The sequence below is a fragment of the Mchenga conophoros genome, linkage group LG3 (assembly GCF_057382185.1).
Source record: "Mchenga conophoros isolate Kocher_MC1m ecotype Shallow Benthic linkage group LG3, M_conophoros_male_GT1.1, whole genome shotgun sequence".
Taxonomy (NCBI): domain Eukaryota; kingdom Metazoa; phylum Chordata; class Actinopteri; order Cichliformes; family Cichlidae; genus Mchenga; species Mchenga conophoros.
In genome coordinates, this window is record NC_140528.1 from 45,237,200 (window position 1) to 45,369,224 (window position 132,025).

Sequence of the window (132,025 nt, forward strand, 5' to 3'; positions counted from 1 at the left end):
TATTATTGGAGGGTCTTTGCCTCACACTTGTAGGTGACAGTTGCTGTGATTTGAGGCTGTATATTTTGATCAACGGGTACTGACTGACATTTAATGGCTACCTGCAGATGTGTATCCTCCTACTATGGTCCATCTTCATTCTTATGAGAAATATTGGGTTTAAATTAGGGACTTTCTAGCCTTTTTTCCCCTTTTGTAGCTGCATCTCCTGATCTTTGTGCAGCTACAAATACACAGACAACGTCTTCAAGGCCACCATGATAAAGACGACATAGACAGAGTCCAGAGGCTTGAGCCTTTGAAGCCAGAGATATTGTATCAAAGAAATTCAAAAATTATCATCGGTTCTCTCCTTGTGCTGACTGTTGTATTAATCTTTTGTCATACATGAGACACACATGTCAGCAATGCAAAATGAATATGAGCAGTCTGAGAAAGATGCAATGGCTGGTGATCAGTGGGATTAAACAATAAAAGTGTCGGGTGCACAGAATTAGAGACTTAGAGGTTTTGTTTTCACTGAGATGCTTTACTGTTTCAGTGGCTAATACAACAGCTTCAGTTGTAATAACTGTAGGTTATGATATGGTAACGTGAATGAAGAGAACATAGTTGGATGTAAAATTTGGATGATTACCTTCATGTCAGAACTGTTGGGTCTAAAGGAAAGAAGAGCTTGAAAAACTCCCAATGTCACCTTATCAAGATACATCTGAGTACACGGCGTATTTGAGATTATCATGTCAGTATTGCGTAGTTCTGCCTGACACACGTACTATCACACTGACCTTTCAGCTGTTATGTGTTTGTTCGGCTGAGGTTGCAGTTTTGTTTGGATGCAGACGGAAGATGTAGGATACTTGAGATAATCAATGTTGTGGTGTACGCTTTGTTCCCGCTGGCATTTCATTAAAACTTATAGCATTCATATTTTAAAATTTCCTTTTCAAATTCAATTCTAAATTTTAAAAAATGGCCCTCCGCATTTTCACATGTAACTTGTGTTCATTTAACTCATTCACTGCCAGCCATTGGCAGTGAATGAGTTAAAATGACGTTGACAAATATGTTAGTATGTGAATGTCCAGTCCATGCTTGGGTATACTGTCCTTTTTCTGTCTTCAGTTAATCAAAGTTTTGCTCATATGCTTAACTTTGGGAAGAGGAAACATGAACCACTAAAAACTTAGATTTACATCAGTGAGCTTCAGTTAACGTTTACAGTAAAGTATACAATCCAGCCAGCAGAGGGTGCTGTTCCATTTCCAGCCATGTTTCCAGGTGTTAAATCAAATCTTCAGCAGTCCCCACCTCCATCAGCCGCAAAACTCAACTAAAAGTTATATTGTATCCCATTCTTATTTATTTTATCTTTTTATCCTGTATATATTCTTATTGGGTCATATCTTCAGTGTTTCCTCGGAGGGGGCTCTCTGCACCGGGGCTGTGATCGACCGTGGCTGCTGGGGCTCTGCCTGTCTATTCAGCCTGGCTGGGGGGCTTCTTTGACTCCCTCCTGCTGTGTGCCCAGCCTGGTGGCTGCGGTCTGTGACCGGCTCCTGGTGCAGACGGCTCCCTGTGATAGTGTTTCCTCACCTGGCTCATGTGTCCCCAGCCCAATTTTACTCTTTAAGTGTGTGTGTGTGTGTGTGTGTGTGTGTGTGTGTGTTATATGAAAAGTGCTTTATAAATAAAGATTGATTGATTGATTGATTGATTGATTGATTGGTTGATTGATTGATTGATTGATTGATTGATTGATTGATTGATTGATTGATTTGGATGCAGACTGATTTGGATGCAGACTTAATTATTTAGAATCGCCACTATCATTTCCTACACGTGAATAATACAAATAAGGAGCAGGATTTTAAAAAAAGTTTTAAAGATCAAACATTTTATTTTAATTTTGACCTTATTTGACCTTGAAGATGAGGTCAGAGATCCAAAGTAACGTGATATTAAAAATCCCCATATATCATTCCCTATATGTCGACATGCTGTCAATACAAACAATAGTTTCAAACAGCCTCATAGTTTATAATAGATTTATAAAGTCCTTGTTCAGTTAAAGAAGAATTGTTAAAGCTCTGAGTTTTCTCAACCCTCTTAATACATTTCTCACAACTCGGAGTGATTTCTGACACAAAAAACGGTGCGAAGCAGATTTTCAGATGTGTGTCAGAGCACGTGATTCAGCGAAGAAGAAAGTTTAGCAGTAAAAGTTTCAATAAATTCACCACATTTCCTTTTTTACTCTTTTGAGAAAAGTGCGAAACCATTTGGTGTTTCTTCTTGTTGCTAGGACCGGCAAAATCCCTCAAGGTGTTCTGATTGGCTCCCAGCCCGCCACCTCGAGCCAATCAGATACCAGTGCGTCCGTACTGAGAAACCATGGTCCTCTTTTTTCTTCTATACTAAGATTTATTGTTAGGACCTGTTTATTTCCTGTGAAACCTGAACGTGCCTTTGGTCTGAGGTTTTCTGTACCTGCGCGCGAGGACATGTCGATATAATTGATTATTTCTTGATGAACATACAGACACGTCCTCGTCGGTGAGGTGTGTTTTTTTCTCTCTCCTGGTTTCACCGACACACCGATAGGGATGTGCTGCAGCAGCAGCTGTTGCTGGCTCGTGGCGGTGCAGTCAGAGAAAAGCGCACACGCACAACTTCCGTTTTAGTTTCATGGTTTTTACAAAATAAAACTCGCAATGGGCGACGCTACAAATGTATCGACTTTGCTGCATAAAAAACTGAATAAAGGTGAAACTGTCTTTCGATGATGCCATGTGAAACATTATATTTACTTTAGATATACACTCGTATTTTATATAAAAAACACATGAAACAACATGACTCTACACAGATTTATTCTTTTATATTATACTAATAACTTAAAATATACAAACACTTCTTTAAAACATATTTTATATTTTTAATATTTATATTATATATAGTATATAGTTTCATGGGGTACTTTACTTTAACCGCATATCTGTTAATACTGTATTAATACTGTATTTGCAGTTAATATTGTGCATATCTTTCTAAACATTTTGCTGTTGCTACTCTGCACATTAGTCTCCTCTTGTTCCAGGCTCTTGTTCCAGGCTCTTGTTCCAGGTTCCAGGCCCCAAGCCAACTTCATTTATACAGTTGGCTTGGCAAATGCTGACCAAAATGTTTGGAGTCTACACGATGTAGCCACCATGATTTCACTCACTGGTTTTGAATCTTGAAGCCACAGCTTTTTCACTGCCAGTATGGTGGTTTTAGGCAAGATCTGAATAAAATCCTAGAATTTCATTCACTATTACTAGAGCACAGACATCTTAGATGACCTCTTAGTAGAATTAACTGCACAGCAGCCTTGTTATTTGTCAGATACTTTCATTAAAATTAAAAGGCATCAACAGCACAAACACAGTTCAGGTGGCGCAGGCTAACTGAAGTCAGCCCGTGCTGCCATCCACTGTCAAAGCACCTGCTTTGGCTCATCATTATCAGTCCATTCAATGGACGTTATGCTCTCCATTTAAATAATTTTACCTGTAAATATTGCCTTATCAACTGGAAGCCAGCAGCAACAGATTATGGAGTCTTCCTATACCTCTGTTAGTGGTCATCTATGTGAATGGATGATTAAAAAAAAAACTTCTAATAAACTAGTAGGTGTCGAAGGCCCCTATTGCCTCCTGTCTATGGGGCTGCGTACCGCCAATAATGTTGATTGAATAAGATCAGAATTAAGTACCACGCCCCCATCATGTACATCATGTACATTTTAAGCCTTAATATAACACAATAGTGCCCTGCACAAAGCTCACAAAGTTCACAAAGCTGAGGGATCTGGGACTTAACAGCCGTCTGTGTGCATGGGTGTTGGACTTCCTCACTGGCAGAACTCAGGTGGTGAGGGTGGGCAGGTGCTTCTCCAACAGCATCACCATCAACACAGGAGCACCTCAGGGATGTGTCCTCTCGCCACTGCTCTACTCCCTCTACACTTCAGACTGTGTGGCCACCCATGGCTCCAACACCATTGTGAAGTTTGCTGACGACACAGTGGTGTTGGGTGCCATCTCCAACAACGATGAGGCGGCCTACATGGATGAAGTGAAGAATCTGGCATCGTGGTGCCAGGACAACCACCTCCAGCTGAACATCGGCAAGACCAAAGAGCTGGTGGTGGACTTCAGAAGGAGTCAGCACAGAGACTACAAGCCCATTATCATCAATGGAGCTCCAGTGGAGAGGGTGCAGTCCTTCAAGTATCTTGGTGTCCACATCTCCTCAGACCTGACATGGGCTGCCCACATTCAGGTCCAGACCAAAAAGGCTAGGCAGCGCCTGTATCACCTACGACAACTGAGGAAGTTCAGGGTCTCTCCAAAGATCCTCAGGATTTTCTATACAGGCGCTGTGGAGAGCATCCTCACACAGAACATGACATCGTGGTTTGGGAACAGCTGTGTGAAGGACCAAAAAGCTCTCCAGAGAGTGATCCGTACAGCAGAACGCTGCTGCAGGATTGCTCTCCCCCCGCTTCAGGACACCTACACCAGGAGATGCCGGACTAGAGCAGCGCAGATACTGAAGGACCCGTCCCATCCTGGCAACAAACTGTTCCAACTTCTGCAATCTGGTAGAAGGTTCCGCATCTTCCGGGCAAGGACAGAGAGACTCAAGAGGAGCTTCTATCCCCAAGCCATCCGTGCCCTAAACACACACACCCGCCCTCTCACATCATCTATAATTGACTGAGACAGGACTCTCTTCCAGACACTCTAAACCAAGCCACAATGTACATTTCAATTCCTTTAATTTTAAATATGTTTATATTGTCTATCCTGTAAAATAGTCAGATGTCTATTCATATTAATGTACAGATTTCACCTGCTTGCTGCTACTACTGCACATTCACCCAATGTATATACTATATATATATATATATATAATGTTTTTCCTCTACACCCCCCCCCCCCCCCCCCCAATTCTTTTTTGCACATGTCGAGGAGCGTGTCAGGCTACATTTCACTGTGTGTTATACTTGTATAACTATGCATGTGACAAATAAAGAACCTTGAACCTTGAACCTTGAATATAATTTGATAAGGTAGTTATTTAGAAAGAATAGAAGGAAAAATAACCCATCGATCACTTGTTGCGAGTTGTTGTCGTTGTTTTTTTTAACAAGAATATAATTTAAACATGAACAAGAAGTATAGGCTCTATATCAGAGCCCTGTGGAACTCCATGGCTTGTACAAATTCACCCCTCATTCCTGTTTTCGTTTTTCCCAATGCTCTCTGTTTAATGGTGCATGCAAGAAAACCCATATTTGAGTGTAAAATCCATCAGGTCAGACTTTCAGAGACTTGTCATAGATGTGTATGTAAAGTGGTAAAAAACAAAGTTTTCGTGATTAGTTGACTGGTTTGCATTTTGTGGCACAGTTATGAAAATACACATTAGTTCTGTTGCACTTTTTAAAAGAGGTATTTACTTTGAAAGGAACAGTGGTGACAGGGCGGAGGTGTGTGGTCTCGCGCTGTGCATGCTTGACGTTCTGCTGGCGCTGATGGCGGCGGGGCTGGCGGAGGGTCGCACTGAGAAGGGAGCGCGAGGAGGCGGGGGACCAGAGAGACTGAGAGAGGAGGCCCCGGCGTACCCAGCACCGACACCGCGGCAGACAAACAGGAATCACACCGACTGCAGAAGCAGCCAGTCCCGCAGACTGACCCAGTGGAGGACGGGCGGACGGACGGAGCGGTAGGGCTGTTTTTGTTTATGAGCTACCGGGGGGTTTTACCGTTAACGGCAGCTGAGGGGGGTCCGTCTACAGACTGCCTGGGTCTGAGTAAAACCTGCGTTCAGTCAGCGGCTCCAGGCTTCTGCGGCCATAAATAACGTGTACGTGTTTACTACTGACGTCTCTCTGTATGGACACATATGGCCTTTATGTGTGCGCGCGTGTTGCCTTCACTGACCATCAGCCATCATGTTTACCAGGCTGCAAAGAATGTGTGAGTGCGTGTGCGCGCGCGTGTTTGTAGTACTGCAGAATGCAGCTAGAACTTGGCCCAGTAAAGAAAGTCCTGTACAGACCACCAGCTTTTCCTGTGAACTCTGCAGCACTGTGTTTGTCCACTTGTCCATCTGTCAGTGTGGGGACCACTGAGTTTTAGGGAGTGAGGACATCTATACGTACTGAGGACATTTTGGTTTTTACCTTTCTACAGGGCTTTTTTGAGGGTTTAAGTTTATTCCACACACAAAAAAAGAATCACTGTTAATGTTTGCATTATGAATTCCTCCTTTGCTTGCTGAAGAAAAACAAGTATGATCGCATTTTAGGAACTCTCAGTCAGATGTCACGTCCTTCTTAAAATAAGAGAAATCAATGAGTTATAGCAATGCAGTTATAAATGGGGAAATTAGATGCATAAACCAATGCAGAGTTGGATGTCTGATTTACTTTTGAATTAAGCAGTTTTCAACACTTCTGTGCTTTGGCTTTGTTTATCTTTTCTGCCATCTTGTTTATAGATGGTAGTCAAGAATGTGGTAATGATATTCGGCTGGTGTATTTGTGTATAATAGAAACATGAAAATTAACTTCATTTTAAAGACATAACTGTTTGATACAGAGTACAATGTGATCAGGCTACAACCAGCTGCTGCTGAATAATCTGTTATTATTGCAGAGTCTTGACCTTATATATAAAGTGCCTTCAGGTGACTGTTGTTGTGATATGGTGATATGTTTGCTCTGTAATATAGTGTTACAATAAAACGCCAAAAACAAAACAAATTTCACAATCAAATCTCTTTTAAAAAGGTTATTTTTTTCAGTTTACTTCTCCACCAGCTGGAGCATTAGACACGACTGAGAACCTGAAACTAAAGATTGTTTTACGTACACAGATTAATTTTCTTCTTATTGATTAATCAATAAACGGGTCTATACTGAAATGAGTTAGAAGCAGCGCAGTGTCTCTCACTCATCGGACGGTACAGAGGGGAATGTGAATCTTGCCAGAAATTTTTAGCTAAACATTTATTTTACATGCAAAAAAGGAAAAGCGTCCTCAAAAACTGAGCTACGAGTAAGAGAGACATCGGGATGTCGCTAATTTCATTTTCCTTAACTACACCAGTGAAAACAGACTTCCTGCAGACGTGAAAAAAATCTCTTTCAGTTTTAAGGATTTACAAGCTCAGATAAACAAACCATGTGATGTGATTGTGCTGTCATTCCTTATTACATTTTATTTAACAAAAATAAAGCTAAAATGAAGACGCAGTGTGTGAGAATCTAAGCCCACCCCATGATTTCATAGTTTGCAGCCAAAGGTGGTTCTGATGTCCTGTATGACTTTATCAGCTCCTCACGTCGCCTCTTCTTGACAGCATTGTTTCAGCACTCTTTAGGACTAATGGCAGCTTTCCACTTTGCTGTCTAGACTTTGACTGGGCCACTGCAGCACACTGGTTATTATGTTTTTCAGTTGTTGTGTTGTAGATTTGCTGGTGTTATTGGGATCGTTGTCCAGTTGCGTGAATTAAGATGGCCTCACATTTGACTCCAGAATACTTTGTTATATAGGTCACTGTTTCCCAACCTTTTGGAGCCACAGCACATATTTCACATCAGAAAAATCACATGGCACACCACCTAAACAAAAATGTCACAAAAACCATATTGATAATTATCCCCGCACACTAGGGCTGCCACAAACAATTATTTTGATAGTCGACTAGTCACCGATTATTTTTGCGATTAGTCGACTAATCAGATCATCATCCATTGGACGTAAAACGTACAGCTTATTGCACCAGCATGCATCTGCTCTTATATAACTATCATTAGCTTACAGCTTTAAGTGTTTAATGTATGTGCTAACTAAAAATAAAGACAAGATGATAGTTTATTAAATTTTAATGAAATTCGCAGATTGTCTCAGTGGAGTTTAATAAACTCAGCCGTCTGCTTCTCGCTCGCTAAAATATAACAGGACATCGGAGTATATTCTCGACCATCTCACACTTCTGTTTAATCAGATTTCTGTTTGACGTTTATTCTATAACTTTAATCTCAGCCAAACCGATTTACTCAGGAACAAGTAAAACACTGAAAAAATCCAAATAATAACATTTTTAAGTTACCTAAGTGACTTATATATCATGTTTAACTTGAGTAGTGAAAGACGGCGGTGGTTTTAAAAACGATTTGCCGGGAGTCCGGTGTTCTCACGGGCTCTAGTGAGCCTTGAACCCCGGCTCGCTATCGAGCTGGTGGGTAACAGACGTTTCCGAAAACGTTGGAGCGCTTTTGAAAATATGTGGTGTCTTGATAAACTGAGCAGATATTTGAAGTTTACACAGCTACATTCTCGCCTGAAAATATGCTAAACGTTTATTTTGTGACCCAGAAAGAATAATAAGAGTAATATTAAAACTAACTAGCTGCCGCCATTGTTGTAAACTGAGCTGGGCCGTGCTATGAATTCTGGGATAGGTTGGGCCACAAAGAATACACCCGACCCATCCTTCAAATCTGGGGAAATGAAGGGCGCGTTTGTCGGCTGCATTTGTCGAAGTCTTCGAATTTGGACAGTCTTCGTCGTGTCGCTGTAACGTAATAGGCCTACAAATGCGGCTACAGGAGGATGTGGTTCCTGAATTTGGACACAGCTACGATACCAGACACTGCTTCTTCTTCTTCAGGGTTTAACGGCAGCTGGCATCCTTGTACATGCAGTGCTGCCATCTTCTGTTTCAGTCCGTTATTACACGCTTAAATCCTACTACTTATTTCTGCGTCTTTTGGGATCTTACAAAGCTTCAAATGACGCGTCGACTATTAAATTAGTCGTCGACCGTGACTAGTCGACTAATTGGGCAGCCCTACGGCACACCAGGTATAGCTGAGTTGGCTCGGCTTGTCCCCAGTATACATTTTTTGCTTTTTTTTCTGACCAGTACTCATGCTAGGGCCTTCATCTGGGTCAGAATTTTCTCCAGGACCCAGGTCAGATTGACTACTTTTTCTTTTCAAATACTTATCTATTGCTATTACGAGCTGCATCATCTCACTTGCAGCATGACTATTATGTCATTCCTTCTTCATCTTCTTCTGTTTTACTGGCAGATGGCAACTTGTTTAATTAGAGCAGGTAGTTGCACTGCCCTCTAGTGGAAGAGAATGCAATTGTTCTGCCTGTTACTCATGCCGATCACTAAGGCTACGTTCACACTGCAGGTGAAAGTGCATCAAATCCGACCTTTTTTGACACTATGCGACCCATATCCGATCATGGTATGACAGTGTGAACAGCACAAATCAGATTTTTTCAAATCCGATCTGGGTCACTTTCGTATGTGGTACTGAATCTGATACATGTCTGATGTTTTACAAAGCGACTGCTGTTTGAATGGTCATGTCGCATTAAATCCATCTTTTACGTCACTGACACAAGACAGACGCCAATTATCAGCGCCAAAGAAGACAAACCTCTGCACGGAAGTAGCAGCCACTGCATCAAACAAGGCCATTGTTAAAGCACGGGCTCTCTTTTTTCTCAGTGTCTTTCTTTCTCTAATTAATTTGTCAAAATTCTGTCGGTTACGACTGCTCACAAATTGATAGACTGCTACAACAACACCTACTAGCTCTGTAGCCGCCATATTTACTTCTGTAAACAGAGCGTGTTGTGTGTGACGTCTTCTTTTGTGCATGCGGGCCGCTTTGAGGGTTCACACTAGAGGGCATTTGTTGTCACATTTTATTTGTAGTGTGAACAACCAGACCAAAAAAATCGGATCGAAAAATCGGAATTGAGCATTAAGACCTGCAGTGTGAACGTAGCCTTAGAGTACCAATCAGGTGAAACCGGATAATCTTCCACGGCACACCTATATGCCACGGTACAGTGGTTGGAAAACACTGACATAGAAGAGTTCATGGTTTGCTCAATGACTGCACCGTGCCCAGGTCCTGGGCTGCAAAACAAGCCCTAATCATCACCTATCCTCCACTATGCTGACAGTTGGTATGAAGCAGTATTCGTGCTGATGTGCTGTGTTTGGTTTTCTACGTTATGGCCAAACGTCTCTGCTTTGGTCTGATCTGTCCAAAGGACTTTGTTCTAGAAGTCTTGAAAAATAGATTTTTTCAGAAGCAAACCTAAGCCGTGCTGTTGTGTGCTTTTTAGAGAGAGTAGGCTTTTTCCTGGCACACCTGTTCAGTCTTTTTCTGATTGTGCTGTCATGAACTTTAATGTTTAACATGCTAACTGAGGCCTGACGAGTCTGAGATGTTGCTCTGATTTTGTGGTGAATTAGCTGTGATGTCCACTCATGGAAAGATTGTCAGCTGCCTTCAGTGTTTTCCATTTCAGAAAATGATGTGGAATGATGGACTTCAGATTGTTTGGAAATATCCTCATAACCCTTCCCATTTGATATCAACAGTTGCTGCTCTAAGATTGTTGCTGATATCTTTACTCCTCGACATTGTGTTAACACACATCTGAATGCTGCAGACCAGCAAACCACCAGAACGCCTGCTTTCAGAGAGGTGCTCACGCTTCCTGATGATGACTTTAATCAAGTGCATTTGATTATCAGCAGCTGGCTGCTGCTTAGCCTCTGAATTCCTGTAAGGGTTTACTTTTTTCATGCACTGCTTCTGCATTACTGCTAGAGTTACGTTAAACAAACAATGAAACCGTGTAATAAGCTGTGAGCCGTTGTTCATCTTAGGATGTATTTAAATAGTTTTAAGACCTAAGAACTGGAAGATTTTTATATGATCAGATTCATAAAAAATTAGAATAAGAATGAAGATGTACTTTCTTTTTACCATGACTGCAAACATCAGCAGTTTATTTTAATTGCTACTCATTAACGTTACTCTCATGTCTCAGTGCCACTTTTACTTTCTCACCTGAAGTTTTTTTAAATGTTGATCCTCTGTCCCTGTGTGTGAGCCCGTCCATCAGAGTTGGGTGGGACTCTGGCGGTGAATTATGCCAGCAATGGTTCTCACAAGGACACAAGTGCAAACACGGGTGTGTGTGTGTGTGACATGGACAGAGTGGCAGCTTTGTGTCACTTGTGCTTTGACTCGCTGCGGCAATGAATATCAAACAGGCCTGTAGTAGTGTGTGTGTGTGTGTGTGTGTGAGAGAGAGAGACACCCTGTCTTGTTTCTTATCAATTAACTATTGTTTTCTTCTTGTTTTTTTCCTCTCTCTCCAGTTCAGAGCCTCCTACTGGCTGTCATCCTGTCTCCTCCCCAGCGCTCTCTTGCAGCTGCAGTACTAACAGGATTTAGTAGCTGTCACATGAGGGTGGTGTAGGTGCTGCTGTTCTGTAGCCTTTAAATCGTGCATGAGTGGTGCTAACGGATGAGGAAGCCCCTCTCTGCCCCGTCGGTCTCTCTTTGGATGCAGAAGTTCCCGCCTGGTTTCTGGTCCTTCTTGGTGATAAGCTCAGTAATTTGCTATCACAGAGGCGTCGCTGAAACTGCCTGAATCTATCATTTTAGGTGTTTCACCTGCGCTGAAAATGTAGATTAGCTTAATTTTGAAGCTATTTGGATTTACTGACTGACCAGAATTTAAGAATAACAGGCTATCTGCTCCTGAAGTAAAGTTTGGCTACAAAACAGATTACATGAAAAAATGTAGCTGGATTTGCAACCGGGATCACACGTTTTAGCAGCTAACGCCTAGTTAGCGGCTTGCGGCGAGCAGGCAGCGGTGGCTCGGGGCTAAGTGTGCATGAAGCAGGGGTGCTATGGAGTACCACTCCGGTGGCAGCCAGCCCCTGCTGGGCAGACCGCGGTACTGCCCGGGTGCCAGCGTTAACGGAGGATACCTGTGTGAGACAGGACACTGCTGCGGAGAGACCGGCTGCTGCACCTACTACTACGAACTCTGGTGTAAGTTCATTTATTAAGGCTCAGTGTAATGTAGCGGTGACTTAAGGTGCTGTCTCAGCATCATTTTGCACTCCTAATTGGGTCTGTCGCTCTTATACATGCATGTATGCAGCTGTAGGAGTGCTTGTACTGAATAATAATAAAGGAAGCCTGCTTTACTTGCTGCTGCTTTACAGTTAGCTGATTTTTATTTATTTATTTAACAGAAAAAGAATATCAAACCACTAACAACCGCTTAATGGGCTGACTTGAATTTTTTATAGAAAAGTATGAGTGAATTATCTCTTTCAAAACAAGGCTGTTATAATATTAGCATTTAGGAAAACAAGTTAATTATGTTTTTGTTCATTTTTTTTATCATAACTTCATTCTTCTGGATGCAAACTAGATAGCTTTTGTGTGATTTCCAACCTTTGATAACATTTTTCTGCTGCTCGTCCAGGTAACAGGACCTGACCAAATCCCCCAGCTCTTGTCCCAGTTGGACATAACCAACATAGCCGAACTCACCAATGAGGCATCACATGATCAGATGCCTGAACTTCTCATGGCTCCTTTAAATGTAAAGAAGTAGAAACCCCTAGTCCCTCCCAGATGGCTGATTTCCTAAAGCTTCAATTTTGCTTCCTGTCCTCGACTCAGTTTATGTACATGCGAATCTGAGTGATGTGAATTTAATCACTAGATGGCGAGAGTGAGGGTCAACCTTTTTTTTGTGACCACACAGACGCGTCTGCATGCGCTCCAGCACGTCAGCACCTACTCCTCAACTTAGATGTGCCACTTCCCATTAAAGCCATGTTACACTCCAGAGCAAACCGCCCCACAGTTTACTGGAGGTCAACGCATGATAAACCCAGCACAGCAGCAGAGAGGTCCTCCACATCTCTGCTGTTGGCTGCGCCTAAAAAAACCAGAAGATTTGGTGACAAATGGCGCCCTTGATGGTGTTCAACACCCACCAATAATGAGACTTATGTGACAGGGTGGTGGTCCGAGCTCTCACTGTACAAGAACCCACAAAACAGTTTCCTCATGTTTCACTTTTCCCAGAATATTTGAATCTCTCTGCCAAGCTCCTGTAGACTGAGCATTTACTGCACTTTGTAAATTACTCTCATACATTTTCAGATGAACAACAATGCTTTGCATCACGTCATGTCATCGTTGGTTTATTTGGTTCTGTATATAAGGACTTATTCTTGTATGTGACTAAACATTTAAAGTCAATGAAGATTTTCATATGATCACAATGAAATCTGTGTGTGTGTGATGTGTTCAGGGTTCTGGCTGCTGTGGACCGTCCTCATCCTGTTCAGCTGCTGCTGTGCGTACCGACACCGTCGAGCCAAACTCAGAGTCCAGCAGCAGCAGAGACAGAGAGAGATCAGCCTGCTGGCCTACCATGGAGCCAACTCCTACCCCTCCTCTATGCTGGACCTCAGTAAGAAACCTGAATCTATGTTTTCTGGATGCTTTCAGTGGCTATTTGAAAAATGAGGTGTTTAGATTAGGCTTGTTTTTTTTCTATCCGTACCTCATCACAGCAGGGCTAAAGCAAGAACCAGCCACAACAAGACTCGTCAAAACTGGACAGAAGGTTAAAGATAAGATGCTCCAAACTTCATCTTTTTCTGGCTGATTGGAGAAAAAAAAGGCTTCGTTCTGAAGCTCCGAGCACTGTTACAAAACAACAGAGGCTGGAAAACCATAGGTTTCTGGTTTTCTAGGACCTTTGGGATCTCTGTCTGTATGAGAGCTGCCTCTAAACTCCACTCACAGCATCAAGACAATGAAGCCTGTTCTTGTTTGTGACTGATGCTCGGCTGTCAAGTCAAGTGACGTGCCGCTTTTGTAATCTGTGGCTGTGACGACTCAGTGGAAATTTACAGTGTGGAGGCCTTAAAGAATGATTCCTGTGAAGACGTTTACCCTCTTTTCTTCTTTTTCTTCTCTTTTCTTTTAAACGTTGGAATAATTTTTTGCATGACTTAAAAATATTCACTGGGCGCTACATATCAGCTCATTTTAATGCATATTAGGCTTCAGCTGTGTACAGTCTATGTACTTTTGCTTCTTTATATGTTTAAAAAGGTTTTCCGCACATTTCTTCAAGTGTTGCAGAGAAAAATTAAAGTTGCAGTAGATCTTCATGTGATGCATCACTTCCACACATCCCATTCTTGGTCTGTGTCTGCAAAATAGCACAAATGAATGGTTAATTTACTGAAGTCTTATTATGCAGTCAGTCATTTTCCAATATGCTGAAGTAGAAGCAGGGGTCACTCAAGCTAGGAGATGTTGGATCATGCTAACGCTGTGCTAATCGAGTTAAAGTGGCATCACAATTGAACCACTTCTTGTTTGTTTGATTTTTATGAATTTTCCTTATGCAGTTGCACCCTTTTGCGGTTCGTCACAGCAGATCATCTTCCTCCATTTCATCCTGTCCCCTAGCATCCTCCTCTGCTACACCCACCCCATGCAGTGGGTTTGCATGATCAAAGAATTCTAAGTGTCTTGCTACTTCCAGATAAATCACACTGTCTTCATCACTTGTTCTGTCTACAGCTGGCAGAAAAAGCTCCATTAGCATATATCTTGCCTGCATAATGAGTTACATAGACCAAAGGTTTTCAGAAACTTTGTGCTAAAATGCACTCCAAAGAGAAGTGCATCTGTAAATGCATCAGGTTTTGTTTGTAGAGCCTCGGCATCAAGCTGCCCACTTGTCATTATTGTAATTCAGATCAAGGCTACGTCATATAAATCACAGATGCTTGCTGGACCACAACACCTCGATCGTTTTTTAAACTCGGGTATGGACTTTTTTGGGGTAGATCACCCAGGCGTAATTTATAATTACCCATGAGGGGATAAAAGCCGCTTTGGGAGTCCAGCGTAAAAAATCTAATTTGTGGAGCTACTCGCTGTAGCGCCCCCCTTGGCAGGGGGGTATTGTTTATTTATTTGGAAAACCATGATATCTTGCATGTCTAGGAATACAAATGAATTCACATTCTATAGAAAAAATATTGCTAAATAGGACAAGATTTTCGAATCTTGGTTTCCACCTTTTGACATGGCTGCAGGAGAGAGCACTTTTGTTGAGTTGGGCTTTTATTAAGTTCAGTTTAACAAAGTTACCACTATCAACCTGCTGAGGGACTGCTTAAAAAAAGCAATCCCACTGCCCTCTAGGTGCATTACATCAAAACAAATGTAGAAAAAAACAAAAGAAAAGGGCCACTGACCAGTGTCTTTGTGCTAACCTTCCTTCCCTCTTCTGCTTGTAGGTTTCTTGGCATCCCTGAAGTTGCCTTCCTATGAGGAGGTGGCAGCTCAGCCCTCGACTCCTCCTCCTCCTTACAGCTCCGTCTTCACCACCCCTCGATACCCTCAACCTCCACGCACCGCCGACCCCCATCTGCTCACACAACACGGTCCCTTGCTGCACCGGCCGCACAGCGATGGGCCGTCCTCCCTCAGCTCAGACAACAGGTAAGAGTTTTTCTAATGGTACAGGAAGTACAAGTGGTGATACTACTATAACTACTACCGCAACAGCAAAAGTAGCAGTAATTACTGATTTGGAACCAGGCGCTTTTCCTACCTCAGCTCAAGTGTAACGTCAAGTGTCACTGGTATTAGTGGTACTATCACAAATAATAGCTACTCCCAGTATTTTTGCTACCGCTATTATTTAAACTACTGATAATACCGTCTTGATGCACGTTCAATCCAGGTAAGAAAATCCCAGAAGGTTCATTTTGTTCATCAACGTAGCATTTTCAGTACTGATAATACCATTCAAACAATTTTTCTGTCACTGATTACTGTGTTTACCTTATGAGTTGGATTTTTGCAGCTTTAGTATATAATATTCAGGTGTTATTCAATATCTGTAAATCTTTCCTGTAGCTCCAGCTGTTCCTGTGATTCCTGCTGCCCCTCCTCTCCGTGTAGCTCCTCCCTGTCGGCACCCATTACATATGAGACTGACACTAGCCATGCCTCCACACCCAGCGAAGCCACGCCTCTCACCCTTGATGTCACCATGGAGACCATCTCTGCAGCTGCAACCTACTTGAATTCAAACGAGACGCAGGTTGCTTCTGAGAGGATGGTCCTTGACGTTGCTGACGTAAGCGGTGCTGGAGCTCATACAGCAGTTGCCACAAACTCATCGGTTTCCAACCAGACTGTTACTGTGGCAGTTGTTACCAGGGCAGCCTCCCCTCAGCCTCCACCCTCACCTGGTTTTCAGCTCACCCTCCCAGTCGGGACTACATCTCCCATAAAGCAGCAGCTTGACATAGCACCATGTACCCCAATAGTCAGCACCTGTAGCTCAAGTACACTCCCTAGTCCAAATGTTGTTGACACAGCACTCCCCTCCATCCAAATAATACAAAGCCCAGCAATGGACACCAATACTGTCCAAAACGATACCCCAAAGATTCCCTTAATGTCAAGGCTTCCTACCCCAACTGCTTCTGACTCTTCTATAACCATAAAATCACTGGAAACACTAAATTTAACAAGGACTTTTGATACAGTCAGTTCTCCTAATAGCCCAGCCTCAGTTCCATCACCAGATGCTGGAAGAACTTTGTCTCCAATAGCAAGCTCTGTTTCTGGTTGCCTAACTCCTGACCCAACTCTTGTACCAATTCCATCACCTACAAAGCTTACCCAGTCTCCAGTCCAAGAACCTACAAAGCTTACCCAGTCTCCAGTCCAAGAACATACAAAGTTTACACAAGGTCAGGAACCACAATCACTATTTCTAAAGCTTACACAACCTCCAGATTTGGTAACTTCAGATCATATCCTGCTTCCAAATCCACAGCCTAAAGCTGGGGTAGTTGCAGATTCACCAGTTAATAGCCTTCTGTCTCCAAGGCATGCAAATCTTGCCCTAGTCACAGATGCAGCACCAACTTTACCCATCCTAACTCAGTGCCAGAACCTAGAACTATCACCTGGATCAGGTTTAGTCGAGGGTCATCCCAGCCCTGGGTCACACTTATCCCAGCATTTAGGGTCTATTGCTGTTTCAACATCTTGCCTGGATTCAACTGCAGAAACAGATCATTCAGGTCATTCTCTGGTCCCGCCTCGATTGTCTGAGTTTGACCATATTCCTCCATTGCCTTCAAATGCCCAGGCGTGTTTTAGTTCTGGTTCTTGTTCTGGATTTGAATTGCGCCCTGGGGCTGGTTCTGAGTCTGAGCCTCTGTCCACCCCTACACCACTTCTCACTTTCTCAGAACAAGTGTCCACTGCTTCCCCCTGCCCAGCTATAACCATAGAGTCTGAATCTTCTTATGCTACTTGTCAGTCACCCCTTGCGACTCTCTCCCCATCCTCACCCCCATCCCTTTCTACTTCTCCTCCTCCTCCCCTAACTCTTCAAGCCCTTTCTTCCACCTCCCTTCCTGCTCCAGCCTTACTTCTGGACCCCCTTACTGCTTTCCACCAGTCTGACAAAGGTGGATCTTCCTCTGGCCACGCATCCTCCCTCTCACCATCACCTCGTGCTACTCAGTCTCCACCAAAACAGACTCTGTTTTCCCCCTGCGTGGATGTCTTTGAGCCAGGACCACCCAGTTGGGAGAATGAGGACGAGGACCAGGAGGAGAAGGACAATGACGAAGACGACGATGAGGACATGGGAGCTGATGAGAGCCAGTATAGACACCGGCGACTCACAGGTGACTCTGGGATCGAGGTGTGCAGGTGTCGAGTAGAGGAGGAGGATGAAGAGGAGGAGGAGGAAGGTGGCAGGAGAGGAAATGGAGGGGAGAGAGATAAAAGAAATAGTGACTCTGATCTCCATGACAGTGTGGACTGCCCTGCAAGGGGTCAGGTGACCACAGAGGAAGGACTTACACTGTGTACTCCGACCGCCACCACAACACCAACATCTGAGGACAGCGGCGAAGTCGTCATTGTCATGGAGACAGTGTGACTGACATAAGTAGGGTCATTTGCCATCCAGACAGGGGTTCCAGACAACAAGAACTGATCGATAGTGTTTACCCTTAAATCTTTCTGTAACTGGAAAGGCTTTAGTTAAATGTGATTTTGACTGAGGATAAAATAGGTCCCGTTAATAGGCATGCACAATTTTTAGATGGCTGACTTGAGAGTTTCTTAAAATGAGTTGGAATCATAAAGAGTCCTTGTGCCAACTTTTGACATATCCAGGTACAAGAGCGGTTTTCACTCAAATACCATGCAATGTTGGAGAAGTTTTAGGACTACCACACTGCAGAGCTGTTGTCAGCTAGGTGGGCCCCATCTCCCTAATTTTATCTCATTTAGATGGTGCTGCAAAAGCGGCCTCTAAAATTTCTACCCATCCATTATTACTTCATTTTGGACAGTTGCCTATTTATGAAGAAAATCTATATCTCTAACAAAGATTATGGAGCATTATCTGAAGCACCCAATCGTAAAGGATCTGCACATCCATTAAGTGGCGTTCACAGTTACAGGAAAGTCTTTGTAAAGTGGGAACTAAACCCTAAAATCTAATCTGTGGTATTGAACAATAGGTTTTTTTAGCTTTTGAAAGTTGTTCTCCTGAGCTTTGGCATCCAGGGCAAAAGAAAAACTGACACAAAACTTGAAACTAGCAAAAATATAGTTTTCTTTATTCAAAACATTAGGGTTACAGTTAGAGTTAACCATAACTCTGATTGTAGGATCGTCTTGAGGTTGACGTTTTCAGTTCCAACGTGATTTTAACTCATGTACATTGGAGGCTTTCACAACAGATGGAGTAATTTGTTAGCCAGCAACAAAAATTGTAAACACAAAGTAATTGATGACATTATTAGTTTCCATTAAACAAATAACCATCTCAGTCATGGTTTGGTTGTGACAGCAGATGGACATGCCATTAAATATCTACAAAACATATGCTGCATGCAGTCATCAAACACTTGATGATAATTGCTAATAATTTTGGTTTCTACTTCAAGTTCATTTTTCTAACCATGTTTGCACAGCAAGTTGCATGAAGGCAAACAGTCAGGGATTGGATTTGTGTAATTTTACTTGCAAAACCACAAAATCATTAGCTTTTAGGCTTTTGCTAGCCTAAGTTTTGGTGCATTTGTAGACCAATGACTCATGGGCAGAAGTAGTCTTGATACAGACTTTTGTTGGCTACACCAGAAACCTTAAAAAGTGGTTGTTTCCCCCAAATTCAGCAGACTAGCAGATTAATGCTGTTTTAGTGATGCAGAGGATTTAAATGCTCAGAGAGAAACTCAGCCGATCCGATGACTGTCACAATTCGTCATTAATACTGAATTAAGACTGCACAGATTGTCGCTGTAGATTGCATCACACCCCTCACAGAAATTATGTTGTCCACGGTTAATAAAAAAAAATAAGGAACTTTAAATAGTTGGACATGTAGCCAGAGATGCCTCGCTCGTCTTGGGGGATGACGTAGGTTTGGCAATGTGCTGGGGACAAATTGGCTGGTTTGGAATTGAAGAGAGGCTGATGTAGGCGGATGATTCACGCTGACTGACAGCAGGAAAGCTGATTCATTCATTAAGGGGACGTTTTTGATGAAAAAGTCTGTCAGAAGGGTAGAATTAGGTGGGTCGCTTTTTTTATTTTTCATTTACTTTTTTCTGTTGATGTTTTTTTTTTTCCTGCGATCCTGATTGTGTGTAGAAGATTTTCGGGGTGGACAGGATCGGCAGGCTTCCTGTGCGTCAGCCATTCAACAGAGAAAAGCTCTTACATAAATAAACGCAAACAATGGGTACGTTTAGAGAGAAACAAAGCGCCAAACACAGCAGAGACGAAACACGTCATGGTTCCCGTCTTGCCTTCTTTGCCTCTTTCACTGAGTTTGAGGTCAGATGATACAATACATCTAAACAGTAGCATCTTGCTTTACGCTTCATGCACCTCTTATTCATAGACAACTCTCCTTTGTCCTGGTAAAATGGGATCAAGTAAATGTATTCCAATCAACATTTTGCCAGTAAGTCAAGATATTTTAAGGCCTTAGAAATGATGCCCCACAATCTGGCTAGAACTGTGATTTATTTTTTTGGCAGCGGTTGGTACCAATTAATGTTTCGTACACTCTTCACATAATAAACATGTCAATATTGATATTTTGTGACAAAAAGACTTGAAGGTAGAGTATATTTTGTCAGTGACACAGAATAATGTTTGTATAGTAATGGCTAATGTGTTTAAAGTCACCTTAGAGTGTGAAATTAGTGAAAAGCAATATTTTTCAGCAAGAGTCTGTGTGTAAATAGCCAGAGAGAGAGCTGCAGAATAACCACCTCTGAAAGGCTTCATAGTAAGAATGCATCATCATTGATTGTAAAATCTGTAAGGTTTGGATTTCTACTGTGGTTCAAGCAAATTCTGCCTACCTTTGTCTGTGTTTTCTTTTCTTTTTCACCTGACAGCAGTAGAATAATTGTGCAGTTTTAAGGACACAAGTAATTTCCAACGCGCTTGATGGAAGTGCGCCATCACACATTTGTGAGACTCTGTGTGTCGGTGTATAACATCAAGTCGAATGCATACAATTCAAAAATGTATACTGTCACTTTGTTATCTTGTGTTGTAGCATTGTAGCGCATGGATTCTTAAAACTGAACTGGTTGGAGCACAAAGGGTGAGATGCCTTCATATCTGCTCCCACAAAGTGCACTTGTTTTTGCAGCCTGTTAATGTTAGCTGCGTTTGAAAGTTTTCACAGACGTGTGTTAAATTTGCAGTGTGTTGGAAAGTGTGTTGACTCCAATAAGAGAAATAGTGCACAGTGGTGTTATTGGATCGTACTGGCAGGTGAATGCTTAAACCAGAACTCTTAAAGGTTGGAATGTTTAACTGTTGCCTAAAAAAAGCAAAGACATGAGAATGGTCAGGTCCCCATGGTGCAGGGTTCACCTGGTGATATCCTTAAATCCTGTGTCCATGCTGCATTACAACATGTATTTCACGTACTTCATGTACAACTTTCTTGGCAGAGGTGTCCATACGGATACCTCTCACAATATACGACGCTGTCATGGACAGAAGCAGTGTCCCACCATACAAAGGACATGACGAAGCAGACTGTTTTGGTAGCCAACGTACAAAAGACTGGATTAATACTTGGATCAGTGTGCATATATCTGGTTTTGAACCTGGACTTATGTGAGTCTGAACGGATTCATCTTATGGATTGAGATCAAAGAGTTTGCCGTGGCTGACGGACCTCCAGAAAGTTCAAGGATGACAACAAGCCGTTGATGTTGTGGTAAATGTTGTTACTGGTGGTGTTTGTTTTTTTTGTTTTGTTTATTAATTTTGGTTTGTTTTGAAGTTTTTTGTATACCTGAACTAATAAGGTTATATATATCTCCATGGTTAATGAGTGCTATTTCTACTTGACAACTGTTACTACTTAGCATTAGCTAGAGCTGTTCTCGCTCTGTGTGTGTGTATGTGTGTGTGTGTTTGTGTGGACTTTTGACCAGAATGACTGGGGAAATGTTGCCTGAAATCTGTCTGCAAGCCCGGGTTCCCAAAGCTGTGGAGCTCTTTAATCTGCCTTACAATTCCTTAGTCACACAAGCCAAGAGACCACTTGGCGAACCTTGGCAAGGTCCAGTCAGTATGTAAAAATATGCATTCCCAACCAGATGTGGAGTATTTGTTGGAGGTAACTCATTGAAATTGATCACAAACAGCAACAGAAATCTCCTTGTGATGTCTTTGATTGTTAGCAGATTGCAGCAGTTTCCTGTAGTTTATACTGAAGATGCAGACTTGTCTGCAAACAGTTGCAAACTACTCACTGGTGGTTCTGAAGGTCTGAAGAGTGCAACATGGGGCTGAAATAGAAACCATTGATACCATCTTGTTTGAAAGGGCATAACTTTTACTTTGGAGGGAAACAATCTTATTAAACTTTATGTTGCACTTTTCATTTTCGAAGCCACTCAGTGATAAGTGTTTGCAGATAATTCTGCATCACGCAACCACTGCAATCTCCTAGCAACCAAAGCAAAGGCAAGAAGGTTTTAGACTCAACATCATCTCTATCTTGTGACTTATTTTACCAAGCAGCATCAAGCAGCCACCTGGCAACCGTTTGGGGAATACACATTTTTCCCTGGTAACTAGTGGTTACCAGAAGTCACTTGCCATTGTTAAGCCACTTGCAACCAGTTGGGAAATGCTAAATATTTCCTTGCAACCAGGAGTTGCCAGTCAGTGTCAAAGAGTCTCTAGAGCTGTGTGATTGTGACTTTAGAGCTGTGACATGTAGACCATCAAGAGTTTTTACTGAAGCTCTTGGAAGCCAACATGGTAACTGTCTCCTTTGGCGTTTTGGGGATAAAATCTTCGACCCATTGTACCCAGTCTCCTTGAATGTGAGGCTAATTTTAGAACTGAATAACTTTTGGAAACCCCAGTCTCTGTCTTTTTGTTAGAGTTAAACCGGGACTTATCATTTTCATCAGATGTTAACAAGTGTTCTCTTGCACTGAAGAGTTTTACATTTACTAGCACGTTGACAGGTTTTGCATCGACAGGTCACATGTTTGTAGTGTCACAATATGTTATTTTAAACTTTTTGCTCAAACAGAGTCAAAAAGTATCCATGTAAAAGCATTTAAGTTCCTGTTTTTCTCTGACTCCATACATTTGAGGTAGTGTAACCATTAAAGGGAACTGATCACCTACCTAGCCCATTGGCTAACCACTGAAATGGTTTTTTTCTTAGACCATTTTATAAAAGTATACCATAGTTGCTGTAATCTTACTCTGTGGTTCCTTATCTTAAAGGCCATACCATCTTGTTATTTTAGCTCATCTGGCCAAAGGATCGTTGAACTTTGACCATGTTGAGGCATCTGCCTTCTCTTAATAGTTCACAAGAATCTCTACTCTTCCTGAAGTATTTGCGAAGTTTTAGTGGAACTTGCACAAAATGATCAACTAATGTGTCTTCACCTAAACTGTACTTAAGGTCAAGATCAGTTTGTTATTTTCAAGTTAATAAGCAGTGAATTGTGATGGATTGTAAGCCAGATGACCTATTGCGTCATTGACATTCTGGCTGAAGTCAGAAGAGACCAGGTTTATTTAACTTCTGGAGAAAGACGCATGCTTGTTTGATGATTACGTGAAGATTGTGGGCGAATGTTACAAGCTAAATTCTGTATTCTCATCATAACTTCTCATCAGAGTTGCTAATGGTGGGGGCTATAAATGGAAGTCCATCCTGAGATCCAGGAGCAGGAGCTATTTGGAGGCAATGAATCATGTTTTAATTTTTGGGGTGACCTGTTCTCTTTATGTAAAACTGCCTACATTGATGCTAACAAAAGACTAAATTTGGAACTAAAGTCTGATGACCAAATGTTTGGTCATGGTCATGGTACAGTCAGTATTTGGTCATGCAGAGTCTGTACCCTGTTATTATTATCTTACCCTGTGAAACAAACACAGATCTTAACATGACTAGAGTCCGTTTAGATTTTTGAATAACCAAATTTCTCTCTTTTTGGCTCTTTGATCAATTTTCACTTTTTGGACGATGCAACTGTAAGCAGCTTCACCTGTGGTGTATAGCAAAATTATTTAATTTTCTGAAAGTGTTGTTGTTCCTTCTATTGTAGGGATCCATCCCTCTGTCTAAAGGATGCTATGCTCTTCTAGTAATCTCTTCTGTCCTTCCTGTATGCATGAGGTTTGTCGGCGATGTCGAAAGAAGCACCGAAGAGATTAGTTGTTAAAACCCATTAATATTACAATGGCAACGGAGCTAATTAGTAGTAATACTAAATTAATAGCTAGCGTGTATGTATGAGTGTATGTGTGTGTGATCCAACTAAACCAGCCTGTTCTAAAAGTGTGTGAAAATATACTGAATAAACTGTCAAATCTAAAAAAAAAAAACTGTCTTTCTGCTCTTTCTAGTAGAACAACATTTCATCCATATAGGACAGAAAATGAAGAAGTGCTACAACCACACTGAAGATTAGTCATCATTTATTCATTTGAAATAATAATAATGACAGACTGTATTTTGTAACAATTACAGATGATAATTGAACAAGTAATAAAATTATCACATAGTCGTTAATACTAAAGTTTAAAAAAAGTAGTGAAAATTTGAAGGTATTAGCAGCTTGAAGCTGTAGGGAAGGTTCCACCATTACACTAACATTTCTAAGGATTTACAGTGTTCTTGTACATTTTTTGTCTGTTATTTAAAGAAGAAATCAGTACCTGGTTTCATAGTGTGGTGGTAAACTTTGATTCCAGCCGGGGACATAAGTTTGCTTGTCGTGTCAGGAAGGGAATTCAGCATAAAACTACCAAGTCAAACAATTTCTTGTCAATCTTCTCAGGGCATTTTCATACCTGTAGTTTACAAACTCATTATATTAGATGATATTTCAGGATGAACTGTAGTCTGTGTCTGTAGTGCTCTGCTGCACACCAGATTGCAGACCATGGCTGGCTACGGGCCGTCTAACTCAAAACTGCAGCATAGACCTAGTACTTGAGTCGGATGGTTCTATAAAAAACTGCTTTGGAGTTTGTTTGAAACCCGACCAAAACCACTAAAGGGTCTCTGTCCACTCATATTGGCCCACGTCTAAGTGTGATGCCCATATTCACAACTGAACACACCTTGAGTGGTTAAAATGAAGTCAACTGGACTATGTGAAGTTGTTTTGCCTTGCATCCAGGAGGATTCTTCTAAAATAACTGACAGCCCAGAGTATTTAACCCCTCTTGGTCATACTTTTTTTTAGGCATTCCTGTGGGTCATTAAAACACTGTTATCATGTGAGCCAAAATGTGGGGAAAAAATCCACAGGACATTCCTGTTACCAAGCGCAAAGTGTGACACCTCTCAACCAGAGTTTGACTTGAACTGACCAAACTGCACAGGTAGGAAAACCCCCTAAAAACGGCAATAGTGGCAGGTGATAGTTGCTAGTTTTATACTAATACTTTATATGGTATACTTCATAATAATTTTATACTAATTAGTAACACGTTTATTGGTCAGATCTACCCAATGTTTATTTAACAAAATAACTGTGTTTTTTGTTTTATCCAAATATGATGGAAGTATGTTACGACAAAGAGCTTCCTAAAGAACAACAACAATATAGAATATTTTGACTAGAATAATGGTTTAATGGGTTAGTTTAATGGTTATGGAAGTGCTTAGCTTACTCTCTTAGCTATATGTGCATTATGGTTATGGTATGGCTCCATCACAGTTCATAAGCTTTAATAAAATCTCCCCTTTGCCTGAAAAAAATCCCAAGGTTAAGATGCACATCTTTATGTAAAATTTCATATTGGATAAAGGACTTGCAAACATGAATCCTCAAAAAACAATGCAACAAAAACATTTAAAAACATTTTTTTCTCTGTTTTTGTTTTGTTTTGTTTTTTGTGAGAAAACTAATGACAGCAGAGACACCACAAACTGGTATTCCTCTCTCTGTTGCTATTAAGAGGTGTATCTTTCACCTGAATTTGGTTTTCTTCCTTTTTTTTTTTTTGCTTGGATTTTGGGCAGTAGGAGGCACGTGATGAAATGACATGGAATGAGCAATTTACGTTTCTGTTTCTCATCACCCAGCCTGACTGTCTGCCTCCACTCTGTCATTTTCCTCCATCCTCCCATCCAGCCCTGGGAATAACAACAACTTTAAAAGGCAATGGCTGCAACACCACACCCAACCGTCCCTGCAAGTTGGGCAGAGGAGCACCATGTGGCACCCTGAAGCTCATTCGCTGGAGCAGAGAGGACAAGAAAAGGAAAAGCTCCAGGATAGCCAGTGATTTGCCAACGCAGACTCGAGGTCCCGCCCCAAATGGAAGGAAAGAGGAGGGTGTGACCTGCTGACCACGGTGGTCAAGAAAACGTTCTGAAATGATGGGACAACACAGGAGAAGGTGGTGTGATCAGGTGCTCTTTTTTAAAAAAAGCTGGAGTTACATTGTTGGTGTTTATGTGCATCTGTTAACCTGGTTTGAACAAATCAGGTTTGTCCCAGTGATGGGGGTCGTGGTGAATCGACCACATGTTGACCAAAACACGTGTCCCCTTGCTGACAATGTGGCCTCCAATGCTACCAGAGATCCCCAGTTATTTAAGGTTTTAAGGTTTTCTTATTATACAAAACAATCAGATTACCTTATAATGCATTTCTGTTGTAATCTTTTTTTAGCTAACAGTGCTTCAGTTCAGCAGAAGACAATGGATGGAGAAAATAAGCTAATGTTTCCTTGTTCACATTTTCATCATAACAAGAAACTTAATGTACTAAACAAATCAGCAATGGCTGCAATACAGATTTAAACTGGTCTACCTGCTGTTGGTCATAGCGGTGTGTGGGATCAGCACGGGACTCACTGGCCGGATCCTCATGCCCTCGTTAATGACACTGTTCAGGTACGGCAGCTGACCACGGTCTGATATGGTCACAGTCCGCTCACTGCCAACATGCTCATCCAGCTCCTTCTGCACGCGCTCCTGGACCTAGAGTGGGTGAAGCATATTGGCAGACCAAATTGACCATTCATAATTAAAGACTACAGAAAAGGCATCGAGCATGATGGAGGGCACAAGATGAAGTGTCTTATATGCCGCCAGTTTTCTGCCCAAACGTCTTCATGTTTTTCTTGTTGGGCTGATAAACAGAAAGTCCTCATAATGCCTTTTCTTTTACATTTCTTTGACCGACATTATGTTTCTACCTCAGGGTGATGCAACAGGTAGGCCAGAATCCACAGTAGTGTGGTGGATGTTGTCTCCACTCCAGCTCCAAAAGTCTCGGCCGCTGTCATCAGGACATGGTCGTCAGTTAACTCGTCGTCTTTTGGCTCCGAAGATTTTTGACCCTGCCCACCAGTCTGGCCCTTTAACAAGGCATCCAGGAGGTCACGTGGTTCTCCGTCACTTCTTGATAACTGAAAACAGATCAGGTAAAACAAAACAAAAAATCAGGCAAGATCAAAGACAATTTTCTAGAATTGTTTGAAGATATGTAAATATATTTTGAAACACAGGCAACAACACGTGCTTCATACATTATAAATTGAAACCATTATCTCATCTTTAAGGGTTTAATATACCCACAATGCCACACTGTTATGCTGTGTGTTCCTTATTTCCCCAAGACAAAATCCTGACGTTGCCTACTGGAGAGACCCATCTTCAAGTTTTGAGCCTTGAGTGACTCCTGATGCTATGTGATGTGTTTCTATGATAAAAATCCATTCTGTTTGCTTATATTAAAGTAGTGTAAGTTTGTTTATTACCTTGTGTTCCTGCAGTTTGCGGGTCAGTAGTTGGTCTCTGATAGTGATACACTTCTTCAATTTACTGAGAGACTTGTTGGGGAATACCTGCGGGATAGAGTTAGACTCTTACAGTTTATTCAGACAAGGAAAGAAGCAATGTTTTGCTTGTGTTACTATAAATGCCATCACTGGATGGTTTTGGATCTTTTTTTAACTGCCAAATATTTGGGCCTTGTATCATATTTTTACAACTTATCAGTAAGTCCTCATGTTTTATTTTTGTTTGTTTCTATGTAAAGGTTAAGTTGAATCATACAGCTCCAGCTGTCACCAAATGGTGACAATAAGTCCTTGAGAAAGTTTTAGCTGATCATTTTAGCAACACAGTGAGAAGAAATGTGTTCTCTAAAGTTAAATATTTACATGTATTTGTTAATTTGTCAGTTGACATCTTTAAATAAAGTTTGAGTGAGTTTGAGTTTGACTTTTTCAAAAAGGGCAATTTTCTTCTTCTTTTTTTTCAAACAGATATAGGATATAAGATTGTATACAGAGCACCTCAGTACCAAGTATAGAATTATACCTTCAGCCAGGGGTAGATGTCAACCAGTCCTCCCCTGGCAATTGTTTCCACAATCCCATTGTTGTATTGAATCACCTCCTGCAGCTCAGCATCGCCGTGTCGATAGGTGGCACTGAACACTAGTGTGCAAATAATATTCGTGACGGCTCTGGTTACTGCAGAGGATGGATCAAACCCCTGCTTTTCGCTGGACAAGAGCTCAACACACAGACTGTCCACCTCAGACAGAACTGAAGAAAGAAATGATAAAAAATGTAAAGAAAAAGAAAAAAGATCAGAAAATGGCACAATCAGAATTTCAACAAAACACTTTTGAAATTAAAGGTTTTTCTGAAGGTACCATAAATCAGGGTTACAGAGAGTCGCTGCACTGTCTTGTGGTAGGAAGTGGTTGTACATAAAAGTACTGCCTGACCCTTTGCCAGCATCAGTAGGTATCGCTTCAGTACAATACAGAGACATTTAAAAAAAACTAAAAGTCTGTTTCTTCATATTCTGAATGAACTATTTATAGTCTATGGAGTTACATGCTGTTTATATCCATCAAACAATCAACATAAACTGGCACATTTGAAAAAGCATTTCCTTTTTGCCTTATATTAAACATTTCTTCTGAATTCCCATGCCAACCTGAAGGCTATTTAGGTTTACGTTAGCTTGATGCTGATTTTGATGAATATTTTTTACTTTGCCTGTCAAACAGCAGTGTACTTCAGCTAAACCTGTTAAAATATTAGAAGTGTGGGGTTTTGTTTTGTTTTTTTTTTACGAAACAGATGGGTGAATTAAAATCAAGTGGCAGGATGGAGCCAAGTACCGATGTCTTGCAATCGAGTTGTTCCTTCTCCGAACAGAGTGAAGGAGTTGTGGACGAGGCGACGGTGATGCTTCCAGAGAGGGGTGTAGTCTGAAAATGCGATGTCTTTGCCTCCTCTGGTCAGCAGGTTGGTGGTGACCTGCAGGGAAAAACAAGGATGAATGTAAGAACAGTTTCAAAACAGTACTTCAAAATAAAATGGAAGAAAAATATTCAGACAAGGACACTGCTGAGAGCAGCACAGAGACAGGAAATGACATTGACCTGACACCAAGGACGAAAACCAACAGTATTATTTCTGTGAAGGGTTTTCTAAAAATGCAGTGGGTTTTTCTTCTGTTGTGTTTTTCACATCAGAGTAGCTGTGAAATGGTTTACAGGCATGAAATATACATAGGAAAATCCACATTACGTAACAGTTACATTACTGAGGTTCTCACTAAGCTAGGGGCATCTTAATGAAAGACTTCACATGTGTTTAATTAAGGGTGGGAAGTACAGTAAAGGTGAAGGGTTTATAATTATGGATAAGCGTTAACCTCAAATAAACTTTGTAAAAAAAAATAAAATAATTTTTGTAAAATGAAATATGAGTTATATAGTTTTTTGATTTAGGTAAAATGTTCCATAAACTGGATGTTCTGCCTTGAGTTTATTGCCCCCTACTGGGCCTTGTAAATTGTTGTTAATGTGACATGCACTTTGACCCAGAACAAGAAGATGACCATGTTAGTTAGGGTAAGCAGGTTCACATGTGCTGAAGGGTTCCTGTAGTTATCCACTGCAATCCTCTTTCTTGTTTATGCCTTCGAAAGCAGCGTCTGTAAGTACTTGTTGACTTAACAGTATAGAGCCATATTTTAGTAACATTTGCTAAATTTGCTAAGCTAACCACATGTCATGTATACATAGGATGACCTATTACATGAATATGTCTTTGTCTTTTATTGCTAGCCTTGACTTGCTATAGAGTAGATAATGGCATTTGTAATATATCATTGTGTTAATCACCTTACTATTGTATTATTTCTTCTTATGTTTTAGTTTCCCTCAGATTCAATGGTGTATGGCGGTGCAATGTAAAATAAAGCACCTGGAGCTTGGACGCTATATGCTGACTCACGTATTCTTTCAAATGGAGTTTGGCTGGCTGCGTGAATTGTGTACCTGCACACACAAGGAGAGCAGTACACTAAAGCTATAGTGAAGAATTGAAGAATTCTGGTCATTATCAATATATATACAGGTTACAAAAAGGGAGTTTTTCCTTCCTTCGCCAAGCGCTTGGTGGATAACGATATGATTGTTGGGGGCTCTTTAGAGTCATTACCCTATAATGTAAAGCTCTTTTAGGGAGCAGTTGTTGAAATGAAATTTTATCAAACTGAATAAAATTATTTCTCAATTATCACAGATCACATAAGACATGAGTGTCATTAAGTACCAAAGGGTCTAACCAACAGCCTAAAACCCAAAGTATTCCAGAAAAAATCCAGAAAATCAAACACTAAAGAGCCTAAAATCATTTCCCACTTTAGAAACTAACCAGTCCAGTTAAAATTAAATTTAGATCATGAACCTCCATATACCCTCTTTATGCCCTTCAAGCTGCAAAAACATAATTAAATTGAAGAATCTGGGCAATTGTTGGAACAGAATATCATGTGGGTATTTTCTCTGTCTTTACATCTGCATGTCTCACCATGCTCGGCCGTCCAGCAAAGTCCTTGCCTTTCTGCATCAGAACCTCTCTGGCATGTTGATGGCTGTTTATGACCACAGTGTAGTGAGGACCGAGGTAGAGCCCAAACAGAGGCCCATACCTGAAATGGAACAGTGCGGACACTGATGCATAAAAACGTGACCACAGTGAATTGAGATACACTAACTAGTCATAGTAATCAGTAAATTGTCCTTATACACACTAACTCATCCTCCCCCACTCATAAATATTTACTATATTTATTTAACATTTAATATTTACATCACTAACATTTACTTGTCCTCCTCAACATTATCTAGATCTCCAATAATGAATGCATACTTACAAACATTAACCTGTCCTCCTATCCTTTAACTAGTCCTCCCAAACATTAACCAGTACTTCCATAATGGATTTATGGATTTATGGATTTATATATACATATACATATATATATATATATATATATGTAGATATATATATATACATATATCTATATCTATATCTATATATCTATATATATATATATATATATCTATATATAGATATATAGATATATATATAGATATATATATATAGATATATGAACTAGTCCCCATCAACACATGTATACTTGTTTACAAAAATTAACTAGTCCTTCCAAACATTAAACTTCTACAGTGAACATGGGCTGATGAACGTTACTCCTGAAATTTAACTAGTCCTCCACACAAACATTTACCTACTAAACATAGCTGGACTGGCCATCGGGCATACTGGGCATTTTTCGTTTTTATGGGCCGATGTTTTTTTTTTCCCCCGTAATGGTATAAACACTGAAAGGTGTTTCTCGTTTGGCTCTCGGTGAAGGCAGTCTCACTTTTTCTCCTCTCCTCCTTCCCCTTATCTTCCCTGCTTAGCCTCTTGTGTCCTTGTCTTGTCTCGTGTGCATTACTTTCCCTTGAACCGTCTCTCACTGTCTGTTTCTAAAACCTAAAAGAGAATTATGGATTTGATCAACTGGTCTCTGAATGCTATTGACACCCTTTTCTCAATGAGAAGTCTGGGCTCGGGAGAGCCCGAGTGCCCTGGAGGGACTTTCCCTGCCGGATACACGATGGACGGGTGGCAGAACTGGAGGATCATGTGCCTGGCGGGACTGTCGATCGAGGACGCTGAAGATATCTACCTATGCGGAACCATGATAACAGGGTTCTTGCTGATCGGAGTTTGCTTGGCCCTGGCTTATCGGAGAATTAAGACAGCGGAACCGACTGTTCAAACCCCCCCCCCCCCCCCCCCCCCAAGGCTGACCGCTGGAATCGAAGCGACGGGACGAGGCGCGGCCTCTCACAACGAACGCAGCATGGTTAACATCTTGGAGACGCTTACAGCTGCCGTGAAGACTCAAAATAACACCATTGAGCGTATATTGGGATACATCAAAGAGAGGCCTGCTCAAAATGAGACCCTTGAGTGAAAGTTGGATCACATCACAGAACGGCTCACTGCATGTTGTGGGGTCTCAGAATCACAAGAATGACAACACCACGGAACAGAAGTTTGATACCATCATGGGGAGGCTCGCGGTTCTCCAACGGGAAATTGAGAGACCAGTGTCGGAGTGTTAAAGAACAGCTTTGAAATTCTCCTGAGCTGCTTGCATAAAAGAAAAATCAACAATATTCAACATGCGGACACCACGGTGCCAGCTGCACGGGCCCAAGGCTGGAGCCGAACAAAAACTCCCTGATAACGACTGTGTGATGACTATTCTTCCCATCCCATGCAAGGCCACCTGGGTTGGCTGGTAGACTGTTTACTTAGCCTGATAGGGTGAAGGACACTGTCTCAGCTGAACTATGGACACGCTCACACATACACTTACACTGATAAGCACTCACATATCCCCCCCTCCTTCCAATGCCTTCGATGCTTGTTGCCTCCTGGGAACACGAGGCGGGTCTGGGCAACCTGCATGTGGCGAATAAAATTTGAACTTGAACTTGAACTTGAGGTGGTGGATTGGCCAGATGAAGGGAGATGTGTAAAAATGACTGTTTGGTGGTGGCTATTGCGGAGCTTCCACAGATTCAGTAACATTAGCAAGTGGTGGAGGCCAGCAGGTGCAACACGCTGGCAGGTGGATGACGGAAAGGCAGGAGGAGCAGAGACCTGAGGTGGTGAACTGAACTTCAGGTAAGAAGTTATGACCTGCAGTCTATCTGGGTCAGATATAAAGTTTAAGTGTAGTTTATTTTCGTTATGCTGACTTTTTACAGTCAGTTACAATAACTCGAGTAGCTAGCATGACGGAGTTTCTATACAGCTGGGCGGGTGCTATGATTTTATTGATGTTGAACTTGTTTTATCTTATTTTATTTATAAGGTTAGTTATTAGAGTTTCCAACTGTCCCGTAAAAAACAGAGTCGCCTTGTATTCAGAGAAAATATTGTGCATTTGGTATTGAGGTGAAAAGGAACAGTTTGTCACGGACACAAAGTTGGAGTTATTCTGTGTCTTTGCTGCACAGCTGCCTCTTCCTCTCTCATTCTCTCCCCCCTCCCTCTCCTGTTTCTACTTCAATCATGAAACTGATCAATGATCAGCTGATCGGCTTTTCTCTCTTGTTTGTTTATCGCCCACTTTGCGCCAGAAAGAGGAAACCAGCGGATGTCGTGCTAAACAACAGCAGCACGTTTAAGCTTGATCAGCTGTTGTTAGAATTTATTTAATATTAATTTCTAGTATCAGCTGATGTTTGCTGGAGCCACAGCTGTAAAGCTGTTGGTCATGATGTCGGTTTGGTTATCTGGTGAGAGGGAAACATGAAGATGAAACCAGGAGACGTCCTTACTGAATCATCAGAGCTGTGATGAAGAAACAGGTTTACCTTTTAGGTGACATGAATGAGTTGAAGGGAAGTTATGAACTGTTTCTGAGAGACAAATAACACCAGGATCCTTTTTTAGGTAGCTGACAGCTGGTAACTTTGCAGGGGTGGATCTAGCAAAGTGTTGCCAGGTGGGCATGTAGGGCATTAACAGGGAGAGGGGGGCACAAAGAAATACGCTTATATAAGTTAATATTAAGTATTCCTCTCAAACATCAACTACTCATTCCATGATAAGTAGTAGTAGTAGTCCCCCAAAGATATACATATTTGTATAGTTTGTCTTCCTAAACATGCACTAGGTTTTCCACTTATTTTGTCCCCCAACTGAAGGAATATTTGCCGACTAACATTAACTAGTCTTCTCAAACATGACTACACGTTAAAAGGTCCTGCCAAAGTGTCCCTAAAAATGAACCAGTCCTTCCATATCTGTGACTGATTGCTGTCTTGTAAACATGACTGATTCCTCCTGACAAAACTCGTGACCAAACTCACGACCAGAAAATTAACATGCCAATCTCACCTGTGGGACATCTGCGTGAAGAGGAGATGAGGTGGGAGGCCTCCTCCAAGCCAGGGGAGACTGCCCAGGAAGGGGAGCCGTGGCAGGCAGGGGATGGAGCCCCGAGCCGAGGGTTCGGTTACAGGAACGAGCCGGCATGTGGTCAAGAACAGGACGACCACTACGACAGTAAAAAGGGTGATAAGGACAGAGGGAGAGAGCGAAGGAGACAGGAATGAGAGGAGACAGGTGAGCATGTCTGCGGTGAGGTGGAGGAGAGTGCAGGGAGACGCTGGAGAGCCCCGGCTTTAACCTCTTACACGCACAAAAAAACCTTGGAGAGGTCGCTGTGTGTGTATGCGGGAGTTGTTTTTGTTACTTACGTATGACCGTGAATGTGTGTGTGCGCTCGCTGGCGGGTGTTTATGTTGGTTCGACAACCTTGATGTTATCAAGCTGCATATCTGGTTCCCATAGCAACCTTAAAGGAGAATACGACCTCGTCAGTGGGTTTCATCCAAGTCAGTTTGTTCTGTTTCACCACAGGATGAAACTTCAAGGTGATATTCGAATTTATCTCCTTGATAGCTGTAAATCAATGGACCACATGCCAGATGCACACCAGTGGATTTGTGAGCGTTTCAAAGCACTTATTAATGTGTTAACGAGCTGTTACTGTTATTAGTCTATCATTCGTTGTCTGTTTGTTCAGCAGCAGCACAGATACCCGAATGTCCACAGGAGGCTCAGCAAACATTTACAACTGCTGCTCTAAAGCTGAAGGGTTTCAAAATAAAACGCCTTTAACCATGGACTGTTTGAGACTCACTCTAAACTACCATTTTACATCATATTTATTATATATTTATATTTATTATAATGACACAAAATGAGATGGTGTGTGTGTTTGTGTATACTTATGTGAGTTTGTATTATGCTGTCTGTTGTTGCTTAATTATATTTGTTATGTTGTGTTTGACAAATTAACTTGTTTTAAAAACTAGTTTTGAGCTTTGTTTTTGGCTTCATTGTGGTCTCTTTTTAATTTGACTCTTGTTTGAGTAACTCTGTGGTACAGTGATACGGGAAAAGTCTGTTTCTGTTCTTATATAAAGACCCGTGTAGCACTTATTACTGGACCTCAGGTTAACTCCATGAACATTTCAGAGAGTCAAAAAGGCACATATTCAATTTCAATTCAGTTTTATTTATATAGCACCAAATCACAACAACAGTCACTTCAAGGTGTTTTGTATTGTACAGTAAAGATTGTGTAATAATACAGAGAAAACACCAACAATCAAACAATGCTTTATTTAGAATACCACCTTTTGCAGTCATTTCCTGTTTCATATGTTAGGCTATCCCCTCTCTATCGCTTCTCCAATTTTGGTGATTAAACAGAGTTGGGTCCACTTTAGCTCAGTTGGCTGATCATGCACTCATATGACACATGGTTAAGGGCTGCTGGCTGGGGTTTGAATCATTTTTATTTATTTATTTTTTTACTCAATTTCCATCTGGGATTAATGCAGTTTCTCTGATTTGGATTCTGATTGCCCAAAACCCAAACAAAAGACATAATAAGAGGCTCTAATGTAAGTATTCTGTTAATGTTGGTGGCCTCAGTTACACAATGGACTCAGAGCCAGCGGTACACGGGCAGGAATGCTTTTCTTACTTGGAAATTCCGACACCACTTCATAAGATGAATGGGATGGGCGAAACTTCAGTATCTGCCATTATTAGCTGGCGTTAGCTGAGGTTAGACTGACTCGTAATTTAACTGTGATTAATATTTGCAATGGAAATTACACATGACATAAAAAAATTACAGATGATGTAGTAGGTTTCTTTTAAAAAAAAAGATAATTTAAAAATATCATTGGTTTCATAATATCTAATAAGCTTCATACAGTTAACCACAATCACTACATGACAGAAACACAAGCTTCATCTCTTAATAAAAGCAGTGCAAATTTGTACCTGAATAAAAACAAACATGGGATGTTAGAACACTTTAAGCACTCAAAACTTACAATAGACAGCTGGTTTGGAAGAGAACTGAACAAATATTTAAAGTATAAGCTGATCATTTTTGGAGCAGCCTTCAGGATCTCCATGTATTAACATGCTGTTTTTAGACTTGATGGATAGCATTAACAACCTGCTAGCTGCAAATAATCATGTGCAGTTCCACATGATTATTAACAGACAAAAAGAAAACATATTACTGATACAGAAATGGTTTTCTATACGAGATGACTGCAAAAAGTGCAGCCTTTCGTCCACCCTACTGTTACTCATTTTATGTTAAGATTTAAATTGGTATTGGTATGGGGAGTAACCTTCAGTAACAGTAATAAATCACACAGCAATAGTACATTCATGATATTCAAAAATACGTTAGCCTACTCTCAGTGAGCAACTTATAGGAATACATTACAAAATACATTTTGGGGCATGTATTCTGTAATCTGTAGTGGAATACATTTTAAAAGTAACCTTCCCAACACTGTTTATGAGCAAGCACTGGGTGACAGTGGGAAGGAAAAACACCCTTTTAACAGCAAGAAACTTCCTGTACCACCCAGGTGGCCATCTGTCATGACCGGCTGGGGCTGGAGGGAGGAAGACAACACAAGGACATTCTGTGAAAGAGAGACAGAGATTAATAACAGGTATGATTCAATGCAGAGAAGTCTATTAACACATAGTGAGTGAGAAAGGTGACTGGAAAGGAAACACTCAATGCATCATGGGAATCCCCCGGCAGCCTATGTCTATTGCAGCATAACTAAGGGAGGATTCAGGGTCACCTGGTCCAGCCCTAACTATATGCTTTAGCAAAAAGGAAAGTTTTAAGCTAATCTTAAAAGTAGAGATAGTGTCTGTCTCCCGAATCCAAACTGGAAGCTGGTTCCACAGAAGAGGGGCCTGAAAACTGAAGGCTCTCCCTCCCATTCTACTTTTAAATACTCTAGGAACAACAAGTAGGCCTGCAGAGCGAGAGCGAAGTGCTCTAATAGGGTGATATGGTACTACAAGGTCATTAAGATAAGATGGGGCCTGATTATTTAAGACCTTGTATGTGAGGAGCAGGATTTTGAATTCAATTCTGGATTTAACAGGAAGCCAATGAAGGGAAGCCAAAACAGGAGAAATATGCTCTCTCTTTCTAGTCCCTGTCAGGACTCTTGCTGCAGCATTTTGGATTAACTGAAGGCTTTTCAGTGAGTTTTTAGGACATCCTGATAATAATGAATTACAGTAGACACTCTGAGACAGGATATTTCTAATTTTAGAAATTTTGCACAAATAGAAGAAAGAAGTCCTACGTATTTGTTTAATATGTGCACTGATGGACATATCCTGGTCAAAACCGACTCCAAGATTTTTCACAGTGTATTGGAGGTGAAGGTAATGCCATCCAGAGTCAGCAAATGGTTTTTGGATCAGTGCTTGGACTCCTTTAGTTTTTCCTTATAGTCCTTCGCTACAGGAGTATGGAAAGTTTTAGGCTCTAAATGTAAATTCAGAACAAAATAAGGACTTTTTATTAAATAACCACCTTCTTACAGAGTAAGGTACAAAACACACTTGTGCCCCACATTTTGAAGTTGGTGGTGGACTCGTCATGCAGGGCTCGGTTGATTTTAGACGCCATGATGTTAAGATTTGTGCTCTTGAGAACCTGAAAGAGCACAAATCTCATTCCTCTCGCAGTTGAATTTGGTTCTTTGTGACTGTGGCTGGATGCTAGGGCTTGCTGTCCTGCTGCAGGATGAGTCTGGGGCCAATGAGATGCCTCTGCGATGTAGGAGAATCTGGAAAATCTAAAGCAGCCACATACTGTACGGAGTGTGAGTCAGTGGCTGCAGATGACAGAAACTGAAGGCCGCAGCGCTTCTGACGCCACATTAATGTCTCCATCGCAGTGTGTTATTTGTAACAGGTGGAGGGAACAGGAGGTGGCAGAGTGCCATGGCAACAGCCTCTCTTACTTCGCCCACACACACTCCCTCTTCCATCATCTTTCTTGATATAGCTTCCTTCTCTCTTCTCTCTGCATCGTCAGCTGACTGTTTTTTGCAGCCCTGTCGCCTGAACGCTCTCACGCCGATGTGATCGGGCTTATTTTAGTCACCCGGGATCCAAACACTCACAAACGTAAGCAGCACCAGAACCCGAGCTGATTAAATATGAATATACAGAACAGAGGGTGCTAAAAATGCCCGAAGCCGCAGTTCCTCTGAAAGCCACCAGATGCTCCCGGGGAATGCTCTGAATGTGTGGAAGTAAAAGTTAAACTAAAAAATGAAGCTTGTCTGTTTGGTCTAACAGCATACTCAGAGACTTGAGCTAAACCCTCCCATCAGAAAGAGTTACACATTCAGGGTGTTGTTATACTAATATTACCTATTCATTCATTTATTTTTATTTATGATAGCATATAACATATTTCATTTATGTTTTTCTGTATACACTAAATTGAGCAGTGCTCCTAACTTTGTTGTATGCTTACACTTAGAGCGATGCTGAAGGTCAAAGAAAAAGTATCTGAAAAGTTTGGGCACTTTTCTGAAATATGTCAGAGATGTTTTCAGCAGAAATCAGAGCAGCTGTTTGTTGTTTGTTGCACAGTTTTCTGTTTTTAATCAGTTTTTTTAATTGAGGGCTGGGTTTGATCTTAGCTTAGTTGAACCACCTTTAGCAGCAATAAGCTAAAGTGATTATTTTCTCTATGACTTTGTCTTCTCTGCTTCAGGTCACTGAGGTTCGTGCACAGCTCTCTGAAGGTCTGGACTTTGACCTGACCGCTGCTGCACTGACTCTTTTAATATTCAGGGAACTGTTGTAGATTTGCTGCTGTGCATGTGATCATCATCCTGTTCCATGTCTCAGTTTCAGCCAAGCTTTAGTTGTCACACAGATGGCCTTACGTTAGACTCGAGCATACTTTGGTACACAGAGGAATTCATGACGGACCAAGTGACTGCAAGGTGCGCAAATCATCACTTCCCCACCACCTCGCTGACTGTTGGTCTGAGGTGTTCGTGCTGATTTGCTCCACACAACATCATTTTGGTCCCATCTGTCTAAAGGACGTCGTTCCAGAAGTTTTGCGGTTTGCTCAGGAGCACCTTCTGTTCTTTTTAGAGTGAAGAGGCTTTCTGCTTCCAAACAACTAGTTTTTTTATTTGTACCATCATGAACTTCACTGTTTAACATGCTGACTGAGGCCTGTAGAGTTGGATATTTTGCAGTTTCCCTGATCATCAGAGGGTCTGAACTCACAGTGAATTTCTTCGATGTGGGAACACAGCTGAATGCTCCAGACCTGCAAATGTGTAAAACTTCTGCTTTTATAGATGTGCTCGGACTTCCTGATGATCATTTAATCAAATGCATCTGATAATCACCCCCTGGGAGCTATTTTGTTTTGCCATGACTGTTAAGAGTCCTGTGAAAACTTTATATTCAACATGACCGTATGTCATTTGTTTCATAGTTTGAAACTAATAACTTTTTATTAAAATCTTTTTCCACCTTGTGTTTTTAACTTAATGTTATATTTCTTCTTTCAGGTTAAAATAATCATAATGCAGCACTATAGTGTGCTAATAATAATAATTAATATTAACTAATGCTATTAGTTAATTATATTATATGTGTTTCACTTTTTTAAGTGATATTAGTATAAGATGATAAGATGTAAAACTCATGTGTATATGTACTGTAGGTAGTCTCTGTAAAATGTGAGATGGGCTCCTTTATTAAAATTATTCGAATATTTACTTCTCTTTACCTCACCCTGACAGCACACTTAGCCCAAATTTGGTGTATCGAGGCTCCTTGTAATTCAGTCGCCATTGCTGATCACCCTAACACTAACCTATCAGAGGATGTAGTTTGGTCTTTGTAATCAGGGACAAGAGTCATAATGTTTTGACTGTCACACATCAAAAATTATTGATTGCGTTCTTCTAAAATCTCTCCCACATTGGCTTTCCTTCATTGGCTCCCTGTTAAATCCAGAATTTAAAATCCTGCTCCTCACATACAAGCTCTTTAATAATCAGACCCTGTCATATCTTCATGGAAATATATTGTCCCATTAGAGCACTTCAATCTTAGACTGCAGGCTTACTTGTTGTTCCTAGACTAATAAAAAGTAGAATGACAGTCCTTCAGCTTTCAGGCCACAGCTCCCAGACTGGGTTCAGCAGACAGACACTAGCTCTGCTTTTAAAATTAGGCTTCAAACTCTTATAGCAGAGGTCGCTGATGTCCACTCGGAGCCTCTGGTTCATCCTTTAATAACTAAATTTAATTTTGAACCGAGGCAGACACTCACATGTGGACATGTCACACCCACATAACTTCTGTGTGGAGCCGTAGAGGCCACTGGTCCTGCTGTGCTTTTATTTTATAAATGTGCACACACAGAAATGTGCACACCACCAACCAGCGCTCAAACACAATCTTAATCAGCAGGGTATATGGGTAAATGATTCTATTTGTCCTCCTGTCTGTGACAGCTGAATCGAGGATGGATGGATGGATGGATGGATGGATGGATGGATGGATGGATGGATGGATGGATGCCTCCCTGAGCACTGATATCACCAGCCACCTTCAGTATTTTAATGCTTTACTGTAGTTGTCATTAAGCTGCAGTCTGTGTGGCTTTATGTAGAAAAATGTACAAACAACATCAAATAAAAAATAAAAATCTAAGTAAACTCTGCTCCTTTTACATAACGCATGCCCTGAATCTCCCTCATCTCCATGGAGACAACATCACCGCAGCTGAGCCAGAACGAGGCTGTGCAGGAATGTCACTAACATGTAATCATGCCACCCTCTCTCTTTATCGCTCTCCGTGTTTCCTCTGGGTGTCTCTCGACCCTTCTGCAGCACTGCGGACTGTGTTTACCTGCAGGTCTGAGCAGAGCAGCAGCCTCTTTGTCCTCAAAACAAACTTCACTGACACCGGTCACAGCCTCAGTCTCCCCGCGAGGCCAAATGCTCCTAACTTGGAACTCCAGCTTCAAAAACAGCCCGCTCCTCTCCTCCTCCATCTCCTCCTCTGCTTGTGTAACTCCTGTCTTGCCGCAGTGGAGGAAACCCCTCTCTCCTCTAGCTCTACGTCGCTCTGCCGCCTGTCCTTTTAAGGCATGGGGGATACCCGCCGTCACGGCCGGATGCTGCCCATATTTGGGCAGCTACGAAGCGTCGCGGCGGGGGGAATCCCTCGCGCCGGTGTCGACCAATAAGGCCCGGACGGGAGTTACCTAGGAGACGGAGAGTATAAAAGCGCAGGGAGCCCAGCATCCTCAGCATCTTCAGCATCCTCAGCCTCAGAGCGTGGACTAACCGACCCGCTCCGGATTAACCGCCGGATTATCGTTTTTAAAGGGAATCCCGGCAGCACGAGCCCAGCAGCTTTACGTTTTTACTGGATTTTTGATTGTGATTCGTGTAAAAATGCTTCTGGAACGCGAGGACAGCTTCATGTCGGAGTTTGAGGACGCGTGCAGCGCCTGGGTGGACAGTGTGGGCTCGAGCCTCAGCGACCCCGCAGACTCGGACGTGGGATCACCTTTCTGCCAAGGTGAGTGTGATAGAGCAGCTGTGCCAGATGTTTGCACCTGTGACTGATGTGTGACGAGGAGGCTGCCCGCTGATTATGCAATGACAGTAACGCCCCCTCTCTCCCTCCCTCTCTCTCTCTCTCTCCAGTTTTCTCTCCGGGCACCGACGCCTCTGACTCAGATTTCTTCTCCGACTTCAGCGACTGCTCCTCGGACACGCTCTCGCCCTCCCTCGGCTACACCGGCAGCTTTTTCGCGGAGCCGGAGGCGGCACCGGCGGGACTGAGCAGCACCGCGGACGCGATCCTCAACATGATCACAGAGATCGTGGGAATCTGCACAGAGATGGAGCAGCAGCAGCAGCAGCCCGCCACCAACACCATCACCTCCACCACCTCTGCAGCCTCCAGCTTCGCCCCAGCACCTGTCCTGGACCTCCCTCCACCCCTGCCTGCCGCCCAGCAGCTGCCCTCCACCTCCGCTTCCCTGCCAGCTGTGGTCAAGAGCGAGTTTGTGGCTTCCAGTTGCAGCAGCGGGTGTGAGCCGCTCTCCACAGCCGGAAACGACGCGCTGTACCCTTCCAGCGCGGACTCGCTTCTGCCGCTGTCAGCTCTGGAGCAACAGGTAGATGTGGCGGATCTAATCGACTCGCTGCTGAGCGCTGACGCCGCACAGGGAGACCTGAAGCCCGCATGCGAGGTGAAGCAGGAGCCGCTGGGGCTGGAGGACTGGCTGAAGAGCCTGTCCGCCGCTCCCGTTACCGGGGGAGATTCCGGCAGCTACGTCATCAACAGACCGCCGATAAAGACGGAGCTCGTGCAGAGCGGGAGCGACCTCCACTGCGCCCCCTCCTCCCTCCCCTCAACCCTCGACTCCCAGCTGCTCTCCTCCCTCCTGCAGGGCGTGTTCCCGATAGTCAACATCGGCGGCGTGCACGCGGCAGCAGCCCCCAAGCTGTCGCGCGGAGGCAGGCGAGCCCCCGCGAAGGGGGGGCCGAAGGCGAAGCCGTTCCCGTGCTCCGTGCAGGGCTGCGAGCGCCGCTTCTCGCGCTCCGACGAGCTCAACAGGCACGTGCGCATCCACACGGGACAGAAGCCGTTCCAGTGCACCATCTGCGCGCGCAGCTTCAGCCGCAGCGACCACCTGACCACGCACACTCGCACGCACACCGGAGAGAAGCCCTTCTCCTGCGACGTGTGCGGAAAGAGGTTCGCGCGCAGCGACGAGAGAAAAAGGCACGGGCGCGTGCATGTCAAGCAGCAGCTGCGCGCACAGATGATGGCCGCCTACTCCCTGGCCCTGAACGCGCCTGGCGTCTAAAAGCAAAGAACAACAGCAGACGAGCTCACTCAGAGCTTCAGGATTTGAACCGTCGACCGGAAAGCGTCCGAGACACCTTTCCACATAACGTCACATCGTGGACGATTTTGGCTGGACCCGAAAGAGGAGGAGGACGTGCCAGGCGTTTACAGGTGTTCGGGGGACTACCAAGTGCACGTTTTGGTTCCTCTCAGGGCGCATGCGCAAGCGCGGTCCTGCAGCTGGACTGTGAGCAGGGCCGCACAGGAGAGGGCTGTACCGCAGGTGCCACTGACGTGTTTCCTGTCTGCGCCCGCCTGCCTGCTTACTGTGGTGGACTGTTAAAGGAGCAGTCCGCTGCCCGCTGGGAGGTTTCTCCTGTAAAATACCAACCTGTGACTTTTCTGCATGAGGACGTGAAGAAATGTAGACGTCAGAATGTCGTGCTTTGTTTTGACTGCTATTTTTATGTGAACATCTTTATATTCGAGGAGTTCTATGTTTGTAAGATAGCTCTATTTTTCTAGATGGCTCGTCTACCTCTTCGTGTTTACAATCAGATTGTATATATTTCTAAAGATGAATGTGCTGCGATGTCACTCTTTCTTTTCTATGAGACTGATTATGAAACCAACGCTCGCGTCTTTGGACGCTGACTGAACTTTATATTACTGCGGGTGCAGGTCTGAGCTGCACCGGTGCATCGTGTTGTTTGTACTGTGACGGTGGAAAAAAAAACTGAACACATACCAGCTCAGTGAGAGCTGAGCTCCAAGTAGCACACATGGCTGTGCAGGTTTACTGTTCCCTCGTTCTGCATGGAGGCTGCTGTCGCTGTCAATAAACAAACAAACAAAGAGTGAGCGTGTCCGACTAATTCTTCTGCTGCTTCATAACACAGGTCTAATTTATATGGGTCTGTACGGGGGGGTTCAGGCTCTCTTCACTCAGAGGTGATATGAGGGGGCACTCTGTGTTTTTCTTTGATTTCCACCCACTCACCAGGGCAGACACCCCTGATCTCAACCTCAACTTCTTTAATTATATTTAATAATTACTCATTTAAAAAGGAGGTTGAGTTTCAGCCCGGTCCTCCGTTGTTCTGCTTTATCAGCATTTTTAAGTGTTATTAGCACAGACCTTCCCAAAGTGTGGGGCCCGGTATGAAAAAGAAAAAAAACAAAACTCTTGGACACTGCTAGCACGGGGCTCCCACAGAAATGCAAAGCAGGAGGTGAAGCATTGCTGAATATGTTTCCAAACAAACTATCTTCCAAGCCAAAGACTAGAAAATCTGCTGAAGCATATCTTCTCTTTGGTTTCACCTGCACAAGTGCCGAGGTAGGTCTCCCCTGCGGGATTGGTTTTCCCTTCGTTGGGAGCAGCGCTGGGCTTTTCATATCACAGACAAACAGTATCCCACATTCTTGATTTTTAGTTCACAAACACTTGTTGTAACGACTAACTACTCCTGACATTTTGGAGACGTTAGCTCTTTATACAGTAAAGTTACAGCGGGATACAAATAACATCCGGCTGATCCTGCCACGATTTGTCACCCCGGTTCAAATCACGGACAAACAGTATCCCACAGCTGTTTATATTTTTAAACCCATTTTGCACAGAGAGGCCTTTTTTTGAAAAATGTATTGATAGCAATGTTGAATATTATTACACAGAAGAAAAACCCCCAACTACATGTAAAATAATCATAATAATAATAGTAAAATAATCACACGGTGACGCCTCTGCCTCTGTAAATGGAGAGACAGTAACTGCCTGTAAAACCTGAGGATAGTCAGATTAACAGTAACAGTATTTTGTCTCTCTCTGCCATTCTGCAATTCATCTCATGTAAACAATAAGTGGCGCACAGCGTGATGTGAAAAGAGGCACATACCAGACGAACTCTGTATTCCTCGTCCACACGTAAACCACAAAAAAGGAGTTTTAAAAAATCACAGTTTTCGGTGATTTGAAACGCCGTTTACGTGTGGACGAAACAGCTGCGTTTTCACAAATACCCGTGTAGGTGCGGACGTAGCGTAAAAGAGTTAGTAGTTTATTTTATTACTACCTGTCATTTATTGCTGGTTACTTGTATTTGCTTAATTGTTTACTAAATATTTGAGGTGTGGAGCAAAATATGGGTGTGTGTGGTTGGAGGATGTGTTAGTGCGTGTGTGCGCGCGCGGGGGGCAAACGTTTTTCGTGTAAAACAAAGGGGGGCCCAGCAAAAAAAAGTTTGGGAACCACTGTATTAGCAGCCACTTAATACGATTAAGTCCACAATTCACACCAATTAAATGGTAATTGTTGGGTCTGTCTAGCACAGGCCCACCGCTGGAACGAGACAATTTAAAAACACAGCAAAAGCATTGAACACCAAGTAGGCAAAGTTATTCATGTTACTCATGCATGAGGGAGACCTGCCTGGAGCCAAGTGTCATTCCACCACCTGATCTCCATCAGACTCTCAGCCAGGTTCCCCATAGCACTCCTTTTATTGTGGTTAAATGAATATGCATAGGGTCATTAACGCCACTGCTCTACTCCCTCTACACTTCAGACTGTGTGGCCACCCATGGCTCCAACACCATTGTGAAGTTTGCTGACGACACAGTGGTGTTGGGTGCCATCTCCAACAACGATGAGGCGGCCTACATGGATGAAGTGAAGAATCTGGCATCATGGTGCCAGGACAACCACCTCCAGCTGAACGTCAGCAAGACCAAGGAGCTGGTGGTGGACTTCAGAAGGGGTCAGCACAGAGACTACAAGCCCATTATCATCAATGGAGCTCCAGTGGAGAGGGTGCAGTCCTTCAAGTATCTTGGTGTCCACATCTCCTCAGACCTGACATGGGCTGCCCACATTCAGGTCCAGACCAAAAAGGCTAGGCAGCGCCTGTACCACCTACGACAACTGAGGAAGTTCAGGGTCTCTCCAAAGATCCTCAGGATTTTCTATACAGGCGCTGTGGAGAGCATCCTCACACAGAACATGACATCGTGGTTCGGGAACAGCTGTGTGAAGGACCAAAAAGCTCTCCAGAGAGTGATCCGTACAGCAGAACGCTGCTGCAGGATTGCTCTCCCCCCGCTTCAGGACACCTACACCAGGAGATGCCGGACTAGAGCAGCGCAGATACTGAAGGACCCGTCCCATCCTGGCAACAAACTGTTCCAACTTCTGCAATCTGGTAGAAGGTTCCGCATCTTCCGGGCAAGGACAGAGCGACTCAAGAGGAGCTTCTATCCCCAAGCCATCCGTGCCCTAAACACACACACCCGCCCTCTCACATCATCTATAATTGACTGAGACAGGACTCTTCCAGACACTAAACCAAGGCACAATGTACATTTCAATTCCTTTAATTTTAAATATGTTTATATTGTCTATCCTGTAAAATAGTCAGATGTCTATTCATATTAATGTACAGAATTCACCTGCTTGCTGCTACTACTGCACATTCACCCAGTGTATATACTATATATATATATATAATGTTCTTCCTCTACACCCCCCCCCCCACCCCCCCAATTTTTTGCACATGTCGAGGAGCGTGTCAGGCTACATTTCACTGTGTGTATAACTATGCATGTGACAAATAATAAAGAACCTTGACCTTGAACATATGACGTCTACATACAAACAAAGAGTACCTTGCCTTTGTGTGTGTGTGTGTGTGTGTGGGGGGGGGGGGGGGGGGGGGGTCAGAGTGTGGCCCCATAAACGACTTCCCTTAACCTGCTGGTCTGGAAAATCCAACAGTTCATCTATATGTAAAAGGCACTTAGACTCAACTACGTTAATCCTGCCATAAAACAATAAAACAAGGTACGACCTCTTCCCGTGCTCCCAGGATGTAGGGGTGCATTCCAGAGTGGAATACACACAAAGTTTGCAGACTATTAAGGATCAAACCTCTACCAATCTAAAACTAATTATAAAACTCTAAGCATATATAAGTAGATATTTCTAAGCATAAATGACAATCAACAATACAAAACCTAACAGTAATTATTATACCAACTTATCACCTTCATCTTCCTCATGACTTATCTATGCATCATCACTTCAGTCGTTCTCGGGTTTCTCCAGATTTCTCTGTTTTCCGTGCATCAACAGGTTTCTGTTGCCAACACTTTTTTGAACAGTGAAGGTCATGTTGCTATGGGAACAGCAGTTTTACCCAGTCTTATTCTCTCTCCCACACACACACACACACACACACACACATATACACACACACACACACACACACAGGCACACAGGCACACACACACACACACACACACACACACACACACACACACACAGGCACACGCACACATACACACACACAGGCACACAGGCACACGCACACATACACACACACACAGGCACACGCACACATACACACACACAGGCACACAGGCACACGCACACACACACACACACACACACACACACTCATTTTCATATCTTCGTGAGGACATCTCATTGACATAATGCTTTCCCTAGTCGCTTACCCTAACCATCAAAATTGAATACCTAAGCCTAACCCTCAGCCTAAACCTAAACATAACCAAATTGTAACCCTGATACTAAAACCTCGCCTCTGTCAGTGCGCCCCAGGGTGGCTGTGGCTACAATGTAGCTGCCATCACCAGTGTGTGAATGTGTGTGTGAATGGGTGGATGACTGGATATGTAAAGCGCTTTGGGGTCCTTAGGGACTAGTAAAAGCGCTATATAAATACAGGCCATATAAATACAGGCCATTTGGAAACACACGTTTGCTTTCAGAGATCTTTGGCCTCCACTGCAAACTAAATAGGATAAAAGCTTTTCCTGAAGGCCGCGGGATTCTGGCGCCCTCCAGTGGCCACCACATTATCACAGAAGCAGAAAAAATAATACACTCATGCACAAAAGAATGTGTCACAAAAAATGCCTTTTACACAGATTGCAAAACAGAGACCACCTAATATCCACAAACTTGTAGTCTTGCTGTCGCTCTGTGGTCATATAGACTGTACAGGGAGCCATCTCATGATGAAATTTCAACATGATTACAGATTACAGAACAAAACTTCACACGGAGGAGTTTCAGTGATTCAAACATCTTCATCCAGCAGGACTGTTCTGTGTTTGACATCCTAATCAGTTAATCAGTTCCACTGGGAAAACAGATCTCTTAATTGATTCTTTCTGCTTGTGGTTAGGGTTAAAGGTCAGACACTCTGTAGAGGAACTGGCTGGTGGCTGGAGTTATTACAGTGAAATCTGGGTAGTGATGATGATGATGATGATGATGATGGCAGGCTGCTGCTTATGTATAAAACACAGACATTTATTTCCAGTCTTATTAAAAGCGGCACGAAGCCCATTCTGTCATTTCTGTGGTATGAAAAGTTCCCCCGGACAAACAGAAACACCAGCAGTGTCACTCTGGGAGAATAAAACTTGTCGGTGAAACCAAATATACTCATAAAATAAACACTGTGTCACTGCACTCCTTCTACGTTACACAAATGACTTTAATTAAGGATGCTTTGAGCTGGAAGACTCTGAAACATTCCCATGATGCTTGAAGTTGTTTTTTTTCTTCCTCTATGGAGAGATGTTTTGGAGTACACGTGTCTACTTGGTTACAGGGGTGAAGAAGTGAACTGATTCTCAGTTGAAAAAAAAAAGTGGTCTGAACGCCGTGAGAAGGACACAGTTTCCGTGACTTCCAAAGACACACTGAAGCCCGCGCAGTGGATGTGTGTTAATGAATATCAAATTATCTACAGATCGCCTCGCGCGCGTCGCCGTGTTCATGCTTTTATGTCCAATTCAGTCTAATCTGAACGATAAAAACACAAATGTGTGAAACCAGAGAGCCTTGGCAATCATGGCCCACATCACGCGTTCTCTACGTCAGCAACTGCACGCACACACACAGACACGCACACATTCGCTCCGTGTGCAATGCTGCTGCTGCACGATAAAACGTGGTCGGTACCGGGATGATGGACCATCGATCCGAGGGGAACTGGGAAGAACCGGGAAACCATGGCAACGGGATTTTGGGGTTGAGTGAAGCAGGCGGTCGATAAGGGTGGGTTCAGGCAGCGCGAGGACCAGACATCCGCGGATCGATTGTCACAGGTACTGATAGGTGAACCGGGCGCTCGCGCGTGTGTGTGGCAGCACAGAAGCTGTCATCAGTCTCGATATTTCGGTAAGAACCCGAAGAGCAGCTCGTTCTCCTCACAGCTGCAGGCAGATGTTCGAATAATCTATCAGTTTCTGTCTGTGTGGCTCAACTTTTACGTTCTTTTACGTAATAAAAGCTGTAATGTAAGCTGTACTCTAACAGCTGGAGTGGGCGGGCTGATTAATCAGTGAAACCCTGTCCAGTGTTCATACTTTATGCTGCAGGTCATTCGACAGTCTTTTCTTTGATTTGTGCTCAGGTCTCATTTTTTCAATTCATGAATTAAAGTTTTCTCGTGTCACAAATCAAACTTTTCCAAAATAGTTCTGACCAATCTGTCATTTGTTAGTGTTGACTTTTTTTTTCTAAAAGCTTTGATTTTACATCATTGTTAGTTTTTTTATGTTTACATTTTATAATGATACATTATAGCAACATTTTCTTTATATTTTTCACGTTTTTTAAAAAATATATTTACATTTTATATTTTTTTCATCACAGAACTAATTTTACTTAATTTCTTATTTTGACCTTTCTTTGTAATGTATTATTTTATTTATATTTTAATTAATTAGACTGTTTTGCTTACCTTTTCACTTATTAGGTTAAACGTTTTAAGTTTTAATTTTCCAATTTTGACATTTTTGCGTCATAATTTGACTCTTTAGAATAGAATAGCCTTTATTGTCATTGTACAGAGTACAACGAAATTGGAGTGCCACTCCCTTGGTGCAAGATTCAATAATAAAAATAAATGTAAAATATAAAAAGTAAAATAAAACAATCACAAGTACTCAAACAATAGTAAGTACGATATATACAGGATAGCAGCATTAATATAATGACAGTATGAATAGCAGCATAATTAGTGGCATAATTTAGACTTTTTATGTCAAAATATCTCAAAATTCTAAGTTTCTTAGTGGTTAGTTCTTAAATGTATACTTTTCTTTCAGTTTCAGTTTTCATTTAAAAATGTTGCTGTATGTTTAAAGCTTTAATTTTTCTGATCACTTTTACGTTTTATCTCATGATTTTGATTTGGTGACTCAAACATTTTTGTTTGTTACGCTGGTGTTGGTCTGAGTGACATAAATTTAATCATCAAAGGCCTCCACACCAATTTGTTTGTGAGTGTAAGGACATTCAGTAACTGCATAAGTCCCTTAAAACAAATGTAAAAACTGAACTGTGAACAAATCCTCCTCTGTGGCACACAGAGGTAGAGCATATTTGTGCTGCTTAAAGCACAAATCTGCTCTTCTTCTGTATTTGTATAAGCTCTCAGGCGAGTCACTGTAATGCAGCAGCCCCTCGCTGTAGTCCTTACCAAATAAAAACTCCTGAATGGAGGGCATGGAAAGAGGAAGAGGAGGCTGAAGTAGGCGAACACAGAGACTCCACGCCCCAGACGTTTCTTTCTTCCTGCTCATCCATGCGTGCTTAAATTCCTCTGCACGGGTCGGAGCAGCGGCGTGAAAGATTGCTGCCTCACAGAAACAAACACACACATGCGCCCCACTAACATCAGACCCAGCAGCTCGCCACAGGACACGCATGTGATGCTCCAGCATGGATCCGGCTTATCCGTGAAGAATAAATCAAACACACGTGTTCTGCTATCTTTAATGTTCAGGTCTGAGCCTCGTTACATCTTCATCTGCATAGAATCAATTATGTAGAGCTCACACGCACTCTGACCCAGTTTTCACTCCGGTTTACTCTGTGTGTTTCTTCTTCTACTCTTACTATCTCGTTGCAGTCTCTTTGTTTTTCTCTAATGAGCTCATATCTTTTCTTCCAGGTCTGCTGCTTCCTCGTGAATCATGTCTTCCTCCTCGTCCTCCTCCTCTTCCATGGAGCTGCCCTACTTCTGTCCTCGTTGCGGGGATGGGTTTCGGTTCTCATCTGTAGCTGAGCTCCGGGCGCACCTGGTCAGCCGACACACCTACGAGACCCTGCTGGTGCTCTCCCAGGTAACCAAGCAAATGATCATTTTCACGACTGGTTAACTGCTAAAGTACTTTTGTTGTGGAAGATTTCATGATATGTGACAAACTAAAGAGATTTGAGTTTACTGTCATGTGGAACAAAGAAATAATGTGTCCTCCCAGAGGCCACATCGTGGAAACGATTGCAATTTGGACACATAATAATGGATCTGATTGGGAAATCTGTCTGACATCACCCGGTGAATACGGAATATGGATGGAAAGCAGCTATATGGAGCTACAGAGACTCATTAGTTATTCTACATTAAAACAAACTGATGTTGTCTGTTTCATTTTTCAGCCTCTCAGATTTAAGATTTTCTGTTTCTGTTTGACACCTGCTGGTAATGAAGCTAGCCAACAATACATGACTTTGGTAGCTTTAATTTCCTAGCAAACATGGTTGAATTCCCAACATAATCTGCCTGGTCATAACTGATCATGCTAGGACTGCAAAAATAAACCATAGATCGATGGATGTTCGTGCTGTTTGCACACAGAAGTGAGGTCGTGTCAGACCTTAGAAAGGGAGAAAAACTGACCAGATTATTGCAACGAAGAAAATAAGTGGCTGTGTCTGACAGTTAATCTGGTTAGTGCATGGTTTGTGAATAGAAACAAACACAGGCTTTTATTTTTATTTTTCTAAATAATTAAGACTCTTAAACTGTTTAGATTTATGTGAATTCTGTCAAGCATCACCTCTCTGATCCTCATGTCAGCATCATAAACTCAGGGATGTAACTAATATTGTGAGTTTGTGACACCCATGAAATTTATACCAGTGTTATTCGTTTCTTCTCCTTCATTTTATTGAGAATATTTTAGTTCTTTGCATTCTAAAAGCGGTGCAGGACACATTTGAAGACAGTGAGACAGTAGGAGTGGCAGGTGGGTGGAACCACATTAGGGTTTGGCTTTACCCCCCCTTATTTAGAGTTATGATAGACAGGTAGAGGAAGATAGAGGAAGTCAGACGGGAGTCTCTGTGGACTCTGATGTTTGCAGATGACACTGTGTTCTATAGTTTGAGCAGGGAGAGGTGGAGGTATGCTCTGGAGAGGAAAAGAAGGTGAAGGTGAGTCAACCATCCAAAGCAATAGACAGTGCACAAGAGCGATGAGGAAGAGAGTGCAGGTAGGGTGGAGTGGGGGGAGAGTGTCAGGGGTAATTTGTGAATGAACGATAGCAGCAAGAGTGAAAGGAAGATTTACAGGATCGTTTGGAGACCATTGAGATGATCCAGATCTTCCACCTGTAACTAATACATTTTTTTTAATGTCATCAGCCCTTGAACTGCGTTACCAGTGCCAGTATTAACTTTGTCTTAATGTTTCAGGCTCGGGTCAGAAGCTCCAGAACCAGTTCTCTCCTCCCACTCCCTAGCCCAGCTGTATCCCAAAGTCAGAGCACTTCTCTGGACATGGAACATCAAAGCCTGCCCCTGCCACTGGCCTGCTTGGATCTCGCCTCATCATCTGCCTCCGTCCAACTGCTCAGGGAGATGTTCGGTGCTTCAGATTGCCCTCTGCCTTCCTCTACGGTACATTCAGAAGGCCCCTCCACTGCTCTGGCCCTTCCTGGATCTGTGGATCTTTTTGCTGGGAAGAACCTTGGAGAGGTGAGGGTCCAGCTAGGCTTGGTGGAGATTGGGCTGGAAGAGCGACTGGGGCTCGGGCTGGATCATAAAATCGCCCGGACTTTCGCGGAGGTTGAGGAGAGGGTGAACCGACGCATGGCCCGACTGAAAGTAGAGCTACAGAGGAGAGAGATGGAGCTACAGCGGGCGAGGCGAGACAAGGAACGACTCAGGAGTGAGAAACAGGAAGTGGAAGAGAAAGCAGCCTACCTGTCCCGACAGGTGGGTGGGGCTTTAAGCAATGTTTTAAACATGATTTTGAAGTCGCTGTATATTCACTGTTCTATTTTTGTATTCCTGCAGGTCTCAGCTGCCATGGAGATGATGGAGAAATTAAAGAAAGATCTTACAGGGAAAGAGAAGGAGCTGAGCAAACGACAACAGTCAGTATCTGGACGTTTAGTGGATAAAACTGTGTTTTCAGGATTTATTTTCCCTCTTTTTATGGAACAAACAAGACATTTTTAGATGAAAGTTTTCTTCATTGCACCATTGTTATTATTCATTTATGATCAGCCACTTTTCTATGTTCTATGGACTAGTCATCACAATAACAATGGTAAAAAGTTTAACATGTTCACGTATTTATTTTAAATAGTGTACATTTTTTAACTTGTTCTGTAAATAGACAAGGTTGAAAAGACTAAACAGCAGTTTATGGCTGCAGTTCCCCTATTGTCCACTTGGGGCAGGGTGTAAAAGTAAATGAGTGCCCATAGACTTCCATGTTAAATTTTCCAACTTTACAGCAGAAATAAACATGTCTGCAGCCTGCTACAAAACCAGTTTCTGTTGGGTGTTTTAATTTGTTTATATCACACCTTTTTATTTTGTATGAAGGACTAAAGTTTGGAGTCCCTTTCCGATTTATCACCAATAAAATGACCAAGACATCCATAAATTCTTCTGAAAATTATAGAAAAAAAACACTTTTTCTTAGTGTAGCGCTTACCTAAATCTTACCGAGCTTTAAAGTTTCCTCTAGTACTACACTCATCCAGTAATAGATCTCCAAGCACTGCAGGCAGCAACTGCTGAGGTTGTTTTTGGCTAATTTTACTCAGCCCTCAGTGGCAAACTTGAACTCTGGTGTAGAATGTAAGGCAAGTATGTGGAGGTGAATGGGGTCAGATTTAAATACCAAGTAGGAAGTGCTTTGGGCATTAAAATCTTTTGCACTCGTATCCTCTGGCAGCAGTAGATGCAGTGTGGCAGAATTTGTCGTGTGGTCAGTTTTTGTTTGTGGAAAATGAAACACTAATAGCAGAAGCAAACAGCATGTAATGTAATATCATGGAACTACAGCGCGCTGAGCACAGAAACACGGTGCACAGGCAGAGGACACGTCATGTTTAATCTGCCTCACTCTGTGTTTCTCTCTGTCTCTCTCTAACACACACACACACACACACACACACACACACACACACACACTCTGCTGCGGTTTGCTGGGATGATAAATGTAAGATGACAATGAGGCAGAGCAGCCCGAGGGTGTGTTTTTTTGGGAGGTCACTCGGTTTGTTTTGCGTGTTTTTTGTGCCGTCTATCTTATTTAACTTATTTATCATTTGGGTCACTGAATAACGTGTACATTCTGAACTGTGTGTGTTTTTCAGGGAGATGGTGGACATTGAGCATTTTTTGAGGGAGACGGCAGACAAAGAGGCCGAAGCCAAATCCAGGCTGCAGGTGATGCAGGAGATCTTCTGTTGTTGGTTCTTTTGTAATTAAACTCTGGGTGGTTTATTTTGATTTGTTTGACAAGAGTGATGCGTGAGATTAATCTGACCCAGCTCACACAGGGTAACCCGACAGTTTTTATAGTGGGGTTGGCCAAGATGAGGCTGTTATTTACACATGAAACGACGTATTGGAGGGGGGCAAGTATGCAGCATGTGCACTCGTCTATGAAATAATCCTTTGTCATTCAAAACCTGTACAGTTTTATATTATACTTTATATTTTAACTTAACCTTTTCTTCCCACATAGTTTGGTTAGATTTTTAGATTAGAGTTTGGGTCAAAATCATAGAGTTCATGTACAAGAACGTGTTCAGATTCCAGAGAGAAAATAAAGGACACTGGGCAGAGTTAATATACAAAAAGCAAGCTTTTGTTGGCAACTTAAGAAAACTCCTGCAAAATGCACAGATGTTAATTCTATTGCGAGTTAAATATGTAAGTATCTGTCATAGGACTCCTTTCAGGCCTTAGTGTCATCCAGGCTGTTTAGTCTGTGGGCCCACAAACACTGTTGTCACTCAAACTAGAACTGTAAACAATTTTAAAACACATCCATTGAAATTGGATCTTAACCCACACTGAGTTAAGAGACCCACAATGAACATGAGGAACATGGGGGTGCACATGCAGCGCAAACAAGAAATTTAACTGACACGGGTGCAGATAACAGTGCACACACACAGTGAAACTAATGCGAGTGGCGTGAACAATCACAAAGGAAGGAAAACTACAAGACATTCACAAAAATACCCAAAATATTCGATTTCAATAACAAACCCAAAAGTGACTCATCAAACTTGCTCTAAGGCAAACCCTGCCTTGTTTGCCTCGTCCTCTTCCCCTACTACAGCTTTCCAGCCAGTCCTGGGTCTGTCCCAGAGCCTCCTCTCAGTTGGACATGCCCAAAACACCTCACCCAGAAGGGTCCCAGGAGGCATCCGAGTCAAAGGCTAACTCAGTGTGGAGGAGTAGCGGCTCTACTCAGAGTACCAACCAAACGGCAGAGACCCTAAACCTCATTCTTTCTGTCACTACCCAGAACCTGTGGCCACATGTGAGGGTGGTAATGTAAAACAACAGCTTTACTTTCATGCTCAGCTCTCTTTTCACCACATCAGACCGGTACAGGGTCTGCATCACCGCAATGCCACACCAGTCTATTCATCAATCTCCTGCTGCTTTCTTCTCTCACCCATTAACGAGACCCCGAGATACTTGAACTCTTCCACTTGGGGTAGCGATCATTTCCAACCTGTCCTCAGACTTTGAGGTCCAATTTCCTGATCCATGCTGGAGCTCATTGCTCAATAAAGCCATCAGAGCCAGACTGTCCAGTAATGTCCTGGTGAAGTCCAAAAGCCACTGAGCACAAGTCTGTCTTATTGCCTTGGGCAAACGCCCACATATTCCTGAATATCCTTGAGAAGAGCTGGTCCAGTGCTTCCTGACTAGGATGAAAACCTCATTGTTCTTCCTGAATTGTAACTAAAGACAGCCTCTCTTCTCAAGGACATTGGCTGCTGGCGATGCTAAGGACTGTAGAGCTGGAATGAGATATTCCACTCAATTCAGTTTTCTTTAGTCATGTCTTGGTGCTTCATAGTGTAAGAGAACCTCTTACAACTTCATGTTAGTTCATGATTGTGGGGTGTGTTAGTAATTCCTATCAAAAACCTTTGGTATTCAGATGCAGCTTACAGTAAACATACAGAAGTCAGCAAATCTGATAAAATCTTTCTGTTGTGGTGCTTCGCTTGATTACAGATGTTCATTGAGACACTGCTGGAGCGAGCAGATTGCGCAGAGAGACGGCTCCTGATGCTTGGCTCGCACGAACATCGCAACCTCTTCCCAGACAGTGACGGGTACGCATACACCGAGCCCTATTTGCTCACTGAGGTTTACGAACCTACACGGAGCCAAGGGGGACGCAGTCTGGATGGCAGCACTGATGACATCATTGCAAATAAGATGCAGGAAACCATTGGAAACAGGGTGGGAAATACAAACAAACATCTTTGATTAAAGTATTCATGAGAGTATGTATTGTCTATAGAGAGGAGCAGGACCTGGAATTTGTTAGGTCTCACTCAACATTTCCTCATCCTGCTCTTCCAGAGGAGTTATAGCGTGTCGAGCTCCTACAGGCTGGGAGAGCAGCTGCATGGACACCATCGCTACAGGTACCTGAACACACCTGACTCTTTCAAAGAGTTTACAGTGTCAGTGAAACGCTCACACCTCCTCCTCCTCTCGGTTTCTGTCATCAAGTGGTCTTGCTGGACGAATGCGAACCTCGTCTCTGGGTTCGGGGGGTTGGAATTGCGAGGCGGCATCAACCCATCTCCATCCGAATCCCTACGCCCAACCCTGGACTCAACGAGAGAGAGGAGAAGGAGGAGAAGATGGGAGGAGGGAGAGGTTCTGGTATGCAGATGTTTGTTTTGTGACTTTTATTTTGAACAGGGCTTAAAATTTTAAAGAGCAAGTCTTTCTTCTGCTGTGATTTCAGGACTGCGGAAGAGGGATGGGGGAGAACGTGGAAGAAAAGAAACTTTCGTCACCATAGCACCGAGGAGGAAGACGAGGAGGAAGAGGAGGAAGAGGAGGAAGAGGAGGAACTGTGGACCAGTGCTGAGATGAGGAGACTCATCTTTGCCAGGACACACACACCTGGATCAGGTATATAATTTCTGCCCATCATTCCTGTGGTCTTTCTTTTCCCCTCTGGCTGTTACAGGCTGCTTTAATGCAAAACTTCCTGTGGCTGCTTCACAATAAAAGCTTCTGCCTTTCATTACTCTGCTCTCCTGACCCAGATACCCCCTCTTCCGTCCGCTCCACACCCTCCCGTTGCTTTGGTGACAGACAGCTGGTAGCAGACACCCTGCGGCTGAGGGCGGGCCTTTTTTGCATCTTCCCATATTTGGACGTGCGCTCAATGCTGCGTGCAGCCGAGGTGTGCTCTGATTGGCGGTTCGTTGCCAGGCACCCTGCTGTTTGGACACGCCTCCAGCTGGAGAATGCCAGAGTGTCTACAGAGGTATCGAAGTCCTCATCATCTTCAGATAGTTACTAATGTCATCCTCTTATAGCTGTCCCTGATAATCTGCTGGCCATGTAACATTTAACTTGTCCGCCATTTTGGACATGTGACAGTCATGGTGACAGTGTAGGGTGAAGGGAATAACGCCCCACTCACACAGGTTTAGAAACTAGTCAGTGACCCCCTGGCAACCACTGGTTGCTAGGGGAAAATGTGTATTGTGCATGTTTGCAAAAACATACATGTGATTGCTTTAGTCACTAGCAGAATGCCAAGGTCACCTCCACTTTGCATGAAAGAAACTGAAAACTGCAACACTAACCACTTCATGCTTTCAGTTTGGGTATTTCCATCCAAACTTAAGCTTGGCTGGTTGGTTTTCTTTTTTGACTTCATACTTGGAATTTGTCTTTTTTCCATAATTTTAGCCTTGCAATTACAAGATGGGGCATAGTAGCTTCAACAGAAAGATAAAAGAAAGAGCAGCATCTATACAAAATAAATATGTGTTTGCTTTTTGTCTCAGTTTTAAAATTGTTGCTAATTTAAAACTGTGTTCACACATAGAAACCTTAATTAGGCAGAATATTCTTTATTCAGTAATACTCCAAAATCAGATTTTTATTCAATAAACAGTTACTGTCTTGTAGTATTAAACTGTGTGGCAGAGTGACTACATGAAAGATGTTGTCAGGGAAAAAATGCAGGAATTATTAGGTTTATACTTTAAAATGTTTATTTTCACATTTAAAATGTTTTTCTTTGTGTGTAGTTCCTGACGACGCTGTCACAGTGGTGCACTCAAACTCAGGCCGTGGTGCTCAGCAACCTGAAGCCTCGAAGTCGTCGAGCCAACGAGACGCGAGAGGATTACCACAGAAACATACGGTAAATTAAACTCAAGGTTTGACTTTCTGTACTTCTGAGGGCCCTGGTTGTAGCCCAAGCATAGGTTAAGTCTTTAATGTTACTGGCAAGCCAAAATGTCCAGACGGTGATGATTTAAACCAAAAATAACCACTGAGTCAATAATAATAATAATGGATTGGATTTATATAGCGCTTTTCAAGCCACCCAAAGCGCTTTACAATGCCACTATTCAAGCCCTCATTCAAACCTAATTATTTACATTTTGAGGATTAATTTTTGTCCCCACAGTGTGACTGTGTGAGTTGTGTCCCTACAAAATCAAAAATCCAAGCCCACAAACACACACCGCTCTCAAGGATTAATGCTGCTACCGAGGAAATGTACAAGCTTTTCTTATCTTTTTGAAATGCATGTTGTCATGGTAACGCAGCTGTTATCTGATTGGTCAGTGCTCAGTGCATTAACAGGTTTCTGAGACGTTACAAGAGAAGAAAGCTGTCCTCTGAGTGGATTGTGGGTACTGTAGTTGGCATACGTCTGTTTGTGTGTCAATCAGAGGGAGTGTGGAGCCCGGGGTGGAGGCCCTGCTGCGGTCAGCAGGGGGCAGCTTGCTCCACCTGTCTATCTCTCAGTGTCCCCACATCCTCACCGATAGGACCCTGTGGCTGGCCAGCTGCTACAGCAGGAACCTGCAGATGCTCACATACAGGTGAGGCTGTTTACCTGTCCCCTTCTTCACCTGTCTGTCCGCTTACTCGACTGTCTGTCTGGTCCTCTGCAGGAGTTCATCAGATCCTCTCGGTCAGGAGGTTCTCTGGGCTTTGGGTGCTGGATGCAGGAGCATCACCAGCCTGCAGGTGGCGCCTGCTCATCCCTGGTTAGTACACACACACACAGTCCACTGTGATAGCTCCATACTGAAAAACAACAAATCTGTTTCCCTTTTTCTAAAAAAAAAAAAAATTCCTGTCCTGTCTGCTGTGAATCCAGTCTAGAGTGCAGGAACAAATGAGCAGATTTGAGTCACCTTGACACCAGTCTTTTTCTCTCTTCAATATTTCCAGCCAACAGCCAACTCGTTTTGGTAACCGCTGCTTGCAGACAATTGGCCGTTGCTGGCCACACCTCCGCTCTCTCAGTGTGGGCGGAGCTGGCTGTGGGACTCAGGGGTTGGTTGCTGCTGGTCAGTGAAAAATATGGTTATTGACATTTTTGTTTCTTCTCCTACATGCTTGTACAGATTAAATCCGTAGTAACTGTAAAGTTACAGTTTATTTTGGTGTAAAAATACAATGCATTATACCATTAGCTGTGTGGGGGTTTTTTTGTTGTGTGTTTTGTGTGCAGTACGCAACTGTGCTCAGCTACAGGTGCTGGAGTTGGAGCGTATTACTGACCTCGGCCTGCAGGCGGCGACAGAGCTGTGTAAGGCTGGACTGAAGAAGAACCTGCAGACGTTGATCTTGACACACACGCCCGTGAGCGGTCAGGCCATCCTGCACTTCCACAGTGAGTCTCTGTAACTGAAGGCAACACAGAAATGTGAGATTATTATTAATCAATGATTGCTGATGACTCCTCTGTGTACCTGTGCAGGTGAGTGTGAGAACATCAGGTCAATCATTGTCGAGGTCTCTGCGTCAGATTACTTTGAAGAACCGGACACTGAGGAAGCACAACATCTGTTTGGAGAGATTCTCAGTACACTGAAGGTGAGTTATAAATACTGCTCTTTGATTGGCTGTCAGGACAAGCAGACAAATATTTATTTCAATGTAAAGTGTGCACTGAGAGAAAATAAGACTGGGCTTATGGGCAGGGGGCTAAATCAGCTGCTCCTCAGCAGGCTCCACAAATATGATCAATCACCCTTGAGGAACTACAAAAAAGCCAAGTATAAGACAAAGAAGGATTATTTTTAACTGTGAATCACTAAAAGCTAATCTAGAATAAAAATGTGGAACAGTAAATTAGCAGAATAGTTCCCCTCAAATGTACTTCACTTATGTTTAACATGAAACATTAAAACATCAAATAAAACACAAATATAAACAAGAGTAGCTCACATTTGCTGCTTGTCCCACAAGTTCCTGACACTGCCCCCTGGTGACTGTACATAGCTACAACATGGGTCTGCAAAGCTCTGGACTTGGGTCTAATGTTTTTCTTGGAATGATGTGCCTGAGACGTGCCAGTCATAAATAAACCCTGCTCTGAATTGCTCAAAGACAACACTTTGGTCACTATCGGCTTCATGAATACTTAATAAATCATCACAAACATCACAAACAACTGACATCACTGACAGTCACTTTACAACTTGCTTTGTTTTTAGAACTGCAGAAGCAGTTCTACAAGTTTTTCAAGCTCTCAAAATACTTCTGGAAGTGTGCTTTCAACAAGCAGAGTGCATCAGTTCACTCTGCACTCGTGTGATTTTCGGACATTTGTGACAAACTGTCTACAGACAGAAACCCTCTGACCAATTCAGGATACATCCGTATAACGGTGCAGGCATACAAATCTGTACAAATGCAATCCCACAACGTCAAACTCAGTGGTCAGAACATGCTTGTACTACTTAACCACAATGTTTTTGTATTTTCCTGTAAATCTGTAAATGGTCATGGTTGGATTTACCAAGGATCTAATTTCCTTTAAATAAACCCAACTCTGGAGGACTTAACTGGAGAGGAAGTTTTTTTTAGGTCAGCTTTAAAACTCAGAGAGACTTTAAGCACAGACCACCTTCATGTTGTCATTTTTGTGCCCCTTCAGGTTCTTCAGACGCGTCCTGGTGTGAGTGACGTCCTGCAGGTTAAAGCCGACAGTTTCTCCTGACCTCAGCGCAAACTGCTTTCTTTTATACGTGAGAACGTCTAAATCTGGGTTTTGTGTTTTTTGTTTTTTTTAACCTGAAGCCATTAATCTTTCCCTGAACTAATGTGTGCAATATTTACTACACACTGGCCCAAACTGTTTATGAAACTGTTTTTTGAGGAAATAGGCTACCTGTAGCTTGATTTATTGAAAAAAAAAAAGAAAAAGAATAAAAGGTATTTAATGTGTTTTTAGGAATTTAGGCTAAAATAAACCATACTTATCCCTTAATATCTGTGCTAAACCCATGCAAAGCAGTCAAGTCCCATGGCGTCAAATACTGCCACTCTATCTGATGCTGCTGTTGTCCTATTGATAGGTTTCCTTTGGCTTGATTGTCCTGACATATCTAACAGTCCTCTTTTAAAGCTACTTATTTCAAAAATTGTTTAAATCCTTCAAAATCAAATTAAAGCTGAAAAGCTCAACAGAACTAAACACTGTGTTAAAGAAAAAGCAGTAGTTTGGTGTAATACCACTGTATACCCAAAGAGAGTGCAGCGACTCAGTGGAGACTTTTTTAACCAGAAAAATGATTAAAGTTATATAAGAAAAAAAAAACCTCTCAAGGAAATGGGGCTGCTAAAAGAAATTAGTTAGCTGTAGGCACGGAAAACTACTTGGTCAAGTTTGTTTGGTTTTTTTTTAAAGGCAATAAGTAGGGCTGTGCGATATGACCAAAATCTCATATCCCGATATAAAACATCTATCGTCCGATAACGATATAAATCACAAAAAATTTAATATTTTCTGTAAATTCTGTGAATCTCGGGTAGGTGAAGTGTTTCCAGCTGGGCATCTTGTACCTGGAGTTGAGTGTTTTAACCGATGCATGAAACTACACATTTTTAGACATAAGTTGTAAAGGCCGCCGTTTTCTTTGTATTTATTACACGGCGTGCTGCGGGGAAAAGCCTGTTCTTTTTAGCACCTGACGGCTCTTTTTTTGCTTCTCATCCGTCAATACTCTGCATCTTTCACGTGATTCCGTTTATTTTGAAAAGCCTCAATAGGATCTTGAGCTTTATTGTGAAAGGTTTATGTGGAAAATAAACAAGCGGACATGCGATGGTTTTACCATCGTTGTTGCTAACGACAACCCATAAAAAGAGACGCTTGTCCGTCTGTAGTGTGGTTATATTAAATATAAGAGAAAGAGAGAACTTTAAGAAATTAATATAGCCACTACAGTGACCATCAAAACCATGAAAAAATATTGCCGTAAACAGTTTATTTTGCGACACCACGAAACAAACGATAGCGTAAAATGAAACGTTTTTATATCGTCATCCGATATATATCGTTATATCGAACAGCCCTAGCAATAAGTATGGCCTTATGTTAAAAAATTATGTTTAAATGGCATGATACGAAAGGGCCCTTCACAAGCGTCGATACATGAAGAACAAACACCAATTTTCATTTTATCTTTGAGATGCCACTGGCTAAGAAACATGGCAGTATTTGGAACTCTGAGAATGAGACTGGGCTAATCGAGGTCATCTTAAAGCTTTTAAAATCTATTAATAATACAAATAGGACAGACTAAGTGGCAATCAGGCTAAAGCAGGCTAACCCCTGCTCACTCCAAAAGACTAAAACTCAAAAAGTACATCTGAGGTTTCATATTTTCTTAAGCTTTAATTTTCCTGCAGGTCTTTTTTTTTTATATTATGAACAGCTTCTAACATTAAAAATAAGACTTAAAATAATTGTATGAGTCACTCATTGAGTGAAATGGGAAGGCAAGACCTCAAACTAAAATCTTGATCCTTTAACTTTTACTTAAAAGTGTGAATAAGAACTTTTTCTACCATAGTGACCTCTTTTTTTAGCACTCTTTCTCCTCACGAATCTTAGAGCCCTTTAACTTTTATTCATCTCTTCTATTTTTGCAATAACTCAGACCTCAACAAAGTTGAGGCACCTCTAATAAACCTTTATTTACCCTTATCAAACAGAACATCGTTGTTCCGCAAATAAGAGCCATACTTGTTGTATTGAAGTAATCATAACCTTTAGTCTTACCTCAAGTTTTAACAGAACCCTTGTTCATTATTTTTACCTTAAATATAAGCACAAGAACCCACATATGCACAAAGACTTTTTGCACAAGCAAGCAGGGCGCATTGAATTATGCACCAAAGACATCAGTCGAATCAACCTGTCAGTGAGACCTGCAGATGTGTTGATAAAAAAAATGTGTCTTTTAGCAACCCCTAGAAGCTGCAGATGCTACCTGTGTGGTTTCCCCATCAATAAATCACTTCCTCATCAGGTTTGTGTCTCCTCTTGATTAATTATGTTGTAAAACAATCAAGATATGTTCGTCTTCTACAATCAAAGGTTTCTGTTTCTAATGTTGGACTGGAATCTGCTGTCCTTAATTGTGCCCTATGCAATGCTTTGTCACATGTGAAACACTTTGTATTTCCACTTAAAAATAAAAATGTTCCTTGAGTCTCTCAGTTACCTCAAACAGCCTTTGGACTCATTCCTGTCTGATGAACGTGAGATGGAAATCTAAAGGATCTAAGGATGTGACGTTTGAACACAAAAATAAAACCTGATGTGGCTGCACACAGGATTTAGGTCCCAGTCGCACAGGCTTAAAGATCAGGGGTTGTGAGGGCAAATTGTTTGCAATCCACCCCTGAGAAGTCGTGGCTCAGTGTTTGTGGACTCAGTCATTTGGGGATTTTTGCTTAGAACCTAACCGATAATTGTTTGCAGAACCCCCTGCCGAATCTTTAAACTGTTTAAACTATAAAAAAATAGGCATTTATTGACAACATTAGCATTTTTTTACCATATCCAAAATTCATGGTTTTCAACAATTCATGCGTGCTCTAGGAATGTAACCCTCGTGAATTCTGGGGGTCTACTGTATTTGCCAAGTGATTCCTGGAGGTTGAGACCTGTTACTAAAGTTACATTTGCTGAGGCTTACAGAATCACTTCCAAAATAGAGAAAAGTTTATATTTCCTGACCTATTGGTGACTGGTTACCAGTAGTTACAAGGGGAGACTGGTTGCAAAGAGGTGTACAGTGCTGCACCAAAACCCTCATTCTTGTTGGTTTGGTTGCCCAAACAAGTGTGTGGAAAATGCAAACTATGGGCAAGCAGCTGTTCTGTATTTTGAGCTCTAGTGAAGTTAGAAAAAGTGAAATGGAAATTGGAAATAGAGGACTCTAAAAGTAAAAGTTATGCCTCTGCATTGTCTCCGATTCTGGTTTGCAAGCTTCCTACAGCTCGGTGAGTTGTTAGCGAGTGTTTCGGAACAAGCTGGCATCTTCCATACAATATTCAGGTGACCATGGCAAACTGCTAGCAACCAAAGCAATCGCAAGATGGTTTTCGCCAGCCAGGAGGGGAATGCCCATCTTGGAAGGGGGTCACTAACTGGTTACTAGGCCTTTGTAACTGGCAGGTTTAAGTCATGTAACTGCAAAACCTTAATATGTGCTGCCTTTTCAGCTGCTGTACAACACTCATGACATACAGTATAGAGTAGTAATACGTTGTAAGTGGATGTTGTGGGTGATAGCAGCTCGCTGCCTGCAGTTCAATTAACAGCCACAGGGGTCATTCATAGTAACAGCTTTTTGAAGATTAAATGTGGGCCACATTATACCCACCACATTGATTGCTTTGGGCACGAGGAGTGGTGTCGTCACACAACCATATCCATTTGGAACTGCCATACAGCACTGTTGTACCAAGGGCAAGAACGGTGAGTATAATCGCCGTAAAAGACATTGAGAACCACCAGCTTCCTCTGCAGCTTCCGAGATACACAAATATCACCTGGTCAGCGTTGATGTTTTTTTTTTTTTTTGTTGCAAAAAGATCCAATCAGTGTATAAAAAAACTGTCTCTGTGAGGTCTGATCAGTGCAGGTTTCAGTCAGCAAAGCTCTGCGGATGACATGCGGTTAAGATAAAATGGGCTAAGATAAGCTGCTACACAAAGAAGGTCAGGAGCAAAGGTTGTCCCCGTGTGTTTACACCTGTGGGAGTGAGCGACCTTTGATCCCGAGAGAGTGACTAATAGTGAGAGCATGGTATGAAGTAACGGTAGATGATGTGTGCGTGTTTTAATTTGTGTGAGAAAAAAGTGAGGATCCCAGGCAAATCTGTGTGGTTTGGCTGATTGTGTGTGTGTGTGTGTGTGTGTGTGTGTGTGTGCGTGTGTGTGTGTGTGCGTGTATGTGTGTTTTGGTCACCATGGTTTTCCTCAGACGGACACCGCTGCTTCGTTACGTGCTGCTGTCGGCCATGTTGGCTCTGCTCCTCTTCATCAGCTCTTTCTGGCTGCGTGAGTTTCCTTCGTCACTGTTGGTTCCAACTCTCAGTTATTTTCTACCATAGACTGTAACAAAGTATATTTGCTCAAGTAGTGTTAAGACACTTAAAGATGATCTATTCTGCTTATTCTGTCATAAATAACTAGATACAGATATATGAAAGACCATACATTTTATATGGTCAAAGTATCAAATATTGAGTTGAAAGTATATAAATTCAACCTCGGGAAGCAAAAATTCACTCCTAGACTCTGTTTAAGTTTACAAAGCACTGGGTGCTTCCCCTCAACAGGTTTCCAGAAGTTGGCCAATCAGGTGAAGGTGAGTTTTTAGGGAGGCTCGAGATAGTTTGTGTTTGGTTTTGTTGCTTTGTTTTTGTATCATTTGCATTAGCAAGCAAGCTAAGGTTAGTCAGTAAGTGCTTACCTGATATTATTGGTATCAAATAATATCAGGTAAGCTAATGTTTGCTGATATCAGCCAGAATCACTGATCTGATAAACGCCTGCCTGGCTTACTTTTTATGGGGGGAAAAATAACCCTCAGTAAATAATCACGTTAGTAAGGCTTCATAAAGTAATTTTAGCATCAATGTTAGCAAGTGAGTTAAGGTACCCCCTAACCCTAGCAAGCTAACCTTAACTCACTTGTTTATGATAACATGTTCTACAGATAAGCTCATGTTAACTTACAATTTTATCCGGTAAAGCTGTCTTCCTAGCTTTTTATCAGCCTAAAATACCCTGCTACTTAGAAAAAGTGTGGACAGAGAGAAAACTAGACTTCAGCGGACTTCAGCTGCCCCTCAGCAGGCTTCCAGAATTTGGCCAGTCAAAAGAAAGTGAGCTCATTGTGTAAGTCGGGCTGTATAAAAGCCCAGTATAAATAACAGAGCTACTCTACGAGTCCCAAAATAAATTTAAAAAAAAAGTAAGAATAACGCACATTAGATTTTTAGAGTTTGGAAGCACTGCACTAGCTACTTTTATATTTTTATTTTACATTGATAAACATATGATGAACTCTAAAATCAAAACTACATTACCAGAAATCCTAAAGTTAATAATGTTAACTGAACATTGCTTCTTTTTAACCAACTTTATTACCAAATGCAATCATTTAATATATTAACTCTGCAATTATTATGAGTCACAGCTGATGAGGTTTGCATCTTATTTGTCTAACCAGAGTTTTGTTTGGTTGGTTTGTCATCTGTTTGTTTCAGCCCAGGGTGGAGTCCGGGACTGTGGCAGCCCCTGGCAGCCATGTTTGAGTTTTTACCACCAGAAGGTAAGATTAATTCCACTTATATACATGTAAGTTGCACAATAAATAAAAACCTGTAATGTTCACAAAAAATCTAAACCTTTAAAAAGCTCTTCTGAGTGATCCAATCAAATTTTTCTTAGAGGACTGTTGTTTTGTTTTTCCAGAACACCTGTATGAATACAAATGTCTGTTTTAAGACATACCTGGTGAAATAAAGCTAACAGTGACTTGCTGCACCATCATGCAGTACAAACTGGTACTGCTGGAAAGTACAGCCTGCCATAGGAGAGTTTCGATTAATATCTCTTCAACAAAATGTTTGGACATAAAATTAGTCAATACTTCACCTAAAGTTAATAGTTTTAGTTAAACTAGAACGGTTTGAATGATATTTAATAATATATATAATGCTATATTTTTAATTAAATTATTAAAACTGACTAAGGACATGTGAACGCAAATACAAAGTCTATCATGAAGAGACTAGAAATGAAGAAGAGAAACAAAGAGAAACTAACATGATCATGATAACAGTAACTATCTTGTTGTTTAGTAAAAAAAAAGTTTCTCTCTTTTAGCCGGAGCCTCCATGGGCCCCTGAGCAGTGGGCGGAGCCAGATGGAGCCCTGTCCCTCGTAAAGGAGTGCCCCGGCCAGTCATTTCAGGCTTCACATCTGCTGCTGTACCTGAAATCCAGCCTGGCAAACAACGAAGATATCCTGCTGGAGCCATATCTGAAGAGCTGGGACCAGCTGCTGAAGTACACAAACAGCTCGACAGTATTATTACTCTTATTCTTTGACTTTGCATGATTCACAGTTGAAAAAAAGTGTCCTTTTTGTTTTACTTTAGGCCTTTTAGTACGGAAGCGTATTTTGCCACCCAGGCAAAATAAAAATAGAGCTATATCACAATATATAGGGAGTGCAGAATTATTAGGCAAGTTGTATTTTTGAGGAATAATTTTATTATTGAACAACAACCATGTTCTCAATGAACCCAAAAAACTCATTAATATCAAAGCTGAATGTTTTTGGAAGTAATTTTTAGTTTTAGCTATTTTAGGGGGATATCTGTGTGTGCAGGTGACTATTACTGTGCATAATTATTAGGCAACTTAACAAAAAACAAATATATACCCATTTCAATTATTTATTTTTACCAGTGAAACCAATATAACATCTCCACATTCACAAATATACATTTCTGACATTCAAAAACAAAACAAAAACAAATCAGCGACCAATATAGCCACCTTTCTTTGCAAGGACACTCAAAAGCCTGCCATCCATGGATTCTGTCAGAGTTTTGATCTGTTCACCATCAACATTGCGTGCAGCAGCAACCACAGCCTCCCAGACACTGTTCAGAGAGGTGTACTGTTTTCCCTCCTTGTAAATCTCACATTTGATGATGGACCACAGGTTCTCAATGGGGTTCAGATCAGGTGAACAAGGTGGCCATGTCATTAGTTTTTCTTCTTTTATACCCTTTCTTGCCAGCCACACTGTGGAGTACTTGGACGCGTGTGATGGAGCATTGTCCTGCATGGAAATCATGTTTTTCTTGAAGGATGCAGACTTCTTCCTGTACCACTGCTTGAAGAAGGTGTCTTCCAGAAACTGGCAGTAGGACTGGGAGTTGAGCTTGACTCCATCCTCAACCCGAAAAGGCCCCACAAGCTCATATTTGATGATACCAGCCCAAACCAGTACTCCACCTCCACCTTGCTGGCGTCTGAGTCGGACTGGAGCTCTCTGCCCTTTACCAATCCAGCCACGGGCCCATCCATCTGGCCCATCAAGGCTCACTCTCATTTCATCAGTCCATAAAACCTTAGAAAAACCAGTCTTGAGATATTTCTTGGCCCAGTCTTGACGTTTCAGCTTGTGTGTCTTGTTCAGTGGTGGTCGTCTTTCAGCCTTTCTTACCTTGGCCATGTCTCTGAGTATTGCACACCTTGTGCTTTTGGGCACTCCAGTGATGTTGCAGCTCTGAAATATGGCCAAACTGGTGGCAAGTGGCATCTTGGCAGCTGCACGCTTGACTTTTCTCAGTTCATGGGCAGTTATTTTGCGCCTTGGTTTTTCCACACGCTTCTTGCGACCCTGTTGACTATTTTGAATGAAACGCTTGATTGTTCGATGATCACGCTTCAGAAGCTTTGCAATTTTGAGACTGCTGCATCCCTCTGCAAGATATCTCACTATTTTTGACTTTTCTGAGCCTGTCAAGTCCTTCGTTTGACCCATTTTGCCAAAGGAAAGGACGTTGCCTAATAATTATGCACACCTGATATAGGGTGTTGATGTCATTAGACCACACCCCTTCTCATTACAGAGATGCACATCACCTAATATGCTTAATTGGTAGTAGGCTTTCAAGCCTATACAGCTTGGAGTAAGACAACATGCATGAAGAGGATGATGTGGACAAAATACTCATTTGCCTAATAATTCTGCACTCCCTGTAATGTGAAAAGTTTATTGTGGGTGTGGCTTCAAGGCTCACAAGTGATCATTTAAGGAAATCCCACAGAAAACAAGTGTTTAGAGCAGTTTGAGATTTTGGCTTACGGCAGCTACTTGTGCTGATGTCATTGTTTAAAACTTTGGCCATGCTTCATGTGAGTATCCACCATTGGGGACAGTAGCTATCTATCTGTCCATCTATCTGATTTTATGCTAATAAATGTAACATTTCTGGGTTTAAAAATCAATCAGACAAAACATGTTAGCTTTAACTCACCACATGTTTCTATGGGCAAGCCCAGTGCGGGCACACTCATTGGGGGGTGCATTGGACAAGTGTTGGGTTGTCTTACCCACACATCCCCAGAGTTTACCCACAGCTACCCACTGTGGTCTCACAGGGGCATGTTTTCTAGGTATGTGCTCTTGATTGACTAATTTAACATAAAACTAAGGTCCAAAATTAAAAATGACGATGCAGGGAAAAACAAAAAGTTTTAAAAAATACTAAAATCTGTGAAAGCTGATTCTCACAGCACTCGTGTTATCTTCACAGAAGGGTCTCATCAATGTTTTTGCCCTCAGGTTCATGGAGTCGCTTGGGCCGATGGTCAGTTTCTTCTCTCAGAAGGTGCAAGAAAAGGTTGTGCTGATTCGAGAGCTGTCACTCAGACACAGTGCAGAGGCTAATGGGAAACCCGCTGGACTACAAACCCCAGAAGCATTTGGATTAAAAACAGGGGTGAGTTTGAGGATTACTGTGTGAAATTTTCATCTAACACAAACCATGTTCTAGTATACCTGCCAAAAAAGAAATGTGAATTTTCTTGTTTGTTTTTTTTTAACATTTTGGTTTATTGTTGATGTTTTTAAATGGTAACAAAGACATTCCTGAAGAAATAGTGAGGTCAAAGTTCACAAAATCCTGGCATCACACTGTGACACTGTCATTTTCGGTTTTATTTTTCTCTGGAGGCGTATCGTTCTGTTAGATCCATGATGGAGGCGGAGTTGAGAGCGGATATGGTAAACTTCTCGTACCGCACAGACTCAGGCTGCAGGACGCTGCTCCGGCTGCACCGTTCCCTCCTCTGGCTGAAGCTAATGTTGGAGGGTTTGGCTGAAGGACCGAATGAAAATGGACAATACAAAACGCCGGGGGAGCTGAGCAGGTAACCCCACCAGTCTGTTTTTAAGTACTCAGACAGACTCAAACTCTCATGTTTAGAGTAAAAACTGACTAACATACATACTATTATCCGTTCAGGGATGCCTACAAGGTGGCGCTGGCCCCACACCACCCCTGGGTGCTCCGGCAGGCAGCAGAATTTGTCTTCCTCGCCCTTCCCAACAGACAGTACTTTCTGCAGCTGGTGTGTGTGCAGAACCAGCAGGAGGCTACGCCCATCCTGCGCATCATCATCGACGCCCTGATGCTGGTGCACACACGAACTCAGCAGCTTCTGGCCGAGCGAGGCATGCTGGATCTGCCCTGACCAGCCAACTCAGTCTCACGGCAGTTTGTGAGACAGTCACAATATTTAATCTTAATCTTATTTAATCCTATTTTTTCATTACAAGAATTTTCTCATTTTTCTGAGAGAAGAATGTAAAGTGTGAAACTAACTTTGAGACTACTACTACCACTACTATAAGGTTTAGCAATTGTAGATCTACTTGGTTAGGTTTGAGCATGATGGATTAGGTTTAAACGAAGATCATGGATTGGCTTAAAACACAATGGACCCATGAATGTGAGCAGTCAAACTAAGAAAAAACTGGAAACATCAGGAACAAAACAAAACTTTCACCTCACAAATTCAGAGAGGATTCTACAGACTATTCTGACTCTGGACATGTTTAGGATTTTTCAATCTTTGGTTTATTTGGAACATAAAATTCTGTCGATTTTTTTCCCTTTTTTCACACGAGGAACAGAGGTTTGTATGAACAAATGAAAAAAGGTTATTCGCTGAGGAGGAGCATGAAGATGGCAATAATTGTAAATGACCTCATTAATATTTTGTAAAGTGTTTTGTAAAGTTATGAGTGACTATTATATTGTTGGAGCGGGTGCTTTTATTTTGAAAGTCACAGAGCGACAAGGTGCTGTAAATTAAGTGGCGTAAACCATATAGCAGAAGCGCGAGTTTTAATGCACAGAGAGGTGGTGTGCTCTATGGTTAATGGACGGGAATGGGAAAAAGAATGGCTATTAAGGTGCAACACTGAGTCGAAAGCAGTTTCTTAGCACCTGGTTGATGAGGGAACAAGGTTTGTAACAAAGTTTGTCCTGTAGATATGTATTTGGTTGTTTTACGGAGCATATAGCTGCTGACCGCTACTAAGCATAAAGGCTAAGTTTTCACCCACTAGAGGGCGCTAACGTACCTCGTCATGTTTAGGCAGCGATGCAACGATTTCCCTGTTATATGCAATAATTTACAAGTTTTAGTATTATTTGTTATGTAAGGTAAGGAGAATTAATTTGTGATTAATGAATAAGTCAAAAGGTTAAAGGTAACACACTGTTTGATTTACTAATAGTCTTTTATTCTGTATGTTGTAGCTCTTACGGTGTGTTCACATACACGGCTGTTTAATAAAAGGATTGTGAACCATTTTCAACCGGGGATGCTACAATAATATCAAAAGAAAGAACTCAGGATTTCAAAGTTTCATTAGAGTTATTGTTGACAATAATTTACACAAATGTAATAAAACTTTCCATGACTGGTAAAAGGTTCGTGTTCCAGGGTCAAGGCTTTTTAACAGACTGAAGAAGCTGCAATGGTTTATGTTTAACATTCATTCAAAAGGTCACAAAAACTGCAGACAACTATGGGCCTGAAGTTTGTTTTGTTTGGAGAATTTTGTTAGTGCTCTAACTAAATACTTTTATTTATTACAAGCATTAACAGAAAGCTATTTGAAAGCCAGCGTTTTTCCCCTTGTTTGATTATCAATACTTAACTGCTTTTCATTGCTACCACTAAGATGATGGCAAGATGGCATTTCACTATAAAATATACAAGTTATACAGAAAATACAGACAAAATACAGAACACGATCCAGGTTTCACCTCAGTGAGCATGGACACTGGAGAGAGGACTGCCCCAACTGGGGCCAGAGCCAGGATGGACAGCACTGTGAGCAGCAGCAGCAATGGTCGCAAACAGCCTGAAAAGGAGGGCAGGACCCCAGGGCAGGCTTCAGGCCGTGGTTTACCCAAGACACCAGAACAGGAAAGTGTGTATTAGGTTTATTGGGGTTTCCTTATTCATACTTACAGCTATTTGGGTAATTTGTGGTCTATCCGAGGATTATTGGAAAACAGGGCTATTGGGGATCGGACATGAGCAGACATGATGATGCTTGATGGCTTTTAATAGTGTTGATCTGCCATGGGGCAGATCAAAGGAGGGACTGTTAGAATTAAATAATTTGCAGTGCCTCAATAATGCTATGCTTTTTGTTAATAAAGTTATATAGTGTAGTATTGAGTGGACAGAGCCCTGAAAAATAAAGGCATTAGACCATGTGTCCTTGGGGAGTAGAAAGCTGCAGACTCTGGCTCACGCTTGCTTTGGAAAATGCAGATAAGTGAGGACCATCTCTAGTGGAAAGTTACTGAGACACTGTTGTTTAGACTAGAATGAGAGAGTAAAACCGAGAGTAATAGGCTCTGTTTTGTTGTGTTTTTTGCTCAAAAAAGAATTACTTCATATAGGGAAAAATGTATACAGTGGGGCAAAAAAGTATTTAGTCAGCCACCGATTGTGCAAGTTCCCCCACCTAAAATGATGACAGAGGTCAGTAATTTGCACCAGAGGTACACTGCAACTGTGAGAAACAGAATGTGAAAAAAAAAAAAAAATCAATGAATCCACATGGTAGGATTTGTAAAGAATTTATTCGTAAATCAGGGTGGAAAATAAGTATTTGGTCAATAACAAAAATACAACTCAATACTTTGTAACATAACCTTTGTTGGCAATAACAGAGGTCAAACGTTTACTATAGGTCTTTACCAGGTTTGCACACACAGTAGCTGGTATTTTGGCCCATTCCTCCATGCAGATCTTCTCGAGAGCAGTGATGTTTTGGGGCTGTCGCCGAGCAACACGGACTTTCAACTCCCGCCACAGATTTTCTATGGGGTTGAGGTCTGGAGACTGGCTAGGCCACTCCAGGACTTTCAAATGCTTCTTACGGAGCCACTCCTTTGTTGCCCGGGCGGTGTGTTTTGGATCATTGTCATGTTGGAAGACCCAGCCTCGTTTCATCTTCAAAGTTCTCACTGATGGAAGGAGGTTTTGGCTCAAAATCTCACGATACATGGCCCCATTCATTCTGTCCTTAACACGGATCAGTCGTCCTGTCCCCTTGGCAGAAAAACAGCCCCATAGCATGATGTTTCCACCCCCATGCTTCACAGTAGGTATGGTGTTCTTGGGATGCAACTCAGTATTCTTCTTCCTCCAAACACGACGAGTTGAGTTTATACCAAAAAGTTCTACTTTGGTTTCATCTGACCACATGACATTCTCCCAATCCTCTGCTGTATCATCCACGTGCTCTCTGGCAAACTTCAGACGGGCCTGGACATGCACTGGCTTCAGCAGCGAACACGTCTGGCACTGCGGGATTTGATTCCCTGCCGTTGTAGTGTGTTACTGATGGTGACCTTTGTTACTTTGGTCCCAGCTCTCTGCAGGTCATTCACCAAGTCCCCCCATGTGGTTCTGGGATCTTTGCTCACCGTTCTCATGATCATTTTGACCCCACGGGATGAGATCTTGCGTGGAGCCCCAGATCGAGGGAGATTATCAGTGGTCTTGTATGTCTTCCATTTTCTGATGATTGCTCCCACAGTTGATTTTTTTCACACCAAGCTGCTTGCCTATTGTAGATTCACTCTTCCCAGTCTGGTGCAGGTCTACAATACTTTTCCTGGTGTCCTTCGAAAGCTCTTTGGTCTTGGCCATGGCGGAGTTTGGAGTCTGACTGTTTGAGGCTGTGGACAGGTGTCTTTTATACAGATGATGAGTTCAAACAGGTGCCATTCATACAGGTAACGAGTGGGGGACAGAAAAGCAGCTTCTTACAGAGGACGTTACAGGTCTGTGAGAGCCAGAGATTTTCCTTGTTTGAGGTGACCAAATACTTATTTTCCACCCTAATTTACGAATAAATTCTTTACAAATCCTACCATGTGAATTCATGGATTTTTTTTTAAAATTTATTTATTTATTTATTTTTATTTATTTATTTTTTGCCTGTCCCGTTTGGCTCTTTTGCCATCAGAATTATTGTCTAAAGGCAAAGAAAGATGCCCAACGGATTTACTTTACCAAATTGACCATCCCAGCCTTGCCGTAATGGTCCATTTGATTCACCTTTTATTGTTTATTTTATTTTCACTTACTGAATACGGGACAGACTTGACTGGGGGAAAGAAGGGGAGAAAGAAAGAGGGAAAGAAAAACAGCTGAGAAGAGGGACGGGGGAGAAGGGCAAAAAACAAAAACCGACAGAATGAGCAGAGAAAAAAAAGAAATAAAAAATGCATATATCAATCACCTGGATCACCTGCTGAGAAAGAAAAAAAGAAAACAAGCAGAAGAGAACAAGAGTAATAGAATAAACAGCATCACAATGATACATGGGAATATGACTGTAAATACTAAATATTAAACATTATTGTGCAGCACATAAGATCAACAGAACACAGTGTGCTTTGAAGTAGGAGCCAAAAAGGGTGTAGTTTGTGGGTATGATCACCCGTGTGTACACCTGTGAGCATGGACGCGCTTGTTTTTTTAAAAGGTTCCTTCATGTAATGATCTGCTAGAGGGTGTGGGGGGGCCACACTCAACCAACGTGGAGACAGACACACGATCACACTCCCCAAGCGTACTCTACAAACTGGGTCTAGGTACCCTTGCCCCTGGAGGGGGGAACTGCACCCAGACCCAGGTGGTGTTACCCTTTTCCCTGCGGTGGGGGGAGGCAGACCGCCCCGACTCCGCAGCAGCAGGGAGGCCCCACACTCCAGACCGCAGTCAGATGGCCAACTCCTCCTCCTAGCCCCCCCGCTCCAGCAGGTCGCAGAGAACGGGGGTGAGAGAAGACTCCAACCCTCCCTCCACCCGCTCATTGTAGTGTTGATGCATGTGTGTTCTAAGGTGCATTTAAAACCCAGGAGGGCATGGAGCTACCTGCCAGAGAGCAGCAGGTAAGCGCATGGTCCCTCCTGCTAGCCCTCAATGTCTACGTGTATTTAACATTGAGAGGTGGGCAACGACGCCAGGGGTGGGGTGTACACCCTGATGGTACTTTGGATTCCGTGTATCGTGCCCACCCCCAAGATCCTACATGTATGTGTAATGAGAGTGTGAGTAATGTGAATGTCTAAGTTGTGGGATAAAATTGAGGCAGAGGCAGCCAGAAGGGGACAGAGGGGGGGGGGGGGGTAGCCTCCTCTGCACCCTGGTGACATACCCCTACTCCAAGGCCCTGCATGTGTGGGTGGTTGTGGTGGAGCGGGAAGAGGGAGGCAGCTGGAGATGGGGAGGGAAGGAAGGGAGGGGCAGGTGACCCCTCCCTGGGGCCAGCTCCCCCGCTGACCCCAGTAGGCACCCCCATACTCCGCGACCCGCCAGGGAAAGGGGGCCCAGGCCCATCCAGACCGGGGCCCAGTGCCGCAGCGCCTCCCGGCCCCACAGAGCCCGGGACAGTCCACCCAACCCCACCACAGAGAAAACTGCACCCACCCCACCATCCACTCATCTTCCAGACTACATGAGACAATAAACACCCAGGCTGAGATCTTCCTCCACCTCTCCTGTATCTCCCCCTCCTGCAGAGGGAGCTCCCGAGGAGAGGAAAGCTCCTGCAAGATGTGACAATCTCCCCCACCAGTTGAAGAGCCCCCCAGGTGGCTCGATGCACCAGCGGCACCCTGCTCCAGGGGTGGGCCCCCAAGCACCCACCCGCCCACAACCCCGGCAACACACCAACCAGGACCCAAGCCCCCGAGGCCCGGCCCGGGCCCCAGCCCAGAGACGGAGCGCCCCCAGAACCTCACGCCCATCCCGGACCCACCCAGGGGCAGCCAGGCTACCAGGTCAGTAACCCACGTCCGTCAGCACAGACCCTCCCCTAGCCCCGCTGCACGCAGCCGCGAGGAAACAGTCACATGAGAGCCAACAGAGCCCCTAACTGGACATGACCGCTACCCCGGGTTGAGCCCCCCAAGGAAGATGCCTCCGGGGAACCCCCCGACGCCCTAAGCCTGTCCCTACCCCCACACCAATCACAACAGTGAAGGTGGGACCAAACTATGACCCCCCACCCCCACTAGGTGATGGAGCTGATCAAAGGAGCCCAGAGCAATTGATCTGATGTGGTGGCAGAGGCTGTGTCAAGACTAATGTAATCTAATAGATAATTTCTATATTGGTTAGAATTAAGATTATTTTTATTTTTCCAGTTCATGAGGACTGTTTTCTTGGCTATGCATAGGGCAGTGAAAACCATATGGGCGATGTTCTTTTCTGAAGTGACATTATCTAAGCTGCCCAACAAACACACTAAGGGGGAAGTTGGAATGTTACATTTCAGACACTTCGATAAGTCTTCACATATCTCGCGCCAAAACTTCTGAACTGGTGGACAGAACCAAAGAGCGTGGATATAATTGTCCGGTGAATTGGTTTGGCAGTGTGAGCAGTTGTTGGTAGACGTAAAGCCCATCTTGAACATCCGATGACCTGTATAGTGCACTCTATGTAATATTTTGTATTGAATTAATTGAAGACTGGGATTTCTAATTAGATGAAAGGTTTTTAAGCAAATCTGAGACCAGAAGTTTAGGTCTAAGTTAACTGATAAATCCGCTTCCCATTTTGCAATAGGAAGTGATATTGATTCATCTGTTTTGGAAAGCATTCTGTATATTTTGGATAGTAATTTGGGGGTTTTAAGAGTAAGAAATTGAACCACACTTGGTGGTGTTTGTAGTTCAACTTGACCTGGTTTAAATTTCTTTTTTACTATGGATTTAATTTGTTGATATTCTAAAAATCTTTTCTTGTTGATTCCATATTGTGTAACTAGTCCATCAAATGAAATAAATTCTGTTCCTTCTAGTATATGTTCTAAATATTTGATTCCTTTACCACTCCAATCTGAAAAGTTTATCATATTATTGTTTTGTAATATGTCAGGGTTGTTCCAGATAGGTGTACGTTTGCATGGGATTAATGAAGACGCCGTCAATTTTAGAAACTCCCACCATGCTGTCAGAGAAGAGCTGATGTTGATGCTTTTAAACCATTCATGTCGTTGGATGTTTGAGCTGATAAATGGTAGGTCTGAGATCTCTAGATTATTGCAAAGTGCTTGTTCTACATCTAGCCAAGGTTCATCTAAGAGGGTATGTTTTAGCCATCCTGAGATAAACTGAAGCCTGTTGGCTAAGAAGTAGTGCTGAAAGTTAGGCAGTTCTAGTCCTCCTTTATCCTTGGTCTTTTGTAGTGTTTTTAAGCTTATACGTGGGGGTTTATTTTTCCAAAGGAATTTGGACAGACATGAATCTAGAGATCTGAACCAATCTTGTGGCGGTTTAGTTGGGATCATTGAGAATAAATAATTTATTTTTGGTAAGACCATCATTTTTATAGCGGCAACCCTTCCCATGAGTGATATGGGTAGACATTTCCATCTAGCCAGATCATCTTCTACCTTCTTTAAAAGTGGGATATGGTTTAATTTAGTTAGATCTGCAAGCTTGGGAGAAACATTAATACCTAAATATTTTATATTTCCCGATTGCAGTGGTGTAGAAGAGGAATTATGGAGGGAGCAATTAATCGGTAGAACTGTAGATTTTGACCAGTTAATTGAGTAATCTGATATTCTTGCAAAAGAGTTTATCAATTCAATCACCCCAGAGATATTGGTTTGTGAATTTTGGAGAAAGAGTAACACATCATCCGCATAAAGGCTGATTTTATGTTCCACGTTCTTGCATTTTATGCCCTTAATTACTGAATTCTGTCTAATTGCTGCTGCTAGTGGTTCAATAAAAATTGCAAACAGTGAAGGGGAGAGTGGGCATCCCTGCCTGGTGCCCCTCAAGAGACAGAAGCTGGAGGATGTCTGGTCATTTGTTCTAACACAAGCTGTTGGGGAATTATATAATATTTTTAACCAGTTTATGAAAGAGGATCCAAAACCAAATTTGTGTAAAGTTGCAAATAGAAATTTCCAGTTAACTCTGTCAAATGCTTTTTCTGCGTCTAAAGAGAATATTGTAGTTTCTAGGTTTTTACTGTATGAGTAGTCTATCAAATTAAGTAATCTACGTGTATTTGTTGATGAGTGCCTACCTTTTATGAAACCAGTTTGGTCAGGATGAATTAAGAGGGGGGTTATTTTCTCCAGTCTCTTTGAGAGAGCTTTGCAGATTATTTTAAGGTCTACATTTATAAGGGATATTGGACGATAGCTTGAGGGATATACAGGGTCTTTGCCTGGTTTTAGCAGGAGATTAATGTTTGCAGAATTCATATTTGATGGAAGTCTGCCCTTTTCTTTGATTTCCAACAACGTTCTGTAGAAAACTGGTGCTAGAATCGACCAGAATTCTTTGTAGAATTCTGCAGGAAAGCCGTCTGGACCTGGAGCCTGCATGGATTTTTTTTTCACATTCTGTCTCTCACAGTTGAAGTGTACCTCTGGTGCAAATTACTGACCTCTGTCATCATTTTAAGTGGGGGAACTTGCACAATCGGTGGCTGACTAAATACTTTTTTGCCCCACTGTATCACATATGCAGGACACCTTAAACTAGTTTTTTAATTAAGCAGCAAGGCAGAACAAAGTCGGGGCTGTATCAAGACACGCGGAATAAACCCCAATTCAACCAGACCCAGAACTGATCCAGAATTAAAACAGGATGTAGTCCTGTTTTAATTCCAGTTCAAAATCAGGACTACTGAGGATTTAACCAGGACAGAACCAGAATCAGAACTAGATGATAGTAGCACTAAAAATCATCATAGACCTGCACTACACTTATTTTTTTTTATTCTACCAAAGTCCACTATTTAGATTGAGAAAAGTTTATATAATTATTCAGCCTTGTTGTGCAAACAAGCCTGCATAACTTAGTAAATATAGAATTTGAAAAATAGCAAACCTAAAAAGAAACACTAGGTACGAGATACATGAGTACCTATGATACGGTGATACTTTTGGCAAACGACCATTTGACTAACATGTGTGTCTCACCTGCTCTTGTTCATCTCTGTTCTGTCCTCATTCTCCATCTCCCTCTCTGCTCCTCTCTCTCCCTCTCTGCTCCTCTCTCTCCCTCTCTGCTCCTCTCTCTCTCTCTCTCCCTCTCTGTTCCTCTCTCTCCCTCTCTGCTCCTCTCTCTCTCTCTCCCTCTCTGTTCCTCTCTCTCCCTCTTTGTGCTGACAATCATCAAATATACAGTTGAAACCAGATATTTACAAACTCTTCAGATAAAAACACTTTTTTAATTGTAACATCAAATCAGACTAAATGTTTATTTTTTAGATTGATAAATATAAAAAACATATTTGTTAACTTTAAGAGTAAAGAGAGAAACTATCTGTATTTCTTAATTGCAAATGGCACCAAATTGTATTCAAATTGAGCCACACTTATGGAGCTCCACAATTGTTTTCCTGGTGTTTTGGTTGACATCTCTTAATTTTCCCATTTCAAAGAAACAGGCTCTGTGTTTTGCCTTATATGCATCCACAGCTGTGCCACCAATTTACTCACATGGACTCTACTAACCTATCAGAGGCTTCTTCAGCTCAAAATGGAATCGTCTGGAGTTTTCTTATTAATTAACAATAAACTTAGTGTACATGTACTCCTAAATTTGATGAAAATGATAAAACAATAGACAGCTCTTTCTCTCTTTAACTAATTCAAAAGATATTTCAATATTTATTTATCCAAAACAGAACAAGTTTACTCTAAATTGATGTTGTACAGTAAAAAAATTCTCTTGTGTTTTCCCTAAAGTGTATGTAAATATCTAGTTTAAACTGTGAATATCCTGCTGTGTATTGAAATCCCTCTTGTTTTGCATAGAAATATGCTGAACAACATACAAACCATAATATATAAAATACTACCAGAGTTTTTTCTTTGAAAGAAGCTCCTTATGTCCATTCTTGTATATTAGTGTATTACTGAAACCGATTTATTTAGCCTGGAGGGAAACAACTGAAAATATGAAATAAACACACATGTAAGCTAAGACTCTCTAAAGAAACAGCATTGTTGTTGTTCGGCTTTTCATTTCGCCATTTGTTGATTCACTTGAAGAGCAAGTAACGTAATATGGGTCAAGCGATCAGTTTGATATCAATCTTTCGTGATACACCGTCATATTTACATTATTTGTACAGTACAAATGATTTGCTTTGGTATCTGGTCAAACTTCCGTTCTCCTCTGTCTGCCTGGCTCCGTTTCTCCAACAGCGCACTCGCAAGCAGCAGCTGCCCCGCCCCCTCGCTCAGTCGCTTAGTGCCTGAGCTCGGATCATACCAATATTAGGGGGGATTTACGCACAGTCGTAAATTCCCACAGTGTGCACTATGTGCTTCGAATATTGTGTGTAGTTTTTGTTTTATACAGTTGTCAGCCAGGCATCTAACTATGAAAAAATTACACTCCAAAAGACGCCAGGCTTCTGAAAAAACAACCCGGGCTTAAGCCCAGTAAGCCACCCCCCCGCTCCGCCACTGCATTAGCTAAGGCTGCACTTTTTGCAGCGAAACTATTTCTGTATCAGTAATATGTTTTCCTTTTGTCTTTTAATAATCTCGTGGAACTGCACATGATTATTTGTAGCTACACTAAAAAAAAGGGATTGGCCAGCTCTTGGATTTACGTAAGCACCTTGCGTGTATTTAACACAATTGCCTCATGGTTTAAAGTTAAGTGTAACTATATAGTGTAAAAACTACATAATATGCAGAGCGGATAGATAAGAATTGTTCATATCATGTTTGAGTGAAGTAAGTCAATGATATAGCAATGTTAATTCTCGCGACACTGCACGGGATTTCAGTCTTGCACGCTTTGGATCGTGGTTTCAGGAAGGCATCCATCTCAGTCAAGTCGAACAGCTGCCTCTACGTTTTTTTGGTATACCGAAAAAAGTAAATTGGGTGGTTGTTACATTAAAAAAGTCTACCTTGTAATTTGAACACAAAATTTTCATGTTTCTATCTTGAACGTAATTAAATCATGTAGGATCTGTACGAAATTCAACAACTTAATTTGTTCTTGTTGAGATGACCTGATACAATCTAGTAAGAGTGGTTAGTTGCTGGACTAATGAAATTAACAAGATCACATGAGATTTCAAACTGCAGGAAAATCACTAGAGTTATAAGAGGCAGACAACTACACACACACAACGTATATGCTATTGCTATTTATTGTGGTTTAACCTGTCAAGGACAAAAACGTACAGAAAATTCTGCATTAAGCCTTGATATTGTAGCTTTCCCACTCAAAAAAATGAAACGTTGACTTTAATTAAAATTATTTTGTCAACAGGTTCCACGAAATTGCGTTGTGTTAGTTTAAAGCAAAAATCTTTAAGTCATCTAATTTTAAAAAACTACTTAGGATTAACAAGAGATATTTAAGACTAAATCAAGTTATGTTGTATGAACATAAATTATGTATTTACAGGTTAGATAGCTTAGATTAGTTACTTAAACACATTTCTTATTTGTGGCAGTAAAATGTTAAATTTAAGTTAGATTAATTCAAATATTATATTTTCAGCCACCTTATGCTTTACTAATTAGTTTTACATAAATCTATTTTGTCAACAGGTTCCACACAAATGAATTAAGTACATCCAACTTATCTTTTTTAAATTCCTTTATTGCCAACACATTCAGTGAGCATTTGTGTAAATCCAGTCCGAAACAAAACACAACAGCTCATTAGGGTTAGTAACTAACAGTATGTAGACAGAAGCAACATCAAGACTTTAAATTAAATGTCTGTATCTGCCAGAAATAGAAGAAAAAACATTGAAGACCACATAACACATTGATAAGATGACACTTGAGTTATGCACATGTGATGTCTGTGGAGTTCTTTTTCTTTAAAAGTGTCTGAAATGAATAGCAAAGTTGCTATTTGCAATGATTGCTTAGGGTCAGTCCAGTAACACAACTTTAACAATGCAAAGGGAAGTGCCCACTTTTAATTACAATTAAAAAAATTTATGTAATAATTTTGATAAAAATATAGTCCATTGATATTAGCAATTAAACAAAATTATATCAACATCCCAAATAAAACTTTAATAAAACATGCCAACATATGGTCTAACAATAAAACAGCTTTCAGTTTTTTTGCAACAGCACAGCAGTAACCATTTAACACTTGCCACTGTCAACATTTCTTTTACCAGTGTATCGGCAAAGAACTTGAGTTGCAAACATTTTGACATGGAAACAACTGTTCATTTTTAAAAGTCCGCAAAATATACATTAATCCTGCATTCCTAAATTACTCTTATTCTTAGTATGTATTGCAATTACCTTTACAATGCACACAATGTAGCCCAAACACAATATGAACATACTTCCACCTCATAACAATATGCCTTGAACGTTAATATACACACCACCCTTCAACATTTCTGGTGCAGTATCATCCCTCAATTAAATCTCGATACTTTTGATTATCTCTTACTGCCAGTTCCCAGATCAGGATCAACATTGCAAGTGACCAATCAGAATGTTGTGACGTCATACTTTTTCGACTTTGGAAAAAAACGCAGTAAAACAAAAAACTGTACTTAAGCTGCGAGAAACCGCCTCTGTCCGCCGATCAATGGACCCTGACCCTAACCCTAACCCTTTAAGCAGAACTGATATTGTCCTTGCAACATTGGAATTTCATAAATGCACGAATGGCTTGGCGTGCCAAAGAATAACGTCACAAGAATGTGATTGGTCGCTTGCAATGTTGATCCTGGAACAACATTTACTATGGCTGTCCCAATTCAGGGTCTGCAGCCTTAAAGTACGCAGCCTTAACGGTCCACAAGGGCCGCGTACTCAAAGACCGCTAAGGCCGGAAGTGAGAGCCTTGTGAAATGGGACGGTCTAGCCTCCATCGCGCTGCCCAGGTTGCCTAGCAGCCATGACACTAACAGCTGGAAACCTTTCATACAGCTTTGTTTGACAGAAATGAAGGAGAAAATCTTTTGTTCATTTGTTTGTTTGTTTCTACATAGCTTTGATTTGATAAGTATCTGAGGCTGAGACCACAGGACTGTGAAATCATGATTATTGGGCTTCACTTCTGTACTGAACAGTCATTTAAGATTAGCTAGTAAATAACAATTAGCTAGCCGCATTTCAAGCAGCCCTTGAATTGGGACAGCCTTCGTCGCGTCGCTGTGACGTAATTGGCCTTAAAATGCGGCCTTTAAGGCTGCAGACCCTGAATTGGGATACAGCCTATGTTGTTCCAGGAACAACACCAACACGATAATATCAGATCATCCCAAGAGGCACAGTCAAACACTCATGCGCTGTCCATGGTCCTGAAATGATCACAGTTTCACAGGGGTGTAATAACAGCACTTTGATTTGGACCCATATAAATAAAACCGAACTGAACTAAATACTTTTTTCACATGTTTTTAAAGCTAACATAACATAACATAAATTAATTGATCAGACTGATGTCCATACAGGGGCTCATTATTTTTAGGACAGTCCGTGATGTCATCCCTCTGCTCTGCTCTCTCTGTTTTGCAGCCATTTCTCTTTGTGATTGTCATGCTGGCTCCATGTTTGTTCTTCATCTTTGAGTAGATGATGCTTTTTCCACACAGCAATAACTGTGACCATAGCAAGCACCCTTTTTTGACGTTTAATATCTGTGTAATTAGCAGTGAACTGCAAGTTGCAGATGTTAGAAAATCAGTTTGCGCCCTTGATTTAAACAGTGTTGGGGTTCATTATTTTTTTCAAAGTAATGTATTACACTCTACACATTACTTTTCTTAAAAGTAATGCAACACATTATTATTTAATTACTCACTGGAGAGTGTAATTTGTTACAATACTCATTACGTTACATTCTCATTACTCTATAATTAAAAAATATAAACCTGTAGGCTATAGTCCCACATAGAACACTGTCCTAATGAGGACACATATTTTTCCCTGAGTCTACATGTGAATGCCAACAACACAAAGTAACTTTTAAAGTGTTACACCAGATTTTTAAGTTCCGCCCAACATAAATATTCTCCAGCATATATTTTGCACCTTTAGAAAGGAACTTGAAATGCATATGCAAGAAGGTCACTCGCAAAAATCTCTACACATAGTCCTCTCTCTGCGCGCTCTTGGTAAATACAGAGAGTGTTATTATTATGCCAAAACCTAGTTTGTGCTGATGCAGCCCATTATCAGAGACGGAGGTTTGGGCAGAAAAATGAAAAGATGAGATGAAAATGACTGACATTCTTCTACCACGGCCTTGTGGAAAATCTCAGATCAGTGCCCCTCAGAAGCATATTGAATTCAGAATCTGCATCCTGGAGGACTCTCAGATTGATATGCTCTCCGACAAGGTTAACAGCTTGTTATTTAATCACAGAAACATTAAAAGAATTAATCTATGTTAAAAAGTCTGAAGATTTCATACTCTCCCAATCTGAACTCCAACTGATTCCTCCCTCAGGAATATTCTGATATTTTACAGTGACGGTGTCTGCTGTAAAATAAGAAGGCATAGGATACATTATCACTGATATGCAAATTACACCCAACTTTATCTGTCTATGAAGCCAGATAATACACACCAGTAAGTTAAACTGCAGGAATGTCTTAAAGACATTTAGACCTGGATGGCTGCTAACTGAACTTAAATTCAGATAGAACTGAGGTTATTGTACTCGACCCTGAAAATCTTAGAAATATGGTATCTAACCATGATGAACTCATGATGAACTCTTCCCTTCCAGTGACTAAGTATCCAGTGCAGTACCTGAAGTGTCCTCATGGTCTACAGGAAGCTGAGTTCCTGGACTTGCTGAGGTCCGCATTTTTTCATGTGTGACTTTTATTACTATTAATGAAGGCTACTCGCCACCGAGCTAACATTGTTAGCTGGCGTTAGCTACGGTTAGTTCATAGACTGCAGACTGTTTGGCCGTTTCTAAATACAGGGAGTGCAGAATTATTAGGCAAATCAGCACGTCACTTGGCCACCAGTTTGGCCATATTTCAGAGCTGCAACATCACTGGAGTGCCCAAAAGCACAAGGTGTGCAATACTCAGAGACATGGCCAAGGTAAGAAAGGCTGAAAGACGACCACCACTGAACAAGACACACAAGCTGAAACGTCAAGACTGGGCCAAGAGATATCTCAAGACTGGTTTTTCTAAGGTTTTATGGACTGATGAAATGAGAGTGAGTCTTGATGGGCCAGATGGATGGGCCCGTGGCTGGATTGGTAAAGGGCAGAGAGCTCCAGTCCGACTCAGACGCCAGCAAGGTGGAGGTGGAGTACTGGTTTGGGCTGGTATCATCAAAGATGAGCTTGTGGGGCCTTTTCGGGTTGAGGATGGAGTCAAGCTCAACTCCCAGTCCTACTGCCAGTTTCTGGAAGACACCTTCTTCAAGCAGTGATACAGGAAGAAGTCTGCATCCTTCAAGAAAAACATGATTTTCATGCAGGACAATGCTCCATCACACGCGTCCAAGTACTCCACAGCGTGGCTGGCAAGAAAGGTGATGGGTTTAGATTTTATTATTGTCATTTGTATTAGGAAATATTTAACCATATATGCTTAGAGGTGTATAATCATTGTGTAGTGATAGGATGTGTGATCTTTAGCAGGCTGCAAAGGCTTGGTGTGTATTCCACACTAGAATGCACACCCACATCCTGGGAGCATGGGAGAGGTCATACCTTGTTTTATTGTTTTACAGTAGCATTACATTAACGTAGCTACGTCTGTTCTAGTCTAAGTGCCTTTTGTTTAGATGAACTGTTAGATTTTCCAGACCAGCAGGTTAAGGGAAGTTGTTTATGGGGTCACACTCTGACCCCACACACACACACACACACACACACACACACACACACACACACACACACACACACACACACAGTATTCTTTGTTCACATGTATACCTATGTAAGATGTTATATGTTAATGACCCTATGCATATTCATGTAACCACAATAAAAGGAGTGCTATGGGGAACCTGGCTGAGAGTCTGACAGAGGTCAAGTGGTGGAACGACACTTGGCTCCAGGCAGGTTTCCCTCATGCATGAGTAACACGAAGAACTTTGGTGCCTTGTGTCTTGCCTTTTGCTGTGTAGCAAGTTGTCCTTAACGTTCCAGCGAATAGGTTTATGCTACAAACCTATCAAAAGGGTATAAAAAGAATAAAAACTAATGACATGGCCTCCTTGTTCACCTGATCTGAACCCCATTGAGAACCTGTGGTCCATCATCAAATGTGAGATTTACAAGGAGGGAAAACAGTACACCTCTCTGAACAGTGTCTGGGAGGCTGTGGTTGCTGCTGCACGCAATGTTGATGGTGAACAGATCAAAACACTGACAGAATCCATGGATGGCAGGCTTTTGAGTGTCCTTGCAAAGAAAGGTGGCTATATTGGTCACTGATTTGTTTTTGTTTCGTTTTTGAATGTCAGAAATGTATATTTGTGAATGTGGAGATGTTATATTGGTGTCACTGGTAAAAATAAACAATTGAAATGGGTATATATTTGTTTTTTGTTAAGTTGCCTAATAATTATGCACAGTAATAGTCACCTGCACACACAGATATCCCCCTAAAATAGCTAAAACTAAAAACAAACTAAAAACTACTTCCAAAAACATTCAGCTTTGATATTAATGAGTTTTTTGGGTTCATTGAGAACATGGTTGTTGTTCAATAATAAAATGATTCCTCAAAAATACAACTTGCCTAATAATTCTGCACTCCCTGTATGTTAAAGATCAGTTTTTGTCATTCATTCATTTTGCGTATAATGTGAGTTTGTGTCATCCTAAAGTATTTCTGTTTTCTCTTCCTGTATCTCTGCCACTCTCTACAGAAGCAAACTATTGAAAAGGGGAGAGAGTGTGTCCTCAGGGCACTACCTCTTTACCTGAATGAAGACCCAAGACAAACAAATTACCCTTGCTATCTTCACCATCGAAAGAGCTGATGCGAACACTCCCCCAGCCGATGTGGGTATAACCATCTAGGGTGTTAGGGTCAGGGTCCGTTGATCGGCGGACAGAGGCGGTTTCTCGCAGCTTAAGTACAGTTTTTTGTTTTACGGCGGTTTTTCCCGAAGTCGCAAAAGTATGACGTCACAACATTCTGATTGGTCACTTGCAATGTTGATCCTGGAACAACATTTACTATGATGATCTGGGAACAACACCAACACGACCATATCAGATCATGCCTCTTCCCTCCATCACAGACACTTGTATCACCTGCTCTATCCACAAGCCACCAGAATTGTGGAGGACCCCACACAACCCTCACACACACTCTTCACCCTGCAGCCCAATGGCAAGAGGTACTGCAGCATTCGGGCCTCAATGCCAGACTGTGAAACAGTTTCTTCCCCCAGGCCATCAGACTCCTGAACACTCAGTGACTGGACTGGCACACACACACACACACACACACACACACACACACACACACACACGCAGAGCTACATACACGTCACTACCAAACACTTATCTGCAGTATCACACACACACTAACACACACATGCAGACCATCAGACACCAAGTTACTTTTTGCACAACACTCAGTATTTTGCCTATTTCCATTACACTGTTTTGTGTGTGTATCGTCCTGTGCTGTCCAGTGTTGCACTGTCTTGTCTTGTTTCTTTGCAATTTTTGCACGTTGGACTTTATGTAGTCCTGTGTTGACTGTCTGTTATATGTCATATGTAGCACCAGGGTCTCAGAGGAATGTTGTCTCATTTCCGTACATGGTTGAAAGGACAATAAAAGCCGCTTGACTTGAAAAAAGAACCAGACATGTCTGACAGAAATTTCTCTCAGTTCTGTGTGACTGGTGGTGCTGCTGGATTTAGTTCAGTAAGAAAAACAAAACACTTGCACATTTCATGAGTGTGTGTGTCACATACCATCAGAGTGCATGCAGTTGATGTTGTGTAGCTTTACCACTAAAAGCAGTCACATGTTGGATCACAGCCCACGAGATCACGCACGATCTGATATCGTTGTGTTGGTGTTGTTCCCAGATCAACATAGTATTCTGATTGGTCACTTGCAATGTTGATCTTGGAACAACATTTACTATGTTGATCTGGAACAACATGAACACGACGATATCAGATCGTGCGAGGGAAGAGAGGCAAGGTTTGATCCCTCGAAGTGATTTATAGGAGTTTTTTTTAATATAAGAACGCTGCAGAACGCAGAATCAAAACACTGTTGTACAATTTAGAGTCCTACTTATTCCCACTACTTGACATCAATATTTTATTCTACTTTCAGCTTGTGCTTGTAAGAATGGATAGATTGCCAGGTCTTCCACATTGCTGCAGACATAACAGAGTCAGTGCTCTGCTCCCTCACTCGCATACACAACCCCCTTTATTTTATTTGTATGACTGATGTCTGCAACTAATGTGATATTTTAGGCTATTTGTACTAAAAACAATAGCAGTACAAGGTAGTTTTGTATATATATAATTGCAGGGTTAAAGGTTTAAGACAAAACGTAAAGTATTGGTCAATTTTTATACAAACTAACAGTGTAAAATGACACAGAATACGACAGAAATCCCCCCAAAAAGATTGTTTTTCAGCTCCTAAGTTTAGAGAAGCTTCTGGATTTCAAAGTTTTATAAACCTGGATGGTTGTTTCTGTGTGGAGATTTTTTTTTTTGTTTAAGTTAACTCTTTCGCTGATCTCTCCGCGCCTCCTTTATCTCTAGTTAATTATGTTTTCATTGCGCACTCAAGTGTTTCTATTTTTTATTTGATGTTTCTCAAGGTTGGTTTTTGTTTTGTTTTGGTGAGGCTCTAATTCCTTTCCTGTGATGAAAGGCGCTGTATGAATACAGAGGAGTTCTGGGTGACAGCAGATGTTTGGCTTTTTTTAAAGCTTTTTACTGGTTTTCGTTATTCTGACTGCCCACTTTTACAATTATATGCTGATCTAAAGTGTGTGTTAATGTACATTTGAGCCCTGAAATTGATGGGGGGTTACGGTCCAAGAGCACCCGTGAATTTTGAAAAACCTTGAATTTTGGATGTGGTAAAACAAAACTGCCTATAAATGATTTTATAGTTTAAACCCTGAATATATAAATCTGGGGATGAATGACTTTAAGAACAAAATGAAAAACACTCGAGATAGCTACATGTATGATGTGGGAACGCTGGACTGCATCTGCTGGAGATGCAATTAAGAGAGATGAACAACGCTCTCGGATCGGCTACTTTCAAATCCCCGCCTCTGAGTACACTGGCATTTCAACACTCAAAGGTGCGTTTTCCTTTGAAACAACTGCGGAGGATATCTGTGGTTTCTAAGAAAAAATCTGGGAACATCTGTTTACAATGGCTGTTGGCTTGATATTAGCTCACTTCTAAAACAATTTGATTAATACAAAGTTCCCCCTGAAACACAATTAAGGGGAACAATTAGGAAACAAGATGAAACTCAAAGACTTTTAAGATGGCCAAAATCATACTAAACTAATTTTGAGAGTTCTGATTATCAGTATTACTGTGTTAAAAGAGAAAAGAAACTAACCAAGAATTCAAATAGTTAACTTTTTTCCCCTTTTTATTTAAAGCAGAGTGGTTTACACGACTAACATTTTACTGCACCAAATTTTTTACAGAACTTTGTGATTTTTTTTGTTTTATTTTATAAGCAGGTCCTTCAGTAACTTAGGTCTTTATGCCCAAAAAAATAACGATTTAGTAGAACTGTTGGTCACCAGACTACATGTTTGCTGTAAGTGACATGATGATCTAAGAACCACGTGTTTTAGCACAAAAAGTTATAAAAAGAAGAAAAAAAAAATCCACAACACTTTTTCCAGTTTAAAAAAATGAAATATAAAGTTCACAGATTAAAAAAAAACAAAAACAAACTGCATCTGTAAGTATATTATGATAAAAAAAAGTTGTTTTCAGTGTCGTTTAGGTTGTGGATGGACTGGGGACAGAGGTTTCCTCCACCTGGTGGCTCTTCATGTGCGTTTTCAGACAGTGGCTCTGGGTGAAGGCTTTTTCGCAGATGGTGCACTGGTACGGTCTCTCTCCGTTGTGGGTCCTCATGTGGACCGTCAGGTGTTCCTGGCGAGAGCACGCCTTCCCACAGATCGCGCACACAAACCGTTTGATGCCCAAGTGGCTCCTGATGTGGTTGGTCAGGTGAGTCTTGCGTTTGAAGAAACGGCCGCAATCGGAACAGCCGTACGGCGCCTCACCAGTGTGCACTCGCATGTGAACCTTGAGTTCGCCGTTGGACACGAAGCCTTTGCTACACACGCCGCAGACATGCGGCCTCTCGCTGCTGTGCGTCTTCATGTGAGTCATCAGGCTGCAGTTTGACAGGAAGGATTTGCAGCAGACGTGGCAGAGAAAAGGTCGCTCCCTAGCCATGTGGATCTTCTCGTGGGACTTCAGGTTGCCGGAAAGTTTGAAACGCTTCCCGCAGATTTGGCAGCCATACGGCCGCTCTCCAGAGTGAGTGAACTTGTGGCGGGTCAAAGATCGAAGGTCACAGACAGACTTTCCACAGATATTGCAGACGTATCTGTCTTTGCTGGTGTGTATCTTGCTGTGAGCTTGGAGCTGCGCCTTCAAACCAAAGGATTTTGGGCAAATGTCACATTTGTGTGGTTTCTCTTCCACATGGACCCAATGGTGAACATTCAGACCAGACATGTAAGCAAAGGTTTTGCTGCAAATCTTACATTTGAATGGCCTGTCTCCTGTGTGCAGAGAAACGTGGCTGTTAAGACCGACGATGGTGAAGAAAGATTTCCCACAATATGAGCAGTCGTGAGTTTTCTGGTGAATTCTGATATGTCTCTTCAACTCATCCACAGATTCAAACTGCTCTCCGCAAACTCCACAACCACCCTGTGGCTCCTCCAGGTGACTCCAGGTGTGTTTGATCAAGCTGCCCAGGTTCAAGTACCACACTCCACACACTTTACAGGCTATTTTACTCTTCTCTATCTCCTTCATGTCACTTTTGCGCACTTGTTTCTTCATCTTTTTTGTCACCTGGAGCTCAGAAACAGGTTTAAAGCATTTGTCTACAGCCAAGGCTTTGTGTTCATCTTTGCTGTCCACTTCCCTCTCACAGGCCTCTTCATCTGTTTGCAGGTCTTGCTTTTGTGATGTTGAGCTGCTGGCCAGCATGTCCACACTGGGACTGTCTGTATGCTGATCAGAGCTGCTGTGGAACAAAACGGTTAAAGGTAAGTTTTAAGTACTGAGCGCCTGTACATAAAAGCCATAGGTTTCGTCTACTTGCAATAACTAAAAACAACAAACTCATCCATTAGAGAACTTGAACCACAGAATTTTGGGTTTGGTATTCGTTAGATCAGAATTTGTTCCCTCAATAATTTTTTAAATTTCATGTTTTTCATTGAATTATCACAATCCAGCGTCTAGATTGAGTGAAACCCTGATCTCTGATCTCACGTAGTAGTAAAAGGTCTCTTAAGTTATGATTAATGAGTAACCGATCGTGGCTCAAGAGTTGGAGTTCGCCTTGTAATTGGAAGGTTACCGGTTCGAGCCCCGGCTTGGACAGTCTCGGTCGTTGTGTCCTTGGGCAAGACACTTCACCTGTTGCCTACTGGTGGTGGTCAGAGGGCCCGGTGGCGCCAGTGTCCGGCAGCCTCGCCTCTGTCAGTGCGCCCCAGGGTGGCTGTGGCTACAATGTAGCTGCCATCACCAGTGTGTGAATGTGTGTGTGAATGGGTGGATGACTGGATATGTAAAGCGCTTTGGGGTCCTTAGGGAATAGTAAGGCGCTATATAAATACAGGCCATTTACATCAACATTCTAGAGTCTTGTTTTTGATATCGTCGGTCAATCAAGAGCACACAAATCCTTATACCCGTTTTTATTTTTACCTTGACTGGAGTTCAGCTTCATTGTCTTTTGTTATGTCAGCATCGCTGGATGGACAGTCATCGTTTGTTGGTGAAGGGGGAAACTCTTTCTCTCCCTCCTCACTAGTCTGTAAGAGTTCATTTCCAAATTATTATCAGTACTTATGTTAACTGAGAGTAAAATAGCTAAAATTTCTTTAACATTTTTGTAAAATCTTAAAGTGTACATTTAAATCACATCATGATTGTTACATTTTAAATCTGTTATTGTGGTATAAAGAGGCAAAATTATCAAAATCCTACCAAAGTCAGAGGCAAAAGCAGCACAAACAGGTACAGCGTCTACCTTCAGGCGGATGTAGAGGGCAGAGTTTCCAATGAACATGTGGATCTCCTCTGGAGTCACAGTCTTCACTTTCAGGGGCTGGAGCCTCCGGCTTCTGTCAGTTGTGAACAAGTCAAAAGGTTCATCATCTGCCAGCTGAGGAAAGGTTGACTTCAACAGGTCCAGGAATTCAGCTTCCTGTAGACCAAGAGGGCACTTCAGGTCGTGTGCTGGGAACTTCTTGAATACTGGAACAGAAGAAATTCATCTTAAGATCAATAGTGCTTAGGCAGTCAGTAAAACCAAACCTTGCCCTAGTATTCATTAGTTCAAGTGATTAGTTGGCCAGTCTTTGACTATTTCTGATGATAAATAATGTAATTAAATATTTTTGTAAGCATTGGAAAATGCTTTGAATTAGGAACAAAGAAAAAATGGTATTAATAGCACGGCTAACACTGTACCACATAACAGACAAATACAAAACCTTAATGATTAACATTTCATACTCGTCTTAGAGAGCACATTGGTGTGAGAGTCCTCCAGGATGCGGACTCTGAGATCTATATGGTTCTTTGTGTCACTGATGCGAGGTCTGCCGGGCTTCTTCCTGATAGTCGGAACTCTGGCGAAAATGCAGGAACTAAGTCAGTGCCATAAAAGACTATAAAGCAAATGCAAATAAACTTGGGGACCATCCACATATTGTTGGCCATATCACAAACCTCTACAGTTTGTTGTTCCTTAAAGTGGTGTTTGTTCTAACCTTGACGGCATTTTATAATCTGGGTCCTTTAGATCTTCTCGTTTTTGTCGGGAACTTGTTGGTTGCATCAACTCCTGCTCCTCTTCATCAATGTCGTCGTACCAAAGCAGGCCCAGGCTCTCAGTGTCCTCCACACCTGGATACATCAGAAGTCACTTTTTGTTATGGTTTTTAATTTGAATCATATGATGATAAACACACGATACATGTGGTTTAGTCAGTTTGCTTTAGTAATAATTTGATTAATTGAACTCGCCTGGCGCACATTATATAAGCACTGCACTCACTTTCATGCCCTCTTTTCACTCCACATGGGGCGGCAGCTTAGGTGAGTTTGATTTGTAGTTCTCAGTTTAAATCTTTATTTAAGTTAATGACTTAAAGTCATTAACTTAAATGACTTGTTTTCTCTTTCAGAGTTTAGCAGTCCATGCGTGTCTTCCTTTAAGTTACTACTGATTATAGTGAAGTAAACCAAGATATACGGCAACTAATTGATAGCAGTTTTCTTTGCATTCTGACCAGATGAGGCCATGGTGATAAAAAATAAAAACTTTGAACCTCCTTATTAACACACAGTAGGAGGCAAATTGGTTCTAAACAGTCAGGCTGACTTTTGACTGACTGCTGGTGACAAATTGGTGATGTTTGCAAATAACTGGAGGCCAATTTACAAACATGGACAGACTGCCAACATGTTGCAATCAATCTTAATCAGTCTGTGCCAATAAGCGCAACTCATCTGGTTGTATTCTGGATATATACCTATATATGGGGTTACCCATGTTATAGGGTGCCTGTGTCATTTTGCAATATTCTTTATAAAAGCCTTGAACCCCCCCCAAAAAGAAAAACAATTAATGGTAAGACTGTTCAGACGTACCTGTCTGTTGCTTGGGCTGTTGCTCCTCTCTGTCCTCAGGCACGACTTCCACCTCATGCCTCTCCACATCAGGCTGTAGGACTTTGTGTTTTTTGGTCAAAAAGAACATTTGATCAATATATCAGCTTTGTGTGACTGTGGTGTTTGACTGCAGCTCCAAAGACGCTCCTTCCTGTTGATCATTGTTTTTATTATGTAAACCACTAAGAAAAAATTAACTCTAGATTCCAAAAAGACAAAAAAAAAACCCCCAAAACAAAACAAAGAATGACAATCTGGGATAAGAATTAGACCAGACTCTTATGCTCTCAAGGATAACTACATTACGCCCAATGGCATATCTTGTGAGAAGAAGGGCGTGGTTATGGGTTATATGGCCTGTTGCTACATGCTTTTAAGAGTCTGTACAACAGCCATGAGAGCGTGGATAATAAAAAGCAGTAAGTCAGATTGCACGCTCAAGAAGAGTTTAGTTGGGTGGTCTCAGATGTTTTCTGTTGGCGACCTCCATCTCACTGGAACAGCCTGAAGCAGCAGAAATTCTAATTAGTCCCTCAAAGTCTGAGGTCATGGCACTAAAAAATGTATGGAATAACCACTCCAGGCTGAAGGTTCTACCTCAAGTAGAGGCTTCATACACCTCAAGGTCTAGTTCAGGGGAAAAAAAAAAAAAATTGAATCATCTGCTCTTCTCTACACTTAAGCTGAGAGAGATTCATGCCGAATTGCAAATAACGCTAATATTATTTTCCCTGCATTCACATTTTATTGTAATTACACATCTGTATGTTTAACAGCTTGTAAACGTAAAATCAGCGATTTTCAAACGAAGTTCGGCAAATTCTAAATTTACAAATCAGCTTTTTGTGGCTGCGAGCAGCTTTATTTGTCCACTCACCTCTTCTCTCCAGAGAGACGTTAGGCTGCAGGAGCTCCAGCAGTCTCCTCTGACGGCCGATCTCTCGCCTGAAGCCCGCAGCCTCCTCCTCGTAGTCGGCTACAGTCCTCTCCACCACCGCTAAGATCTCGCGGGCGGCTGTGCTCATTTTCTCGGTGACGATTCCTCTCAGTATGTCGCTCTTAGACATGTTACCGACGCTGTCGACCGGCTCGGGGCCGCCGCTGCTGCCGCTCTTCATCCAGTAAAACATGTTTGTTTGTTTTCTCAGCTGTGTTTTGACGAAGAACACATCCACACACTACAGCGCAGAGTGCGTTTCCGGCGGATTCTGGTGCAGCTACAAATTGTGTCCGGAAAAGAAAATCAGGCGTTATTTAGTTCCCCTGCTGGTGTGACTTTTACTAGCTAACCCCAGTAAGACTGATGTCTGCTGTACATTTAAGATGCTGGTGAAAATCATGGCATTATAGTAAAGTAAGTGAAAAGCATTTTTAATGTAGCACCTTTAAGGATAAACATCATAACAAAAATGGTTAAATGTTAGAACAAAAAGTTACCCAAAAGCAAGCTTAAAAAGATTATATTTTTAGCTGCTTTTAAAACAAATCACCACATTCATAGATCTCAAGCTTCAAAAGCTCTATCTCCTCTTTTAGCCCTCAGCATTGGATGATGCACAGTCTGCATTGACCTCGGGGACCTTTACATTAGGGGCTTCTGTCCAATAGCACAGCACCGACAGAAGCACAGCATGTTACAGATACAGTAAAGGGGAATGAGAGTAAGGATATAGGCATAAATATACCACATATACACATATATAAACACAGAATATATAATATGGATAAATAGGAATACCAGTGGATTGCACATTTGAGTGATTTTACACAGTGATTATTGCTCAGTCGAATATAAGAAAATACAGTTTTATACCTATTAAACTTATATTTTTGTCATTTTACATAGAAATTGAAGAAAATATGTGTTTTTGTGACAGGGTGATAGTAACAAAGTGACTAAAGATATAATTTAAAATTGGTGCTTTGTGACATTGTCTACACATCATTAGAAAAATTACAAGAAAGTCTGGCTGCTCGAAAACAAAATGACAGGTGACATTCAAGTATGACAAAAATGGTCATTTCTGTTATTTGGTTACTTTAACTTATTGCCCTTTTATTAAAATGGTTACATTCAGGTATTTAGCTTAAAATCATAAGGAAAAAACTATAAAGAAAAAAAAAATCAAATCTACTAATAAAGTGTTGTCTGTTAATATTCTGACTTTAATTCACTAAAGCCTCTAGATTAATTCATATTGTTATACATATATACATTACTAAATATAAAAAATAATTAAAACAAACATTAAAATTTCAGTTTAGTACTATTAACAACCAATGGTTTAGACTAAATTGGCTATATTAAAAGTAATCTAACAAATAAACAAATTAACATATTTGTCATTATTTTTATGTTCTCCATTAAACAGTTAAAATTTCAATAATTCAATAAAATGAGAAGTTAACACTATATCACATAAGCTAATATATAACACAAAAATACTCTTAACATAGGTATTTTCTAATTATTATTTTATAAATTGCATTTTATATTTAAATTTTAAAATATTAATAACTTTATTTAAACTAAATTTCACATTTTAAGGTATTTTAAAAGTATACTTTTGAACAAAAAGGTGTTTAATGTAAATGATTTTTCAAAATGTTAAGAAATGGGTATAGTGTAAGTTGTACTTTTAAATTCACATTGACATATAAATCTAGGATTTAATACAAGAAACTTCTATTTAATTAGAAATTATAGAGAGGAATTAAGAGTAAACAGGGAGGTTATTTTATTACATGAAATCTCTGAAAACTGTCTAACAGATTTTTCTTTCTGGACTTCTTCAGCTAAAATTGATAGACTCAGTGAAGAAAGGACAGTAAAGTAGGGGAAAGCATGCGGCAAGGGGCTGCGGGTCAGACTCAAACCCGGGCGGGCCGCTCTCAGCTGTATGGCATGTGGTCACCCGCTCAACGCACTGATCTAAATTTGGCTTCTTATGAAGTTACTTTTCACCCTAACCCCCTAACACAATCTTTTGATAGATTCTGCACAGGTGGGATTACTGCAGTAAACTCAAACACTGTCACAATATTGATCCAACTAGAATATTTTCCAATAAAATGTTTAATAGAAGAAAAAACAATTGTGCACACAGGGTAAAATAATGAAGTGGAAAAATAACAACTTTAATCCAAATTTCAACAACAAACCAACAAGACATTACACATTAAACAAAAGTCAAGACAATCCAAGCAGGACGACATTCACAATGACTAACCCCGAAGAGTTTTAAAATGACTGTGTGCTGATAAAAGTCCCACAGATTGCGGGGGCGGTGCAAGGGTGTTCACAGACTCTGGAAACAATTTGACGTTCCCTGTAGAATATCTGTAGCGAGTATGTCAAACACACCGCCTGTGGACCAGAACCGGCCTTCTGAAGTGTCCGATCCGGCCCACCGGATGGCTTTGCAGTTAGTAAAAATGTCAAACAACTTTTCACGGCATGTTGCAGCAGCAAGCAGCTTTTGAGTTCTTAAGTGTGAATCACACCGTGAGAGTCTGAACTGTCAATCTAATGTGGAGTCAGAGGAATCATCAGTTATATGCCTCCTTACTGTCAAATAATCTGCCATACTTACAAAGTAGTGTTCTCGACCCCCACCTATTCACAGTTCAGTATTATCAGGTTATCTTCATTAGGATGACAGTTTAAGTTATATTTGGTGTTTGAACTATTAAAACAGGCAGTTATAGGTGTTTTTAGAGGGATCTCAGGTATTTGTGGATTTAAACTATTCACATGTGGTTATTGGGGGTCAACTGCAGTTGATGAACCTTTAAATAACACAAATGAAACAATGTTGTCTTTTCATTATTGAATTTTTTTTCACTTCTTTCTTTGCATTTGGGCACTTTGTTCTTGTTCATTGTTAGTACAGCGAACTTTGTGATACAGGCCTCTGAATTAATTAAGAACAACTATAACTAAGACCTCAGTCACACAGGCATACAGACTGGTTGCCAACCAACATATGTAATCCCAAGTCAATTGTTGAGTGGTTCGTGGAGGACGCTGGGAGTTGTCTGCCTAAAACTCATGGGAAAGACTGCACAGTGATGCACCAAAAACCTGCTCGTGATTGCTTTGGTCACTAGCAGATTTCTGCTGTTTCCCTCAGGTTGCATGGAAGATACAGACGGGTCTGCAAACACTTGCTAACTAAGTCCCAAGCTGTACTGAGACAGAGACCATTCATCTTCAAAATAAAAGTTGCACCTTACAAGAGCAGTTAGCTTTTTCTTTAGAGGCAAACTTTTCAGTTTTAAAACAACTCTGCAAGTAGTTTACAACCGTTGTCTCCCATATTAATTGGTGAGACTGTGGCAACCTGAGTGTCACCAAAAGAAATCTCACAAAGAGGTTTTCGGTGCAGCGCTCTCTTTACAAACAATTTCACCCATCAACAGCCAGAAACCTCCAGCAAACAGTCGGGTTGCACTACTTACCGCTGATTGCCAAAGAGGTGCAGGCCGATCTGTAGGCCTGCTTTATCGAGGTCCAACATAGGAAACAACCCACCAAAACAACATTTACTGTAAAATGATCAAATATAAAACTAACCTTCATACAACCGGCGTCAATTAGAGCTGGTCAAAACTTATCAAACATCTCCTGTAAACATAAAAATAGTTTTTGTTCTTGAGACTAATACGTAAACAGCAAAGAACTCATCCAGCAAAATTACTTTTGCCCCCATAAACAAATTACTCTGAAATACTAAAGATAAATAAAGGTTCAGATCTGAAACGGGTAACAACAAACTCACATTTTCTTATAAAAATAAGATGAAATAACATAAACAGGACTTTTAACTTTAAGGGACCTCTAATGAACGGAATCACATTTACTTTGTTAAACTTCCCATAGAAAAGTCTTCTGATGGCATCTGGTGATCATCTGTATTTCTCTTATTGTCAACAACTCTCCCAAATATGAACTAAATGTTTATTTTCAATGAAAACTATGGGCTCAAATTGTGCTCATACATATTTTGCATAGTTGTGAACTGAGTTTTGTAACCTTGTAAACCAAAATATCTGAACATTTTAGGTTGGTGCATCTATAAAATTTCACCGAACTCTGACACGCACAGAATGTTTTCCTTCGTGGTGATGAAGGACAACGCTGGGCTGGCACGTGAAAGGACCATCACCCTTCCAGGACCTGAGGCTCCGTAAGGTACCCCTCCGACAACCACATCCATCTGTTCTCTGATTGGATTGTTAAATTTGTGATTGACATGACATTGACCAATTAGCTGAAAGGAAGAACAATTGGGTGAAAATTCATATTTGTAAGTTGAAACTTACACACAGCAAGGCAACTTGAGCACAAGGTTTTACACTTTGTTTGTTGCTGTGTATCTGTAACTAGACCTTAATAACAAGTGTAACTTGTGTAATTTTTTTTATATACAAACACACATTCTAATCTACAGGGTGGTCCATTTATATGGATACACCGTAATAACATGGGAATGGTTGGTGATATTAAAGTCCTGTTTGTGGCACATTAGTATATGTGAGGGGGCAAACTCCTCAAGATGGGTGGTGACCATGGTGGCCATTTAGAAAGAAAACTGTCACTAATAAAGAAACATCAGTGGCTGTCCTAGCTTCATTCAGCAAGAGCCCACATGTCACTGGAGAGTGGGATTAGTCGAACATCCCTTCAGCGGATATTAGCTACTCACAAATGGCACCCTTACAAACTCCAGCTACTGCAGCACAGAATTTGCAGAATGGGCAAAACAAAAATTGGAACAGGACGCTCAGTTCACGCAGACGATTTTGTTCAGTGATGAGGCAAACTTTTATGTGAATGGTGAAGTTAACAAACAAAACCACCGCTATTGGTCTGACACTAACCCACATTGGATGGATCCCTCCAAGACTGTTGGAACAACAAAAGTGATGGTTTGGTGTGGTATATGGGGTACAACGATAGTGGGTCCATTCTTCATCAATGGAAACCTCAAGGCCACTGGATATTTGAAATTGCTACATGATGATGTGTTTCCCTCTTTATGCACTGAAGCTGGCACGTTCCCTGAGTTTTTCCAGCAAGATGGTGCACCACCACATTATGGGTGCCAGGTCTGAGCATTCCTAGATGAACAGTTTCCTGGAAAGTGGATTGGTCGTCGTGGGCCAGTTGAATGGCCCCCAAGGTCTCCCGATCTGACCCACTTAGACTTTTATCTTTGGGGTCATCTGAAGGCAATTGTCTATGGTGTGAAGATACGAGATGTGCAGCACCTGAAACTACAGATACTGGATGCCTGTGCTGGCATTTCTCCTGCTGTGTTGCTATCAGTGTGTGAAGAGTGGGAGAAGAGGGTTGCATTGACAATCCAACACAATGGGCAGCACATTGAACACATTTTATAAGTGGTCAGAAACTTGTAAATAACTCATGAAAGAATAAAGTTACGTTGAAACCAAGCACACCATTGTTTTTCTTGTGACATTACCGATAAGTTTGATGTGTCACATGACCCTCTTCCTATTGAAAAAACAAAAGTTGCATCCAAGATGGTCGACTTCTAAATGGCCACCATGGTCACCACCCATCTTGAGGAGTTTGCCCCCTCACATATACTAATGTGCCACAAACAGGACTTTAATATCACCAACCATTCCCATGTTATTACGGTGTATCCATATAAATGTCCCACCCTGTATAGATGCACAACCATAACACTTTCAGAAATTTTGGTTTACAAGGTTACAAAACTCAGTTCACAACTACGCATTTGATTTACAAGCACAAAATATTTTTGAAAACAACTTGAGCCCATAGAAAATGAGCAATGGTATAAGGAAATTAAACTTTTGGATTTGGAAAGTATTCAATGCAGCAATGTTTTCTTTACTGGTATCAACAACATGTGACATTTAAAAAAAATGTAATTTTTAATTTTTTTTAACAAAGCACTCAGAGAGCGCAACTCCTCCCAAAAAGTGAGGACTATATACTATAATGTTTATGTTTGATGTTTTTATTAAAACACGCTGGTGTCAGTCTGCTATGGCGTCATAATGGAAAAAACAAAACAACACAAATCATACAATCATACTTGGTATGGTTTCTTGAAGAAATTTTTTTAAGAAGACTTTGACCTTGAGCGCTAACCATGAAGGTCAAGGTAAAAGGGTTTGCTAACCTTCAAGACCTAGTATATTGTTGCAAGGCTTGAAGACTATCTTAAAAAAACAAAAAAAAAACAAAACGTGGGTAACAAAGCGCTTTATTTCTTTTTTTATTAACTGATTTTTTTAGGTTTGGTGTGACCTTGATCTGATGTTGAGCTGTTATTGGTATCTACCATCACAATATTTGAAAACTGTAGACACTAGACTGGCTGAGATGGCTGTAGCTCAAATGGTGCAGGTGACCACAAACCATTACCTGGAAGGTTAATGGTTTGATCCCAGTCTTCTCCCATCTGCATGCCAAATATCCTTGGAAATATACTAACCCCACGTTCATATTCCGATGCATCCATCAGAGTATGAATGTTAGATAGAAAGCACTTCGCATACAGCGTTTGAAAGAAAAAAAAAAAGTGCTTGGGTGAATGTACAAGTTGTGTAAAGCGCTTTGAGTGCTCAGAATAGAAAAGCACTACATAAGAACCAGTCCATTTACCAATTAGACTGCTAAGGAACACTATATGGATAGTGCTTTTTGTAAAGTATCATTCCCTAAACTTGTAATCTATTGCGATACTATAGTTATCATTAATCCTGGGGTCTACATGTAATAAAAACAGGACAGCTAGAGTTACAACTATGATTTTTTTTCAGGGGGGTTGTTGACAATGAGATAATGTAATCTTTAGGGCACAGAGGTACTTTTTTTAAAAGAATATGTAAATCTAAAAAAAAGTGCAAACAGAGAACAAGATCATCTGAATGTGTATGAAAAATATTTAACATTTCCTGCAGATTAGCATCAATCCATTACTTCCGTCCAAAAGTCACAGAAACACTAATTTCCCTGTACCATTACGCTTTGTTTGTAGTACTGAGTTAAATCTGCACCATGTTCATTCTCAAGAAATGTAACTAATAACATTTGGTGGACTACTGATTAGCATGACTTCCGTAAACGCTAGTTATGCTGACACAATAGTTGGAAATGTACCTTTTTTTCCTCCCATTTTCACAGCTCTGGCAGTTCATGTGTAGACTCAGTCAGTTTTGAAGTCTTTTTGTCCTTCCCCAGTTTCAAAGTAACTGCTGGTCAAGATTTAACAGCTCCTGGTTTATCACAATCAACTCAGTTTCACAAGTGCAGGTAAACGCCAGTGCAGGTTCAGCGCAGTACTGCTAATTAAGCTTCAATGTCCAGGATCTTTCCAAGGACTAAAGGTTCCTCCAGCTCAAATTATATCCCAAAAAAAGGAAGCTAGGCTTTGTTTACCATAGTAACCTTACATTTTAGTTCTTCTAACCTTTGAGTCGCTAACCATTATTTTGTTTTCTTTGATATTCCTTTGCCACATTGCTGCTAGCATATAGCAGCATAAACACGCCTTAATATGCTGAATCTTTGTCGAAAACAAAAAACCATAGTGAAGGAACTTGGAAAATTTGTGGACACTACATGCAAAAAGTTACTTTTAGAACCTGACCAATACTGGAGTTTTAAGAAGGATACCGGTAACTGATATTCTAATATCTCAGGTGATATTTTTTATTTTTCCACTTGAAACACGAAACATAACATTTGTTATGTGTACTTACTAATGTACTTATTTCTTTATTTTAAATTTTCATTTACTGGCAAATATCTAATACTGGCCAAAAAAGATAATGCCCTACCTGCTTTAAGAGCACTAGTTTTATTGGTAAACACAAAAAATACTCAATATTTACTTTGTTTGTAAACTGAATAACCTTTGGGTCTCAGAGTTTTGGTCTGAACAAATCAAGGCATTCGAAGGCCTCAGCTGATCCTGAGAAGTTGCCTTTCTGACATTGTGAAGAACACTGAACGTAACCATTAGTTTAAGTAAGAATAAAAAAAGCAGCCCACTGTTAAAAAGTGAAAGAAAACATGAAATAACTGGATGGTACCCTCTTACATTGGTGACGTTATCAGGAACCACTGTCATCCCTTGAACTTCAGCCGCTACCGTCTGGGCCGTCTTGAACACTCACCTTCTAACTATTTAGAAACCTATAAGCTAACTTTCCCCAGAGATCGGTTGGTATTGAGGGTGAGGCACATCTTTCCCCCTCTGGGTCACTACTGTACACACCCACCACATTTTAGTTTCATTTTTGGGGAGAGGGCATGCTGTCCACCTTAGCATAACTGTCTTCAGTTTCAACCCTACTAAGCTGCTCTGTTTGTTGGTGGTACTTCTTCTGGTGGATCAGGAGGTGTCTTCTCACACAGTGGCCCTGGCTGAAACCTTTCCCACAGTGTGTGCACTTGTAAGGCTTCTCTCCAGTATGGACTCTCATGTGAGTCACCACGTTTGACTTGTGAAAGAACTTCTTGTTGCATTTATCGCAAGCGAACAACCTCTCCCTGCTGTGGTTCTTTGTATGGATCCGTCTGTCTGTGGCTGCCGTGCTACCCGAGTGAAGTGCCACATGTTGAGACAAAGTATCCAGGTGGCGGAAGCGCTTCCCACACACATTGCAGCTGTGTGGCTTCCCCCCCGCATGATTGGTCGGCCGGTGAAGTTTGAGCTTCAACTTGGAAAAGTTTTTTCTGTGTGGCTTATCCACTGCATGGACCCGGGACTCATGGTTCTTCAGCACCCACTTCTCAGGGAACGCTTTGTGGCAGGTTCTACATTTGTACGGCGTGTTTCCCTTGTGTCGAGCGAGGTGACCCCTGTAGCCAACGACGGTGAGGAAGGACTTCCCGCAGATGTTGCAGGTGTGCGTTTTCTGGTGAGTCTGAAGATGACTCCTGAGCTGCTCTGCAGACACTGACTGCTCTCCACACACTCCACAGAGCCTTTCTCGCTCGTCCACATGACTCCAGGCGTGTTTGATCAGCATGTTTGTCGACCCACGTAAAATCTGGCAGACTTTACAGGACAGCAGAGCCTCGCTGTTGTGAATCAACATTTTCTGCTTTGCCTTCTTTATTCGGATGACTGAATGTTTGACTCGTCGATTCCCTTTCGTCTTCTCGGGTTCACCGTTCACCAGATGATCATTGGTTATGTTTGGTTTCTCATTGGGAAGCCCATCACTCAACTCGTTGTGTTCATAAAGTATTAAAGATTGCAAGGTCGAGAGACCAGTGTACTCCAAACCACCCTCAGATTCCTTCAGCTCCACATCTTTGTGACGTGATGTTGAGCTGTTTGAGAAAATGTTCACTGGATTTTCTTCCGGTTGATGAGGGCTTCTGTGGGAACAGAAATTTTAAGTTTAGGGCTTATTGTTGTTATTAATGACAAACAGTTTACTGGTGAGTTGAGATATTCAAAGTGGTGTCTGTGTAGCATCTTCTAACACCACAGAGCATGAATTGATTGGGAGTGAATGTTTCATAAAAAGCAATCTGTCCAGTTAGACTCTTTCAGCAAACCTCAGACTTTTTAACAATTGGATCTAACAGGTGGTGCTTACCCCATGTGCAGCCCAGTTTGCTCGGTAAAGGACGGAGACTCTTCAGTGCCGTCAACTTTTCTCTGTAGGTCAAGCTTTTTCGCGCTAGTCTGGACTCCCTCAGGTGCCTGCGTGAATATCCAAAACATAAAGTCGAATTAGAAATCATTAACGTCTGGTACGTGAGCATACATCAAAACTTTTAACCCTCTGGGGTTGCCGGACGCGCCGGCGCGTCAAAATCACATGACCAATTTAAGACGACACAGCTACAAGATGCAGCACGTCGGAGTCTCCATTTCAACTTGGCTCAAAAGTGCGGACTTCAAACTATATACCAGTTTTTGAATTGTGTCGATGGGCCACGTAAAACCAGAGTTATGATAAAAAATACACGCGATGTTTTTTTCTGAACAAAATAGTGGCGTTTACAGCGGGAAGACCGGTAAAAACTGCGTTTTCTACAGATATCGCTAGTATATCTCCCTTTGCGAGTGAAAAAAGAAAAAGAAATAACACCCCTTCCCTATTGGTGTTAGAGTTTACCATGTCAGCCAATCAAAAAAATGATAAGGCAACCTGTGACACTTGGTTGTTTAGGGAGAAGAGGAAGTTTTTAGGAGTGACACCCGCGACGGAAAGCGGGCGAGCGAAAGACAGAGTGAGAGAGTTTTCCTATGTGAGACATTAGTGACGTTTAGCGTGTTTGGAGGCTATAGTTAGTGTGTTGTGTAGTTATTGTCTCGTATTGTGTGTCAGTTATACTGCTGAATTTCATATTTGCTCTAAAAAAGCCGTCAAAGGCAGATTCCAGTGTAAATGCTGGTCCCACATGGAAAACTGGACGGATGCACCTCCTGCTGTCAGACCTGTGGTGTTCTCCTCTGTCTTATACTGAACACAAACTATTTTTTTTGGACTGGCACAAATCATTTGTGTGCCTTCTTATTTGGTGCAGAACACCTGATTGTTCTGTAAATAGATTTAAATGGTTATATAAAAAACGCCTGAGGTCATGGCTGCATTTTTGGTAAATAGTACCTGATAACTTTGTTGTTTGCAAAACTTGTGCATAATTTTTAGAAATGTACAATTTCTATTTGCATTTCAAGTTATGAAAATGATTCGTTAAACATGTTTGTGGGTTTTACAGTAAAAAATATAACTTTTTTCTACTCAGATTTAGAATTTTTTGTCTGAATTTAGATCAACTGTGCTAATATAGTATACCAAAATGAAAGAATAACTCAAATTTCAGATATCTGAGGTTGTGCTGAAAATAATGATACCAAACAAGGCAAGAAAAACATATTTTAAAGGTGAAATATAGAGGTAAAATCAAAAGTAGTCAAAAACGGCCAATTATACCCTGGACGCCAGAGGGTTAAGGCCCCGTGATTATTTCCATTTGAACCTAGAAGTAAGAATTTTAGAGCTCCCAGTTGGAATTTTCAACTGGAATGTACATCTCAAGTTGAACTAGCCCTGACTTCACAGTCCAAGACATCCGACTTCTGAGGCAAATATAAAACGCATCAGTCACAGAGGCGTAGAGACTAGTAATCACTGGTTGCTAGGGAAAAGTGTACTTTACCTCAGTTGGTTGGTTAGTGGTTGCTAGAGGGTACTTGCTGTTGAGCGGGCGACATTTGCGAAATGAATACTGGAACAAAAATGTCCTACGATTGATTTGGTTGCCAGTAGACCTCACAGAAGGAGCCAACTTGTCTGCAAACACTTGCCAAATATTTGCTAAGTGGTAGTAAAATTGTGAAAGATGTGATGCAAAGAACTGGAGAACATGTGCCTTCAAAGTTGCACCTTATGAAATTTTTTGCCGACTGCAGCATTAAGATGGAAACTTTCCTTTGGAGGTGAATGTTATTAATTTACAGTTTGCATCTTGATTTGCTCTACCTTTGTAGAATGAAGGACACACATTTAAAGCAGAGAGCAGTGTTACTTCAGTTTTTGTTGGACTTATTAGACTTTTGGTCAATTAATCTATCTAGATCTTTCACAGACATTCTGAAGGACAACACAAATATCTACCCAGTCAGATGCAGTACCTTGAGTCGAACGAAGAGGACAATGCTCCCACTCGCCTTGATGGCTCTGTACAGCTCCTCTGGAGTCAATAGCTCTACTTTTAGAGGCTGCAGTCTTCTGTTCCTGTCAGCTGTGAGGACGTCAAAAGGTTTATCAGCAGCCATCTGAGGGAAAGTGGACTTCAGCAGTTCCACAAAGTCGGCCTCCTGCAGGCCTCGAGGACACTTCAGGTGATGAAGCGGGTACTTATTATACACTGAGAAAAAACAGAGAAGCTCCAATAGTCAGGCAGGTAGTTATCCATGAGACAAACACAACAAACAGTATGCTGACTGTACTAACATTAACAAGAAAAAAAGAGACAGCTCACCTTACAAGCTACTGCTGCATTAGGCCTACAGATTTTTTTTAAAATAAATTTGATATAAAACCCTAGTGACAGCAATCCTAAAGGCAACTTTGTCCAACTTTGCCTAATTTTCCAAATCCTGACACTGAAAGTTGAAAACCTAAACAAACACATATCTAAATAATCTAATTTTTAGGTATGGCCCTAAAAATACATATCAGTGCACATTTGTTACCAATCTGAACACAGAATGAGCAGTTTTAAATTTACCTTTAGGTGAAATCACATTGACATCCCAGTCCTGCACAAAGCGGATCCTGAGATCTACATGGGAGCTTGATTGGCTAATCCGAGGCCTACCAGGCTTCCTCCTGTCGGACTGATCCCTGGGAAACAATAACATTAGAGACAGACACCACAGCGTTACACTGGCCCCTTTACAGTTATTACCTTTATCTATTTTAATAAGTTGAACAAATGTGAGAAATATTTCCGGAAGCAGTAAAGATTAGCTTCAAATTTAAGTCCTGTCACTGCAGCAGAGTAAGACAATGTTCAGTACGTTTTTTTAATCTGCAAAAAAATACTTTTTTTCTTAGACCGGAAAAGTTGGAAGAGCGAGTGTCTCTGAAGGTTCTCAGTCATCCAGGTCATCGATCCCAAGACTTCAGCAGCAGGTCCTTGAGCTCCTGAACTGGGCCCATTGTTGAACCACCTTGGAACAGTCTTCGTATCTACCAAGCACTCCACACCAAGAACAACCCACAAAAAAGCTGGATAGAGCACGTTTTAATTTTCATCCACACCACCTTCAGCAACTGACTGGCTCAATGAACCCCCCACATTATTTAGTCCATTTTGGCCGGTGTGGTGGAGGACACCAAGGAACAAGGTCGTGTTGACTGGAGCATTAAAGTATCCCAACAAAGTTGATGCACAGGAATACTGACAATATTTTTCCAACTCACTGTCAGTAATTGTACATCAGTGAACACCACAACTTTTCTAAACTTGACAGAACTGGAGACTATAAAGTGCACCCTTCCACAGGTATGTTTTCTATGGCCTACTGGGTAACACCAAGGTCCAGGGAACCTCCATGTGAAGACACCACCTCAACTTTGAAATCTAGGAGCCTTTTTATACCTGCTGTGTGGTAGACCGGAATCAGGATATGTTATTAATCCCCAAGGAATTTATGTAAAATTATGACAAAGCTGACATCAAATTGATATACCAGCTGCTGTCACTAGGTCTAGCTGTACTGCTGCCACTCCAGGGTTGAAATGTTGGTTTTTACTTTTGTTTTAATGATAAATCAATAGTGAAGCTCAAAGTCACAGATTATACAGAGCGAGATCCTGCAACACAGTGCTGACATTATCTGAGTGAGGACACCAAAACAAAACAGCCGCCTCCTGTGCCGTAACAGTGAGCATAAATGGATTGGGCTGGGTGACGACATCACTGGCGGCACTTGCAGCGACCAACCTGGCAGTATGCTGGTGCCGTGAAGTGCAGCAGCTTTCAGTGACAGTCTTGTTTCTTCAGTTACTACCTAACACTCACGACCACATGCGAGTTTGAAGGTTCAAGCATCATCACACGTATGTTCCTGTCTCTTTATAGATTTCTATTGAACGGCTAAGACTGATAGTTTGACCGACTCACCTCCCATGCATCACAGTTTGTTCGGGTAAAAATGACGACTCTGTAGCTGTGTCCACTTTTTTCTGCAGGTGTTCAAGCTTCCTCGCACCAACCTGGACTTTCTCTGGTGCCTGAAAGAGTTTCGTATTAAAAAAGAAAAAGAAAAGAAAAGAAATTTTAAAAAAAAGAGAAAAAAAAAATCACAAAATGTCTTTGCTTCAGCAGAAAACAGTCTTCGATGCATGATAAGGGCATCCACATTTAGTTTCACGTTTGTACCAGAGAGCAATGTTGTACTTGCTGTACAAGGTTTCCGGATAATGTCGAGTAGGTGTATTTTAAAATGTAGTGAGTCACAGTACCTTCAGTCGAATGAAGAGGGTATTGATCCTTGATGAATCAATGGCCTTGTAGACCTGCTCTGGAGTCAGTGACTCCACATTCAGAGGTTGCAGTTTCCTGTTTTTGTCAACCGTGAGGATGTCAAAAGGTACGTTAGCAGCCAGCTGAGGGAAGGTGGACCTCAGCAGTTCCAGAAAGTCGTCCTCCTGCAGGCTGCGGTGACACCGCAGTTTGTGAAGTGGGTAGTTCTGAAATACTAAGAGGAAAGAGAAAAATGAATCCACTCAGTCACAGCTTGTTCAGTTATCCATGACGTGTACAACACATAACTAAAAACAGTAAAGATGCTGGGAAGCTTTTTGGCTGATTTATTGTTATTGAACTGAAGCAAACAACCACAGTCAGGGCTCTTATGAAAATGTAAAATCAGACTTTTTTATTTCTCATTCATGTTTTACAGCTTCAACCCACTCTGCTGGTCTCTAAAGACTGTTTCATTTCCAAAGACTAGACAAGTCAAGACCACGGTAATTCTTGCCCCGCAGGGAAGGAGTATGTAATCGGCTCAGTTCGTCTGCCTGTCTGTTAGCAGTCTAGCATCCACAGTAGACCCATGAGTACCTAGGGTGGCTAACCATTAGACCTTCATGGTTACTGCCCAAAGTCAGAGTTGACATTGAAAGAAAATTTCACAAAACCATTTCGAATAATATACAATATGCAGTACTTGTCATAGACCACACCATGCCGTGTCACCACAGCACAAGGAATAAAGTTAATTATTTACATTTACATTTTTAAGGACGGGCAGAGGACAATAGCTCTGCTGTCTGCTAGCATCCACAAGCTTGCTGTGTATGGATGGCAGCTGAAGCCGTTTCTGGACACACAAGTAGCAGCTGTGCATTTACCTTGGGGTGCGACCACCTCCATCTGAGAGTCCTCCAGGATGCGGACCTTCAGATCTACGTGGGAGTCTGATCGACTGAGCTGAGGCTTGCCCAGGCTCTTCTTGTCAGACTGAACTCTGGGACACAATAACGTTAGTGATGGAGATCAGGCGATAAAACGAGAGATTAAATTGATTAATGAGCAGCTGAGGCTTGTTAACATTAACTCACCTGGTGTCCAGTCTGGTTGGATTTGGGGTGGACGGACCGGCTCCCTGTTCCCCCAGAAGGTAAAAACAAAAAAGGTTTGTATCTTAAGTGTTTCCACCAAAAACAGCAACACTGTCCTTATTTTTATGAGCGACAGATCAGATACTTGGTCTCAAGTTTACACGGTACCTTCAGTCGGACGAAGAGAGTAGTGTTTCTCCTTAAGGTGATGGCTCTGTGGATCTCCGCCGGTGTCAGCGTGTCCACACTCAGCGGCTGCAGTACCCGGCTTTTGTCAGCAGTGAGGATGTCAAAAGGTTTACCTGCAGCCAGCTGAGGGATGGAAGACCTCAGCTGGTCCAGGAAATCAGCCTCCTGTAGATCATAAGGACACCGCAGCTCCTGAATGCGGCTTTTCAGAAACACTGGGAACACAAAAGCCAAGTAGGTAAGAGTCTGAACTAATAACACGAGTTACAGAGGATATACTGCTGCTGTAGCTTGTGCTGGTCACAGTCACAGCCGGCGTTTACCGAGAACAATCGAAAAGGTTCACAGTTATATATCAGTTACAGTCATTTGGTTTAAAACGACCCAATGTTATTTGAGGCGAAATTTCTTTAAATATGATTAATACGTTAACATGACTCAGACCCGTGTGTTGATTTTGTACAAGCCTGCAGGCACTCACAGAGCCTCTTTATAGACAGACTGTTAACATTTCAGAGTCTCAGCAGAAAAGCTTCCAGAGAGACACAAGCTGTCGTTGGGGCGACCGTGGCTCAGGGGGTTGGGAAGCACATCTGTAACCGGAAGGCCGCCGGTTCGATCCCTGGGCTCTCTGTCCTGGTCGTTGTGTCCTTGGGCAAGACACTTTACCCTACCGCCTACTGGTGTTGGCCAGAGGGGCCGATGGCGCGATATGGCAGCCTCGCTTCTGTCAGTCTGCCCCAGGGCAGCTGTGGCTACAACTGTAGCTGCCTCCACCAGTGTGTGAATGTGAGAGTGAATGAATAGTGGTATTGTAAATCGCTTTGAAAAAAAGCGCTATATAAATCCATTATTATTATTATTATCACCTCATACAGGAACTGGAGATGTGACCTCAGAGCTAAAAGCTTTCAATTTACCTTGGGGTGTGAGCACCTCCATCAGAGGGTCCTCCAGGATCCGGACCCTGAAATCCACATGTGTGAATGGGTCACTGAGCTCAGATTTGGTAGGTTTCCTCCTAGCAGACTGTACTCTGAGACACAACACACAAAGATGAAAAAGGAGAAGGAAAGGAGATGAATCACAATAAAGCTCAAGATCCTGTTGAGACTTTTCAAAATAAACTGAATCACGTGAAAGATGCAGAGTATTGACGGATGAGAAGCAAAAAAGAGCCGCCAGGTGCTAAAAAATAAACCTTAGACTCAAACGTCAGAACAGGCTTTTCCCTGCAGCACGCCGTGTAATAAAAACGGCGCCCGTTACAACTTATGACTAAAAATGTATCGTTTCATGCATCAGTTAAAACACTCGACTCCAGCTACACGACGCCCAGCTGGAAACACTTCGCGCAAGTCGAGCTGCCCGAGATTCACAGAATTTACAGAAAATGTAAAATTTTTGTGATTTATATCGTTATCGGGACGATAGATGTCTTATATGAGATTTTGGTCATATCGCACAGCCCTACTGTCTCGTTATGCATTTAACTTAAAGGAAAGCAGAGGTTTTGGCAGTTTGATGGTTCGCAGCATTCAGGTGTGTGTTAACAGAATGCTGAGGAGGAAAAACATCAGCAACGATCTTAAAGAAGAAACTGTATCTGCGAGAAAAAAAGTTACCAAAGAATCTAACATCCATCATTCTGCTTCATTTTCTACAGTGGAAACATTCAAAGCAGCTGCCGATCTTCTCAGGAGTAAATGCCCCAGCACATTCACCACAAGGTCAGACTGTGCAATGCCCGGAGAAACTACAGGAAACCAAAAAGCTCCATCTCAGACTCCAAGGGCCTCAGTCAGCATGTTAAAGTTCACACACACCTCATACCAAGAGTCGGCACAGTGGGGTGATGATTTGGCCACTTTGCAGTCACCAGAGTCAAGTGCAGACCACAGCCTGACTGAGTTTGTTTTTCATCCTGTCTTGATATGCAAAACCTTAAAATTAGGCTTTTACAGATCTGTTTGCTATGGCTGACTAGCCAATATTTATTATAGTCAGGTTTTGACTTACCCGGGTTTCTTTCTGGTTGGTTTTAGGGTCAATGGAAGAGTTTCAGCTAAAACATCTCCTACACTCAGGAACTGTTTCGCTGAGGCTTGAAGCTCCTCCGACGGCTACAGAAGAAAGAAAAGATTTAGTGGTGTACTGTTGGTCTGTGTAGTTAAATGCAAATGTACGGTGCCCCTGAGAGGACAAACGGACTTCAAGTTAAGAAAACACCAGCAATAAGAAAAACGTTGCAAAAACACACAAAACACAAATAGGAAGAAACAGATTTCCAAAAGCACAAGGGAAGTGTTTCTGGGGAGACAATAACCCGACGGACCAGCTGCAGGAACCCAAAACATGCTAGGTGTGTTTTATCATGATTCATTTAATACTGATGATGGATTTTTAGGCTAATAGTTAGGCTAACACACTTAACTCTGATCTTTTCTTTCCTCACAAACCGATAGATCCTCCACTTCTTTTAAGTGCCTCTCAGTGCAGTTCTTAGCATATTTTGGTTCCTGCAACTGGTCCGTCGGGTTATTGTCTCCCCAGAAACACTTCCCTTGTGCTTTTGGAAATTTGATTTTTCCTATTTCTGTTTTAGTTTTTTCTATTTCTGTGTGTTTTGTGTGCTTTTGCAGCGTTTTTCTTATTGCTGGTGTTTTCTTAAGTTGCAGTCCGTTTGGCCTCTCAGGGCCACCGTACAAATGGCACTCCTGACTGGTCACACGTGGAGTTTTACAACCTATTTAATGCTCAAGATTCTCAGAAAACACAAAGACAGACAATAAACCAGATTATTTCTTTGTCTGCTAAGATTTTTTTAGTAGCAGACAAAGGTCTTTGTGAATCAGCACCTTCAGTCGGATGTAGAGCGTAGAAGTCCTCGTAGCCCTCTCCACCTCCTCCGTCGTCAGTGACCGTACTTTCAGAGGCTTCAGTTTTCTGCTTTTGTCACTCACAAAGAGGTCAAAAGGTTCATCGGCAGTCAGCTGAGGGAAGGTGGACCTCAGCAGGTCCACGAAGTCATCCTCCTGTAGACCCCGAGGGCACATTAGCTCATGAAGCGGGCACATCTGATACACTGAAAAACAATGAACACACATGGACAGGCTTTTACTATTTAACTTCACAGTCACAAAGAGACACAGTTTGTCCAAAGAGACACCAAACTGGAGGTTTTATTGGGCGCACCTCTGGCTGAGAGCACGTCAGACTTCATTTTACCCAGGATGCGGATTCTGATCATTACATGCGTCTGTGTTTTCCTGAACCCAGGTCTGCCCACCCTCTTCCTGAAAGAGTAAAGAAGTCAAAAACAACATTATAACAAATAATTTAGCCTTTTATATACGATGTATCTGTTTGTTTTTGTCCTCTATATTTACTGGTTATTTACAGCAGCGTTTGAATACTTGAGGTACCTCATGTGCTCAGCAGCAGCTTTATTTCCGTGCAATGGCTGAAGCTCCTCTTCAGCTTCTAAACTCTGCTGATTCTGAAATAAAGATGTTTTGACAGTTTTTTTTTAGAAAAATGGCACAAAAACGAGTCAGACTGCAGGACTGTTCACGATTCTTTCCTTATGAGAAGATCCCGACTAGACTGGCTGGATTGCAGCCCCACATCATGACAGAGCCTCCACTGTGTTCTACAGATGGCTGTGGATGCTCACTGTTGTATCTCACTGCACACCATGCTGAGATATGACACTTTTTTACCATAATAGCTCTTCAGGAATCACCTTGTTGGTGCAAAAATGCTTTACTTTTGGCATTTTTCATAGATTAATTTAATAAAACTAAAGAAATGAAAACAAACTGCCTGCAGATCCATTTTAAAACTGATTCTACGCCAAGTCCTCTGTTCTGTGTAGACACAACACTGGTTCATCCCTTGAGTTTGAGCCTTTTTATGCTTGAATGATTCATTCTCCAAAAGACACCATCAGAGCAACGAGCAAAGTCAAGAACATAGTTTACAGGAAGTTAACTCCAGCGAGGGCGTCACACATTAGGCACCTTACCTTCAGGCGGATGTAGAGGGCAGAATTCCCATTTGCCCTGATGGTCCTCTCGATCGCCTCCGGAGTCCACAAGTCTATTTTCAGAGGCTGCAGCTTTCTGGTGTTGTCAGTTATAAAAACGTCAAAAGGTTCATCAGCAGCCAGCTGGGGGAAGGTTGACCTAAGCAGATGCAGGAAGTCGGCCTCCTGAAGGCCACGACGACACTGCAGCTCATGAAGTGGGTACTTCTGAAACACTGCGATGCAGAGGGATAGACAAGTTTTTATCTAGACTGCAGGAAAAGCTTCACCCACAGACTACAGGCTTTGATTAAAAACACAAAAAGTGACTTGTTATTCATTCCTGTGCTTTAGCTGTATTTTACAAATGCTCCAAATAAGCTGAAATACATTATGAGGTATCTGCAGCAGTCACATTGCCCATAAAACTCCATGTCCTCAGTTTAAAATCATATGGGGAAAAACATCCAGAGTAAAATCCAAACCCTTAAAGATGCAACAGTAATGGTTTATTTATTTACATCTTTCTCACACTCACCCCTCTTTGAAAGCACGTCGATCATCGAGTCCAGGATGCGGATCCTGAGGTCCACGAAACTCTGCGTTTCACTGATCCAAGGTCTGTCTGCTCTCCGTCTGTCAGTCTGAACCGTGGAAGGCACGAGCCTAAAAAAGGAAAAGAACAAAATAACCTCAAGATCAGCAGATGAGTCACAAATGTTACAACAGCACACGCACACACAGAGCGGTGTCTGTACACTTACAGTGTGTCTGTATCTTGTAACCGTGGTGCTGCTTCATAACACTGCTGTGCCATCTCCTCCTCCTCCTCCTCCTCATCTTCATGTTCATCTTCCTCTATTTGTTCCTCACTGTAGCCTGAGAATCCCAGGCTTTGGCTGTCCTCCACCCCTGGAAACAAATTCAAAGTTTATTTATTTAGTTTTCCCACATGACAGCATTAATCATACAAATGTGCAACCATGAATAAACAACAGTTAACATGCCGCGTCAGGAAGAGGAAGAAACGCTATTACTTAAATTCTCGTCTTCAAATTTTGTTTGCTGTTAAAAAAACAATTATACGAGGCTCCAACGAACACTTCTATCACTACTTAGTCTGCCAACCATTATCTGAACATTAAAGCAGTTCTGTAGGACGGTTAATTACACTCTCCCCTTCAGTGCGTGAACATGTGATTACAACTGAAACTGTCCGTTGACTGGGGTCAAATTGCAGTCAAATATTTTTTTACCTGAACACTAAAAAAACTCCAAATGTTTGACTCTATCAGTCTTTTATGTCTCAAATTTGGGAAATTTTGTTGTTTCTGAAATTCAGCTTCAAATTCAGCTTAGTTAATTCAACTTATTACTAAGAGAAAAATACTGGGAGGTTATAATGCCCAACAAACTGTTCATTACAGCAATGCATTTGACAAAGTCAAATAAAAAGTACCAAATGACATAAACAGAAACAACAGTGGGCCCAGAGAGGATCCCTGCAGTACACCACATCTAATTTGAACTGCATTTATACAAACGAACATCAGTGTTTAGATAGATAGATAGATAGATAGATAGATAGATAGATAGATAGATAGATAGATAGATAGATAGATAGATAGATAGATAGATAGATAGATAGATAGATAGATAGATAGATAGATAGATAGATAGATAGATAGATAGATAGATAGATAGATAGATAGATAGATAGATAGATAGATCTCTTATGTTTCTGTGCATCTTGATCCATTACAAATATAAATATGACGACTTTGTTTACATATATCAAAGTAGGTTAAAAGTCATACTCTGCTCATATTTGTGCTGCTCCTGATCTTCTGGTAGTCGACCTCCTCCAGCCTCACAAAGGGAAAACTGCTCCTGGTCATCTGCACCATATAAGCATTTTAGTGTTATTAAGTAATAAAACAAAACAATCAAAAAAAAGATTTCACGTCAGAATTATTCTTATGAGCGCAGATGACACTGCTGATTAACGAGCAACCTGTTTCATTCTCTTGAGTCACAGCAGTAGATGAGTTAAGCTTTAGATTCACCTGATTTACATGTAAACAAACTGCAGACTCCAGGATTCCCACATTCAAATAGCTCTCACATATGGCAGCTATTTGGTGTCCATACAGGCTTTTGCGTGCCTGCAGGTGTTTCCAGGGGAAAGTCCTTTGTGTAGTGGTGTCTACATCGGCCTAATACGCCAAAGATTCCCAGTATGATCCCAGGAGGAGACAAAAGTCTCTTTATATTTGTGTCAAATCTGCTAAATCAAAGCACATGGAGCTACCTGTTGTTTCAACCCCAGAATGGTCAGGTCCAATTTACATACATTTTATTGTCAGAGGGTAAGTGGAACTGTTTTTAGCAAATGCGTGGACAAAACTTATTACACTATTACACAAACTACATACACGGAACAACCCATGGACACAGGCCAGCTGACAAGCACTTAGCAACAACTGGTTCCTAGGGAAACATGACTGTTCCTCGGCAGGTCAAATCAAATCAAATCAAATCACTTTTATTGTCACATCACATGTGAGTGAAATTCTAGAGTTGCTAGAGGTTCTTGAGTGACACGAGTCCTTTTTAACCACGTTGTTTCTTATTGGCTGCCCCTCGCAGAGACTTGAAGGCTAGAGAGCACATTTAAGGATATCCCGTTTCATGACATAGGCCAGATCCAACCATAGACAGCTGTAAAAAAAAATTAAATATATAAGGGATATGTTCTAAAAAATGGGTGTCTACAAAAAAATAAAGGACTGTGATTATTAGCAAGAGAAGTCAATGCTTATTTGAAGGTTCGCAAAGACATTAATGTGAAGATGAACGACGAAGTCAAAAGAAACACCCCCACCCGCCCCAAAAAGGTTACGGGTAATACCTAAACATTATATACGTTGGGAACTTAAAACCGCTGGTTTCACAGCACAGCTGTGTGTTAACTATAGCACAGTATTTTTTATAGTTGATTTAAATAAATTTCAATAGAAACAGTCATGGCAAGCGCTGTAAAATCGCACCACAGCGCTTGAACAAACACCGTTGTGTCCATGTAGCCGGCAGGCCGCCATCTTTGTTTTGATTCGGGAACAGCGGCGCAACTTGGGAAACGATTTAAAATGTTTATTTAAATCAGTCACTAGGATGGGTTTTTTAAGTCCCGATGACTCTGTCATCATTCTAGAGAGGGTTTTATAGCAGCTGTAGCTGACTTTAAACGACATTTCAAGGCTTTAAAAGCCCACCGGATTTCACTTAAAGAGAAACCAAAGGCTAGCTTTGTGACATTACCACGAGCCAATAAAAACTTAAAATTCTGAAATATGACATGGCTCAGGGGTGTTACATGTATACCAAATTAAGGAGTGTTATAATCAGGTTTTGAGATGAATACTCGAATGTCAATGGGCTTCACGTCAAGCAAAGAAATGTTAAATTAGTGTTTTGTAAACGGGGTTCGTCATTACGCGAGCTCTCGCTCTCTCCGCAGGAAACAACACACTGTTCTGTTATCCACACACACAGACCTAAAGCCTCTAACTTGACTTCAGGCTGCAGGAGCTCCAGCAGTCTCCTCTGCCGGTCAATCTCCTGCCTGAAACCCACAGCCTCCTCCTCGTAGTCGGCTACAGTCTTCTCCACCACCGCTAAGATCTCCCGGGCGGCCAAGGTGAGCTTCTCGGCGATGACTCCTCTCAGCATGTCGGTTTTGGACGTATTGGGGTCGGATGAGTCCGGCTCCATGGTGGGGCTCCGTGGGTCCCGCTCACTTCTTTACCGGAGATGAAACAATTAACGCGCGTGGGGGAACGTGCGGTACGGATGTTACACTACAGGCGACGTACAACAGCAAATGCTGCCCGGCTGGAAACATGAACCACAAACGAGAAAAAGACCATACTAAATTTTTTTAATTAAAATTTTTTTTTAATAAATAATATTCCTGCATACTCTACAGAAAGTGGAGCAATATAATTACAATAAAGTTACAATTAGGCTACAGGAAAACACAGGGGCGACACTTTTTTAAGTAACCCTCGGAGCACAATCTACATGTATCATGATTTCTCGCTATTATATGTATTAAAACCTGCTGTTATTGTGATGGAAATGCAGTTAGTGCCAAATAAACCTAAATGGGTTTTTTGGGCGGCGGCGGCGCGGGGGTTCTTCTTTAATAAATACTGATATAATTATACGTGTGATAGTCTATTACTGTGCTATGTCTGTGCTATGTGTCATTTTCTCCTAGGATGGTGTTTCCTTTTATGTTTCCAGCCGGACAACATTTGCGCGTTCACTAGCTCGGTAAAAACTTCTAGGGTTAAACATCCGACAGAAACATTTTCCCACGCGGGAAAAAAGAAATTATTTCATGAGCGACTCGATGATGATGACGATGGTGCAGAGCTGGGACAGCGAGCCAGACATCGCTAATATGTCCAAGAGCGACATACTGAGAGGAATCATCACCGACAAACTGAGCACAGCAGCTCGGGAGATCTTATCGGTGGTGGAGCGGACTGTAGCCGACTATGAGGAGGAGGCTGCGGGCTTCAGGCAGGAGCTCGACCGGCAGAGGAGACTGCTGGAGCTCCTGCAGCCTGAGATAAAGCAGGAGGCAGGTCGGTGTTTTAGCCCCTGTAACATTTATTGAAGTGCTTTGAAACACTCAGCGGCCACTATATTAGGTACTCTTTCATCTTCTCGTTAATGCAAACAACAAATGAGCCAATCACATAGCAGCAACTTGATGTCTTCAAATGGCCAAGACAACCTACAGTAGCTCAAAATGAGAATCCGAGTGAGAAAGAAAGGTCTTTGGTGCCAGACGGGCCTGTCTGCTGGGATTTTCCCACGCAACCATATCTAGGGTTTACAGAGATTGGCCTGAAACTGACGATACGTCGTTTTTTTTGTACCTATCGTTTGTTTCGTAGGGTCTCAAAATAAACTGTACGCCAATATTTTTTCATGGTTTTGATGGTTACTGTAGTGGCTATATTAATTCCTTAGAGTTCTCTTTCTCTTATGATTAATATGATCACACACCGGACCGACTGTTTGTGAGTACTTTGGTTAGCAACAACGACGCTAAAACCATTGTGTGGCTCCGCCGTCCGCTTGTTTATATTCCACATAAAACTTTCACAATAAAGCTCAATATTCTGTCGAGACTCAAAAATAAACTCAAATGATATACATTATTGTCAAACATCAAATTTCAGATAATACATTAAACGAATTGGCTCAAATAAAAACATGTACTTATAAATGGCACTTACAGTCAAAGGAATAGAGGATCCAGACAAGAGAATGCCAGGATGGCCAGTGAAGATGAGCCAAAACCAGGTAGCTCCAAACACAAGGACCAGTCAAACAAATTGAGCACCTTATTCCTAAACGAGGGACTACATCTGTAGCATTAACATGGTTGGTTATGAACAGTCTGACACGGACCAGGAAATTGTACTATGCAAATTATAATGCAAACCGGTCCCCGCCATGGACTCAAACATGGAAAACCACTTACCACCTATGCAACAACTTGTCTGAAAATGTATAGCTTCATGTATCAGTGACTCCGCACCTAGTGTAGTCTGGCTCCAGCAGATCCTAGGAAAAACGTTGGAGGTCTCTGTCCAGAAGACTGCAGTCCTAGAAACAGCTAAGATACTGCTTAGGACCCTCAATGCTCCAAAGCGTCTGGTATAAGACCCAAGCTCAAAGGATATGTGCCACAAAGAATTAAAGCAATTAGGTACTAGCAAGGTGTACCTAATAAAGTGTCTGGTCAGTGTATAAAACGTACAGGATACTCATCAACTTGATTGTAATGGAGACCAGGGGTTCCATTACCTGGTTGGTATTGTTAATAATAAATTGTTGGATTGGGAATTTAAAATAGGGTAATAAAGAAAACACATTAGTTCTTTTGGAGTCTTTTATTAGGTTATTTGACATACGATTAAATTGACAGCTTGTAACAGAAAAGAGACAGTGGGACTGGCCATCCTACCTGTGTCGGAGAAGAGCCAAAGTTAGAGCTGTTTGCAGTTAATCATTTATCAATAACCTAAACATATGTGAAATGAGAACTTGTAAAGGTACTCACCTGTCCTAGTTGCTTCTTGCAGGATGTGGAGCAAAAGAGTGAAAGCGGCTCAATCACCTGTTTAAGAGCTCTTGGAGCAGACCAGTGTGCCAGGTTAGGGAGTATGGATAAAGAGGGTTTTAATTTAGATAGAAATGGGTGAAGCTTATGTTATTGGTTTGTTTATAGTATGTGTTGAAAATATGTATATGTTTGTGATGTGCTTTAATGTTATTGTATGTTTGTTTGTGTGGAGGGTTATGTGTTCATTTTGATTAGTTAACCCCCATACTTGGGCTATTCCAGATGCTCACCTGAAAAGGTAGAGTATAAAAGGAAGCCATTTTGTTTAGTTGTAGTTAGTGTTTGTGCTGTTATCTTGCGCCTTCTTTAATAAAGTGTCAATCCATGGATGTCTTTTACTCCAGTCTTGTGTCATATTATTGGACAGAACCTATGACCGCTGGCCAAAACTGACATTGATGTGGATCTTAACATTGCTAGAAACTTTTTTTCCATTTATCTTCTATCATATCACATTTGGTTTTTCTAAAATTGAACATTAAACATACTTTTGCAGACGACCAGCAGCTGTTTTCCATCTGTGAAGATGGAGGTGGTCCATTACTGGATGATCAGAAGCAGGACAAATATGAGCTGAGTAAGAAGCTACTTTGACATACATGAATAAAGTTCAGTTCTAGACAGGACTGCTGTTTCATGTCTCTTACATGAAACAACAACATGTCTCTTATATATACATATATATATAAGAAAGATACATTAGCTCATGTCCTCTTAAAGCACAAACAGTAGATAGTAGCAGCATGCTCCCTTTCGGTTATATAAATGGTCAAGTTCTTGTTGAGCTGGGCAACACATAATTGTGACTAACATAAGAATTTATTTGTTCCTAGGGGTGGACGACAGTAGGAGCCTGGGATTTCAGGCACCGATAGAGGATGAAGAGTATGAATATTTAGAGCAGGAGGAAGGATACACGACAGAGCTGGATTATGTAACAACATCAAGGTTAAAAGACAAGTGCATAAATGTCTACTATGTACAAAAGTATATGTGTTATCTTTTGTATCCCAGCTCCCGTTTTTCCGTGTTTTCCTTAGGTTCTTGACTCAAACAGTCCCGTCTAAGAGGAGAAAAAAACATGGCAAACGTCGAATCAGCAAATCACAAAATTGCATAGATCTCAAAATCCGCATATTGGAAAACCCAAACATTGAAGTGCTTTCAAATACTGGTAAGTCTAAAGCAAACGTGATGTGAAATTTAAATGTTAAAAACAGAATGAAAACACCTCAGTACACATGAAACTCTGGAGCAGATGTGGAAGATTTCACTGTGATTGATTCAGTGTTCCTCTGTGTTCTAGTGTTTCGGATGTACCGGCTTCACAAGCTGAAGGTTCGTCGTGGTTTGAAGGAAGCTGACTTCCTGAAACTACTCAGGTCTACCTTCCCTCAGCTGGCTGGAGATGAACCTTTTGACCTTTTCTTATATTGCAACCTCAAGAAACTGAAACCTCTGCAAGTAGACTCTGTGACACCAGAGGAAATCATCAGAGTTTCTCGGGGATCTACCCTCTACATACGACTGCAGGTACTGTGCTGAGAAGATTTAACTGATCTCAACAGCGTTACCAAAGATTACAACACATTGACAACTTGATTTGAGAAGAAAATTCCGACCTTCTGTAAAACAGAAAGAAGATGCTGATGAAGATCATGAAGATCTTCCATCCACTGAGACAGACACCCATATAAATCTCAGAATCCGCATCCTGGAAAAGCGAAAGATTAATGTTTTGTCAAAACAAGGTAAGTCTAAAGCAAACATGATGTGAAATTTAGATGTTTCTGCTATAAAAATGCAGCACATGTAAGCCGTATATCACCTTGTTACCTACTAGGTAAGTTCTGAAGTGCTTTTCACCCTTTTACCTGCTCGGAGATCGGTCTATTAAACACAGGTGAAGCTGATGGTCTCCACCACACCTCTATACCAAAAACAGTCATTTGCACCTTGTAAATCACAATTGTTGATGCCAGTAATGCTCGAGAGCAGCTGAAACCCTGGTCAGGACCAATGTTCCCTCTAAGCTGCGTACTGCGTACAGAAAATCTAGGTTGTGCGCAAAAAAAAAAATCTAACCTGAATTGAAATTAAAGTAAATATTTTAACAATTCTGTTTTTTGCAGTGTTAGTAAGTGACTGGCTGCTCCCGTATGGGGTTAGACCGATGCCACCTTATCCCATAGTCCAGCCAATAATGCGATTCACATTCGTATATACGCAGCTAATCAACATCGCTAACAGGCTATGACAGCGTCCTTATGTGTCGACACCGGTGTTTTAGCTAGCAAAGTGGCGTGACTGATGTGGCGTGAAGCCACGTTAGTGTATAACCATTGGAGATGTGAGCAGGACAGACAGAACAATTGACGGAATAAGTGTGGACTTTATACCAGTTTTTAAATTGTGTTGATAGGCCACGTAAAACCAGAGTTATGACAAAAATATCTGCAATGTTTGGTTTTCTTCCTGAATATTATCATTGTTTATATTTACTGCGGGAAGAAATGGTAAAAACTGCGTTTTATAAGGAAAACGCTCGAAAGCACTCTCCACCTGTGAGCAAAGACAAAACCAAAAAGCCCCCACCCTTTCCCATTCGTCGAAAAATGTACCATGTCGACCAATCAAAACATGATATGGCAATATGGCATTTAGTGGTTTAGGAATGGGGGGGCATCAAATTTGATGCAGAACAGCTGACTGTTCCGTAAATAGTTTGAAATGTTTTTTTAAAAAAATGCCTTAGTTGCATTTTTAGGTAAACAGTTGCAAAAAACTTTGTTTGCAAAACTCAGTAACTTTTTTGAAGAAGTAACTATATAATTAACTGCCCGACATCAACTGTATTTTGCAGACAGAGCGTTACAGGACTATCTCCCAGACCAGACTCATACCCATAATACAAGTCAGAGCTTGTATGTAAATGTAAATGCTATAATTTGATTATTTTAATAAACCATGTAACTTGGATGGATTCGATGCTGGCATGACCACAGTGCACACGTCTGATGTCGCTCACAATGGTCCAAGGGATCGCTCAGGGAGTTTGTGTGTTCGCTCAGACACATGAAAAATTAGAGGGAACATTGGTCAGGACACATATACCGTTTGTGCTGCCTCCCTGCACTCTACATGGACATCTTCATCTTTCTGCACTACTCCCTGGTCTAAGAATTGTAACATATTAATAAAGAAATATGTACTATAATACCAAGAATATTTTCATTATAAAACACAATGAAAACACCTCAGTACACATGAAACTCTGGAGCAGATGTGGAAGATTTCACTGTGATGATTGGAACATTAGGAGCCCATGTCACCACTGGTACCTCCAAACTGTGAAAGCAGATTCCAGATTCAATTGGAAAGTAGTATCAGACGAACATTTAGTGAAAGTACAACAGGAAAGTGATGATTTCTTTCTCCTAATACTGGAAAAATTGAACTGATCTCTCAGCGTTCCTCTGTGTTCTAGTGTTTCAGACGTGCCCGCTTCACAAGCTGAAGGTTCATCGTGGTTTGCAGGAAGCTGACTTCCTGAAACTACTCAGGTCTACCTTCCCTCAGCTGGCTGGAGATGAACCTTTTGACCTTTTTTTAAGGGCCAAGCACAACAAACTCAAACCTCTGAAAGGAGACTCTGTGACACCAGAGGAAATCATCAGACTTTCTCGGGGATCTACCCTCTACATACAACAGTCACTGTGTCAAGAAGATTTAAGACTTAAGATCCGCATCCTTGAGGACCCTAAGATTGATAAGATCACAAATATAAGTAAGTTTAAAGCTTTTAACCTTCAAAGATCTTTGGAAGGATTTGATGCCGTTAACGTTTTCTACCTCTTATTAGCTCCTTAACTTGATTTAGAGGCTTTGCATGTCTCAAGAGTCCAACGTACTAGTCATCCAGCTCTCTGTGCAGGTTTGCTGAGTTACCCGTTTATTAGTTGATTCAGGAAAACATGTCTTCTAACTTGTCGATGACTGAAACTGCTTTGACTGTAGTCACACTACCCGCTGTCTTAAAAAACCTCGTAACATTATAAAAGGCTACGTTCACACTGCAGGCGAAAGCGCATCAAATCCGATTTTTTTGACCCTATGCGACCCATATCCGATCATGCTATGACAGTGTGAACGGCGCAAATCCGATATTTTCAAATCCGATCTGGGTCACTTTCGTATGTGGTACTGAATCCGATACATATCCGATGTTTTAGAAAGCGACTGCTGTTTGAACGGTCAAGTCGCATTAAATCCGCCTTTTACGTCACCGACACAAGACTGAAGCCAATTATCAGCGCCCGAGAAGACATCGCGAACGCTTCCTAGCCATCCAGTGTAGATGTCAGTGAAACTGTTGGGAAGACAACGTAAACATTTTATTTGTACTGTATAATCTGCAGATTCTGACAGACATCTGCAGCTATCCTTTGAAGCACCGCTCCTCTCTTAAACAGCAATAAGGATCATTATTAGGTTATTTACATTATTATGTAAATAACAAAATAACTTAAAGCAAAAATTGGGAAACGTAAAGTCCGAAGTCTTTATATTAACGGCCATCAGTCAAACAATACTGTTTGTTCTTGGTCTAAACAGAGCGCGTTGTGTGTGACATCTTCTTTTGCGCATGCGGGCCGCTTTGAGCGTTCACACTAGAGCGCGTTTGCTGTCGCATTTTATTTGTAGTGTGAACGAGGAGACAAAAAAATCGGATTTGATCAAAAAATCGGAATTGAGCATTAAGACCTGCAGTGTGAACGTAGCCAAAGATACCTCACACTCTGGCCACTCCCTGTTTGAACTGTTGCCCTCGGGCCGACGGTACAAAGCAATCAGCGTAAGGACAAACAGACTCAAACACAGCTTTTACCAAATCAGAAAAATATGTCTTGATGCTGCTACTAAAAAATGTCCATCACGCTACTCCTGAAGTGATCTATGCACTGACTGAGGCATGTGTGTGGGGATTGATTTTATTTTACAAATTTTATTTAAAGTTTACATTTGTATGGATGATGCATTGATCAGAGATCAATTCTAATTTCGTTCTACCTGTGACAATGACAAAAAAGACATTCTGATTCTGACTTTGTGAGCTTCTCTGTTTTCTCTCAGTGTGTCAGAATCACCCGTCTCATGAGCTGAATGTTCCTCGTGGTCTTCAGGAGGCTGACTTCCTGGCTCTGCTGAGGTCCACTTTCCCTCAGCTGGCTGCTGGTGAACCTTTTACCATCTTAATTGGTCGCAACCACAATCTAATTCCTCCAAGAGTGGAGAGTATGACTGCAGAAGAGATCTGCAAGAACGGGACTGGGAATCCTGGTATTTACATCCGACTGAAGGTACTGCAAGAACCAATTTAACATCAGGGTGAAAACATTGTTTAAATGTAGAGCATGTTGTTCTGAATGAAAAATCAGATAAAAAAAACTATTCTTTTACTTTTTGGTGGAAATTTAGGGTCCAGAGAAAAGGTCTCTACAGAGAGAAGATGCTACCGCTGCTGAACTTCCTCCACCCAGCCTGGATCCAACCACACTGACCACTGAGTGAGTCAAAGAAAAGAGTAAGCTGCTGCTGTTAGAGTTTGTTATTTATGTCAACAGTTCAATCCAATTTTGTTCTTTTCCCCCAGAGTTGAGTCTGAGAAACCTCAGATCAGTCAATCAGACACCCACGTGCATCTCAAGGTCCACATTGTGGAGGACCCTCAGATGGATACCATCTCGCCCAATCGTAAGTTCAAAGCCTTTTAATTTATCTGTCCAGTACAATATTCAGTTATCACCACTGTGATCACATGCTGAGCTGAAATAATAAAGAGTAGCCGAGCATAGCTCCTAGGGTGGTCAGGACACATTTGTGACTATGAGGTCCTTTGTAGAGCTCTGTAGGCATGCTGCTGGATGGTTTGGGAAGCTTGTGATGACCTGAGTTTGGACCAGTTTGTCAAAGCACTTCATGATTACTGGAGCACGAGCCACTACACAGCAGTCATTCAGAATGCTGATGGTGGTCATTTTTTGGTAGTGGTACCGTGATAGAGGATTTCAAGCAAGGCTGTCAGTGGTAAGGCTTAATGTTGGGGACATGGTCTCTTTGACTGACAGGTGGCTGTAGCTGCTTCCTGAACCTCAGCTGGACCTCTGGATTGTGTTTGTGCTCTTGGAGCAGTCAAAACACATTGAGCACCTTATTCCTAAACGAGGGACTACATCTGTAGCATTAACATGGTTGGTTATGAACAGTCTGACACGGACCAGGAAATTGTACTATGCAAATTATAATGCAAACCGGTCCCCACCATGGACTCAAACATGGAAAACCACTTTTACCACCTATGCAACAACTTATGTCTAAAAATGTATAGCTTCATGTATCGGTGACTCTGCACCTAGTGTAGTCTGGCTCCAGCAGATCCTAGGAAAAACGTTGGAGATCTCTTTCCAGAAGACTGCAGTCCTAGAAACAGCTAAGATACTGCTTAGGACCCTCAATGCTCCAAAGCGTCTGGTATAGGACCCAAGCTCAAAGGATATGTGCCACAAAGAATTTATAAAGTGTCTGGTCAGTAGGGATGGGTATCGTTTAGGTTTTATACGATACCGGTGCCAAATCGGTACTTTTGAAACGGTGCCGGTGCTTAAAGAATGGAGAACACAAAATTGGTCCAAAAACCTCTCATGTTCAGCTGGTTTTTTGTAAAAAGATAACAATGTTAGCCTTTTCTACAGCTATGGGGCATATATGGTATCACTCTTGGCTGGAAGCAGTGCTTAAACAATGGAAAAAACACAAACTTTGTCCAAAAACCTCTCATGTTCAGCTGTTTCCCTCTTTTTCTTTGGTCATTTTAGCCATTTTGGCCAGGGTGAAGGGAGTATCTGCCATCAAACAAGAAGACAGCTGCATGTAACTATGAAGGTGTTTGCTAGTTCACCATACATGCATTAATGTAATAATGTAATAACCTGGTTAGCCTACTCAATGTAAATTACACACGAACAACATTAAACTACTCACGCAGAGAAAAACGGCTGCTGCTGCATCATCATCCATCATCATTTCTGCTACACTGGCAGGGCTAGGGGCCAGGACTCTCCTCTTCGGGTTTTTGGGGATGTTGCTAAATCCGGGTCCGATAACAGACACCACACCTGCAGTAGATGTGCTCGGTGTGAGGTCTCGCAGCAAGCTATCAAAATAAAAAATTAAACCAAAACATAATAAACTCAAAATACTGGGTCCAACGGACCCAGAACCGTGACATACATGAATAAAGTTCAGTTCTAGACAGGGCTGCTGTTTCATGTCTCTGATGTATGATCAGTAGACAAGTCTAATAAAAACATTTCATTCATAATTATGTGATAATTAGGCAACTGCAGTCCTCAAGTTCCGGTGTCCTGCAGGTTTTAGATATCACCCTGGGTCAACACACCCGAATCAGATAATTAGTTTATTACCAGACCTCTGGAGAACTTGGAGACATGTTGAGGAAGTAATTTAGGAGGTATTGTTTTTTTTTTTAATGAGCTGTGGTGGATCAAGAACACATCTAAAACCTGCAGGACACTGGCACTTGAGGCTCCTGATGTACTGTCTCCTGATAGCATCTCCATGACACCGGACACTAAGCCGACAGACACAGCAAACCTTATCCCCACAGCTTGTATTGACAACACATTCTCACTTCCAGAGCGTAACATTTTACGCTAGGTGACAAATCGTCAACATATTACGTTTTTGGGCACCCAACTCGTTCCTAAATGATGACATTGGAAAAAATGAGGAAATATGAAAACCGTTTGGACTCAATCTACACGTTTGCTCCTTTTCTTATAATCGCTTGGGAAAACACTATTTAACGTCATTAAAGTGCTGGTTAAGGTTGGGAATAAGTTGAGCTGGGCGATAGAACGATAACGATATGTATTGCGAAAAAACTTTTTCTTGTTAGAAAAATGAAACTGTTGCGATAGTCCTCGTCTCTCTCTCTTCCTCTCTTAAAAAAAAGAAAAAAAGAACAGCCAATCCAAATTAAGTAGCGCAGAGCTAAACCAATCACAGCCGCAGCGTCAAGTCACGTGACTTGTTACGTACAGCACAAGTGCCAAGCTGCACATGTATTTGTTTGGGAAGCAGCCAGCCACCGTGCCGGCCGGGTAATGGAGAAAATGAGTGTGCCGACTAGAGAAAAATCAACCGAGAGCTTGGGTGACCAGGTTAGAGAAGAGAACACAGATGACGGTTCCAATGCCGGAGAGATTGTCGAAAGGAAGGGCCGGAGAAATTCTGTAGTGAGGAGGTATTTCGGTTATTTGAAGTGTGACAAAAAAGTAGCGCGCAATGTAAATTGTGCCGAAAGCATGTTCCCACAAAGTCTGGTTATACAACATACCTTTTTTTGTCCCCTGAAGCAGTGCCACCCACTAGAGCATGCTCAATCTCTGACTGAAATCGCTAATTCGTCATCGAAAACAACCAGGGGAATCCCTGTGAAGCAGCAACAGTCAATTGAGTCGGCATTCTCCAGCGTCTTACCATATGACAAAAAAGCTGAGAGACATAGCGACATAACGAATGCCATAGCCTACTGCCTTGCTAAAGACATGCTACCAATAAACACGGTTGAAAATGAAGGATTCAAGCAGCCAATTAAGGTAATGGATCCTCGTTACCAACTTAAGTACATCTGCCCTGTTGAACTTATTATGGGAAATAAATATTTAAATCAAAACAAGCTGCTGATTATTTCACATTTTACTTGTGAGCAACAGCACATTTAAATCTTACAAATATAGTTATTTGGCTTTGGCTAACGTGATAGTCTGAAGTGCACGGGCCATCATTGGGGCCGGGTGGTGATGTCCCTGCCCTGTTTCAAAAAAATTACCCATCTTGGGTGTATAAGCATTTTACATCATTGGGCCCTCGTGACGTTTCGGCATTTCTTTCTATTTATTTCTGTGCCTCTCTTGGCTTTTATACTCTTTCTTTGCTCCTCCCACTCTTGGGTTTCAAACTTGTGTTTCTTAAAAATTCTTTCTTGCTTTTGTTTCTGTTTTTCTCTTTGCATGACTTTCTTGTCTTACTTTGCTTGTTTTCCCCTTACTTGTGACCTATTTGTCTTTATTTGTTTACTACTTTTCTCTCTGTTTGTTTTTCGTGACTTTCTCTTGTCTTATGTAACTTGTTTTCTCTTATGACCTCTTTAGGGATAAGGTTAGATTTAGGACTGGAATACAGGGCTGGAACGTCTTGTGTGGGTTGTAGACTTCGTCTCATGTTACCACTAGAGTGAAATCACTACCAGGATTGAAAAGTGACCAAAACATCAGCCAGAAAGCATACAGTCTAGCCCATTATTATTTATACCCCTGGCAAATTTTGACTTAAAGTGAGTTTTATTCAACTAGCAAGTTATTTTTTTTGATGGGAAATGGCACAGGTGTTTCCCAAAAGATAATAAGATGATATACAAGAGGCATTTTTGTGGAAAAAAAAATTCTCAGCTTTTTTTTACATTTGAGCAAAAAGTGTTATGTCCAGAATTATGCATACTCTTCACAAACTGTCAGTCTCTGGGAAAATCCAAAGTTCCATACCATTCCAAAGAATCCAAGCGGTTCTAAAGCATCCTAAATACCCTGATTAATTGGGAACTGTTCATCTGGACAAAGAACAAGACTTCTGGTCTTCTGTGGTTTTGTGTCGCTTAATGCGACTTATAATTCGGTGTGCCTCATGATCTGAAAAATACGGTAACTTCTACCTTTTCACCTTCCTTTCAAAGTCCAAGTTTTTGTGCTATGGTTTAGAGCAGGGCGATATGGCCAAAAATATTTATCACGATATATATTTGAAAATTTGCGATAACGATATAACTGACGATATAATTGATGCGAGACAAAATACAACTCCACAACATTACTAGCGCAAAAAGACAACTTTCCATTTATTTTCTCTTAAACAAGAAGCTGGTTTTTATGTACAGTAAAGCTTTATAAAAATGTAACAGTGCAAATGCAAATTCCTTGCTGAAAGTTTAACCAAAAGGCATTTCCAGTAGAAATGGGCTGACATATCCTGAGCATAACCATGTATAATATCCACTGAAGTTAAAACGAGGTGCTTTGCAACATTAAACTGCAGTGTACAGTACGTATTTTTCGGACCATAAGGTGCACGGGATTATAAGGCACATTAAGCGAAACAAAGCAGTCAGATAAATCAAACTTTATTAAACTCATTCTTGTTGCTTCCTCCACTTCTGTACCATTGATTCATTAATGTTGAATTCTCTGCAGCTGCTCTATTCCCATGTTGTTGCAGTATATTAATGACTAACCTTGTATTGTGGATGGATTATCTCAGTTGTTCTCCTGACTTAAGTTTGGTCCGTTTACAGCATCCTGCCATGCAATTGCATTTGTGTCTAACTATCAGGAACTTTAACGTTAACTTTTATAAGTGGAAAAGTGTTAGTGTTCGTCCTCCAGCTTCACTGTTTATGTTATGCTAACATAGCTGTGTCGCTAGCAATCAGGTAGCACATCATTATATACCAGCTAGCCCAACTTCAGTAACCCTACAAATAGAGCTGGGCGATATGAGATTTTTTCATATCACGATATGTTTTTTTCATTTCAGGCGATAACGATATCTATCACGATATAAGCCAAAAACTATATTTGTAAGATTTAAATGTGCCGTTGCTCACAAGTAAAATGTGAAATAATCAGCAGCTTGTTTTGATTTAAATATTTATTTCCCATAATAAGTTCAACAGGGTAGATGTACTTAAGGAACATGAGGCTTTTTCAGATAAATAAAGGCAAATATTGCAAACTACACAAAAGGCAGCCGCTAAAGCGTTTAAGTTTCAAAATAGAACAAACGAAACAGACTATTAAATTGTCAATTCCACTTAGAAACAAAATATTAATTCTAAAAATAAATCTTAGTTTGTTTTACAGAAGAACAGACAAAACTAACTTTTGTCAGTATCAAATAAACTGAGAACTAAAAGGAAATTCTCAATCTCTCCTTGTTGTATAGCTTAGCTTTTCAAACAGTTTTAACAGTTACTTTAGTCTGACAAAAGCTGAATGACGAATTAGCGCTTCCAGTCAGAGACTGAGGCTACGTCCACACGTACACGGGTGTTTTTGAAAACGGAGATTT

The 132,025-nt window shown here is 41.6% G+C and overlaps 8 protein-coding genes and 1 long non-coding RNA gene across 17 annotated transcripts in view; 5 read left to right on the forward strand and 4 right to left on the reverse strand.

The window, feature by feature from the left end:
* Positions 1–5,583: 5,583 nt before the first annotated feature.
* Positions 5,584–23,902, forward strand: LOC146578951 (uncharacterized). The gene is made up of 5 exons (XM_085259835.1): positions 5,584–5,775; positions 11,269–11,953; positions 13,236–13,397; positions 15,250–15,454; positions 15,875–23,902. Exons 2-5 carry the CDS (start codon positions 11,809–11,811, stop codon positions 17,925–17,927), a joined length of 2,565 nt encoding a protein of 854 aa, XP_085115961.1. The 5' UTR covers positions 5,584–5,775; positions 11,269–11,808; the 3' UTR covers positions 17,928–23,902.
* cyp17a2 (cytochrome P450, family 17, subfamily A, polypeptide 2) lies at positions 13,970–34,097 on the reverse strand. 3 transcript variants are annotated; one of them, XM_085259886.1, is made up of 9 exons: positions 33,782–34,090; positions 30,383–30,503; positions 28,681–28,819; positions 27,864–28,093; positions 27,299–27,385; positions 26,735–26,947; positions 26,347–26,516; positions 26,003–26,106; positions 23,979–25,902 (listed from the first exon to the last, which is right to left on the reverse strand). In XM_085259886.1, exons 1-9 carry the CDS (start codon positions 34,015–34,017, stop codon positions 25,637–25,639), a joined length of 1,566 nt encoding a protein of 521 aa, XP_085116012.1. In that variant the 5' UTR covers positions 34,018–34,090; the 3' UTR covers positions 23,979–25,636. The 3 variants fall into 3 exon arrangements, with proteins under 3 accessions (XP_085116022.1, XP_085116012.1, XP_085116031.1); XM_085259896.1 differs by lacking the exons at positions 23,979–25,902; positions 26,003–26,106 and adding an exon at positions 13,970–14,147 and having other exon boundaries at positions 33,782–34,097; XM_085259905.1 differs by lacking the exon at positions 30,383–30,503 and having other exon boundaries at positions 33,782–34,053.
* LOC146578953 (F-box only protein 41-like) lies at positions 31,688–63,497 on the forward strand. 5 transcript variants are annotated; one of them, XM_085259867.1, is made up of 17 exons: positions 31,688–32,560; positions 50,651–50,822; positions 52,177–52,698; positions 52,780–52,859; positions 54,096–54,168; positions 55,987–56,217; positions 56,341–56,405; positions 56,494–56,649; positions 56,735–56,904; positions 57,042–57,265; positions 58,041–58,156; positions 58,695–58,847; positions 58,920–59,015; positions 59,203–59,321; positions 59,486–59,647; positions 59,735–59,850; positions 60,917–63,497. In XM_085259867.1, the coding sequence occupies exons 2-17, from the start codon at positions 50,673–50,675 to the stop codon at positions 60,977–60,979; spliced, it is 2,496 nt and encodes an 831-aa protein (XP_085115993.1). In that variant the 5' UTR covers positions 31,688–32,560; positions 50,651–50,672; the 3' UTR covers positions 60,980–63,497. The 5 variants fall into 5 exon arrangements, with proteins under 5 accessions (XP_085115993.1, XP_085115985.1, XP_085115970.1 ...); XM_085259859.1 differs by lacking the exon at positions 31,688–32,560 and adding an exon at positions 48,616–48,870; XM_085259844.1 differs by lacking the exon at positions 31,688–32,560 and adding an exon at positions 48,616–48,797.
* On the forward strand, positions 40,857–43,514 carry LOC146578954 (uncharacterized). The gene is made up of 2 exons (XM_085259917.1): positions 40,857–41,378; positions 41,507–43,514. The coding sequence occupies exons 1-2, from the start codon at positions 41,252–41,254 to the stop codon at positions 42,676–42,678; spliced, it is 1,299 nt and encodes a 432-aa protein (XP_085116043.1). The 5' UTR covers positions 40,857–41,251; the 3' UTR covers positions 42,679–43,514.
* On the reverse strand, positions 59,184–64,886 carry LOC146578955 (uncharacterized). The gene is made up of 3 exons (XR_014890166.1): positions 64,659–64,886; positions 59,536–59,661; positions 59,184–59,315 (listed from the first exon to the last, which is right to left on the reverse strand). It is a non-coding gene; the product is annotated as an uncharacterized LOC146578955 (long non-coding RNA).
* A 64-nt stretch (positions 64,887–64,950) lies between these two features.
* Positions 64,951–71,797, forward strand: LOC146578956 (ceramide-1-phosphate transfer protein-like). Its single transcript, XM_085259928.1, has 6 exons — positions 64,951–65,337; positions 66,552–66,616; positions 67,174–67,355; positions 69,652–69,808; positions 70,042–70,238; positions 70,334–71,797. The coding sequence occupies exons 1-6, from the start codon at positions 65,229–65,231 to the stop codon at positions 70,560–70,562; spliced, it is 939 nt and encodes a 312-aa protein (XP_085116054.1). The 5' UTR covers positions 64,951–65,228; the 3' UTR covers positions 70,563–71,797.
* A 17,401-nt stretch (positions 71,798–89,198) lies between these two features.
* LOC146578957 (uncharacterized) lies at positions 89,199–95,507 on the reverse strand. 2 transcript variants are annotated; one of them, XM_085259965.1, is made up of 7 exons: positions 95,164–95,507; positions 94,266–94,346; positions 93,383–93,518; positions 93,126–93,241; positions 92,638–92,864; positions 92,313–92,419; positions 89,199–91,620 (listed from the first exon to the last, which is right to left on the reverse strand). In XM_085259965.1, the coding sequence occupies exons 1-7, from the start codon at positions 95,414–95,416 to the stop codon at positions 90,354–90,356; spliced, it is 2,187 nt and encodes a 728-aa protein (XP_085116091.1). In that variant the 5' UTR covers positions 95,417–95,507; the 3' UTR covers positions 89,199–90,353. The 2 variants fall into 2 exon arrangements, with proteins under 2 accessions (XP_085116091.1, XP_085116084.1); XM_085259958.1 differs by having other exon boundaries at positions 89,199–91,623.
* A 1,888-nt stretch (positions 95,508–97,395) lies between these two features.
* On the reverse strand, positions 97,396–118,478 carry LOC146578958 (uncharacterized). 2 transcript variants are annotated; one of them, XM_085259940.1, is made up of 20 exons: positions 118,170–118,478; positions 116,430–116,510; positions 115,377–115,524; positions 115,151–115,278; positions 114,613–114,848; positions 114,011–114,084; positions 113,781–113,881; positions 113,444–113,670; positions 112,605–112,708; positions 112,412–112,513; positions 111,506–111,621; positions 110,565–110,800; positions 110,397–110,440; positions 110,187–110,302; positions 109,296–109,531; positions 108,955–109,064; positions 107,554–107,669; positions 106,955–107,190; positions 104,907–105,013; positions 97,396–104,682 (listed from the first exon to the last, which is right to left on the reverse strand). In XM_085259940.1, the coding sequence occupies exons 1-20, from the start codon at positions 118,384–118,386 to the stop codon at positions 103,587–103,589; spliced, it is 3,831 nt and encodes a 1,276-aa protein (XP_085116066.1). In that variant the 5' UTR covers positions 118,387–118,478; the 3' UTR covers positions 97,396–103,586. The 2 variants fall into 2 exon arrangements, with proteins under 2 accessions (XP_085116066.1, XP_085116072.1); XM_085259946.1 differs by lacking the exon at positions 112,412–112,513.
* Positions 118,479–118,935: 457 nt separating this feature from the next.
* LOC146578959 (uncharacterized) overlaps positions 118,936–132,025 on the forward strand; it is a 37,397-nt gene continuing 24,307 nt past the window's right edge. The window contains exons 1-10 of the mRNA XM_085259976.1: positions 118,936–119,267; positions 121,317–121,397; positions 121,654–121,768; positions 121,861–121,994; positions 122,127–122,353; positions 122,457–122,571; positions 124,308–124,607; positions 125,954–126,180; positions 126,299–126,387; positions 126,474–126,574. Of these exons, the coding sequence (XP_085116102.1) occupies positions 119,018–119,267; positions 121,317–121,397; positions 121,654–121,768; positions 121,861–121,994; positions 122,127–122,353; positions 122,457–122,571; positions 124,308–124,607; positions 125,954–126,180; positions 126,299–126,387; positions 126,474–126,574 (1,639 nt within the window). The 5' untranslated portion in view covers positions 118,936–119,017. The remainder of the gene's footprint in view (positions 119,268–121,316; positions 121,398–121,653; positions 121,769–121,860; positions 121,995–122,126; positions 122,354–122,456; positions 122,572–124,307; positions 124,608–125,953; positions 126,181–126,298; positions 126,388–126,473; positions 126,575–132,025) is intronic.

Excerpts from the sequence above, each read along its gene's own strand:
- LOC146578951 (XM_085259835.1), top strand. The coding sequence starts at position 11,809 with ATGGAGTACCACTCCGGTGGCAGCCAGCCCCTGCTGGGCAGACCGCGG. Across the intron at positions 11,954-13,235 it reads CTACTACTACGAACTCTGGT|GGTTCTGGCTGCTGTGGACC; the intron begins GTAAGTTCATTT and ends TGATGTGTTCAG. Across the intron at positions 13,398-15,249 it reads CTCCTCTATGCTGGACCTCA|GTTTCTTGGCATCCCTGAAG; the intron begins GTAAGAAACCTG and ends TTCTGCTTGTAG.
- cyp17a2 (XM_085259886.1), bottom strand. The coding sequence starts at position 34,017 with ATGCTCACCTGTCTCCTCTCATTCCTGTCTCCTTCGCTCTCTCCCTCT. Across the intron at positions 30,504-33,781 it reads TTCACGCAGATGTCCCACAG|GTATGGGCCTCTGTTTGGGC; the intron begins GTGAGATTGGCA and ends GTTCCATTTCAG. Across the intron at positions 26,517-26,734 it reads ACCTGTTGCATCACCCTGAG|GTCCAGGAGCGCGTGCAGAA; the intron begins GTAGAAACATAA and ends CACCCACTCTAG.
- LOC146578954 (XM_085259917.1), top strand. The coding sequence starts at position 41,252 with ATGCTTCTGGAACGCGAGGACAGCTTCATGTCGGAGTTTGAGGACGCG. Across the intron at positions 41,379-41,506 it reads GGGATCACCTTTCTGCCAAG|TTTTCTCTCCGGGCACCGAC; the intron begins GTGAGTGTGATA and ends CTCTCTCTCCAG.
- LOC146578953 (XM_085259867.1), top strand. The coding sequence starts at position 50,673 with ATGTCTTCCTCCTCGTCCTCCTCCTCTTCCATGGAGCTGCCCTACTTC. Across the intron at positions 52,860-54,095 it reads GAGCTGAGCAAACGACAACA|GGAGATGGTGGACATTGAGC; the intron begins GTCAGTATCTGG and ends TGTGTTTTTCAG. Across the intron at positions 56,905-57,041 it reads GACACACACACCTGGATCAG|ATACCCCCTCTTCCGTCCGC; the intron begins GTATATAATTTC and ends CTCCTGACCCAG.
- LOC146578956 (XM_085259928.1), top strand. The coding sequence starts at position 65,229 with ATGTGTGTTTTGGTCACCATGGTTTTCCTCAGACGGACACCGCTGCTT. Across the intron at positions 67,356-69,651 it reads AGCTGGGACCAGCTGCTGAA|GTTCATGGAGTCGCTTGGGC; the intron begins GTACACAAACAG and ends TTTTGCCCTCAG. Across the intron at positions 69,809-70,041 it reads CATTTGGATTAAAAACAGGG|GCGTATCGTTCTGTTAGATC; the intron begins GTGAGTTTGAGG and ends TTTTCTCTGGAG.
- LOC146578957 (XM_085259958.1), bottom strand. The coding sequence starts at position 95,416 with ATGTTTTACTGGATGAAGAGCGGCAGCAGCGGCGGCCCCGAGCCGGTC. Across the intron at positions 93,242-93,382 it reads GATTATAAAATGCCGTCAAG|AGTTCCGACTATCAGGAAGA; the intron begins GTTAGAACAAAC and ends CATTTTCGCCAG. Across the intron at positions 91,624-92,312 it reads GAAGCTGAACTCCAGTCAAG|CAGCTCTGATCAGCATACAG; the intron begins GTAAAAATAAAA and ends TTTGTTCCACAG.
- LOC146578958 (XM_085259940.1), bottom strand. The coding sequence starts at position 118,386 with ATGGAGCCGGACTCATCCGACCCCAATACGTCCAAAACCGACATGCTG. Across the intron at positions 110,303-110,396 it reads CCAACCAGACTGGACACCAG|AGTTCAGTCTGACAAGAAGA; the intron begins GTGAGTTAATGT and ends ATTGTGTCCCAG. Across the intron at positions 104,683-104,906 it reads CAAACTGGGCTGCACATGGG|AAGCCCTCATCAACCGGAAG; the intron begins GTAAGCACCACC and ends CTGTTCCCACAG.